The sequence below is a fragment of the Elephas maximus genome, chromosome 5, assembly GCF_024166365.1.
Source record: "Elephas maximus indicus isolate mEleMax1 chromosome 5, mEleMax1 primary haplotype, whole genome shotgun sequence".
In the NCBI taxonomy this organism is placed as follows: domain Eukaryota; kingdom Metazoa; phylum Chordata; class Mammalia; order Proboscidea; family Elephantidae; genus Elephas; species Elephas maximus.
The window spans coordinates 53,014,817-53,136,712 of record NC_064823.1 but is presented as its reverse complement, the minus strand read 5'-3'; the positions used below and the strand labels follow the sequence as shown (position 1 = coordinate 53,136,712).

At 39.4% G+C, this 121,896-nt stretch overlaps 1 protein-coding gene across 7 annotated transcripts; it reads left to right on the top strand.

The window, feature by feature from the left end:
- The first annotated feature begins 9,786 nt into the window (after positions 1–9,786).
- On the top strand, positions 9,787–58,212 carry LOC126076929 (secretory immunoglobulin A-binding protein EsiB-like). Of its 7 annotated transcripts, XM_049885639.1 has the most exons (7): positions 9,787–10,097; positions 15,943–16,890; positions 27,356–27,453; positions 49,236–49,377; positions 49,532–49,577; positions 54,553–54,639; positions 55,899–58,212. In XM_049885639.1, exons 3-7 carry the CDS (start codon positions 27,439–27,441, stop codon positions 56,029–56,031), a joined length of 423 nt encoding a protein of 140 aa, XP_049741596.1. In that variant the 5' UTR covers positions 9,787–10,097; positions 15,943–16,890; positions 27,356–27,438; the 3' UTR covers positions 56,032–58,212. The 7 variants fall into 7 exon arrangements, 6 of the variants coding, with proteins under 6 accessions (XP_049741596.1, XP_049741595.1, XP_049741597.1 ...); XM_049885638.1 differs by lacking the exon at positions 27,356–27,453 and having other exon boundaries at positions 9,787–10,064; XM_049885640.1 differs by lacking the exon at positions 15,943–16,890.
- Positions 58,213–121,896: the final 63,684 nt, after the last annotated feature.

Below are 121,896 nucleotides of genomic sequence, written 5' to 3'. Positions count from 1 at the left end.
TAGTGAGTCGGACAATGTTCTATGATGATCCGTAAGATTTTCATTGGCAACTTTTCAGAACCAGATTACCAGATCCTTCTTCCTCGACTATCTTAGTGTAAAAGCTCTGCTGAAACCTGTCCACTGTAGGTGATCCTGCTGGCGTTTGAAATACCGGCGGCCTAGCTTCCAGCATCCCCCCCATAGCAAGCCACCGTAGTACAACAAGCCAACAGATGGGTGGTGGGTAAACTATAGAAAGCTCTACAAATCCAAGGTATTTTTTATTATATCTAACTCTGACCAAAAAGCCTCACTTTTGATTTTTAACTTACTGAGACATTTGGCAAATTCTGTTGGGCTCAAGCACCTCAGAATTAAAATGAGGATGGTTGCTGAGATTTTGCAAGGAAAGAATAGCTTGAGTAAATAATATCAACTTTTATGAAGGATGTTTTCTGGAATTTCAGCCTTAAAAGTTTTGAAATAGATTGGCCTCTAAGACGTTTGACTCTTTCCTCCGAGCCTCCTTTGCGCTGTCCCTTTTTAGATTCCTACTGCATTCCACCGTGTGTGTTGCATTGTCATTACTTACACATATGTTTCTACCCTATGGCATACTAGAATTAAGAAAAGGACATATCCTACTCGCCTTCATTTTCTTTGGGGATTTCCTTGCTCGCCCCTTACTGGGAAAGGGGTCATTGTAGACATTGTTGACTTTAGGACATTTGAATGTGAATGAGCAAAGTAACCACATGATGGCAGCATGTTAAAGGAATAAAGAATTGCTCACTTGGAGCCATCCTTTTAATTTTCAAAAGCCTGTAGGAACAAAGAGGAAAACCTCATATCTACCTACTTAGTGAATCCTTTATTCTAGTCAGCTCATACAGATGCGAGAATTGAGGTTAAACTACTCCCTTTCAGATCTCAGAAACAATAAAGGAGTAAGAGAACAGAGAGTTCCACATTTTGGGATCTCAAGCTGGAGCCAGACAACCTGACTGTGACTCATCTTTCAAGCTGGGTGCTTTTTGCTAACAACTATAGGAACTATTTGGTGGTGAATTACATGGAGAAGAACGGTAATTTATAGATAGTGTTTACATTTAATGTCTAATAGTTATACAAGATGTTTTTGGTTGCTCTGCTAATTAAAAAGATCTCAGTTATATACGTGTGTGTTATGTATTTCTGAATGAAGCACCAAAACGTTGCAATAATTTAAAACCCCCCTTGCCTTGTCACCTGTGACTAAGGGCTTTTTTTTCCCCCCTACTAGTGAAACAAATTAGTCAATATTTGTTGAAAACTTCCTACGCATAGTAATTGCTTAGCAGGAAGAGAGAGAAAGACAGTCAGAGAGGTTCTTGTAATGGAAAAGTTTAGTTTCAGTTGTGATCCGTCGTTATTAACTCAGGGCCCCAAACAATCAGACATATTTTCTTTCACACTCTTGTGGTTCTGTTTTGTTTTGTATTGGCTTCATTCTCAGCCAGGATTTCTTCAGTGGTGACAAACATGGCCCCTGACAGTTCTAAGCTATTGATTTAGCAACTTCAACAAAAAGAGAGCGTCTCTTTCCCAGTGGTTTCAGCAAATGTTCTGAGGCTGGCTCCCATTGGGTCACTTACAAATTCTTGAGCCAATTACAGTGGTCAGGAGGAATGGTGTTTTCTGATTGCCGGGCCAGTCACAGGCACACTGCTGGAGCCACTTTTCTCCTTCCCAACCACATGGACTGGGAATGCAAGAAGAGAGGCCCGTCCCCCTCCCAAAATAAAATCAGGAGGCTATTACCAAAATAAGGGGAAGGGAATGCTAGACTGGCAGAAACAACAGTTGTCAGCTAAAAGAAATTTAAAAGATGCAATCCCTGCCCTCAAGAAGCTAATAAACTTGAATCATGAGCTGAAGAAATATCATTAACATTATGTTTGAAACTGTTCTAGAATTTTTTGAAATACTTAATTCATACAATCCTTACAAGAACCTTTTTGTTATTAGGTGTCATTGAGTTGATGCTGACTCATAGTGACCCCATATGACAGACTAGAACCCTCTCATAGGGTTTTCTAGGCTGTAATCTTTACGAGAACAGATTGCCAGGTCTTTGCTCCCTCAGAACCCTGGAGCCAGAGCTGACCACCAACCTTTTGGGTAGCAGCTGAGTGCTTAACTGTTATGCCACCAAGGCTCCTTAAGAACCTTTTAGGTCAGTCCTATTTTATAGATGAGGACAAAGAGATACATGGCCATTAAACTATTTGCTTAACTGCTGCTTCTTATGTCCAACATAGAACTTCAAACTTGAACTTCGTATTTATTTCCCAGGTGAAGTTGTTCTACCTATGTACAATGTTATGGAGTGCTTATGAGTGTTTAATGTGCATGGGTAGAAAATAAGTTTATATTATACGATCTAATATGTAAGACTCAAGCTGTATTTGATACAAGAAAAATCACCTTGCATGGGGTTTCTCAAATTGAAGTCTGCTTTCCTTATAATTTCCTAGGATGTTTGTTACAAATGCAAATTCCAGAGCTTCATACATCAGACCTCCTGAATTAGAGTCTTAAGAGATGCAGCCACAGGAATCAGTATTTTTAACAAGAAGAGCCTAGGGTGATTTTTATGCCCAGTGATGCTTAACAAGCATAAAAAATAATTTGGTCACGAAAGGGTTAAGAACCTCTGGCCTAGAATATTTCACTGGAAGCAGCCTTAGAGACCTGACATTTATAGTCCAGAAATCAGAGATCCACAAGATACTTCTCAGTTCCTCATTCAGATTTTGCCTCTTATTCTGGTCATCCTTCCTTTTTTGTTCTTTTTCCTACCCTCTAGGTTAAAATACTTATCAGTTAAGCTAAGAATTGTACCATCGTTAAAACTGAGTTGTGACATTTTAAAATTAATCAGCAAGTAAGAGTATTAGTTTTCATACCAAATAGCTTAAAATCTAAACTTAGGATTAAAAAGGACCTTAACTGAACAGTCTTTATTCAGATGAGGAAACTGATTCCCAGAAAAGTGAAGTGACGCACAGCCAGGCAATTAGTATTAAAGGCCATTTTGAAACCACTCATTTTCAAATGACTATTTCATTTGGGGAAATGGTCATAAAAGTCAGTTAGGATTTAGAATTAAAATTCAGTGTGGTTTGGTTTGGTTTTTGGTTTTAGTTACTTGTAATTGTGTGCACACTAGAGCATAGAATGCAATTTCAGAATCCTAAGCCATATTTTATGACTTGCCTTCATTAACGTTTACTGGGCATTTGCTATCTCTATACATATAGGAAGGAGGCCTGGTGGCCCAGTCATTAAGCACTTGGTTTCTAACTGAAAGGTCTGCAGTTCGAACCTACCCACGGAAGAAAAGACCTGGTGATCTGCTCCTGTAAAAATTACAGCTTAGAAAACCCTATGGGGCAGTTTTACTCTGTTATATAGGGTCACTGTGACTCAGAATTGACTCAATGGCACACCACCAATTACATCATACATGTAGGAGTCTCTGGGTGGGGCAAACATCTAAGCACTACACTACTAACCAAAAGGTTGGTAGTTCCAACCCACCCAAAGGTGCCTCAGAAGAAAGGCCTGCTATCTGCTTATGAGAGATAGTAGCTTTGAAAACCCTATGGAATGCAACTCCACAATTCTAGGAAGTAGGGCATTGTATGTCCATTTTAGAAATGAAGAAGCTAGGACATGCATACTCAAGTGTTTCTTAGAGAAATATTTTTCAAATTTTATGTGCATATATATCACCTAGAGGTCTAGTTAATACGTAAATTATGATTCAATGAGTCTGGATGGTTCTTGAGATTCTGCATTTTTTTTCTAAATTTTATTTATTATGTTGTCATTGAGATTACACATAGCAAAACATATACCACTTAAACAGTTTCTACATGTATAATTTAGTGACATTGATTCTTTGAGTTATGTAACCATTTTCACCCTCCTTTTCTGAGTTTTTCCTCCCTCATTAACATAAACTCGCTGCCCCCTAATCTTTCAGGTTGCTATTGTCAAATCAATCCCATATATATATAGTTTTTAAGAGAGCCAGTGGTGTCACTAGGGTTGGTGTCACCCTGTGCAGTAAGTCATGGTGTCACCCCTTCCCTATGGACCCCCTCCCATACCAGATCGTACAGCATTTTCCCCATTTCATGTTTTAAACTGTCAATTTCTCTATTTAGTTATCAGAGTTATATTATCAAAAATTATTATATGCGTAAGTTTATTATCAATTTTAAAACAGAAAAATATGTGATAAATATTATTGTAAATTGAGGTATTTTTTGGTTAAGATTTAACGATAATCTCAGAGCAATAGTGTCAGGGGTTAAGCTATCCTCCATGGCTCCAGTAAGTCTGGAGTCCAATGAGAATGTGAAATTATGTTCTGCATTTCCCAATTTTGATCATGACTCTGCTATGGAATCTTTGATTAAAACGTTCAGTAATGGTAGATGGGCATCACCCAGTTCTGTTCCCATGATAAAGGAGGCAGTTGTTCATGGAGGCAATAGGCCACATTTCGTATTCTCCTCCTTTTTACTAACTACCCTTCTTTCTCCGTTGCTCCAGGTGAATAGAGACCAATTGTTGTGACTTGGATGGCTGTTTGCAAGCTTTTAAGACCTCAGGCACTAGAACAAACTAGGAGAAAGAACAGGAACACTGAATACATTATTAGGCCAATGAAACCATGACCCTAAACCTCCAAACCAAGGAACCAAATCCCATGAGCTATTTGGTTGTACATAAGCAGCTTCAGCCATTACTCTTTTTTTCCTTTGTCTTTGTTTTAAGTATATCTATCACACAACTTTTGCTAATTCAGCTTTTTATAGGTGTACTACTTATTGACAGCACTTGCAATACTCGGCTGTACAACCTTACCCTTAATCAATGTGATTTTTCCATCACCATTAATCCCCTTTTTTTCTGCTCCCTCCCAACCCTGGGGACCACTAATAAATTTTGGTCTCTATACATTTGCCTTTTCTTGTCTTTTTATATAAGTGAGATCATCATCACAAAAAGAGATTCTGCATTTTTAACTAGCTCCCAGATGAAGGCTGAGACTACTGACAGGTAGATCATACATTGAGCAGCAAGGTCCTAGATCATGAAATAGTATGAGGCAGGCAGGCAGTCAGCATTTGAACCTAGGCTGCCAGACACCAAACTCACGCTCTTAATCCCTATCAGACAATGCCTTGACACTTTCTCTTTACTATATTGTAATTTTACATCCTACAGATAAAGGGCCACCATTCATCTGTCAGTTTTTTGTACTATTGTGGCTTGCAGTGATAATGGAAGATTTGTCACTGGTACTTCAAATACCAGCAGGGTCACCCTTGGTGGACAGTTTCAGCGGAGCTTCCAGACTAAGACAGACTAGGAAGAAGGACCTGGTGTTCTATTTCTGAAAAAAATGACCAGTAAAAACCTTATGAATAGCAGCAGAACGTTGTCTGATATAATGCCAGAAAAGGAACCCCTCACTTTCAAAGGTACTCAAAATGCAACTCATGAAGAGCTGCCTCCTTAGAGTCAACCTTAATGACGTGGATGGAGCCAAGCTTTCAGGACCTTCATTGCTGATGTGACATGACTCAAAATGAGAAGAAACTGCTGCAAACATGCATTAATAATTGAAATATGGGGTGTACGAAGTATCAATATAGGAAAATTGGAAGTCATCAAAAAATGAAATGGAATGCATGGATATATCGCTCATTAGTGAGCTGGAATGGACTGGTATTGACCATTTTGAATCACACAATCATATGGTCTACTATGCTGGGAATGACAAATTGAAGAGGAATAACATCACATTCATTGTCAAAAAGAATATTTCAAGATCTATCCTGAAGTACAATCCTGTGAACGATAGGATAATATACGTATGACTACAAGGAAGACCATTTAACACAACTATTATTCAAATTTACACACTAACCATTAAGGCCAAGATGTATTGATAATTACTGGTGATGGGAACGTGGAAGTAAGAAACAAAGAAGGAGGATCAGTAGTTGGAAAATACGGTCTTGGTGATAGAAAAAACACTGGAGATCGCACAATAAAATTTTGCACAACAAACAACTTCATTGCAAATGCCCCTTTCAACAACATAAACAACGACTATACACGTGGGCCTCATCAGATGAATACACAGGAATCAAACCGACTACTTCTCTGAGAAGAGACTATGAAGAAGCTCAATATCATCAGTCAGAACAAGGCCAGCGGCTGACTGCAGATCAGACCATCAATTACTCATATGCAAATTCAAGTTGAAGCTGAAGAAAACTACAGCAAGTTCACAAGAGCCAAAATATGACCTTAAGTATATCCCACCTGAATTTAGAGACCATCTCAAGATTAGATTTGATGCATTGAACACTAATGACTGAAGATCGAACGAGTTATAGAATGACACCAAGGACATCATACATGAAGAAAGCAAGAGGTCGTTAGAAAGACAGGAAAGAAAGAAAAGACTAAAATGGATGTCAGAAGAGACTTTGAAACTTTCTCTTGAATGTAGAGTAGCTAAAGTGAAAGGAAGAAATGATGAAGTGAAAGAGCCGAGCAGAAGATTTCAAAGGATAGCTTGAGAAGACAAAGTAAAGTATTATAATGACATGTGCAAAGACCTGGAGTTAGAAAACCACAAGGGTAGAACATGCTAGACATTTCGCCAGCTAAAAGAACTGAAGAAAAAATTCAAGGCTCGAGTTGCAACATTGAAGGATTCTATGGGAAAAATACTGAAAGATGCAGGAACTATCAAGAGAAGATGGAAGGAATATACAGAGTCACTGTACCAAAAAGAATTGGTCAATGTTCAACCATTTCAGGAGGTAGCATATGATCAAGAACCAATGGTACTGAAGGAAGAAGTCCAAGCTGCACTGAAGGCACTAGTGAAAACAAGTCTCAAGGGACTGACAGAATACCAATTGAGGTGTTTCAACAAACAGATGCAGCGCTGGTGGTGCTCACCCATCTATGCCAAGAAATTTGGAGGATAGCTGCCTGGCCAACCAACTGGAAGCAATCCATCTTTGTGCCCATTCCAAAGAAAGGTGATCCAACAGAATGCAGAAATTATAGAACAATACCATTAATATCACACACAAGTAAAATTTTGCTGAAGATCATTCACAAGAGGCTGCACCAGTACATTGACAGGGAACTGCCAGAACTTCAAGCCTAATTCAGAAGTACACATGGAATGAGGATATCATTGCTGATGTCAGATAGATCATGGATGAAGACAGATAATACCAGATGCTTACCTGTTTATTAACTATGCAAAGACATTTGATGGTGTGGATTATAGCAAATTACAGACAACACTGGGAAGAATGGGAATCCCAGAACACTTAATTGTGCCTATGAGGCAGTGGTTGGAAAAGCACAAGTGGATACTGTGTGGCTTAAAGTCGGGGACGGTGTGCATTAGTGTTGTATCCTTTCACCATACTTATTCAATCTGTATGCTGAACAAATAACCGAGAAGCTGGACTATATGAAGAAGAATGCAGTATCAGGATTGGAGGAAGAGTCATTAACAGCCTGTGTTATGTAGGTGACACAACCTTACTTACTGCAAGTGAAGAGGACTTGAAGCACTTCTAAGGAAGGTCAGAGACTATAGGCTTCAGAATGGATTACACCTCAACAGAAAGAAAACAAAAATCGTCACAACTGGACCAATAAGCAACATTATGATAAATGGAGAATATATTGAAGTTGTCAAGGACTTCATTTTACTTGCATCCACAATTAACACCAATGGAAACAGTAGTCAAGAAATCAAAAGACACATTGCATTGGGCAAATCTGCTGCAAAAGACTTCTTTAAAGTGTTAAAAAGTAAAGATGTTACTTTGAGGACTTAGATGCACCTGACCCAAGTCATGGTATTTTCAATTGCCTCATATGCATGCAAGAGCTGGATAATGAATAAAGAAGACCAAAGAAGAACTGATGCCTTTTAATTACAGTGTTGGCAAAGAATATCGAATATACTGCCAAAAGAACAAACAAATCTGTCTTGGAAGAAGTACAGCCAGAATGCTCCTTAGAATCGACGATGGTGAGACTTTGGCTCACCTACTTTGGACATATTATCAGAAGGTACCAGTCCCTGGAGAAGGACATCATGCTTGGTAAAGTAGAGGGTCACCAAAAAAGAGGAAGACCCTTGAACAGCTGGATTGACAGAGTAGCTGCAATGATGGGCTCAAGCAAAGCTATGATTGTGAGGGTGGCATAGGACCAGGAAATTTCATTCTGTTGTACATAGAGTTGCTATGAGTCAGAATAGACTTGTGGCACCTAACAACAACAAAAACAACAGATAAAGGAAGGAACCTTGGCTGTGCAGTGATTAAGCACTTGGCTGCCAACCAAAAGAAGATTGGTGGTCGAACCTACCAGCTGCTCTGCAGGAGAAAGGTGTAGCAGTCTGCTTCTTTAAAGGTTACAGCCTTGGAAACCCTGTGGGGGCAGTTTTACTGCGTCCTATAGGGTCGCTATGAGTTGGAATGACTCCAAGTCAAGGGGTTTGGTTTTGGTTACAGATAGAGGAGTGAGGCCAATCATTGTTGCATGCACATTCATGATGCAACTTTACCCTTGAGGGTTACCCAGGGAAACAAAGCACTAAAAGAAAAATCAAAAACAAATAACAAAACTGTTGCAGTCAAGTGGATTCGGACTCATAGTGACCCTATAGGACAGAGTAGAACTGCCCCATAGGGTTTTCAAGGATGTAACCTTTATGAAAGTCAACTGCCACATCCTTCTTTCCCGGGGTGGCTGGTGGTTTCCAACCGCAGACCATTACGTTAGCAGCCCAGTGCTTAACCACTGCTCCGCCAGAGTTCCTTACAAAGAATTACTGGAAGTTTTATTGTTACCCCAGCGTATCTATTCTACATCTGACTCTTCTGGGCCCACTGCTCCCAGGAGGGAAGATACAACTGACAGTGACAGCTGTAACTTCGCTTATCTTTTTGAGTCACTGGTGTTCTCTTGCTCAGAATGGTGTCATTCAATTCTGATATACCCACCTCCCCAATATATATGTTTAAAATATATACTTCATATGTATATAATTATGTAGAAATATTTTATACATGTATATAAAATCTAACTATGTTTTATGTTTGCTTCCAGTTTTCTACCTTGCCTCACTTTGCTTCCTACTTCACAGTTCATTTTCTCCTGATTTGTTTCTTTGTCCTAAACTTTTTTTTTGGGGGGGGTCCAAAAACACTTTTTCTTTTACTATAACAATTTTGGGAATCCTGGTGACGTAGTGGTTACAAGCTACGTCTGCTAACCAAAAAAGGTCGGCAGTTCTGCTCTGTCGTATAGAATCACTGAGTCGGAATCGACTCAAAGGCAATGGATTTGATTTTTTTTTTTTTTTTTTTAACAGCAATTTTAACAGTTACTGAAAAACATGAAGATTAATACGGTATGACTTCGGTAAAAAGAGTCCTGACTTAAGGACTTCCTTTCCACTTTTAGTTTTCTTCAGGTGAGGTGGTTTGACTGACTTCGTTGTTCAGAGAGACAAAAGGAAATAAATCTAGATGTTCAGTATAAAAAGAGCTAATGACAAAGCTATTTTTTGGGAAAGGGCCTTTTTGTATTTCCTATGTGATAGTTTGTGTCTGTTTGATATCGCTATCCTCCGGTTCTTATCTTTAAAAGACAGCTGCTTTACCTCAGACATAAATCAGAAAAGGAAAACCTGCTAACCACGAGAAGCCTTGGCCTTGCAGGAAGGATGAAAGGGAATAGAAACTGAGGAAAGCAGGAGGAAAGAATAAAGGTCCCCTGGAGAGTTCACTCAGGGCCAAACACAACACACAAAAGTCCTCGACCATTTTGGGGAACACAGACCAACTGAACTGAGAATACAAGAAGGAAAGAAAAAGCTGAAGCTCCTGATGCCTGAACAGCGGAAAGGAAGAACCCAGGCAAGTCACAGTCATGCCTCAGGAGAAAATCTGCCCCGGAAGTACAAGGTACACACTTTGGATTTATGGAATAAATGGGAGGTAAGTGTTCAATTCCAGAACAAGGGGCAGAATTGGGAAAAAAGGAGGAATGTTACTCATTGTGACGGGCAGATTAACCAGTCAACTCGGTATGCCCCAGCTTACATTGAACAAAGTTCGCAAGGGCTTAATTGTATTCATTTGCTAGTCTGCGGTGAGCAGTTTCACATGGGTTTCCGCATATCGTTGACGTCGTGGGGGACAGGTGAAATAGTGCACTGCAGATTGGTGGGAAGGCACAATTGGGCCCGTGCATAGGTTGTTTATTGGATAACCTGGCCCTGACTGTAAATCATAGTTGCAAAAAGTAGCAACTACGCTGTTTTCCCACAATGCTCCAGATTTAGGAGTTTGCAAAAAAAAAAAAAAAAACAAACCCACTGCCGTCAAGTCGATTCCGACTCATAGCGACCCTACAGAACGGGGTAGAACTGCCCCATACAGTTTCCAAGGAGCGCCTGGTGGATTTGAACTGCCGACCTTTTGGTTAGCAGCCGTAGCATTTTTAGGAGTTTATAGGGAGATATTTCAGTTTTCCTGGAAAAAAAATATTGAAGATAGATTTTCTCAAGGTTATAATACATCAAACAATTCTCAAAAATCTTATAGTACACACAAATTCAGACTTCCTGAATTAACCAGTTAATTTATTTAAAAACAAAACGACCTGCAAAAAAATTTGCTACAATTTAGTCAAAATAGTTAATTGACCCCAAATAACTACGTTTACATTTTTTCCCTTTTTTTTTTTTTTTGTTTGTTTGTTTAGTCAGCTGCTTTAGAATCACATCAGCACAGCCTGAGCTATACAAACAGCTGGAAGATTATAGGGCTGGCATCAACTTCAATTAATATTTCTGCCTTTTCTAGAAATAAAGTTTGGTATTGAAAATTTAAAGTTTTTAAACATTGAAATTCTGTGTGAGAAGAATAAAAATGTAGTGTCAAGCTTGATTAGTAGTGTTCTCAGCTCACTCATATTTTATCATACTCTTAACCTGCGATATTCATTTGAATACAGGAAGTAAAGGTGATGGGGGCTGTGGAGGTGTTGGTAGGGGGAATTTAAGCAGTTTTGTGATAGCCAAGGGAAAAAAAATTCATTTATTGATAGATGAAAAAGTGCAAATTAATTCTTATTTTAGACATCTATTGTAGCCAGAAATACAACTTCAGGAAATGCAATGCCAGTCTTGATATATATATTACTCCCTATAACTCCATTTAATTACATCACTCTACCTTTCTGCATTTCCTTTCTCTTACTCGATGACGCATGGACACTACCTACCTGATATCCCCCAAAGAAATAAAACTGGAAGGACTTTAGGGAACAGAAAATTCTGTACCCAGCTCCTCAGCTGGGAATACACACACGCACACACACACCAGAAACCAAAGGATGTTGTTAGGGAGAAGCGGTGTTGTGCTCAAAAAGCGAAAAGGATATAGAATGTATTAATACAGAATCTCAGTTTCTACAAGATATTTTTGAACAGAAACTATTGCAGTTGCTGTGCTAATAGTCAACACTGACATCTGAGTGAGAACAATTACATGAAAATGAAAAAAAAATACAAGGCTATAAATATATCCAGTTCATCCTCGCACACATTATTTTTTAAGAAAAATGATATATGTATATGGTACATTTTCAAAAGTTATACAATAACAAGAAAGCCCCCTACCACTCTTAACCTCCACCCACCCCATTCTTTGTGGCAACCACTATTATTATTATTTTGTATATTCTTCCAGAGATATTACATGGAAATTTTTAAGCTCTCCCTTCTAACCCTCAGTTGAAACTTGAGAGAGTCCACTTTCCACTGACTTAGAACAGCAACTCCAGTCTTTGATTCAGATCTGAAAATAACTTCTATTTATCAGCCCAGTTAATTGAGAACTTTCTGGATATGCCAGTAATGGTGCCAAGCCCTCCTTAGAAAAGAGTTCTTACCTCTAGCCAACAAGATAAATAGCTGACTCCTAGGAAGCTGTCCTTTCTTAATGGGCTCTATTTCATTACCTAGTAATTACAGCTGAATGCAAATATAAATGTAAAATGAATGTGATTTCCTTTTGCAGGCTGAATGATATGGGTGGCCCTGGATTGTGAGAGGAGATTGTTTTCTGTTGTTATATTCAAGGTTTCTTATCTGTTTTGGGTGAATTATCACCAGCCACATGAAAATACAAGGATTAAAAAAAGGCAGAAAGCTACACATCTCCCTCCTGGGTAGAGTGCTGATAAATTTATATGACTATCTCATCTGTATAAAATGGCAATTATTAATAATTCAGCAATAGATCTTTTGAGTTCTAAGAGCTTTAAAGTTGATGATGCCTCTAAAATACCTACAATTTGCAACAACTTAAAACTTACCAGGAAAGTATCACAGAAAGTCCCCCACAAAAGATTTGAGATCCTTATGGTGCCAGAGTTTTCTTTTGTTTTGGCATTTATAGCAGAATTAACTGAATGACAACACTGTGTTAGTTCTCATTGCTCTAAGTGCAGGATTAAATTGGAACAATTGTGACGCAAAGCATGATAACACTGTTTTCATTTCCCCCTCACACCTAAATTGGTCTGTGTAGCTGCCCCAAGAGGAGCTCTGGTGGCGAAATGGTTAAGAGCTTAGGCTGCTAACCAAAAGGTCTGCAGTTCGAATCTACCAGCCACTCCTTGGAAATCCTATGGAGCAGTTCTACTCTGTCCTATATGGTTGTTATGAGTCGAAATCAACTCTATGGGACACAACAGCAGCCCAAGAAAGGTCCCCTGAGTGGTGCAAATATTATGCTAGGCTACTAATCAAAAGGTTAATAGTTCAAACTCACCCAATGGTTCTTGGAAGAGAAGTCCTGGTGGTCTGCTTCCTTACAGATTACAGCCCAGAAAACTCTATGCAGCTCAGTTCTATTCTGTAAGTCATCTCAACGGTAATGGGTTTGTGTTTTGGGGTTTAGCAGGCCAAGGTGTGTATTGCTTGATGTCAAATGGGGCTCTGCAGCTAGCAGCTCCTTTTAATTTTGGCAGATAGATATACAATGATAGCAATTAAGATGAGAAGGTCACATCTTAGAAAGAATTCTAATAGTATTGTGAACTACGAGTTATGATACCCTTAGTACATGCCAGCAGGAAGCCATAAGTGTCTAAATCTGTTCAATACTTACTTTCATAGATTAACCATCTAAAAGATGTTAATTTGTCATTATTTTTAACTTAAATTTTGAATTTTTGAATACAAAGAATCATTTTTTTTTTTACATTTTAAACTAAATTTTTATTTTAAAGTTATGTGTATATGTAGTTTAAAAAGTCAAGTATTTTACAAGGCTTATAGTTTTTCTTTTTTTTAAAACAGCAATCTCCTGTCCTTTCTTTCCTGTGATTATTGCTCATCAAAGAAAAAACATTTTCAAAATTTTTAGCTCTTTTCCCTGGTGTTTACCACCATATTTCTAAAAACACGCACTTATTTATTTATTTTTTCAATTTAAGATACCATCTATTGAGTCCCTATTTCTTACCCCTCCCTCACATCCTTACCCTCTCCTTCTCATCTCAATGTAGCTACAGCTGCATTTTTTGGCTAAGAATTTTCATTACGGCCCTTTAAGTATTACTTGCAGCTGGCTCATATATAGTAAATTTTAATTACATTTACTCCTATAACTTTGTTATTCCTGGAATAATTCTCTAGTTATTGTATCTTTTTGTTCCCCTGTATTCTCTCTCTTGTTTCCTACCAACTTAGGGGGTTTCATGAGACAGCATACACAAATATGTATGTTTATATATTTAGCACAAGTCTCACAGTTGTGAAGGGGCTGAAGTTCTGCAGAACTGGCCCCTAAAAACTAGTAGATAATCAGATTATAAAAGGCCAGTGATTAAACAGGTAACTAAAACAGGATTATTTTTTTAATTATTCAAATATGAAATAATCACACATGAAATTTCTGTGAGGTACCTGAGCAAATACCTATTAAATAGTCTAGAAATGCATCCACAGAGCTTAGGTCAGAGAAATGATTTAAATTCCCAAGAGAGAGGAAGGAAAACAAAACAAACCTTCACCTAGTCTCTAACGTAAAAAAAAAAAAAAAAAATTATTAAGCAGGTCTCAAAAATCAGTGGCTCTCTCGTAGCCAAAAGAGAGCCCAACAAAACCAAACAGAAACATTTCCTTTTATATACTGACCTGACTTAAAAAATGCCATAGTCACTAGCATTTACTTTTTCATTTATAGATAAGAAAAGAAAAAACCATTTTTTTTTTCCTGTTGAGACTCAATTTTCTTTAATCTCTTTCCCATATAATTATAATTCATGGAATAGTCCTGAATTACTACTCTCGTAACTGTTTAGCTCCTGTTTAGCTAAAAGTGGTTTTCAGCATTCCTAGTATTTTCCCTTTTACTCTACTGAAGTTAATTAGAACTAGTCTGTTCAACACATTGGCACACACGTGGATTACAGTCACTGTTAGTAGCGTGTTGTTCCAACATGAAGACCAAATCGTTCAATCAAGAAGTATTTGCAGAGTGTGTCCAATTACTATTGGGATTAACACTTGAAGGAAGATTAAATACGTATGATAGTAGAGGAGACTGAGGGCAGTAATAGATGGAATAAGGCGCAAGCTCAGTTAAAGAAGCCACAGACTCCCCCATTATCTTATAATTTACTTAAGATGATATCTTCCCTCCCATTTACCTATCCGTTGATTATTTATGAATCTTCAATAATACAAAAAAGGATCTCAAGGCTTTGAGTGAAGGGTTAACACCCAGCTTGGGGGAATCTAGGCCTGCTTAGGAATGACCTCCACATCTATCTTCTCCCAGTACTGTTTCCTTGGAAACTAGAGTTAAGATAAAATGTGGAATGTTGTGTCTATTTTAATTTATTTACCCTTGGTCTGTGGAATCACACCGGGGCTGGGGGTTCTGTGATTTGGTGCATAGGCCCGAGGCTGACAGGATTACTGTTATTAGGTGCCATCGAGTCAGTTGTGATTCATAGCAACACTTTTACAAAAGAATGAAGCACCTCCTGGTCCTGTGCCATCCTCAGAATTGCTATGTTCAAGCCTGTTGTTGCAGCCACCGTATCAATCCATCTTGTTGAGGGTCTTCCTCTTTTTTGCCGATGCTCTACTTTACCAAGCACGACGTCCGTCTCTGGCAACGGATCCCCCCTGATAAAATGTCCAAAGTATGTGAGACAAAATTTCACCATCCTTGCTTCTAAGGAGAATTTTGGCTGTATTTCTTCCAAGACAGATTTATTCATTCTTCTGGCAGTCCACGGTGTATGGAATATTTTTCTCCAACACTGCAATTCGAAGGCATCAATTCTTCTTTGGTCTTCCTTATTCCTTGTCCAGCTCTTACATGCATATGAGGCGGCTGAAAAAAACCATGGCTTGGGTCAGGCGCGCCTTAGTCCTCAAAGTGACGTCTCAGGTTTTTAACACTTTAAAGAGGTCTTTTGCAGCAGATTTGCTCAATGTAATATGTCCTTTGATTTCTTGGCTGCTGCTTCCATGGGCATTGATTGTGGATCTAAGTAAAATGAAATTCTTGACAACTTCAATATTTTCTCCATTTATCATGATGTTGCTTATTGGTCCAGTTGTGAGGATTTTTGTTTTCTTTATGTTGAGGAAGCATCAAAAGAAGATGGAAGGAATACGTAGAGTCATTGTACCAAAAATAATTGGTTGACATTCAACCATTTCAGGAAGTAACATATGATCAGGAACTGATGGTATTGAAGGAAGAAGTACAACCTTAAAAAAAAAATTTTTTTTTCTTTTTTTTGCTGAAGGGAACAGCAAAAAACAAGGCTCCAGGAATTGATGGAATACCAATCGAGATGTATAAACAAATGGATACTGCGCTAGAGGTGCTCACTTGTGTACGTAAAGAAATTTGGAAGACAGCTTCCTGGCCAAGCGACTGGAAGATAGCCATTTCTGTGCCCATTCCAAAGAAAGGTGATCCAACAGAATGTGGAAATTATCAAACAGTATCATCATTATCACAAGCAAGTAAAATTTTGCTGAAAATCATTCAAAAATAGTTGCAGCAGTCCATTGACAGGGAAGTGCTGGAAATTCAATTCAGATTCAGAAGAGGATGTGGAACGAGGGTTATTATTGCTGATGTCAGATGGATCTTGGATGAAAGCAGAGAATATCAGAAAGATATTCACCTATGTTTTATTGAATATGCAAAGGCATTCACTGTATGGATTGTAACAAATTATGGGTAACATTGCAGAGAATGGAATTCCAGAACCCTGAATTGTGCTCATGCAGAACCTGTACATAGACCAAGAGGCAGTCATTTGAAAAGAACAAGAAAATACTATGTGGTTTAAAGCTAGAAAATGTGTGCATCAGGATGGTATCATTTCACCATACTTATTCAATCTGTATGCTGAGCAAATATTCCAAACACTGGACTACATAAAGAAGAATGGCATCAGGATTGGAGAAAGACTCATTAACAACCTGCGTTACAAGATGACACAACCTTGCTTGCAGAAAGTGAAGAAGACTTGAAGAACTTACTGATGAAGATCAAACACTACAATCTTCAGCATGGATTGCACATCAACATAAAGAAAGGCTGATGTGACTACAATAGTTTAAAAGATAGGTGGGGAGTGGGGGCTGTTGCTTCCCTGTGACTTGTTGACCTCACACGCCGTGGCTCCTCTCTGCCGCAGCCCCACATGTTGTGGGTGAAGGAATGGCTTCTGGGTTTCTCGGTGAGATGAGGATTCTGTACCTACGGCCCTACTGTATCTCCTGTCCTGTTCCCTTCTATGAAGCAAGCAAACATAGTAGTAGATTACAGTGTATTTGCATCTCGTGAATCTGATTGTCAGTTTGGAGTAGTAGCAGCCACTGCAGCAATGCAAAGGCAAATTTAAAACTGTTACCTTGGCTTCTTTCTATTTATTTATTTATTTTAGTAGGTTTATGTTATTTAGGTTTGGTAATTTAGCAATTTATCTTATATTTCTATATTGCTCAATAAAATTTGAATGGCCTGAGTCAGTTCTGTTTAAGAATTGTAGCTAAGGACAAATCAGAGACAATCAGTCAATTCAGTAAATTAGGTTCAAGTTCTGCTCCACTCAAACCCACTCTGTGCATTTATTCCAGTATTTGCAGCACCGCAGTACATGAAACAGCTGGGCAATAGGGGTACAAAGATAACGAAACGTCCTTTTCTTTGTGGACCTTACAAATGTGTGTGTGTGTTATTATTAGTATTACAGCAGAGGTGAGTACCTGTTGCTATGGAAGAAAAGTATAATCATCTAACCCAGACTTGAAGACTGAGGTCACACTTGCTGTGGTATGTAGAATGAATTAGAGAGGTCAGGACTGGTGCCTTCAGATGAGCTAAGAGCCTGCTAATGGTGCTAATTCAGGTGAAATGGTGGTGGTAAGTCAGGCGACAGTGGGGAAAGAGAAAAGTGGGTATTTGACAGACATGAAACTGGAAGCAAACCAAACCCATTGTTGTTGAGTCTATTCTGACTCATGGCAACCGCATGTATTCCAGAGTAGAACTGCTCCAGAAGGCTTGATTTGCTGTCATTGCTACAGAAGCAGATTGCCAGGCCTTTCTTCTGCAGTGCTGCTGGGTAGGTTCAAACTGTGAATCTTTAAGTTAGTAGCTGAGTACCAACCGTTTGTCCCACCCAAGGACTTTGAGAGACATTAGAAGTCAGCTTAGACAGGATTTTGGATTAGTTGAATGCAGGGGAAGTGAGGAGGGGTGAGTTGTGAAGGAGAATTTATCAAATCTAATAAATTCAATAAATGTTGGATTTCATTTTGGACATGTTGAATTTTATGTGCCTGTGGAAAATTCAAGTGGGGATTTGAATCAGGAGCTCAGGAGGGACATCTGGTTTGAAAATAGAGTTTGTTTGTGATTCACATATAGGTGGTCTCTGAATCTTGTGAATTGCAGGAGGGAAGTGTGCTGATGAAAGGGGAGGTCAGAAGCTATTTGATCATGAATCCAAACAGAAGATGTTTGACCATGGACATTTAAAGGGTGGCAAGAAAAGAATATCTCACATACATCAAAAGAAGAGAGGGTTCAAGAAATAAACACTTAGCATCATCAAATGTCAGCTTACATTTACACAGAGCTTTAGTTTTTTTTTTTTTTAATAACTTTTATTAAGTTTCAAGTGAACGTTTACAAATCCAATCAGTCTGTCACATATAAGTTTACATACATCTCACTCCCTACTCCCACTTGCTCTCCCCCTCTTGAGTCAGCCCTTTCAGTCTCTCCTTTCCTGACAATTTTGCCGGCTTCCCTCTCTCTCTATCCTCCCATCCCCCCTCCAGACAAGAGTTGCCAACACAATCTCGAGTGTCCACCTGATATCATTAGCTCACTCTTCATCAGCGTCTCTCTCCCACCCGCTAACCAGTCCCTTTCATTTCTGATGAGTTGTCTTCGGGGATGGTTCCTGTCCTGTGCCAACAGAAGGTCTGGGGACCATGGCCGCCGGGATTCCTCTAGTCTCAGTCAGACCATTAAGGCTGGTCTTTTTATGAGAATTTGGGGTCTGCATCCCACTGATCTCCTGCTCCCTCAGGGGTCCTCTGCTATGCTCCCTGTCAGGGCAGTCATCGACTGTGGCCGGGCACCAACTAGTTCTTCTGGTCTCAGGATGATGTAGGTCTCTGGTTCATGTGGCCCTTTCTGTCTCTTGGGCTCTTAGTTGTCGTGTGGCCTTGGTGTTCTTCATTTTCCTTTGCTCCAGGTGGGTTGAGACCAATTGCTGCATCTTAGATGGCCGCTTGTTAGCATTTAAGACCCCAGACGCCACATTTCAAAGCGGGATGCAGAATGATTTCATAATAGAATTATTTTGCCAATTGACTTAGAAGTCCCCGCAAACCATGTTCCCCAGACCCCCGCGCCGGCTCCGCTGACCTTTGAAGCATTCATTTTATCCCGGAAACTTCTTTGCTTTTGGTCCAGTCCAATTGAGCTGACCTTCCATGTATTGAGTGTTGTCTTTCCCTTCACCTAAAGCAGTTCTTATCTACTGATTAATCAATAAAAAACCCTCTCCCACCCTCCCTCCCTCCCCGCCTCGTAACCACAAAAGTATGTGTTCTTCTCAGTTTATACTCTTTCTCAAGATCTTATAATAGTGGTCTTATACAATATTTGTCCTTTTGCCTCTGACTAATTTCGCTCAGCATAATGCCTTCCAGGTTCCTCCATGTTATGAAATGTTTCAGAGATTCGTCACTGTTCTTTATCGATGCGTAGTATTCCATTGTGTGAATATACCACAATTTATTTACCCATTCATCCGTTGATGGACACCTTGGTTGCTTCCAACTTTTTGCTATTGTAAACAGTGCTGCAATAAACATGGGTGTGCATATATCTGTTTGTATGAAGGCTCTTGTATCTCTAGGGTGTATTCCTAGGAGTGGGATTTCTGGGTTGTATGGTAGTTCTATTTCTAACTGTTTAAGATAACGCCAGATAGATTTCCAAAGTGGTTGTACCATTTTACTTTCCCACCAGCAGTGTATGAGAGTTCCAATCTCTCCGCAGCCTCTCCAACATTTATTCTTTTGTGTTTTTTGGATTAATGCCAGTCTTGCTGGTGTGAGATGGAATCTCATGGTAGTTTTAATTTGCATTTCTCTAATGGCTAATGATCGAGAGCATTTTCTCATGTATCTGTTGGCTGCCTGAATATCTTCTTTAGTGAAATGTGTGTTCATATCCTTTGCCCACTTCTTGATTGGGTTGTTTGTCTTTTTGTGGTTGAGTTTTGACAGAATCATGTAGATTTTAGAGATCAGGCGCTGGTCGGAGATGTCATAGCTGAAAATTCTTTCCCAGTCTGTAGGTGGTCTTTTTACTCTTTTGGAGAAGTCTTTAGATGAGCATAGGTGTTTGATTTTTAGGAGCTCCCAGTTATCGGGTTTCTCTTCATCATTTTTGGTAATGTTTTGTATTCTGTTTATACCTTGTATTAGGGCTCCTAGGGTTGTCCCAATTTTTTCTTCCATGATCTTTATCGTTTTAGTCTTTATGTTTAGGTCTTTGATCCACTTGGAGTTAGTTTTTGTGCATGGTGTGAGGTATGGGTCCTGTTTCATTTTTTTGCAAATGGATATCCAGTTATGCCAGCACCATTTGTTAAAAAGGCTATCTTTTCCCCAGTTAATTGACACTGGTCCTTTGTCAAATATCAGCTGCTCATACGTGGATGGATCTATGTCTGGGTTCTCAATTCTGTTCCATTGGTCTATGTGTCTGTTGTTGTACCAATACCAGGCTGTTTTGACTACTGTGGCTGTATAATAGGTTCTGAAGTCGGGTAAGGTGAGGCCTCCCACTTTCTTCTTCTTTTTCAGTAGTGCTTTGCTTATCCAGGGCTTCTTTCCCTTCCATATGAAATTGGTGATTTGTTTCTCTATCCCCTTAAAATATGACATTGGAATTTGGATCGGAAGTGCGTTAAATGTATAGATGGCTTTTGGTAGAATAGACATTTTTACTATGTTAAGTCTTCCTATCCATGAGCAGGGTATGTTTTTCCACTTAAGTATGTCCTTTTGAATTTCTTGTAGTAGATCTTTGTAGTTTTCTTTGTATAGGTCTTTTACATCCTTGGTAAGATTTATTCCTAAGTATCTTATCTTCTTGGGGGCTACTGTGAATGGAATTGATTTGGTTATTTCCTCTTCGGTGTTCTTTTTGTTGATGTAGAGGAATTCGAGTGATTTTTGTATGTTTATTTTATAACCTGAGACTCTGCCAAACTCCTCTATTAGTTTCAGTAGTTTTCTGGAGGATTCCTTAGGGTTTTCTGTGTATATAATCATGTCATCTGCAAATAGTGATAACTTTACTTCTTCCTTGCCAATCCGGATACCTTTTATTTCTTTGTCTAGCCTAATTGCCCTGGCTAAGACTTCCAACACGATGTTGAATAAGAGCGGTGATAAAGGGCATCCTTGTCTGGTTCCCGTTCTCAAGGGAAATGCTTTCAGGTTCTCTCCATTTAGAGTGATATTGGCTGTTGGCTTTGCATAGATGCCCTTTATTATGTTGAGGAATTTCCCTTCAATTCCTATTTTGGTAAGAGTTTTTATCATGAATGGGTGTTGGACTTTGTCAAATGCCTTTTCTGCATCAATTGATAAGATCATGTGGTTTTTGTCTTTTGTTTTATTTATGTGATGGATTACATTAATGGTTTTTCTGATATTAAACCAGCCTTGCATACCTGGTATAAATCCCACTTGATCAGGGGGAATTATTTTTTTGATGTGTTGTTGGATTCTATTGGCTAGAATTTTGTTGAGGATTTTTGCATCAATGTTCATGAGGGATATAGGTCTATAATTTTCTTTTTTTGTAATGTCTTTACCTGGTTTTGGTATCAGGGAGATGGTGGCTTCATAGAATGAGTTGGGTAGTATTCCGTCATTTTCTATGCTTTGGAATACCTTTAGTAGTAGTGGTGTTAACTCTTCTCTGAAAGTTTGGTAGAACTCTGCAGTGAAGCCGTCCGGGCCAGGGCTTTTTTTTGTTGGGAGTTTTTTGATTACCGTTTCAATCTCTTTTTTTGTTATGGGTCTATTTAGTTGTTCTACTTCTGAATGTGTTAGTTTAGGTAGGTAGTGTTTTTCCAGGAATTCATCCATTTCTTCTAGGTTTTCAAATTTGTTAGAGTACAATTTTTCATAATAATCTGAAATGATTCTTTTAATTTCATTTGGTTCTGTTGTGATGTGGTCCTTCTCATTTCTTATTCGGGTTATTTGTTTCCTTTCCTGTATTTCTTTAGTCAGTCTAGCCAATGGTTTATCAATTTCGTTAATTTTTTCAAAGAACCAGCTTTTGGCTTTGTTAATTCTTTTGATTGTTTTTCTGTTCTCTAATTCATTTAGTTCAGCTCTAATTTTTATTATTTGTTTTCTTCTGGTGCCTGATGGATTCTTCTGTTGCTCACTTTCTATTTGTTCAAGTTGTCGGGACAGTTCTCTGATTTTGGCTCTTTCTTCTTTTTGTATGTGTGCATTTATTGATATAAATTGGCCTCTGAGCACTGCTTTTGCTGTGTCCCAGAGGTTTTGATAGGAAGTATTTTCATTCTCATTGCTTTCTATGAATTTCCTTATTCCCTCCTTGATGTCTTCTATAACCCAGTCTTTTTTCTGGAGGGTATTGTTCATTTTCCAAGTATTTGATTTCTTTTCCCTCGTTTTTCTGTTATTGATCTCTAGTTTTATTGCCCTGTGGTCTGAGAAGATGCTTTGTAATATTTCGATGTTTTGGACTCTGCAAAGGTTTGTTTTATGACCTAATATGTGGTCTATTCTAGAGAATGTTCCATGTGCGCTAGAAAAAAAAGTATATTTTGCAGCAGTTGGGTGGAGAGTTCTGTATAAGTCATGAGGTCAAGTTGGTTGATTGTTGTAATTAGATCTTCCGTGTCTCTGTTGAGCTTCTTACTGGATGTCCTGTCCTTCTCCGAAAGTGGTGTGTTGAAGTCTCCTACTATAATTGTGGAGGTATCTATCTCACTTTTCAATTCTGTTAAAATTTGATTTATGTATCTTGCAGCCCTGTCATTGGGTGCATATATATTTAATATGGTTATGTCTTCCTGCTCAATTGTCCCTTTTATCATTATATAGTGTCCTTCTTTATCCTTTGTGGTGGATTTAAGTCTAAAGTCTATTTTGTCAGAAATTAATATTGCCACTCCTCTTCTTTTTTGCTTATTGTTTGCTTGATATACTTTTTTTCATCCTTTGAGTTTTAGTTTGTTTGTGTCTCTAAGTCTAAGGTGTGTCTCTTGTAGGCAGCATATAGATGGATCGTGTTTCTTTATCCAGTCTGTGACTCTCTGTCTCTTTATTGGTGCATTTAGTCCATTTACATTCAGGGTAATTACAGATAAATAAGTTTTTAGTGCTGTCATTTTGATGCCTTTTTATGTGTGTTGTTGACAATTTCATTTTTCCACATACTTTTTTGTGCTGAGGTGTTTTTCTTAGTAAATTGTGAGATCCTCATTTTCATAGTGCTTGACTTTATGTTAGTTGAGTCGTTACGTTTTTCTTGGTTTTTATCTTGAGTTATAGAGTTGTTATACCTTTTTGTGGTTACCTTATTATTTACCCCTATTTTTCTAAGTAAAAACCTAACTTGTATTGTTCTATATCGCCTTGTATCACTCTCCATATGGCAGTTCAATGCCTCCTGTATTTAGTCCCTCTTTTTGATTATTGTGATCTTTTACCTATTGACTTCCATGATTCCCTGTTATGTGTATTTTTTTTTTTTTTAATTAATCTTAATTTGTTTGTTTTTGTGATTTCCCTATTTGAGTTGATATCAGGACGTTCTGTTTTGTGACCTTGTGTTGTGCTGATATCTGATATTATTGGTTCTCTGACCGAACAATATCCTTTAGTATTTCTTGTAGCTTTGGTTTGGTTTTTGCAAATTCTCTAAACTTGTGTTTGTCTGTAAATATCTTAATTTCGCCTTCATATTTCAGAGAGAGTTTTGCTGGATATATGATCCTTGGCTGGCAGTTTTTCTCCTTCAGTGTTCTGTATATGTCGTCCCATTCCCTTCTTGCCTGCATGGTTTCTGCTGAGTAGTCAGAACATATTCTTATTGATTCTCCCTTGAAGGAAACCTTTCTTTTCTCCTGGCTGCTTTTAAAATTTTCTGTTTATCTTTGGTTTTTGTGAGTTTGATGACAATATGTCTTGGTGTTTTTCTTTTTGGATCAATCTTAAATGGGGTTCGATGAGCATCTTGGATAGATATCCTTTTGTCTTTCATGATGTCAGGGAAGTTTTCTGTCAGGAGTTCTTCAACTATTTTCTCTGTATTTTCTGTCCTCCCTCCCTGTTCTGGGACTCCAATCACCCGCAGGTTATCCTTCTTGCTAGAGTCCCACATAATTCTTAGGGTTTCTTCATTTTTTTAAATTCTTTTATCTGATTTTTTTTCAGCTATGTTGGTGTTGATTCCCTGGTCCTCCAGATGTCCCAGTCTGCATTCTAATTGCTCGAGTCTGCTCCTCTGACTTCCTATTGCGTTGTCTAATTCTGTAATTTTATTGTTAATCTTTTGGATTTCTACATGTTGTCTCTCTATGGATTCTTGCAACTTATTAATTTTTCCACTATGTTCTTGAATAATCTTTTTGAGTTCTTCAACAGTTTTATCAGTGTGTTCCTTGGCTTTTTCTGCAGTTATCCTAATTTCATTTGTGATATCATTAAGCATTCTGTAAATTAGTTTTTTATATTCTGTATCTGATAATTCCAGGATTGTATCTTCATTTGGGAAAGATTTTGATTCTTTTGTTTGGGGGGTTGGAGAAGCTGTCATGGTCTGCTTCTTTAAGTGGTTTGATATGGATTGTTGTCTCCGAGCCATCACTGGGAAACTAGTTTTTCCAGAAAATCCGCTAAAAAAAAAATGCAGTCAGATCCCTATCAGAGTTCTCCCTCTGGCTCAGGCTATTCAGATGTTAATGAAGCCGCCTGGGGAGGGTGGGGGAGGGAACAGAGAGATAGGAGAGTAGCACCTCAGAATATAGCCAGAGTTGCTTGTCTTGCTTGGAATGACTATTATATCTGAGATTCCCATGGGCGCGTCGCCTATGTGTGCTGGCTGTGTGGAGATTGCCCCCGGGGGGTCTGGCCCGCTGGAGTCACGGTCAGATCCTCCGCTTCCAGCCCCACGCCCAGCGTCAAGGTTCCCCTACTGGGACGGTGCACTCTCGACTCCAAAATCAGTCGCTGCCTCCCGGGGACTTCTCGTTCCTCCAGCCGCGTGGCCGTGCTGCTCCCGCGAATCAGTTGGGCCTCCTCCTGGGGTTAGTTCAGATGGGTGGAGCAGCTCCTCGTGCTTGTGCCGTAACCGAGTGTCCCGGCTGGGATGCTGTTCTCCCCGCTCCAATGCCAGTCGCTGCCTCCCGGGGACTTCTCCTACCGGCTGCGTCCCACGCTGCCTGCGCGACCTGGCTGGTCCCCTTCCCGGGGTTCGTTCAGGGGGGTGGAGCAGCTCTCTGTGCTTGTGCCGTACCTGACTGGTACGCTGGCTCCAGGCTCTGGAAACAATCGCTGCTTCCCCGTATTAGTTCGTTTTCCGTCTCTTTATCTGTGTTTGTTGTTCAGGGTTTGTAGATTGTTATGTATGTGATCGATTCACTTGTTTTTCCGTGTCTTTGTTGTAAGAGGGATCCGAGGTAACGTCTGCCTAGTCCGCCATCTTGGCTCCGCCAAACAGTTTGTTTTTTTTTTAAAACATTTTCTGTATTTTACCTATTTAACATATGCATTGGAGCCCTAGTGATACACTAGTTAAGAGCTCAGCTGCTAACCAAAAGGTCAGGAGTTTGAATCCACCAGCCATTTCTTGGAAACCCTATGGGGCAGTTCTACTCTTTCCTATAGGGTCACTATGAGTCAGAATCAACTGCAAAGGGTTTGTTTGTTTTTCTTTGGGTAACCCATGTGTTAAAGGTATCTGTGTGGTGCAAACCATTTGTGCTCAGCTACTAACCTCAAGGTTGGCAGTTTGAACTCACCCAGTGGCACCACGGAAGAAAGGCCTGGTGACATGCTTCCATAAAGCACAAGCCAAGAAAACCCTATGGAAAAGTTCTACTTTGTAACACATGGTGTCTTCATGAGCTGGAATTGCCTCGACAGGGTTTTACATATATTTTCTCATTTAATCACTATAGTGGCCTAATGTGTTATCTAATCTATTTTATAAGGAGCCTCTGGGTGGCGCAAATGTTTAAGCACTCGACTACTAGCCAGAAGTTTGGTAGTTTCAATCTACCCAAAGATGCCTCAGAAGAAAGGTCTGATGACTAAGCTTCCCAAAGTTCGCAACCTTGAAAACCTTATAGAACAGTTGTACTCTGTACACATGGGGCACCATGAGTCGAAATTGGCTCAATAGTAACTAACAACAATAGCAACCTGTCCTACCTTTTTACTTGTTGTAGAATTTTTAGATGAGGAAACTGAGGCCCAGAAAGATAATGATTTGTTCAAGATCATAAAAGTCGTTAATAGAAAACTCAGGTGTTAAGCACAGATTTTCTGAGTTTATGAGGTGTTCTGAGGAATGCTGAGTGGAAAGTGCAGAATGAAAAGAGGAGTAGCTGACAACGACCGAGCGCTCACTGCATGGCAGGCACTGCTGAGTGCTTTGTTTATGTTATTTCATTTAATTTTCAAACCTACACTGTAGGGCTGTTATCATCCCCATTTTATATATGAGCTACAAGAAGCTCAGAGAGGTTAAGTAACTGAACCAAAGCCACACAGAAGCATATGTAGAACAAGAATCCAGGTCTGTCTGTCTGTCTGCTGCCTGTCATATGTGTTGACAATTCCATCATTATGTATGTGTTTCTTTCACTCTAATCCTATTTACTTGTCACTACCCCTGGGCTGTATTAAAATAGAGATCATAATAAATAACAGTTATTTTGAAGGGCCTACTATGTGGGGAGCCCTGGTGGTACAGTGGTTAAGTGCTCAGGCTGCTAACCAAAAGGCTGGCAGTTCGAATCCACCAGCTGCTCCTTGGAAATCCTATGGGGCAGTTCTACTCTGTCCTATAGTGTCGCTATGAGTCAGAATCAACTCGGGTTTGGTTTACTACGTATGGGGCGGGGGTGCGGTTCTTGGTATTGGAAACGGTTAACCTGCTCAGCTGCTAACCAAAAGGTGGGAGTTTCAAGTCCTCTCAGAGACGACTGAATAGAAAAGTCTGGCAATCTACTTCTGAAATTAGCCATTGAAAACCCTGTAGAGCACAGTTCTACTCTGAGACTTATGGGGTCACTGTGAGTCGGGGTTGACTCAAAGGCAACTGCTTTTACTATGCATGAGGTACAAACTAAATAATTTGTAGGAACTCTTTTCCCTCACTCCTTACAATAGTCTGAAAGGGAAAGTATTGTTACCCCATTTTACAAATGAGAAAACTGACCCTTGGAGATTAAATAATTTGATAAATTAGAAGTGGCAAAGTTGTTATTCCAGCTCAAATGTGTTTGGCTCCAAATTCTTTTCCTTATCATCTCCTTTTCCTTTCTTCCTTTTTTTTTTTTCCCCCCTTCTCTCTCCCCTTCTCACCACCTTTCTCTTTTATTCATCCTACAGCCTCCAAGATAACAATACGGGCTAATTTAGAGAGGGAGGCCTTTACATATGAGAGACAAGCAGGGCATTGGGGTTAAGAGGAGATGAAAAAAGGAAAGGTAAGCTCTTTTCTAATGTAATAGTATTTGGAAACAACCCAGGTATTTTGTTCTCTGAAGTTCCTTGATTCAGAAATTCCAACCAACAAACTTCTCTAGATGTTCCCCAGAAACTTTGGTGCCCTAATATACTCAAGTAGGGGGTCATATTATTGAGAGTTAAGTCTTACTTTGAACTCTATTCAACTATGTATATCAAAGTTTGGTGATTTATTTTGAAGCTAATGGCTGAGAATAAAACGTGCATTTAACTAAGTAATCATAAAATATGTATTTCAGAATACATAAAATAAGTGTTAGTGGTCGTTAATGATTTTGCTCACTTTTATATAAAAAAATGAAGAAAAAATTGGAACTGTCAATAATTTCATTCTACTTGGCTCAACAGTCAATGTCCATGGAAGCAACCATCAAGAAATCAAATAACTTATTGCATTGGACAAATCTGTTGCAAAAGGCCTCTTCAAAGTTTTAAAAAGAAAAGAAACCTGAGAGCTCAGATACTTGTTTATCTATAGCAGGAAACTGACGTGATTATGTCTAAGCCCCACTCTGAAGGACAACAGTGTAGCCCTGCATTCCATGCCTAGTTTGACAAGCTTCTTTTTAGGCATATCACGGATGCCAGATTCTTCTCTGTGCCTTGGGATCTAGAGGAAACAGAGCACTGTAATCTTGTTTGCTGACTGTTCTCTAGGCCAAAGCTCTCATGCTGGTATCAGTGGCGGAGCCTCTGGAAGAAATCCACTAGGCCGAATTAGATACCCTCCTCTCTACCTTGGAATTTTGTACGTTCTATCTTTTTTTTTATATATCTTTATTAAAGTGCTTATGATGCTGTTTTGCAATTTGCTTGTCTCTCTTTGCTCTACAACCTTGAAACCCTTGAAAACAAGGTCTAGGTCTTGTTTATCTTTGTAATCACAGAGTTTAGCACAGATTATATTCTCAAATTTATAGAATTAACCACATTCAGGAATGAAAATATTGAGTAATCAGACATATGTCCTAAACCAGAAATTATTCCAGTTTTTCTTTCTTTTTCTTTTTTTAATCACTAAGAACTCTTTTAAAAGTATTTTTCCCTTTAGTGAATTTTGTGTTTTGACAGGTTTCTATTTAAAATAACATGTCTTCTGATCAGTGTTTATATAAACATATACCACACTGATTGAAAACATTCCAGCCAAGAGTAAAAAAATGTGACATTTTGGTTAGCCTTAGCAATGCAATTGTGGTTAAATATTATTTTCATTTAACTACGTGAAACACTGAAATAACTTGGAACTTCCTGTTTTTATTCTTTAACATTTATTAATAAGATTTATCCATGTCGATATAGCTAACATGAATTCACTCTAGTTTAAAAATATGTATTAGAATTTTTCACTCCTTATACAGGTTTAGTGTTTACCTTTAGGAAAAGAAGGGGGAAGGGATGAAGGTGGGTGTGTTTTTATTTCTGAAATGCGTTACTTCTTTAAAAAAAAAATCTGGAGCAAATATGGCAAAATGTAAGCTTACTAAATATGGCTGGTGGTGCATGGTATCTAATTTCTGTACTTTGAAAATCTGATAATTTAAAAAAAGTTACAGCAGCTGATTTTGAACGGCTCTTTTAAGCAAACATACATCCACATAAAAGATCATTTAGTATATTACTCGTTAAAAAAGAATTCTGTGAGCTTCTGTTCTAAGATCCTAAGTTGAGAACATTCACGCTTAACTTTAGGAGCTCTGATGGTACAGTAGATAAGGGCTAAAGCCATCAGAGTATATATAGTATTCTAATTATAGACAACAGGTGAAAACAAATCAAGAGAGATCTGAGGCTCTCAAAAACTAAAATTTTGATATTTAAAGTTAAGGTTGCATCAAAGTTGATATAACCTAAACTACCACCTTTTCTCAAGTGATTTCAGTATGTTTAGTCTAGACATCTCAAAATTCCAGACACTTTTGTCTAACAGTCAGTTTTACAGTTATGCTTTGAGTCCAATATGATCGGAACCAATTCGTGAACTTCTGCATCCTGCCCCCCTCAACCCAACAAAACCTGGCCCTCTCATTCCAGAGACTGAAGTCATGCAAATCAGAAACCCAGGGCAACTTCTTGATCACCAACCCTCACAATATTAGCATTAAGTTCATTCCGTAGTTTCTTTATAAGTGTTTCTTTAAGATTGTGCCTACTTTGTGAAGATTATTTCATTATGGTTATTGTATCTTATATTTTATATATTTCAAGATGGTATTATTGTTAACCCATAAATCTGCTTAACCTGCTGTATATAACTGAAACACATCCAGTACGTGAAAATGAATGTCCCTGGCAAGCAAATGCTTTGCGCTTGGCTAGTAACCAAAAGGCTGGCAGTTCAAACCCACCCAGTGACACCACAGAAGAAAGAGGCTTCTGATCTGTTTCCATAAAGATTACAGCCGAGAAAACCCTACCTCACAGTTCTACTCTGTAACACATGGGGTCTCCTAAGTCATAAATCAACAACAAAAACAAAATAAACCATACTTTAGGTGAAAGTGCATGAGTGGAGGAGGGTTCCCTGGTCAACGTTGTAGAACTCCCACTCTTTCCTCAGGTTACCTCAACTTCCCTAAATGACACAGAACCACCTAACGTATGGATTAAGTGAGTTCCTGGGTTACATATTAGTAACGGTTTAAGTTTTTAAGATAACATGTTAATGTTGTTGTTAGCTGCTGTTGAGTTGTCTCCGACTCATTGCCACCTAATGACAACAGAACAAAATGTTGCCCGGTTCCAAACCGTCTTTATGATTGTTGGTATGCTTCAGTTCATTGTTGCAACCATTAAATAATTTGCGTGCCTACCAACCTAGGATGCTCATCTTCCAGCACTATATGGACAATATTCTGTAATAATCCATAGGGTTTTCTTTGGCTAATTTTCAGAAGTAAATCATCAGGCCTTTCTTTTTCACCTGTCTTAGACTGGAAGCTCTATTGAAATCTGTCCACCATGGGTGGCGACCCTACTGGTATTTGAAATGCTGGTGACATAATTTCTAGCATCATAGCAAAGTGTAAGCCACCACAGTATGACAAATTGACAGACGGTAGAAAATGTTAATAGAAGCTCAAATAAATACCTTTCCTTGCCCCACTGTAACATCTTGTATACTCCACTTTGGAAGCCTTAGCTTTATACTGTAACCGGAGTGATATTTTTGAAACTCAAAATGATCATGGTCCCTACCACTCCCTATCTCCCCTATCCTGCTTGCATTTATACTCCAGGGACATCTTATTGTTCTTTAAAATGGTCAAAAACTTTAATATGGTCTTCAAACAAAGCTTTTTATAATTTTGCCCCTACCTCCCTCTCCAGTTTCATCTTACCAAAACTTATCCTTACTCTTTGATACAAGGAATTGAAGACATGAACCACCCTATTACATGATTTCATATTTGTACTTATCATAGTTATAATTTTATTTGTGTATTTTATTATTTAGTATCTATCTTCCATACTGCAATCCGTATAATGATACACTGCTGTTTTTGTTCACCCTTGTATTTCTAATGTCTAGCATAAAGCCCAGCTCATTTTTTTTTTTTTTTGTAATGAACAAACAAACCCAAAGAAAAAGAAACTAAAGCATTCTATGAAAAGGTTGATTTTTACAAAAGACATCTGCCAATTAGCCCAGGTAAAAAAGTATGTGTGTAAAAAAATGGAATAAGTGTCAAGCAATAAACGAAAAATATAAGTAACGTCATTGATGCTCTTCATGTATCTCATTCTCTCCACTTCCCTCCCCCTCGCCCCTGACAACAGTTATTCCCAGCCTAGTAGATCGTATGATTGTCTGATTCAAAATGACCAATACCATGACAAATTGAAGAGGGATGGCTTTGTATTCATGATCTAAAAGAACATTTCAAGATTCATTCTGAACTACAATGGTCTCAGTGATAGGATAATATCCATACTCCTTCAAGGAAGATAAGTTAATACAACTATTATTCAACTTTATGCATCAACCACTAAAGCCAAAAATGAAAAAATTGAAGATTTTTAAACACTTCTGCAGTCTGAAATTGATCAATCATGCAATCAAGATGCGTGATAATTATAGCTGGTGATTGGAATGTGAAAGCTGGAAAATAAGAAAAAGGATTGGTAGCTGGAAAATATGGACTTGGTGATAGAAATGACACCAAGGTTGCATGATAGAATTTTGCAAGACTTTTTCATTGCAAACACTTTTTTTCAACAACATAAATTGTGACTATACACACTGACCTCCCTGGATGGAATACACAGGAATCAAATCAACTATATCTGTGTAAAGAGTTGATGGAGAAACTTAATATTATCAGTCAGAACAAGGCAAGGAGCCAACTGCAGCACAGACCATCAATTGCCCCTATGCAAGTTCAAGTTGAAGCTGAAGAAAATTAAAAGAAGTCCATGAGAGTCAAAGTACAACCTTGAGTATACCCGTTGCCCCAGAGTCAATTCTGACTCAGAGTGACCCTACAGGACAGAGTAGAACTGCCCCATAAGGTTTCTAAGGACTGGCTGTTGTATTCAAACAGCTGACCTTTTGGTTAGCAGTCTGAGCTCTTAACCACTGTGCCACCAGGGCTCCCAAATTTAGAGACCACCTCAAGAACAGATTTGATGCATTGAACACTAAAGATCTAAGACTAGATGAGTTGTAGGATGACTTCAAGGACACTGTATATGAAGAAAGCAAAAGTTTATAAACAGGAAAGAAAGAAAAGACCAAAATGGATGTAAGAAGAGATTCTGGAGCTTTCTTGTGAACGTAGGGTAGCTAAAGTGAATGGTAGAACTGATGAAGTAAAAGAGCAGAAGATTTCAAAGGGCAGCTGGAGAAGACACAGTTAAGTATTATATTGAAATGTGCAAAGACCTGGAGTTAGAAAACTAAAAGGGAAGAACACACTCAGCATTTCTCAAGCTGAAAGAACTGAAAACAAAAATTCAAGCCTCGAGTTGCAATACTGAAGGATTCTATGGGGAAAATACTGAACGACACAGGAAGCATCAAAAGAAGATAGAGGGAATGCAGAGTCACTGTACCAAAAAGAATTGGTCAGTGTTCAACCATTTCAGGAGGTAGCATATGATCAACAACTGATGGTATTGAAAGAAGTCCAAACTGCACTGAAGACATTGACAAAAAACAAGGCTCCAGAAATTGACAGAATACCAACTGAGATGTTTCAACAAATGGATGCAACACTGGAATCGTTCACCCATCTATGCCAAGAAATTTGGAAAACAGCTACTGGCCAGCTGACAAGAGGAGATTCATATTTGTGACCATTCCAAAGAAATGTGATCCAACAGAATGTGGAAATTATCAAACGATATCATTAGTATCACATATAAGTGAAATTTTGCTGAAGATAATTCAAAAGCTGCTCCAAGCAGTTCATCAACAGGTAACTGCCAGAAATTCAAGCTGGATTCAGAAGAGGACATGGAATAAGTGATATCATTGCTGAGGTCAGATAGATCTTGGCTGAAAGCAGAGAACACCAGAAAGATGCTTACCTGTGTTGACTATGCAAAAGCATTTGACTGTGGAGATTCATAAGAAATTATGTATAACATTGTGAAGAATGGGAATTGTGCTCATGTGGAAACTGTATATAGGCCAAGAGGCAGCTGTTTGAACAGAAAAAGGGGATACTGCATGGTTTAAAATCAGGAAAGATGTGCGTCAGGATTGTATCCTTTCACCATACTTATTCAGTCTGTATGCTGAGAAAATAATCCAAGAAGCTGGACTATATGAAGAAGAATGGGGCATTAAGATTGGAGGAAGACTCATTAACAACCTGTGATATGCAGATGACACAGCTTTGCTTGCTGAAATTGAAGAGGACTTGAAGCACTTACTGATGAAGATCAAAGACCACAGCCTTCAATATGGATTACACCTCAACATAAAGAAAACAAAAATCCTCACAACTAGACCAATGAGCAACATCATGATAAACGGAGAAAAGATTGAAGTTTGTCAAGGATTTCTTTTTTTTTTTTGGGATCTACAGCAGTCAAGAGCAGCAGTCAAGAAATCAAATGACATATTGCATTGACCAAATCTGCTGCAAAAGGCCCCTTCAAAGAGTTAAAAATCTGAGATGTCACTTTGAGGACTAAGGTGCACCTGACCCAAGCCATGATATTTTCAATTGCCTCATATGCATGTGAAAATTGGACAGTGAATAAGGAAGACTGAAGAAGAATTGACGCCCTTGAATTATGGTATTGGGGAAGAATATTGAATATACCACGGACTGCCAGAAAGGTGAGCAATTCTGTCTTGGAAGAAGTATAGACAGAATGCTCCTTAGAAGCGAGGATGGCTAGACATTGTCTTAAGTACTTTGGACATGTTATCAGGAAGGACATAAGCTTGGTAAAGTAGAGGGTCAGTGAAAAAGAGGAAGACCCTCAACAAGATGGATTGACACAGTCTTTGCAACAATGGGTTCAAACATAGCCACGATTGTAAGGATGACGTGGGACGGAAGAGGGATTCGTTCTGTTGTACACAGGGTTGCCTATGAGTCAGAACTGAATTGATGGCACCTAAAAACAAAAACAATGTCCTTGACATGATTTCCAGTCATGCCTAAAAACTCCAGGAAATACTTCCCCAACATATTTATTATCTCAGCAATATATGTGGATCAGGAATCCAGGATCAGCTTAGCTGAGAGCCTCTCTGGCTCAGAGTATCCTATCCATTGCCATCGAATCGATTCCAACTCATAGTGACCCTATAGGACAGGGTAGAACTGCTCCATAGGGTTTCCAAGGAGCGCCTCATGGATTCGAACTGCAGACCTTTATGGATAGCAGCCATAGCTCTTAACCACTATGCCACCAGGGTTTCCCAGAGTATCTTATAAGGCTGTAATCAAACTATCAGCCAGGGCTGCAGCCATCTCAAGACTCTTCCAGGTTCATTCATGTGGCTGTTGGCAGGCCGCATGTCTTTGCTGGCTACTGATTGGAGACATTCTTGTCACATGGCCCTTTCCATCGTTGTTGTTTGTTGCTGTTGAGTCAGTTTGAACTCATGGTGACCCTATGCGTGCAGAGTAGAACTGGTTCATAGGGTTTTCAAGGCTGTGATCTTTTGGAAGCAGATTACCAAGCCTATCTTCAGAGGCACCTCTGGGTGTGTTCTAACCTCCAACCTTTGGGCTTGTAGTCAAGTGTTTAACCATATGTGCCACCCAGGGACCTGTGCCCTCTTTATAAGTTTATTTAAAAACAGGGCAGCTTGCTTCTACGAGAGTAGGGTGTGATCAAGAGAAAGAGAATGAGAGAGAAAGTGAAAGTGTGCAAGGACAGGTGTTATGATCTTTTAATAATTGAATTTCAAAAGTGTCATCCATGGTCAGCTTCATGGGCATATAATTTATGTAGTTACACAAAACCCTGAACTTAGGAAGGTTTAATATTCTACTGTTGCCATCTTGAAATTCTTAAACAACTTTTTTGAACTAAGGGCCCTGAACTTTTGTTTTGCATTGGATCCCACAAATTATGTAGTTGGTTTTGGTGACATCCTATAACTCTTGTTTTATTCTATTGGTTAGAAGTGAGTCACTAGGTCCTGCCTAGGGGAGGGCTTACACAAGGCATAAATACCAGTAGGCAATGATCATTGGAAGCCATTTTAAAAGCTATCTACCATAGTCTGCTCTTTGGTTTCCAATGTTTCACATTGTTCCTGTATGCAAAATATACTTACCACCTCCCAAACTCCCCAGAAGTTTCATGCTATTACAGCATCACCACGAAGTTCAGAATTTTATCCTCTAAATCACGTCCAGGTGTGAACGAGGCTCCGTGGATATTGTTCTTTAAGTACAGCTCCTTGAATACAGTTTACCTGTAAACTTGTGAAATTAAATAGACAAGTTATCTGCCCCCTCATCTCCCCAAAATACAACGGTAGGCCAGGCATAGGAAAGCCGCCACAAGCATTCCTGTTCAAAAGGGGAAAACAAGGGACACAAAGAAGTCCCTGGTTCATAGCAATTTTGAAATCTAGCTGTGCAAAACCCCCATGTGTCTGTCAGTTTGTCGTACTGTGGGGGCTTGAGTGTTGCTGTGATGCTGGAAGCTATGCCACCGGTATTCAGATAACAGCAGGGTCACCCATGGAGGACAGGTTTCAGCTGAGCTTCCAGACTAAGACAGACGAGGAAGAAGGACCCGGCAGTCCACCTTTAAAAAGCATTAGCCAGTGAAAACATTATGAATAACAGGAGAACATTGTCTGATATAGTGCTGGAAGATGAGCCCCCCCCCCAGGTTGGAAGGCACTCAAAAGATGACTGGGGAAGAGCTGCCTCCTCAAAGTAGAGTCGACTTTAATGACGTGGATGCAGTCAAGCTTTCGGGATCTTCATTTGCTGATGTGGCAGGACTCAAAATGAGAAGAAACAGCTGCAAACATCAATTAATAATCAGAACATGGAATGTACAAGGTATGAATCTAGGAAAATTGGAAATCATCACAAATGAAATGGAATGCATAAACATCGGTATCCTAGGCATTAGTGAGCTGAAATGGACTGGTATTGGCCATTTCGAATCAGACAATCATATAGTCTACTATGCCAGGAATGACAACTTGAAGAGGAATGGTGTTGCATTTATCATCAAAATGAACATTTCAAGATCTATCCTGAAGTACAACACTGTCAGTGATAGGATAATGTCCATAAGCCTACAAGGAAGGCCAGTTAATACGACTATTATTCAAATTTATGTACCAACCATTAGGGGCAAAGATAAAGAAAGGTGATCCAATCGAATGTGGAAATTATAGAACAATATCATTAATATCACATGCAAGCAAAATTTTGCTGAAGATCAAAAAAGGCTGCAGCAGTATATCGACAGGGAACTGCCAGAAATTTAGGCCAGTTTCAGAAGAGGACGTGGAACCAGGGATATCATTGCTGATGTCGGATGGATCCTGGCTGAAAGTAGAGAATACCAGAAGGATGTTTACCTGTGTTTTATTGACTATGCAAAGGCATTCGACTGTGTGGATCAATAACAAACTATGGATAACATTGAGAAGAATGGGAATTCCAGAACACTTAATTGTGCTCTCGAGGAGTCTTTACATAGATCAAGAGGCAGTTGTTTGGACAGAACAAGGGGATACTGATTGGTTTAAAGTCAGGAAAGGTGTGCGTCAGGGTTGTATTTTTTCACCATACCTATTTAATCTGTTTGCTGGGCAAATAATCCGAGAAGCTGGACTATATGAAGAAGAACGGGGCATTAAGATTGGAGGAAGACTCATTTACAACCTGCGTTATGCAGATGACACAACCTTGCTTGCTGAAAGTGAAGAGGACTTGAAGCACTTACTAATGAAGATCAAAGACCTCAGCTTTCAGTATGGATTGCACCTCAACATAAAGGAAACAAAAATCCTCACAACTAGACCAATGAGCAACATCATGATAAGTGGAGAAAAGATTGAAGTTGTCAAGGATTTCATTATACTTGAATCCACAATCAACAGCCATGGAAGCAGCAGTCAAGAAATCAAAAGATGCATTGCACTGGGTAAATCTGCTGCAAAGGACCTCTTCAAAGTGTTGAAGAGCAAAGACGTCAACCTAAAGACTAAGGTGTGCATGACCCAAGCCATGGTATTTTCAATCGCATCATGTGCACGTGAAAGCTGGGCAATGAATAAGGAAGACTGAAGAAGAGTTGATGCCTTTGAATTGTGGTGTTGGCAAAGAATATTGAATATACCATGGACTGCCAGAAGAACAAACAAATCTGTCTTGGAATAAGTGTGGCCAGAATGGTCCTTAGAGGCAAGGATGGTGAGTCTGGGTCTTAAATACTTTGGACGTGTTGTCAGGAGGGATCAGTCCCTGGAGAAGGACATCATGCTTGGCAGAGTACAGGGTCAGCAGAAAAGAGGAAGCCCCTCAATGAGGTGGATTGACACAGTGGCTGTGACAATGAGCTCAAGCATAACAACGATTGTAAGGATGGCACAAGACTGGGCAGTGTTTCGTTCTGTTGTGCGTAGGGTCGCTATGATTCGGAACCTACTCGACGGCACCTAACAACAACGACAACAGCTGTGCGAATGTTGGAATTTCATCGATTAGGTCTCAAGGCCTGAGAAGAATTCTTCCAGGCCCTCGGCTCCCCCCTCTGGCTTCCTGGTTCCATTCTTTTGATTCATCTTTCTTTTTTTCATGAAAGTTAGGATGTGTTTGCTGCTGATGGGTTTTCTTAATCAGCTTCCAGTCAGTTGAATTTTTTTTTTTTTTGGTGTTTTGAAATTAATTTTTAATTTTATATTACAGTTAAAGCTATTTATTTATTTATTTATTGTGCTTTAGGTGAATGTTTACAGCTCCAGTTAATTTCTTGTACAAAAATGTGTACACATGCTGTTATGTGACCCTGGTTGCAATCCCTATAACGGACAGCACACTCCCCCTTTCCACACTGGGTTCCCTGTGTCCATTCAACCAGCTTCTATCCCTTTCTGCCTTGTGATCCCACCTCTGGAGAGGAGCTGCCCATTTATTTTTGTATATCTACTTGAACTAAGAAGCACACTCTTCACAAGTATTATTTTATATTTTATAGTCCAGTCTAATCTTTCTCTGAAGACTTGGCTTCGGGAATGGTTTAATTCTGGGTTTACAGAGAGTCTGGGGGCTATGTCTTCTGGGGTTCCTCTAGTCTCAGTTGGACCATTAAGTCTGGTCTTTTTACATGAATTTGAATTCTGTACCACACTTTTCTCCTGCTCTGTAAGGAACTCTCTGTTGTGTTCCCTGTCAAGACGGTCATTGGTGGTAACCTGGCACCATCTAGTTCTTCTGGTCTCAGGCTGATGGAGTCTGGTTTATGAGGCTCTTTTGTCTCTTGGGCTAATATTTTTCTTGTGTCTTTGATTGTCTTCATTTTTCTTTGCTCCAGATGGGATGGGACCAAGTGATACATCTTAGATGGTCACTCGCAAACTTTTAAGACCCTGGATACCGCTCACCAAAGTGGGGTGCAGAACATTTTCCTAATAAACTTTGTCATGCCAATTGACCTAGATATCCCCTGAATCCATGGTCCCCAGACCCCTGCCTCTGCTACCCTGTCCCTCAAAGTGTTTGGTTGTGTTCAGGAAACATTTTAGCTTTTGGTTTAGTTCAGTTTGCTGACTTCTCCTGTATTGTGTGTTGTCCTTCCCTTCACCTAAGATAATTCTTGTCTACTATCTAGTTAGTGAATTCCCCTCTCCCTCCCTCCCACCCTCATAACCATCAAAGAATGTTTTCTTCTGTGTTTAAACATTTCTTGAGTTCTTTTAATAGTGGTCTCATACAATATTTGTCTTTTTGCCACTGACTATTTTCACTCAGCATAATGCCTTCCAGATTCATCCATGTCGTGAGATGTTTTGCAGATTGATCATTGTTCTTTATTGTTGCATAGTATTCCCTTGTGTGTATATACCATAATTTGCTTATCCATTCACCTGTTGATGGGCACCTAGGTTGTTACCATCTTTTTGCTATCATGAACAGTGTGGCAGTGAACATGAGTATGCATATATCTATTAGTGTGATGGCTCTTATTTCTCTAGGATATATTCCAAGGAGTGGAATTGCTGGATTGTATCGTACTTCTATTTCTAGCTTTTTAAGGAAGTGCCAAATAGATTTTCAAATTTTACATTCCCACCAGCAGTGTATGTGTTCCAGTGTCTCCACGACCTCTCCAACATTTATTATTTTGTGTTTTTTGGACTAATGCTAGCCTTGTTAGGATGAGATGGTATCTCATTGTAGTTTTGATTTGCGTTTCTCCAACGGCTAATGATCCTTGTATATCTGTTAGCTGCCTGAATATCTTGTTTAGTGAAGTGCCTGTTCATATCCTTTGCCCATTTTTTAATTGGGTTATTTCTCTTTTTGTTGTTGAGGGTTTGGAGTATCTTGTAGATTTTAGAGATTAGACTCTGATTGGATACGTCATAGCCAAATTTTTTTTCCCAGTCTGTAGGCTGTCTTTTTACTCTTTTTGGTGAAGCCTTTGGGTGAGCATAAGTGTTTGATTTTTAGCAGCTCCCAGTTATCTAGTTTCTCTTCTGGTGTTTGTGCATTGTTAGTTATATTTCATATTCTCTTTATGTGATGCATTAGGGCTCCTAGTGTTGTCCCTATTTTTTCTTCCATGATCTGTATCATTTTAGATTTATGTTTAGACCTTTGATCCATTTTGACTTAGTTTTTGTACATGGTGTGAGGTATGGGTCTTGTTTCATTTTTTTTGCAGATGGATAACCACTTATGCCAGCACCATTTGTTAAAGAGACTGCCTTTTCCCCATTTAATGGACTTTGGGTCTGTGTCAAATATCAGCTGCTTGTAGGTTGATGAATTTGAGTCTGGAATCTTAATTCTTTTCCTTTGGTCAGTGTATCTGTTGTACCAGTGCTAGGCTGTTTTGACTACTGTGGCAGATAGTAGGTTCTAAAATCAGGTAGTGTGAGGCCGCCCACTTTGTTCTTCTTCAGTAATGCTTTACTTACCTGGGGCCTCTTTCCTTTTCATATGAAGTTGGTGATTTGTCTCTCCATCTCATTAAAAAATGTCATTGGAATTTGGATCTGGATTGCATTGTATCTGGAGATCACTTTGTGTAGAACTGACATTTTCACAATATTGAGTCTTCATATCCATGAGCATGGAATGTTTTTCCACTTATGTAGGTCTCTTTTGGTTTCTTGCAATAGTGTCTTGCAGATTTCTTTTATAGGTCTTTTACATCTCTGGTTGGATTTATTCTTCAGTATTTATCTTCTAGGGGGCTGTTGTAAATGGTATTGATTTGGTGATTTCCTCTTCGAAGTTCTCTTTGTTCGTGTAGAGGAATCCAACTAATTTTTGTATGTTTATCTTGTATCCTGATACTTTGCTGAAATCTTCTATTAGTTCCAGTAGTTATAAGATCATATGATCTGCAAATAGGGATACTTTTACTTCTTCCTTACCAATTTGGGTACCCTTTATTGCTTTTTCTTGCCTTATTCCTCTGGGTAGGACCTCCAGCATGATGTTGAATAAGAATGGTGATAAAGGGCATCCTTGTCTGGTTCCCATTTTCAAGGGGAATGCTTTCAGACTCTCTCCATTTAGGATGATGTTGGCTATTGGCTTTGTATAAGTGCCCTTTATTATGCTGGGAAATTTTCCTTCTATTCCTATTTTGCTGAGAGTTTTTATCATGAATGGGTGTTGGACTTTGTCAAATGCCTTTCTGCATCAATTGATAAGATCATGTGGTTCTTATCTTTTGTTTTATTTATGTGATGGATTACACCGATTCTTTTTCTAATATTGAATAGTCCCTGCATACCTGGTATGAATCGCACTTGGTCGTGGTGAATTATTTTTTTGATATGTTGTTGAATTCTATTGGCTAGAATTTTGTTGAGAATTTTTGCATCTGTGTTCATGAGGGATATCGGTCTGTAATTTTGTTTTTTTGTAGTGTCTTTACCCGGTTTTGGTATCAGGTTATGCTGGCTTCATAGAGTGAGTTTGGGAGTATTCCATCCTTTTCTATGCTTTGAAATACCTTTAGTAGTACTGGTGTAAACTCTTCTCCGAAAGTTTCGTAGAATTCACCAATGAAGGTGTCAAGGCCAGGGCTTTTTTGTTGTTGTTGGGAGTTTTTTAATTACGTCTTCAATTTCTTGTTTTGTTACAGGTTTATTTAGTTTTTATATCTTGGTTTGTGTTAGTTTATGTAGGTAGTGTGTTTCTAGAAATTTGTCTGTTTCCTCTAGGTTTTCATGTTTGTTGGAGTATAATTTTTCATAGTATTGTGTTATAATCCTTTTAGTTTCAGTTGTGACTGTTGTGATATCACCCATCTCATTTCTTATTCTGGTTATTTGCTTCCTCTCCTGTTTTTCTTTTGTCGGTTTGGCCGGTGGTTTATCAGTTTTGTTGATCTTTTCAGAGAACCACATTTTGGTCTTGTTAACTCTTTCGATTGTCTGTCTATTCTTTCATTTATTTTGGCTCTAATTTTCATTATTTCCTTTCTTCTGGTGTCCACAGAGTTCTTTTGCTGCTCTCTTTCTGTTTGTTCAAGTTGTAGGGTTAATGTTTTGATTTTGGCCTTTTCTTCTCTTTCAATGTGTGCATTTATTGCTAAAAACTGACCTCTAAGCATTGCTTTTGCTCTGTCCCAAAGGTTCTCGTAGGATGTGTTTTCATTCTCATTTGATTCTGTGAATTTCTTTATTCTGTATTTGATTTCTTCTATAACCCAGTAGTTTTTGAGCAAGGTTTTCTTCAATTTCCATGTATTTGACTTTTTTTCTTTTTCCTTGCTTTTTCTGTTATTGATTTCTACTTTTATGGCTTTATGGCCAGAGAAAATGCTTTGTAATATTTCAATGCTTTGGATTCTGTTAAGGCTTGCTTTGTGGCCTAATATGTGGTCTATTCTGGAAAATGGTCCATGTGCGTTGGAAAAGAAAGCATACTTAGCTGCTGTTGGGTAGAGTGTTCTGTATATGTCTGTGAGATCAATTTGGTTGATTGTGGCATTTAGACTTTTCGTGAGCTTCTTTCTGGATGTTCTGTCCTTCACCGAAAGTGGTGTATTGAAGCCTCCTAATATCATTGTGGAGCTCTCTCTCTTTTCAAAGCTGTTGGACTTTGTTTTATGTGTTTTGGAGCCCTGTCATTGGGTGAGTATATATTTATTATGGTTATGTCCTCTTGGTGTAATTACTGACCATTTAATCATTATATAGTGTTATTCCTTATCTTTTGTGGTTTATTTTGTCTTAAAATCTATTTTGTCAGAGGTTAATATTGCCACTCCTGCTCTTTTTTGATTGTTGTTTACTTGATATATTTTTTCTGTCCTTTGAATTTTAGTTTGTTTGTGTCTTGGAATCTAAGGTATGTGTCTTGTAGGTAGCATATAGACAGATTGTGAGATTGTGTTTTTTTGTCCCTTCTGTCACTGCCTGTCTCTTTATTGGTGTATTTAGTCCATTTACATTCAGCATAATTACTGATAGGTATAAGTTTTTTATGAGTTAGTGCTATCATTTTTATGTCTTTTTTTGTGTGTTGTTGACAGTTTCTTTGTCCCACTTAATTTTTTGTGCTGAGTCGTTTTGCTTTATGTACTTTCTTTTCATCTTTTTCATTGTCATTGGTTTTATATTTGCTGAGTCTTTATATTTTTCTTCTTTTTTATTTGCATGTGTAAGACTGTTCCTTTGTGATTATCTTAAAATTTACCTCCATTTTTTCCAAGTTTAAACCAATCTTTTATTTCTTGATATCGCCTTGACTTCCTCTCGATATGAAAGTTGTATGACTGCATTATTTAGTCTCTCTTTTTTGGTTTAATGTTGTCATCTTTTACATATTGTCATCTCTGTTTCCCTACATTCAGTGTTATAGCTTTGATTTATTTTGTGATTCTCTTATCTAGGTTGATATCTGGTTGTTCTGCCCTGTGTTCTAGTCTTAGGTTGTTATCTGATGCTACTGATTTTCTAACTGGAGGACTTCCTTCAGTATTTCTTGCTTTTTGGTTTGGTTTTTACAAATTCCCTTAACTTCTGTTTATCTGGAAATGCCCTAATTTCACCATCATGTTTGAGATACAGTTTTGCTGGATATATAATTCTTGGCTGGCAGTTTTTTTTCCTTCAAGGCTTTATATATGTCATCTCATTGCCTTCTTGTCTGCCTGGTTTCTGCTGAATAGTTAGAGCATGGTCTTATTGACTCTCCTTTGTAGATAACTTTTCATTTATCCCTAAACCCATTGCCATCGAGTCAATTCTGACTCATAGCAACCCTATAGGACAGAGTAGAACTGCCCCATAGGGTTTCCAAGGAGTACCTTTTGGATTCAAACTGCTGACCTTTTGGTTAGCAGCCATAGCTCTTAACCACTACACCACCAGGGTTTATTTATCCCTAGCTACTGTTAAAATCCTCTTTATCTTTGTTTTTGGCAATTTTAATTACAATATATCTTGTTGACTTCCTTTTGGGATCTACCCTGTGTGAGGTTCAAGGAGCTTCTTGGATAGGTATCTTCTCATCCTTCATGATTTCAAGGAAGTTTTCTGCCAACAAATCTTGAACAATTCTCTCTGTAGTTTCTGTTATTCCTCTTCCCCTCCCTTCCTGATCTGGTACTCCCATCACTAGTAGGTTAATCCCCTTGATAAAATTCCACGTAATTGTTAGGGTTTCTTCATTTTTCGAAATACTTTTATTTGATTTTTCCTCAAATAAGTTGGTGTCAAGTGCTGATTGTTGTCTACGAACAATCAGTAAGTTATTATATTTATTTTATGTTCACTTCCTGTGTCCTAGCTTCTTGTTTTGATTTTCTTTGATATGCCCAAATATGCTGGTCATGTGAGCTACTTTGATTACTGGCATTTTTGAAGCTCTCATGTCCTATCAGCAGGTGGTTAGAACTCCAATAGGTATGTGAGCTCAGGAGTCCATTTACTTTTCTTGTGAGAATTCAGCTCAGGTATCCAGGTCCTCTGTCACTGAATGTGTGGTGCAGGCTTTCACCTGCAGTCCTAGAATGGGCAGGCCTATGTAGGGGTGATTGGAGCAGGCACAGGTATCTGGCTGCAGTAGGGGGTTATGTTCCGAGCAAGGTAGGGGGCTGAGAGCTGCCCCTGAGTACCTAGGTAGAAGATGTGTTCTTGTTCTCTAGAGCGTATAGGTGGGTGGATTTTGCAGCCCGACTTTGGGCACCCAAGCCTGTTGGCTGTAGACTAGGATGCACCACTTATTCTTGGACCAGTGCCTTGGGTGGCTAGGTGGAGTTGTTGGAGCCACCCAGTCCTCAGACCTCTGATGTGTGTAGGTGAGGGCCCTGCTTAATGGGCAGAGTGGTGTCAAATGTCATGCATTTGCCATTTCCCATTAGCTATTGCAGTACAAAATAGGCTTCAGTTATGTACTCTGTTGTACTATGCTAAAGAGGGCCTACACTGTTGAAATGGGCCCACACAGGTCTAGGCAGGGGTAAAAGACATTCAATGTCCATAGACCCCTTATGCCTGTGCCTAGGCAAAGGGGCTGTTCCTGCCCTGAGGTACTGGCTTAGGGGAGATGGCAGATTATTTTTTCCTGTTTGTTAATTTGTTCCCTCACCAATGCTGGGAGAATGGGTCGAGGCATGAGAAGGATCCCACTTCTGGCACAGGCGGCACAGCAATTGCTGAAGCCAGTCCAGGTCTGGAGCAGAGCAGGGATGGGGTGGGTGAATGGGAGAGAGGTACTTCTCAGAGGGGGAAGGGTTTTTTTGATCCTGCATGGTAGGTTAGACATTTGTCCTTAACTTTTAAAGATTCAGTGTTGTTTTTCCCTGGTTCCGAAGGCTTGTGCAGACTCTCCACCGCTTGGTTTTTCCCAGTGTGGAAAACGCATCCCTAGCGCTACTGCTTGCCTCAGTCTCTGAGTGCTGGCCAATCCAGGCTTCAGGGTGCCAGCCAGATGAGGTCTGGTAAATCTTTGCTGCTTCTGAACTGTCTCTTCCTCCCGCTACTGCTCAGTCCAACCCGTCAACTTTTTCTTGATGTTCCGGGCTCCAAGGTTGTCATATATAATTAATTAACTTGTTTTTCAGGTCTTTGTTGTAAGAGGGACCACAGGAAGTGTGGACTACTCAGCCATCTTGGCCCCACCTCTACAGTTAAAGCTTTTAATGGTGCTTGGTATGTGTGAGGCTCATGCAAATGCTTTACAATCATTATCTGCTATAATTTCCACAACCACTCCCTTCCATCACTGACTCCATTTTTCAGATGAAGAAGCTGAGGCACAGAGAGATTAACTTGCCAGGTAACATAGCTGAGGTAGTAGTTGGAAATTTCTAGGATATTATTTAACTTATAATAAGTTATATCCTACAACCCTAATAAATGTGTGTTTCCAGGATATGCTTCCCTTTTTCTTCTTTTCATATGAAGTTCAGAAAGCTTCAGTGTTACTCATTTTGAGCTTCTCATCTTTGTACAGCTAGAGTTAACCTTCTGTCTTGTTTTATTTTATTGTGCTTTAGATGAGTTTTACAGAGCAAATTAGTTTCTCATTAAACGATTAATACACGTATTGTTTTGTAAGTTGGTTGCCAACCCCATGACATGTCAACACTCTCCCCTTCCTAACCTTGGGTTACCCATTACCAGCTTTTCTGTCCCCTCCTGCCTTCTCGTCCTTGCCTCTGAATTGATGTGCCCATTTAGTCTCATATACAAGGTTGAACTATGTGTATTATTGTTTGTTTTATGGGTCTGTCTAATCTTTGGCTGAAAGGTGAAGTACTGAGTTAAAAGGGTGTCTAGGGGCCTTACTCCTGGGGTTTCTCTAGTCTCTGTCAGACCAGTAAGTCTGGTCTTTTTTTGTGAGTTAGAATTTTGTTTTACATTGCAGCAAGGTAAATTTGGGGCTCCAATGGCCTCTTTTCATTTTATACTATCTTTTTCCTTTTAAAGCTAGCAGCATTTTGCTAATATGATTCAAATCTTTCTAGGCATTCTTTAAATCTCATTAGGGTTCACTCCATTAGATAAAACCAAACCCACACATCTCTTTGACATACATCCTTTTCTACCTTGCTTTGTCCACCTTTTAAAATGTATAACCCTTGCCTCACAATACTTCTCATCCTTCATCTATTTTTATGTTTCTCTATGGCATTTATTTCCCATCCAATATACCATATATTTTACTTATTTTTTTAATTTATTGTCTGTCCCCTAACTTCCCCACCTCCATTATGATATTAGATAGAATAAGACAGGGAATTATGTTTATTCTTGTCACCTTTTTATCCTCAGTTACTAGAACACTGTGTATCACATTAAAAACATACTGAATAAATGAATTACAGCAATTTCAAAAAGGATTTGAGGAATCTTTGAAACAGACATTCATCTGCTGTGAAATCCTATAACGTATAGAAGTACAGTAATTCCCTGGGTTAAGAACCTCTGACTTTCAGAAAATTCATACTTAAGAAAGGACTGCCATAAAGCCCATTATATGAAACGTTTGAGTTAAATACAATGATTTGTAATGACAAATGCACACACTACTTTGTGACGCTCATGAAAACATTGCATGACTTCAGAGGTTCATCAGCTGTTTTAAGGCCTGTTTCTTTAATGTTTTTTCACAGTACTGTACACCTACACACAAACACACAGATTCTCTCTCTTCAGTACAGTACTGTGTATATTTACTTTTATTATTACTGTGTTATCATACATTGTATTATTATGTTTCAAATGTTTTAGTATATTTGAAAGTGTTTCTTAGGTATTTCATATGCATAAACCAAGGGAAAAAAAAAAACCAACATTGTCATGGAGTCAATTCTCACTCACAGCAACCCTATAGCAACCCTATATGGATAGAAAGGTAGGTATATGCTATGTACTAAGGCAAACATTTAACTAACTGACACAAAATAAGAATTGTATGTACTTGTTCTGACTTACCTACAAATTTGACTTAAAGATAGTCTTAGGAAAGGGGCTACTTGGTAACCCTGGGACTGCCTGTACTATAGGTCTATTCACAAAGCAGAGCAATAGAGATAACTTTGGATAACCTAATAAAAAGATTAAAAAATAAAAATTTTAAAAATTAAACGAAATATTACCACTGCATATACAACAACAAAAACCCAACACAAAAAACATCAACAACAAACACCACTGTCATTACACGCACACTCACAAAAACTCTTATACACAGACTTAGCTACACATCATTGTGAATGATCATCAATTCCATAGTGAGGGAAGATACATGTTGTCAAAAATGAAATTATATTGTGGAAGTTATTTAGAATAATATATAACTTTAAGTATTTTATGAGTATAAATAGCTAAACAATGCCACTTAATAAATCCTCTTGCATTTTTCCATATTATGCTCTCATATTTTCTGTATGATCACTAATAAAAAAATTAATGATCTTTATTTTGTAGTTATAAAGATTCTGAAATAATGCCTGCAAAAACCTTCTATTACTTTCCATGTTTTCAATCTCTAGTGATTTGTTTGGCTAAACGGCTTTCGCTTAAATCAATTTTTGTGTTGAAATCTTGGTCTTAGAATCAACAATAGATCTGAATCATTTTTCCCTGCACTGGAGAGTAGGATTTTCAGGATAGAAACAGCAGTCTCCTCATCTTCTTGAAGTAGTAGTTGTTATTAGTTGCTGTCGAGTCAGCTCCAGCTCATGGCAATCCCATGCACAACAAAACAAAATGTTGCCCAATCTTGTGCAATCCTCCAGTCTTGGTATGCTCGAGTCCATTTTTGCAGCCACTCTATATTTTGAGTGCCTTCCACCCTAGGGGGCTCATCTTCCAGCAGTATATAAGGCAATAGTGTGTTGTGGCCCATAGGGTTTTCACTGGTAATATTTGGAAGTAGTTTGCCAGGTCTTTCTTCCCAGTCTGTTTTAGTCTGTAAGCTCCACTGAAACCTGTTCACCATGGGTGACCCTGCTGGTATTTGAAATACTGGTGGCATGGCTTCCAGCTTCATAGCAACATGCAAGCCACCAAAATACAACAAACTGACAGGTGGGTGATGGCCTAGAGGTAGAACCACACCTAAAAGAGGAAGATGACCAATCCCACTGTATTTTTGTCAGAATATGAGATTCTTCTTAGAAGTCATCAGAATATGGCCAGGAGATGGGTCTGAAGCAACTGAGCTGTCCATGTTGGTGGAGTATTTTATGGTCTTGCTGGATTTCCATGCTGCCCCATGGGACTCAGTTCCCTTTCAGTCACAAACACATGCATGAATAGCCATCTCAGAAGATTTTGCCATGTCTCTGGGAACAGTAATAGCCATGCTGATTTGGTTGTTGGGCAACATGAACTTGTTTTGGGCATCAGTCTGTTGCTGAGGTAGAAGCTTCTCATGATGGGAAAGGACCACATACCGGAAGGCTTCCTGAAGAGAACAGGGTAGCATGTTCAAAGTGCTAGAGAAGGGTGATGGTAAAGCTCCTGCTAATCCTCAGACTCTTAGGAAATATCCTCACATTGTCAGCTTAGGCTGGGGTCTAGGCTGTGAGGGCTCCTCTTCCTTAACTTTCTGGAGTCCCATTTGCTCACCTGGACCTTCTTAGGGAAGAAACAGAAAAGCGTAGTGTAAAGGTCTTAATTTCTTTCTTTGTCTATAGAAGCAGCCAGTTGTATTGATAAAATGGACCAATGGGTTCTCTAGACTGTGGAGAGCAGGGAAGGCCAATACAACCACCAAATCTCAACCCCCCACTATGCCCCCACAAAAGCAACAAAAATACACCCTTTTCTCCACTTTCTCTATGCTTCTGCCTCAATTATTACCCCTTCAAAAACTGCCTATTGGTCAGCATCTAATCCTAATTAACCATCCAATACTGTTATCTTGCATCACCCAAGTATAGTATGTGTTAGACACACCAAAAATAAGTTGAAATATTAGTGACAGTAAATACTTTTTCCCAACAGAGGCATATAAGAGGTTGCTTCATCTTTAAATCATATGTATCTCATCCTAAAATGTTTTTCTTATAGAATATAATGTAATCCTCCTGAATCTGAATTAGATCTCCATACTTTTGCTCTCATTCCTCTTTTATTGTTATTATTTGGCAGCTCCTGATCATAATGGGAACCACGGTCTCTCTACTTTACATCTGGCTGTATTCCCAGAGCTTCCACTTCCATGTGGCACATCTTTATGCTTGTTTTGGGTACTCCAGTGCTCAGCATATTGTTGGCCAGAGATACCTGAAAGGTACCATCTTTGTTTCTCCGGATTCCATTCTACTGAGGGAAGAGAGGTAGGGTGGATTTGCTGGTTAGATTTCTATACTTATAGCTTTATAGATGCTTTAACTAAGCAGTTAACTGAGTCCTTTTTCCCTGTTATGTCATTTGTTTTCACCCAGGAGCTGGTGTGATGAAGGATGAAGAGATGGCAATGCATTGGTTTAGGTAAGAAAGACAGCATCTACCAAAAAATAGAGCTCAGAATTAACCTTTTCAGGAGGTGCTGAAATATAAAACCTAACAATTTTGGTGCTTATTCCTAGAAATAAAGAAAGCGGAGATCTGAACTTTCTTACTATGAGAGTTTTGATATTGTCTCTATTTTTTCTAATTGGTGGTGGCGTAGGAGTGGTAGTGATGGAGGTCGATGTTCTTAAAAACTGTCTATACAATGTAAGCAAAGCAGTAGATTAGTTTTAAAGAGCCCCTTGGGGAATATGTATAATTCTAGTGAAAGATTGAAAACATCAGTAATTTATTAACAGTGGTACTATTGCTCTGTTTACTGAAGTTTTGAGTCTTGCCCATAGGAGACATATTTAAAATTAAAATTAAAAAGTAGAAATATATCCTACTCATTGTTTTTCTAGCCTAAAATTTTATTCAACTGATTTGTATGCAGTGTGCTAAATCTTCCACAGGTAGCTTTCATGATTCTACTAGTGCAGTTTTGGCCTTTTGGGCTCTCAAAGGAAAACGTCTCATATTTGCAGTTTGAGAAAGTAAGAATAGCTTTGGAAACAGACACTCGAATATCCCACTTCATACTCTAAGTAAAGGTTAAAAACCCATTGCCATCAAGTCGATTCCTACTTGTAGTGACCCTATAGGATAGAGCAGAACAGCCCCACAGGGTTTCCAAGGCTGAAATACTTACAGAAGCAGACTGCCACATCTTTCTCCCATGGAGTGGCAGGTGGATTCGAACCTCTGATCTTTTGGTTAGCAGCTGAGTGCTTAACCACTGCACCACCAGGACTCCTTAAAAGTAGAGGTTGGAGAATGAAAATAAGCAGGCTGTAAGACACTAGAAGGAGTCCTTGGATGGTATAAATGGTTAATGCATTCAGCTGCTAATTGAAAAATTGGAAAACCGAGGCTCCTAAAAATTAAAAACTTATGCTCATTAAAAGGTTTCACTAAAAGAGCAAAAAGAAAACCTACAGACTTGGAAAAAAAAAATTGGCTACAACATATCTGACATAGTCCTAATTCTAAAACCCACAAGATGTACAAAATTCAAATTCACACACACAAAAAAAGACCAGACTTACTGATCTGACAGATACTGGAAGAACCCTTGAGACTATGGTCCCTGGACACCTTTTTGACTCAGAACTGAAGCCACTCCTAAAGTTCACCCTTCACCCAGAGATTAGACAGGTCTATACAACAAATAATAACATGCCGAAGAACATGCTTCTTGGTTCAATGGTGTATATGAGACCAAAAGGGCAACATCTGCCCAAAAGCAATAAGGAGAAGGCAGGAAGTGTCAGGAAAAATGGATGGATGGAAATGGGGAATTGGGATGTGGAAGGGGAGAGTGTTGTCATGGGGATTGCAACCAATGTCACAAAATAATTTGTGTATAAATTGTTGAATGAGAAACTAATTAGCTCTGTAAAGTTTCACCCAACACACAATTAAAAAAAAAGGAAATTCGGAAAACCAAGCCCATGAAGAGGTGCCTTGGAAGAAAAGCCTGGTAATCTACTTCTAAAAAATCAGCCGTTGATAACTCTGGAGCACTGTTCTACTGTAACACACGGGTCAGTCTCCATGAGTCAGCATTGACTTAATGGCAACTGATAAGATGCTAGAAACTCATTCTACATGCCGTCAGTGGTAGAAACTAATAGCAATATAGGTGTATGGCCAAACTCACTTATTATAGAGAACTGGCTTCCAGTTCATGGCAGCCTCAATTTATTTAAAGATAGAAATTCCCTAAAGTGGAATTTTGCTATAGCATTCTTTAAAGCTTTATTATCTAATACGGTAGCCAGTAGCCATATGTAAAATACGGCTAGTATGAATTGAGATGCACTGTATGTGTAAACTACACATCAGATTTTGAAGATTTCATATGAAAAAAGGAAGAAGAAATCCCTCATTAATAATTTTTGTATTGATTACATGTTGGGATGATAATATATTTTATACAGAGTTAAATATATTATTTCAATTAATGTTATCTATTTTTAATTTTTTAATGTGGTTACCAGAAAATTTAAAATTACATATGTAGTTTGCATTATATTTCTACTGGATAGTACTGATGTAAAGGGTTCCTTATGATCCTGAGAAGTGATTGATTATTGTATTAGTTAGGGTTTTCCAGAGAAGCAGAACCAATAGAGGGGGTAGAGAGAGAGAGGGATTGATTAATTGATTTTAAGGAATTTGCTGATGCTATTGTGTGGACTTGCAAATCCAAAATTCATAGGTCAGGTGACAGGCTGGAAGCACTGATAGTCTTGTGTCTGAAATCAGTAGGGCAGAGCTGGACACTCTGGCAGTATTTTTATGTTACAGTCTAGAGGGACAGAATTCTTATTTCAGAAACCACTGTTTTTGCTCATAAGGCCTTCAACTGATTGGATGACACCCACTCCCATTATCTAGGGCGATCTCCTTTACTTAACGTCAACTAACTGTAAACGTTAATCGCGTCAACAATATAACCTTCACAGCAACATCTAGACTGGTGTTTGACCAAACAAGTGGGCATTGCAACCTAGCCAAGTTGATAAATAAAATGAACCATCACAGTTATCTCAGAGAAAACTGAGCACAGGTATTGCTTTGCCGTTATTCATGTATTGATGAGCTCATCCTTCTCAAGTGTTCTCTTTCTTTTCTCTTCTTTCTAGAAGAGTCCGTCCCAAATTTGCCAACATGTAGGAATCAACTGGGGATGTTTGAAGAATATAGATGCTCAGCTTCCACTCCCCCCAACAAAGATTGACTTAATTGATTAGAAAAAAGCTCCCCAGGTGGCTATAATGTACAGTCAGGTCAAACCACTGCTCTAGAAGTCTATAATGGTTCATAAAAGTGAATGAAAACCAGCAGAAGCTAGTTCAAGAATATATTCCAACACAAAGCTTAAAATGGTTGCTCTAATAAAGTTCACCTGCCAACCGAAGAAACACCTTTGAGCATCAGGAAGGGAGTGACATGGTTCCAAAGTAACAAAGTGTGGTTGGTGATTAACAATACTTGGCCAAAACTCTTGCTACTTGGAGAGCAGACCACCACCAGCAGGTGGGCACATGTGAGAAATGCTGCATCTGAGGCCCCAGATCTACTGAGCCAGAATCTGCATTTTAACTAGATCCTGGGGCGACTAGTATGCACATCAAAGTTTGAGGAATGCTACTCTAAACAGCATTTTGTAAGCTCAGCCCTTACAAGAGACCATTCGATTGAAGGCTGGTTTGAAAAATGATTGAAGGCTGGTTTGAAAAGTCTTCCCATTGTTTTTGTTCAGTGATGGCTTCCACAGTTGGAGGTGGGGTGGGGAAAGCATTACAAAGGTAATATTTACCCCTGTATATTTTTAAAATGTAATTTATAGTTTCTTTCATGACTTATAGAACAACTTATGCTTAATGAGGAAAACACTGTAAAAAAAAAAACAAAAGCAAAAAAATCGTGTGTATCCCCCAACACAACAATAACTACTTTTGATATTTGAGAAATATTCTTCCAGACTTTAATCAATTAACTTATGTACAATATACCTTAATTTACTTCAAGATTTCACTATTCTATGCATAGTTTTCCTAGATTCTTACAATCACGAAGAGCCTTCCATATACATCTTTTTAGACATCTAGTTATTTCCTTACTAAAAATCACTAAAAAAGGAATTATCAGGTCAGACAAGGATCACTTCTAGGCTGTTGATACACATTGCCAAATTCTCCTGAAAGATTGTACAGGTTCACTTTAGTATAGATGCTAAATTACTCATACTAAACCAATGAAACCCACTGCCGTTGATTCTGACTCATAGTGAACCCATAGGGCTGTAAATTTCTACAGAAGCAGATGGCCATATCTTTCTCCCTCAGAACCACTGGTGGCTTTGAACCACCTACCTTTTGGTTAGCAGTTGATTGCTTTAATCACTGCACCACCAGGGCTCCTTAAATTCCTCATAGTCTTGTCAATATTGGTTTTAATCATTTGCTAATTTTTGCCAACTTGAATAACAACATGGGATGTTTCATTTAAATTTTTTCATTTTTAGCATTTGTGAAGTTGAACATTTTTTCCCCCGATGTCTTTTATTATAGGGAAATAATTTTTATTTTTCTCCTGCCGATTACCTATTTATGCAGTCTGCACATTTTTACATTGGCTTTTGTCATTTTCTTACTCAATTTTCAAAAATTTTACGCATTAAAATAAACTTTGTGTATTTTATTGTATCTCTGATTTTTCCCCTTAATCAGTCGTAATTAGTATGGGAAGACCTGCAAAGTAACAAGGCGATACTTGTATTATCTGCACTGTCTAATATGGTCATTACCAGTCACGTGTGGCCATTTAAACTTAAATGAGTTAAAATTAAATAAAGTTAGAAATTTAGTTCCTCAGTTACACACTCTACATTTCAAGTGTTCAATAGTCACATGTGGTTAGTGGGTACTGTTTTGGACAGCAGAGATATAGACTGTTTCATTGCAGAAAGCTCTACTGAACAGCACTGGTGTATTACATTTGTATTTCAGCAATTGGAAATAGGGCTTTAGAATCAGGTTACATGTTACTGAATTCCTAACATTCCCACATGGTCTTTTCCCAGATTTTGATTTCCTGTATAACTTGGAGAGAAGCAACACATAGTTATACTAATATTTGGAAAAGCTGGTGATTTGGTTTGGAGGAAATAAGTGATTCATTTTTTTTTAAAGCAATATACTTGTTTCTAGTAAGAGAAACATTTTTAATGAGAAGACTTATCACATCTATTTGTGATAAGATGTAAGTAATGGTTTCCAATAATGGTACACATTTTTATTGATGTTGTTCTTGATCTTATGAAGGGGATGTTTTCACAGGGTTTTTTTCTTGTTTTCATTACCTGTTTTTTCCTCCTCATCGGTATCTCCTTTTTCTTTTCTAGAAAAGCCTCCCAGCAGGACCATCCTCATGCTTCCTTTAACCTTGCGGTGGGAAAGCTGAGAAACATGACTGGTTCCATGGAGATGGAGTAATGACATTAGCTGTCTTTCCCCTTCCAGCTGAGATGTCATTCCTTCTAAACCTGTCCTATGTATTACCTCCAATTGACAGTCAAAAGAATTTTATATATAGCTCACTTATTACTCTTGCTTCTTTATGTACTTAAATTGCCATGAGTTGTGATGAAAGTCAGAAAGCAAGAGAATTCAAGATGCATATATGTGCATCGATCCCACTAATTAAATTCTTAAAGCATCCAGGGAGCCTGAAATGAAAGGCCAGGTTATTTCATGGTCCTAAAACTCTCCTGTGAATTCCTAAGACTTCCTTGGGTGACATCTTTATAGTCTTAAAGCACAGTTTTATAAAAAGAATGGTACAGGTAAGAATATAAGGTAGATAGCTCCCTCTGGACACGAATTCTCCTCGTGTCCATTGGAATAATCCCCTTCTGATTACTCAGCAGTCATCAAGAGAAATGCTGCACTTTCTGTGGAGAAGTTTTTCTGAGTTTTTTTTTTTAAATATTTCGGAGTCTGTGATATTTTTATGCAGCTATTTTGAGTCAGAGGCATTATGATAGTGCCCCTAAAAATAAACCATTCAACTTTCAGCTTTTTTTTTTTTTTTTTAAAAGTAATGCAACTGACATATATTTCATCACCAAGTAATGTGTAGGACCAACCCCCAAGGTTTACCCTGTCCCTGGATCCTCTTACTCTGTTCCTTAACCTCCTTGCGCAGGCTGAGGGGTAGACAGAGGTCAGACAGTGGGAGGCTCAGTGAGGGGCTGAAGGCTGGGGAAGCCTTGGAAATTGCTATTATAGTCAGGGATGTTGGTTGCACATATTACTTGGTAATGAAATTTTGAAATGACCATTTTGAGGCAGCCAAGTTAAATTTTTTTTTTTTTCCAATTGACAGCTGCCGAGTGGACAGGTTGAACGGAGTCTCTCTCTAGTTAACACTCTCAACTCAAAATATAGAATTTGCTTGCAAGAGAGGGGGTCCCAGACATTACTTAAGACTCTTGGCTTGAAAAAAACTTCTAAATAGGGCAAAAGAATCCAGCTGAGCTCTGATGTTCTAAGACTATTTCTTTGGGTAGCTCTGATTTTATTATGAAGACACTCATGGCGCAACCCAGATGAAATGACATGCATTCCCCTCAGTCCCTTAGCATGAGTCTAAACAAGAGTTAGCCTGGCCCTTAGCCTGAATACTTGGGACATACAGGTGCTTTTGGTTTTCTCTTTCTTTACACTAACAAATAACTGCCTCTCCTAGGAATGTAGAGATGCTCCTTAATGTTGCTGCAAGTCAGGGGATCCCAGAGGCCCAGGAACTTCTGAAGAATGTTGTTTGGACTAAAAGCAATCTCTTGCCAACTAAAAGAATGGGCAGTGTTTACAGACCGTAACGTGTCCTGCCTGTTCTTCCTGGAACACAGGATGTTTCGCTTTCATTCATCTACTGTGGTCTTGCAATGCTTTGTGGAAAATGGAAACTACTTTTAATTATAGTTTCATATGCTGCTGTATCATTAACGTGCTGTTCAAAATCCTTTAAGTGGAGGTGTTGCTTATGTATTTTCCCAGGATCCAACTTTGACCATTTCTAAATAGAGAGGTGTTTTATGTGAATTTCATTAATGCTTACCTCAGCTGTGTCAAGCCAGTGAGCATTATTTGAAATGGTAGGAGGGCAAGAAGGAAGAAACCTGTCACATCAGAGATTTGGCTTCTTGGATGTGTGAGCTGGCACCCACAGATCCACTAAAGGAACTAAACTCATCATTAGCCTAATCTATGACATGTAGCGTTCTGCTTAAAATAAACTTATTTTCATGTCTCTACATTTCAATTTTCTGCTCTATTAGGTTTCTATGGTATTTCATTGTGTTCATTTTCTGATGCTCTACAAAATCCTTTATGGGGAAAAAAGAGGATGCGATTGTTTTGAATGAAAGGAAAAGACTAAAATATAATAGCTAACATTTATTGAGCACCTGCCTCTTTGTAAGGCACTTTTCTAACTCCTTTGCACATATTTTATCAGTTAGTATGCATAAAAGCTTAAAGAGGTGGGTAGTATTATCATCCCCATTTTACAGATGCAGAAACAGAGCAAGGTTTTGTACTTTGGCAGCCTGATCCTAGAGATGACATTCCTACCAGTTCTACTAATATTACTTCCCTGATTCCTTAGCCACTCCATTTGTGGTACTTTGTTAAGGCAGACCTAAGAAACGAATACAAGCAGATACCTAGGTTTACTATCAGTACTTAACATCTTCTGAACAACAGACTGAAGATGCTCTAAGAGCAGCATTATGGATTAAATTTTATTGCCTAAAAGATATGTCAGAGTCCTAAACTCTGGTACCTGTGAATGTGCCCTTGTTTGGAAATAAGATCTTTGAAGATGTTACTAGTTAACATGAGATCATACAGAAATGGGGGAGGTCCTAATTCAACATTAGTGGTCCTTGGTGGTGGGCCAGGGGGAGAGACACAGGGAAGACAGCCATGTGAAGATGGGGGCAAAAGTTGAAGTGATACATTTATAAGCTAAGGGACACCAAGGATTGACAGGGCCACCAGAAGCCAGGAAGAGGCAAGGGGCTATCTTCCCGTAGAACTTTCAGAGAGAGCATGGCCCTGCTGACACCTTGATTTCAGACTTCTTGCCTTGAGAATTGTGAGACAATACATTTCTGTGGTTTGAAGCCACCCTGTTTGTGGTACTTTGTTAAGGCAGACCTAGGAAATGAATATAAGCAGATACCTAGGTTTACTATCAGCACTTAATGGGAACTTAACCTCAGAGAATGATTCAGCCACATTCTTCTTACCGTATTATTTTTTTTTTTTTGAGTATGAACCACATATTACTATTCTTCAATAGTAGTACTTTTAACTTCAGTATAGTTAGCTTTGTTTATTGCATTTAGGTTAGAGCACAAAAAGGAGCCCTGGTGGTGCAATGGCTAAGTGCTCAGCTGCTAACCGTAAGGCTGGAGGTTTGAACCCAACCAGTGGCTGCACAGGAGAAAAGACCTGGCAATCTGTTCCCATAAAGATTATAGACAAGAAAACCCCATGGGACAGTTACTCTGTCACGTGGGGTCACAATGAGTCAAAAACTGACTCGACGACACCCAACAACAACAATAACAACAAGCTCAGACATTTAGATATTTGCACAATTCTCTCCTGGGAACATACATTCAGAAACACGATGTAAAGATGATGACGTGTTAAACGAGAATTCAATATAATCATTGAGCAGTGTTTGAAATATTTGTTTCCCTTTTAAGTTCCAGTGTGAAATTTATTATATATGCATATGTAAGATGATGGTGAATCTATGGAAATCTTCTATTTGCCCAAAGAGGAAAGAGGTTTCCGCCCAACTTGAGTACATAAACTTCTGAAGAATGTAGTTGACATTGTCCGATGTTGCTTTTTAAAGATTTTTTGCTTTCAATATTTTATGAACCAATTTTAAATTCTTCAATGTAGAAAATACAAAAACCAACAGCTAAATTCTACTCCAAACTTTGGTAAAAGTATTTTTGTCATCACTAGAACCACTTCAAATTCTCTCACATTTTGTTCCAGAGGACTTAATCTTCATCCTAATGTAAGTTGTCTGAGGTACAACTCTGAAAGTTTTATCCTAAACCACAAATATTCATTTGCATGGTATTAGGAAAATAATTTCAGTCATTCTGTAAATGTTCATTTTTAGCCTTCACAATGATAGCCACTTTACTGTGTTGCATTTTAAAGTAGTATTTCAGAGTCTTGGCTATAGGATCAACCTAAATTCGCAACTGTGAAGACATTCCAGGGGAATAACCGCTAAATGGTTATTAATGATTTTTCTTCATTAAAAAAAAAAAAAATCCTTCAGGTGACTTCTATAAACATCTCCAACTATCATTGAAGAGGGTGCTAAAGTCTCTTCTAACATTTCTTTGTAGTTCAAGATAAAATAATAAATTGGAAAAGCATAACTATAATTTAAAAAGACTCTATAAGGACCACATATAAAACCCTTTACTTTAGACTTTTGTGATATTTAAGTGTAAAATAAGTACGGCCTACCAATTCATTACGGTTGGAGCAGAAACCATAGTATAATAAATCAGAATTCTCCTCTAATCCGAAGCTCTGCTTCTACCTTCCATCCACTGTAGCTAGGCAAAAATTCAAGAGGAAAGGCAAGAAATAAGAAATAAATTGTCTACAGGAGCAGTGGCAGCACAGGGAGGAGAAAGAACAAAAATTTTTATATACTCATCAGCTCAGAGATACCCCAGGTTCCTCTATGCTCCGTCCAGGCCATGGGGATTGAGACTTTCTGCTCCCTTCTAGATGCCCTCCAGGTTTCCTGTTTAGCTGTTTTGACCTCTTGATCCTTTTTCTCTTCAAGGCAGGTGTGCCTTGATGTCAATATAAAAAGTATTTTTAATTGGAGTACGACATACATTTTCAAGGTGCACAAGTCTCAAGTGTACAATTCAGTGAATTTTACATGTATATCTCCCATTTCTCAGGTGAATACATAGATTTCTAACATTTGTTCCTTCTTCATCAATATCCTTAGATTACTATCACTACAAAAAAAAAGAAATCAAATCTGTTGCCATTGAAGTGATTCTGACTCATGGTGACCCCACATATTACAAAGTAGAACTGCTCCATAGGGTTTTCTTGGGCTGAAATCTTTATGGAAGCAGATTGTTAGACCTTTTGTCCATGGCACTGCTGGGTGGGTTTGAACCACCAAACTTGAGGTTAGTAGTCAAGCAGAAACTGTTTGTGCCACCCAGTAACTATCGCTACAATTGAAAAATATCACTTCAGGTTAATTTTGCCAGTTTGTGAATACTGTCTTTTTTTTTTTTTGTAAATTTTTTTGTACAAGTCACAAAATTACAGTCTGTTGTGCCTATATGCTTTCATTCATCCTTGTTCGTGAGTTTTATCTATATCATCGCCTGCATTTGAAGTTAGTTCATTCTCGTTTCTGTATAGTATTCTATGACTATATCACAACTTATCTTTTCTAGTTTTGCTGAACATTTAGGTTGTTTCCAGTTTTTGACCATTAAAAAAAAAAAGGTGTCTATAATCATTCTTGTATATGACTTTTAATGGCCATACCAAACCCAAACCAAACCCATTACCGTCAAGTCGGTTCTGACTCATAGCAGCCCTATAGGACAGAGTAGAACTGCCCCATAGAGTTTCCAAGGAGCGCCTGGTGGATTTGAACTGCCGACCTTTTGGTTAGCAGAAGTAGCTCTTAACCCCTATGCCACCAGAGTTTCCTGATGAACATAAGCATATATAAATATACACAGGAATGGAATTGCTGAGCAAAAGGGTATACATGGAGTCCTGTGTGGTACAGTTAATATGCTTGTTGTTGGTTCAAACCCACCCAGCAGCTCTGCAGGAGAAAGACCTGGGGATCTGCTTCCATAAAAATTACAGTCTAGGAAACACTATGAGGCAGTTCTACTCGGTCCCATGGGGTTGCTATGAGTCAGAATCAACTCGATGGCACACAAAAACAACAAACATAATGCCTGGGTGACATGGTGATAAACATGTCTTTTTTTTCCCCCCCAAATTCAATTATCTTCTCTTGTGGAATCAGCAAAACCAGGAAATTAATATGGGACTATGAGTAAAGTCCTATTCCTATAATTTTTGAAGACTCTGCTACTGGGCTTCCATGGCTGACAGAAGCTGCTGGGGTAGTGTCTATTGATGATTAGTGTAGCTGTGATTAAGTATGGTCTAAGTTTATGGCTCATCAGTGGTGATGGAGGAAGGTAAGAAATATTCCCTGTTTCCCAGGGGACGCTGCACAACACAGTTGCAAACTCTCCTTGGATTCCTTTTGATGTTTTTCTTTATTTCCCCTCTTTTTATTACACAGGATTTATTTATTTTTGCATTTTTCTTCATATGTATATGGTATAGATACCAGAATTAATTTCTTTCCAGGGGAGTGCTGCAGTTTTGTTTTGTTTTTCAGAAATCTTTAAAATAATCTCTAATCTCTTTGAGCTAAATGCAGCGGCATAGCTTCAAGGTTCTGATATGCAAAGTGCATGAGTCAAACAAACAAATCTTTGAGTGTCAGAATTTTGAAGAAATAGTGAATTAAACCCATCCTCTCAAGAAAGACTGCACAAAGTTATCACGAAATGCTTTTTCTAACCAAAACATCTTGGGGATGTGGATACGTTTCACTAGAAAGTTAATCTATATATCTTCAGGAATCTTTCTTATGAATAAATATTTAATAAAAGAAGCGTGCTTTGAACAACAAGGAGGCTGGCATATCAGTGCAGTCTGCCCATGCTATATTGGGTATGGGCTTCTACCTATTCTATTCTTTCTCCCTGTGGCAGCCAGGGTGAGCTCCGAGATAAAATCTAGCCATCTCACTTCCTGTCTAAAGCCTCACTGCCTCCGTATTAAATCCTGTATGAAAGGTGCTGCCTAATCTGGCCCCAAATTACCTCCCCAGCCTCAGCTTCTGCCCCTGCCATGTGGGCTCCTCAAGTTTCAGCAGCAATGGCTTTCTTACCACCCCACCAACAGGTGACATCGTTTCACAGCCGGGCCTTTGCACAAGCTCTTTCCTTTGCCAGCTCATCCTTCAACCACCAGCCTAAATGCCCTTTCTCTCTGTGCCCTCCCTGAACTTCCCCTTCCTCTTGGGTCCCATAACAATTATCCATAACATTTATGTAGCACTTGTATTAGTTTCCCAAGTTGTGGTAACAAAGTACCACAAGCTGGATGGCTTAAAACAATGGAAGTTTATTCTCTCACAATTCTGAAGGCAAGAAGTAAAAAATCAAGGTGTTGGTAGGGCCATGCTCTGTCTAAAGGTTCTAGGGAGGGAAGCTTTCTTTCCTTTTCTAGCTTCCAGTAGCTCCAGGTGTTCCTTGGCTTGTGGCAGCACAGATCCAGGCTCTGCCTCCATCTTCACATGGCCACCTTCCCTCTGTGTCTGTGTCTCTGTGTCTCTGCTCATACTGGATTAAGGCTCAATCTACTCCAGTACGACCTCACATTAACTCAACTAATGACATCTGCAAAGGCCCTATTTCTAACTAAGGTCACATTCACAGGTACCAGTGGTTAAGACTTCACATCTCTTTGGTGAATACAATTCAATATATAATATCACTAATCATCTCGTTAATAATTTTACCATTTACACAAGTCTGACTAGCTTATGGGAGATTTGAAGGCAGGAATGTTACTCTTTTCTTATTGGTATCCTCCCTAACATTTAGATACACGTTAGCTGAATGGATATATCCACTTAAATTTGTATTTTTAAAGAAACGCCACGCATTTTGTTTTTCTCAAGTTCAATTTAATTTTGTTCATCTTAAATCTATTTGATAAATGCTAATGTAAATTATCCTTGTTGTTATGTTGTTATTAGTTGCCAGCCATCATGTCATCTGAGTCAGAGCAGCCTCACGTACAACAGAAGGAGACATTGCTCGGTTCTGTGCCATCCTCATGATCATTGGCATGTTTGAGTCCATCAGGCAATATTCTGTTGTGATGCATAGGGTTTTCATTGGCTAAATTTTGGAAGCAGATTGCCAGGCCTTTCCTTCTAGTCTGTCTTAGTCTCAGAAGCTTTGCTGACAGCTGCTATCATGGTGACTATGCCGATATTTGAAATACTGGTGGCATAGCGTCAAGCACTGCAGTAACATGAAAACCACCACAGTATGACAAACTGACACACAAGTGGTGGAAAGTACCCTTGTATACACATTTGTAATCAGTACTTTTATCTTTGAATTAATTTTAAAAATAAACCCAAATTCGTATTTAGTTTAGAAGTGATGATTATTGGAAATCACATTTAAAATACTCTTTCCTTGTGTAGATCTGTTTACTTGAAAGGATATGTCAGTTCTAAGACGCCTCGGGTTGCTTGTGAGCTCTTAGCTGTTACCAGCCTGTCAGGGTAGCTGCAGTTCAGATTCCCTGTTGGTCACTTAACTGATCTTTTTGGTTAGAAAGAGACCAAGACTACCCACAGAACTCTGTAACCATGGTGATAAGATGCCCTATTTTAACTTTTCAGCAGAATAGATGAGACGCTTCAGCACTTCTGTGCCTGTGGTTCCCAGTGGAATTTTTGGGAGCCGTTCAAGCATTTAAGCTATAGAATCAGACCTTGAACAGATAATTACTTTTTCCCTTATACTGGTCCCTTTTAAATTGGTGGGGGTGACTGACAGCACTTATAGTTCATGACCAGCTAAATGCAGGGTCTAGAGCAAACCTGGGAGACAACCTTCTTCTGATACACTGATCAGGGAAATGCTCCTTCAAGCCAAAGCTTTTATTTTTTAAATAAAATTAGAGTACTTACCAAAAGTAACTACTGCGTGCTTTGTTCTGTGTAGAAGATCACAGTGTTCATTCAGATCGTGTTTTCTGACAAAGACTGGCCTTAGATATAATTAGAGGTGTACATTTGAGATTTAGGGAACACTGAGAAAGTAGAAAGGAGCTGTGGTGGCACAGTGGTTACAGGGATCAACTGCTAACCAAAAGCTTGGCAGTTCGAAATTACCAGCCACTCTGTGGAAGAAAGGCATAGCAGTCTGCTTCTGTAGAGTTTTGCAACCTTGGAAACCCTATGGGGTCACTATGAGTTGGAGTTGACCAGATGGCAACAGTTGAGAGAAAATACAGTGTTCAAATACCCTACCTTTTCACTAGCCTGGGGTCTAAAATCTAAACTGCCAGAGTTTTTCTCTTAAAATTAAAGGCTTATAAGTCATTACAACGTAAGTATCCCTGAGAAAGGCATCATAGTGGGGGAGAGACTGAAGTTTAGCAGCCTGTGAGATAAAACTGGTTTATAGCTGTGTTTGTTTTGTCTGAAGTGTGTCTTGTTTTACCATGTTCTTTTTTTTTTGAGGCAACATTTAATAATAAAGAGATTTCACATAAAAACTATGTTTCTATATTACTTTTTAACAACAGGGGATGTGGCAAAATGAAATTCTCACAAGGCTGGAGCCAAATTGCTGCTCTCCCTTTTAAATGGGCCAAATTCTCTCTAATATGTCACAGCCTCCACCACTCCCATTGTGTGTTCACTTATTTAGGCCTTCTGTACTCATTTACTTACACTCCTGGCTCCTGTAGATAAGAAAAAGAGTATCTTCAGTAACCGTGAGGATTCAGAGGCTGACGATAAACCATCTGCTTCATGTTCTGCCTAGATTTGCCGTTATTTCTAACATATCTGTATGGGCATTGGGGCTTTTATATGTCACATCTCTTCTGGTGTCCCTGCCCCCATTTCCCCGTGAAGTATCACCAGAAAACAAATTTTAAAAATGAAAAAACAAAATATTCATTTCCAATGCATTTCCCTTGAAGCATTCACTAAAACACATTTACTATCTATATTTCTAGATGAATAAATAAATGCATGTTGTTGTTTTAGGTGACATTGAGTTGATTTTGACTCATAGTGACCCATGTGATAGAGTAGAACTGCCCCACAGGGTTTTCTAGGCTGTAATACTTATGGGAGCAGATGGCCAGATTTTTCTTCCGTGGGAAAGCTGGGTGGGTTTAAACTGCCTACCTTTTGGTTAGCAACCGAGAGCTTAACTGTATGCCCCACCAGGGCTCCTTAATAAATACAGACAGACATAAATAAATGTGGCAGAGAAATTCCACTGTTACATGAGGCTGGCTTGAATTGAATGTTTGAGTTTTCCCAAGTTATTAAAGATCACCTCAGTTGGGAACACATTGTGATTGTACCTGAAAAATGGAGCAAAATGGAATTGAATCAATGAAACTATTCTGCAAATTTAGTTAGCATGGAAAAATGTTGAATAATCTATTGCCAAGCCTCATTCTTCATAGCAGAGGTACTGTGTGGTTAAGAGTCCCACCTGACCTTATTGTGAGAGTATAACACGGGGATTGAGAAGAGCAGATGCAATGGGCGTAGTCTGGAGATGCTTCAAGGCTGGAATAGGAAGCATGGGAGACTGCTTTCTTTTTTACCTGGAGGTCTTTCAAGTCTTAAGACAATATTGGTGACTGCCGTGATTTGGCCTCTGACTCACAGAGACCCCATGTACAACAAAACAAAGTGCTGCCTGGTCTTGAGACATGCCCATGATGGGGTCGTCATCCACAGCGTTTTCATGGGTTGATTTTCGGGAATAGATCTCTGGGGCTTTCTTCCTAGCTCATCTTAGTGTGGAAGCTCCGCTGAAACCTATTTAGCATCATAGCAACCTGTGAACCTTCACCGACAGACTGGTCGTGGCTTTGCATGAAGTGCGTTGTCTGAGAATCAAACCCAGGTGTCCCACATGGAAGGTAAGAGGAAATTCTGCCACTGAACCATCAATGCCTCTTGATCCTGATTCATGTGTCAGAGAACTGTACTCCATAAAGTTTTATTTACTTAATTAGATGATTTTTAAAAAATATTATTTATTTTGTTGTTATTGTTGAGAATATATGCAACAGAACATATGCCAATTCAACCATTTCTACATGCATGATTTAGTGACATTGATGATATTCCCTGGGTTGTGCGATCACTCTCACGCTCATTTTCTGATTTGTTCCCCTCCCATTAACATAAATTCACTGTCACCTAATGTTCCTAATCTAATCTTTCAAATTGCTCTTGTCAATTTAATTCCATACAGGTAGTTCTTAAAAGAACATAAGCCTCAGGCAGACATTTTTTTACTAGTGAAGATAAAATATTGTTTGGTTTTAAGAAGATCCCAGGGAATATTTTTAGTTTAACGTGTAAAAATTACCTCAGGGCGATAGTTTCAGAGGTTCATCCACCCTTCAAGGCTCCAGGAAGTCTGAAGTCCATGAGATTTTAAATTCTGTTCTGCATTTTCCCCCTTTTAATCAGGACTCTTCTATAGAGTATTTGATCAAAATGTTCAGAATGGTAGCCAGGAACCATCTACTTCTTCTGGTCTCATCATAAAGGAGGCAGTTGTTCACAGAAGCAATTAGCCACACATTCCATACCCTCTTTCTTTTCCTGACTCTCCATCCTCTGTTGCTCCAGGTGACTAGAGACCAATTGTTGAGACTTTGATGGCCACTTGCAAGCTTTTAAGATCCCAGCCACTTCACAATGAACTAGGAGGTAAAACAGAAGTACTAAACACTTTATTAGGGTGATTAATTGGCATGTCACATGAAACCATAACCCTAAACCTCCAAACCAAGGAACCAAATTCCACGAGGTTTTTGGTTGTACATAAGCAACTAGTTTTTTTTTTTGTCATTGTTGTAAATATATCTATTGCACAACTTTTTTAAACTGAAATTTAGATGAAGGTTTACAGAACAAACTAGCTTCTTATTAAACTATTAGTATACATATTGTTTTGTGACATCAGTTGCCAAGCCCACGACATGTCAGTACTCTCCCCTTTTCGACCTTGGTTTCCCTCTTACCAGCTTTCCTGTCCCCCCCGTTTTCTCGTCCTTGTCCCTGGGCTGGTGTGCACGTTTAGTTTTGTTTTGTTTTATGGGCCTGTCTAATCTTTGGCTGAAGGATGAACCTCAGGAATGACTTCATTACTGAGCTAAAATGGTGTCTGGGGGCCATACTCTCAGGGTTTCTCCAGTCTCTTTCAGACCAGTAAGTCTGGTCTTCTTTTTTGTTGTTGTTGTGACTTAGGATTTTGTTCTACATTTTTCTCCAGCTCTGTCCAGGGCCCTCTATTGTGATCTCTGTCAGAGCAGTTGGTGGTGGTAGCCAGGCACCATCTAGTTGTGCTGGACTCAATCTAGAGGAGGCTGTGGACTTGTGGTCCATTAATCATTTGGATTACTCTTTCCCTTGTGTCTTTGATTTTCTTCATTCTCCCTTGCTTCAAATGGGGTGAGACCAGTGAAGTATCTTAGATGGCAGCTCACAAGCTTTTAAGACCCCAGACGCTACTGACCAAAATAGAATGCAGAGCATTTTCTTTATAAACTATTTTATGCCAACTGAGCTAGATGTTCCTGGAGACCATGGTCCCCACAGCACTTAGCCTGGTAATTTGGTCCCTAGGGGAGTTTGGATTTATCTATGGAGGGTGCATGATCTTGCCTTAGTCAAGTTGTCCTGGGTTCCCCAGTATTGTATACTGTCTTACCCTTCAACAAAATTACCACTTATCTGTTATCTATTTAGTGTTTTTCCATCCCTACCCCTTCCCATCCTTGTAACCATCAAAGATCATTTCTTTTTGTGTGTAAATCTTTTCATTAGTTTTTATAGTAGTGATATCATGTAATATTTGACCTTTTGTAATCGACTTATTTCACTCAGCATAATTCCCTCCAGATTAATCCATGCTGTGAGATGCTTCACAGATTCATCGTTCTTTATCTTTGTGTAGTATTCCATTGTGTGTATGTGCCATAGTTTATCCATTCATCTGTTTATGAGCACATAAGTTGTTTCCATCTTTTTGCTATTGTGAACAATGCTGCAATGAATATGGGTGTGCATATGTCTATTAATGTGATGGCTCTTATTTCTCTAGGATATATTCCCAGGAGGAGATTGCTGGATCATATGGAATTTCTATTTCTAGCTTTTCAATGAAGTGCAATATTGTTTTCCAAAATGTTGTACCATTTTTTATTCTCACCAGCAGTGTATAAGAGTTCCAAACTACCCGCAGTCACTCCAACATTTGTTATTTTCTGTTTTTTTGATTCTTTCCAGTATAATGTCAGGGTGAGATGGTGTCTCATTGTGGTTTTGATTTGCATTTCTCTGATGGTTAGTGATCATGAGCATTTCCTGACGTGTCTGTTAGCTGGTTGAATGTTTTCTTTGATGAGGTGTCTGTTCATACCCTTCTTCCATTTTTTAATTGGATCGTCTTTTTGTTGTAAAGGTGTTGTATTTTCCTGTAGATTTTAGAGATTAGACCTTTGTCGGATTTGTCATTCCCGATATTTTTTTTCCCAGTCTGCAGGTTCTCTTTTTACTCTTTTGGTGAATTCTTTTGGTGAATATAAGTGCTTAATTTTTAGGATATCCCAGTTATCTAGCTTATCTTCTGGAGTTTGTACGTTGTGAGTTATGGTTTGTATCCTGTTAATGCCATGTATTAGGGTCTCTAGCATTGATTCCCTTTTTTCTTCTATGATCTTTATAGGTTTTGGTTTTATATTTAGGTCTTTTATTCATTTTTAATTAGTTTTTGTGCATGGTGTGAGGTGTAGGTCCTGATTCATTGTTTTGCAGATGGACACGCAGTTTTGTCAGCGCCATTTGTTAAAAAGACTGGCTTTTCCCCATCTGATGCACCTTGGGCTCTTGTTGAAGATCAGGTGACCGTAGGTGGATCAATTTCCATCTGGGTTCTCAATTCTGTTCCGTTGGCCATTGTACCTGTTCTTGTACCAGCTCCAGGCTCTTTTGACTACCGTAGCTGTATAGTAGGTTCTAAAGGAGAATGGGGCATCAGGATTGGAGGAAGACATTAACAACCTGCAATGTGCAGATGACACAACCTTGCTTGCTAAAAGTGAAAAGGACTTGAAGCATTTACTGATGAAGATCAAAGACCACAGCCTTCAATATGGGTTACACCTCAACATGTAGAAAACAAAAATCCTCACAACTGGTCCAATAAGAAACATGATGATGAATGGGGAAAAGATTGAAGTCGTCAAGGATTTCATTTTCCTTGGATCCACAATCATCACTCGTGGAAGCAGCAGTCAAGAAATCAAAAGACGCGTTACATTGGGTAAATCTGCTGCAAAAGGCCTCTTCAAAGTGTTGAAAAGCAAAGATATCACCTTGAAGACTAAGGTGCGCCTGATCCAAGTCATGGTGTTTTAAATCACTGCATATGCCTGCAAAAGCTGAAGGATGAATCAGGAAGACCAAAGAAGAATTGATGCCTTCAAATTGTGGTGTTGGTGAAGAATATTGAATATACCACAGACTGCAAAGAAGAAACAAATCTGTCTTGGAAGAAGTACAACCAGAATGCTCCTTAGAAGCAAAGATGGCGACACTGAGTCTCACATACTTTGGACATGTTATCAGCAGGGATCAGTCCCTGAGAAGGACATCATGCTTGGTAAAGTAGAGGATCAGCAAAAAAGAGGAAGACCCTCAACAAAATGGATTGATTCAGTGGCTGCAACAATGGGCTCAAGCATAACAGTGATTACGAGGATGGTACAGGACATGGCAGTATTTAGTTCTGTTTTACATAGGGTTGCTAGGAACCAGAACCAACTTGATGGCACCTAACAACAACAAACAATGTTGTCTTTCACAGAGTCATCAGAAAAGACTGGGACTCCTTTTCAGTACCGTAGGGAGAAAGGCCTGTTTGTCCTGAGCTTATGGATAGATGGGAATCCTTCGTATTGTGTTTCCTTTTGAGATTCCCGTTAGGGTAAGCTGATCATATGTTGGTTCCTCTAATTATGGGCCAATTAAATTAAGTACATGGCAATATCTCAAGAACAGACATTAATTTCGAGGAAGATACTTACTATGTATACCCATATTGAGAAAGCAAGTACAGGCAGTCCTCAGGTTATGAATGTTGACTTACAGACAACTCCTACTTGTCCTTTAATGTTATGTAAATTTTTCCTCACTTTGAAACTCTTGAACCAACCTCTGCTCACAATAAATTCTTCATCACAATCACCTTCACTCGCTGCATGTACAGCTTTTAAATCGTTGAGAAGTTTTCGAGCATTTTCTTGCACTGAAGTAAGGCTAATAAGGACTGTGTGCACTTGTTCCAACTTACCAACAAATTCAGCTTAAAAGACATACTTAGGAGTGGATCTCATTCATAACCCAGGGAATGCCTGTATCCTCTCAAGTAAAAAGGCACCCAGCTCCGATCCAAAGTCCTGAACTGTTATTATTCTCTGGTGTAGGGAATTAGCATTTGGTTTCTTTCCTGCTTTGCCTGGGGCGTTTACCAGAATAATAAAGGAGATACATTAGCCTTTAGTAGCTCAAGATTCATAAATTCTTTAGGGTCACCGTTCTCCCATTGCATTAGCTAAATGGAATTTTATTGTAGTGCTGTCCCATAGGAAGAAACCTATGCCAGAGAAGGCACCGAGCACATAGGTAAAATGCAATTAGCTCAGTATATAAAATGTAATTAGCATCCTGTCAATTGTACATCCCAAACAGCTCTCACAGCCCATTCCTCCCTGCTTTCACTCCCTTGCATCTGACTTGGATTGTTCCAACAGCTCTTAACTGGAGTCTGTGACTCCAGACAGCGTACTTTCCACCATTTCTTTGTATCCACTCATTGAACATATTAAATGCTGCTATGTGCCAGCACTGTCCTTAGATGCTACAATGAGCCTAGGTGACAGTCTCTGTGCTCACAGAGGTTACAGCCTAGTGGCGATGTTATTGTTGTTTAGCTGCCATCGAGTTGGCGCCTGACTGCATGTACAGCAGGATCAGACTGTTATGATCCATAGGAATTTCATTGGCTAATTTTTTTCTAAATAGATTCCCAGGCCTTTCTTCCTAGTCTGTCTTGGTCTGTAAGCTCGCCTGAAACCTGTTCAGCATCGTAGCACCATGCAAGCCTCCAATGACGGACTGGTGGTTGCTACGCTTGAAGTGTATTGGTGCGGGGAAGGTGAGAATTCTACCACTGAATCATCACTTCCCCTCCTAGCGGGGAGAGGGGTGCATTACATAAGTAATCCTGCAAACAGTGGGTGTGATTGTTGTGGTTGTGTGCCTTGAGTTCATTCTGACTCATAGCGACCCTATAGGATAGAGTAGAACTGCCCCATAGGATTTTCTAGGAAAAATTTTTTTTTTTTTTTTAATCTTTATGGGAGCAGATCACCAGGTCTTTTCTCCCATGGAGCCACTGGATGGGTTCGAACCTCTGACCTTTACAGTTAGCAGCTGAGCTCTTAAACGTTGCACCACCAGGGCTCCTTCTTGAGTGTGATGGGGTTTGGGATTCCATTACAAGCGAATTGAAAGTCTAGGAGCTCAGAGAAACCTCCCTGAGAAGCCCTGAGGGGCTTTCAGCTGACGTTTGAAGGTTGAGGAGTAATTTACCAATCGAAGGGCAAGCAGAAGGGCGATGGGATAAGAATATTCCAAGTAGAAGATGGAGAGAGGCTGAGGGGTGGCTGTGAGAAAGAAAATGAACTCAAAATTGCTAGCTTATAGGAGTCAGTGGGGTTAGGTGGATCAGGTGAGAGTAGCTCAGAGGTCAGATGCAACACTGGCCTCAGTCTCAGATCCACAAGGCTTTTGTAAACTAGATAATGGTTTGGTTTTTATTGTAGGGACAGTTGGAAGGCAATTAAGGATTTTAGCCTGGGAGTGATAAAATTGGCTAGAGAGTGGATAATTCATTCCAACTGGTAGCTGATAATTTAAGAGTACAAATCTGATCATGCCATTCCCTTGTTTAAAAACTTTCAGTGACTTCTTAATGCCCTTAGAATGACATCTAAACTTTTACATAAGGTTTGCCAGGCCTCTGGTGAACTAATCCCTGCTTACTTCTCCAATCTCATTTCTGATTCACTGGCACCCTTTCCCTTCCCCACTCCTGAACCACCCCACTCCTTCTCCCATGCTCTGGTCTAGGGCCTTTCAAACCTCTTGACTTCTACCCATGACATAATTTTTAGTTTTTTACATTGTGATCCAGTACACATACACAAACATGTCTGTATAATACATCAGATAAAACTTTTATGCAACATTGGAGGATGTACTCTGATATTTTCTTTTTTCCTTTTCTTTATTAAAAATGTGGGTTTCCTCTTAACAAATTGATTTTATGACCCACTATGACCACTAATTCCTCCATGAGTCAAGTTCTACCTATTCTTCTAGGACTTTGCACCTGCGCTTCCTTCTGGAGGAAAACACTGTCTCCTACCTTGCTATTTCCTAGGGAATTCCTTCATATCTCGACTGAATGTCTCAGGGAATCTTGGCTGACTTATCAAGTCCAGTTTAGGCACTGTTTCTTGGACTGGTCATTGCATGATATCTGCCTGTCCTCCTTCTCTCCTTTCCTGCCTTTCTTTATCCACAGATATTTATTAAAAGTTTATTATATTTCAGGCACTGGTCTAGGCACATGGGCAGGGCTGTAGTCACACGAAGCCCTGGACTCAGAAGGGCTCCTCGCCTAGTTTAGTGCTCTGCTGTTGCTGTCTTGAAATTCTTATTTTTTTTGACAACAGGTCCCACATTTTCATTTTGTACTGAGCCTCACAAATTATGCAGCTGCATCTGTACTGGAGACACACTAATGAACAAAACACTTCAAAAGTCCTCATAGAGTTCACACTCTAGCACTGTCTTAGTTTCCTAGGACTGCCATAACAAAATACCACAAGGTGGGTGGCTTACTTTAAAGAACAGAAATTTATTGTCTCACGGTACTGGATTAGAAATCCAAATTCAGCCGATCAGCCATGTCAATGCCTTCTGAGGACTTGCAGAGAACTCTTCCTTGCTGCCCTCCTAGCTTCTAGCAATTGCAGACAATCTTGGTGGTCTGTTGCTGCTTGTAGACATATCCTTACATGGTGTCTTACCCCTGTGTGTGACTCTGTTTCTGTTCTCCCCTTTTACAATGGAATGCAGACTTTCTGGATCCATTGAGGCTGGTTGAACTCCTGAAACTATTGTCTGAGAGAATCTTAAACTTTTAACAAAAAATATACCCTGAAGTCATTGAACCAAAAAATAGTTTTTCTTAATAAGTAAAATATGTCCGCCTTGAGCATTGTAATCTTTTAAGGAATTATCTATGTGGCGATAGCAACTTGAAAGGTTAGATGAGAAGCTTAGGGGACAGTGAGTTTCAATCAATGGTGGTAGAACAGTTTGGAAAAGGATGACGAGAATGTTTGCACGACTTGAAGGATGTAATCAATGTCACTGATTGTACATGTAGAAATTGTTGAAATGGTGTATGACTGTGTGTATTTTCATCAAAAAAAAAAAAAAAAAGGACATCACCCAGAAAGGATTAGGATTAGGACCCACCCTACTATGGTATGGCCTCACAAATTTAACTATCAAAAGAAAAATCCTAATTTTAAACGAGATCATATTTACAGGAACAGGGCTTAGGACTTCAGCATATCTTTTTGTGGGGCATGATTCAATCTATAACAAAAGCTTGCTAGGTACCAACCTCTTATCTTAGCAGTTGAGACTCTGTATGTCACTCTTGCCTATTAACCTGCCTATTTTCCCAGCTAGACTATATGCTCCTTGAGGGCAAATACACTTTTCCATCATTATTCTCTACCACATATTGTACTAACTGGCACATCACATGCACTAACAAGTATACGTAGAATGAGGGAATGAGCAAGTGTAATGCTTCCAACCTTTGTCCTGTAACTCATGGTTACCTGATCAAGGGTTTCCTTGATTTTTCTTTGATATCACCAGTATTAAAGCAACTTCACTGCCATTTGCCCATCAACTCTGAGGTGATAGTCTAAGAAAAGTTAGAATTTGAAATATATTAGTATGTTTATTTGGAGTCCCTGAGTGGTGCAAATGGTTAACCCTCTTCAAAGTTAACCTAGAGGCGTGAGTCCCCCAGAGGTGCCTCAGAAGAAAAGCCTGGCTATCTACTTCCAAAAATCAGCCATTGACACACAAGGTGTTGTCATCAGTTGAAATTAACACAAGGGCAACTGGTTTTTAGTGAGTTTATTTACACTTATGGAGTTTGAAGAATCCACCAAGCAGATGACTCCAATCAAGATTTTGAAGTCCGAAGATCAGTCTCAAAGTAAGCAGAAGCAAAACAAAGCAAAAAACAGAAAGCAGTTGCTACGGAGTCGATTCCAACCTAAAGCAAGCAGAGGGCCTTTAGGTTGTTTTTTGAGATGATTAATGACTACGATTGGAAATGAGGCTCCGGTTAAAAAAAAAACAAAACCTTTAAGTATCATAATCTTAAGTTGGACATCATTTTACCTAAAGAAACCAGTTTTAATCAAAGAATTCTAGTATTTAGGGTTTTTTTTTTTGTTTTCATATACATTTTTAAGAATGGTATGCAGATTATATTCAGACACCTAAAGTTTTTGTACATTCTTCAGAGATTATAAAATACTCTTTATTAACTTTTAACACTCTTTAAGGGTTAATAAAATACATGGTCCATTTTTATCTCTTACCTTTTACTGCCATCCTGTGGCCATTTCATTTATCAGCTTAAAGTGTATTTGCAAAAATCATGTTTTCTATTTTATTACAAATGATTTCAGATTTTGTGGCACACTACAATACACGTGTTTAGTAGCATTTCACTGTATTAAATGCTCTGCCATGCAGTAGTATACAATTACTATGGAATTTTAATTCCAAGTGAGCTTTCACACAACCTGTTTAAGGGTCTACTCATATGTAATATAAGACAAAATGGTCTCACATCTGTGATGTGTGGTTCTGCTGGCGATCCTGGCAACAGCTTTGCCACTCACTGCCACGTGACCTTGGGCCACTCAAATGAACTCTCTAAAAGCCTGGATCTCCTTATCTGTAAAATGGGAATGATTAAATGGGAATTGTTGTGAGAAGACAATACTTGTGGAGAATTTACTTGTTACGTTGTTAATTGTCACTGAGTGGTCCTCAAATCATGGCCACTTTATGTATAACAGAATCAAACATTGCCTAGTCCGGCATCTTCTTCACTGTCATTGGTATGTTTGAGCCCATCGTTGCCGCTATTGTGTCAATCCACCTCATGGAGGGTTTCCCTCATTTTTCCTGACCCTCTACTTAACCAAGCATTACATTCTTTTCTAAAGATTGGTCTTTCCTGATTATGTGTTAAAGGAAGCCAGAAGAAGCCTCACTGTCCTCCCTTCTAAGGAGCATTCTGGCTGTACTTCCTTCAAAACTGATTTGTTCATTTTTTTAGCAATCCATGGTATGTTCAATATTCTTTGCCAATACCACAATTCAAATGTGTTAATTCATATTCGACCTTCCATTTTCACTGCCCAGCTTTTGCATGCATATGAGGCGATTGAAAAAATCATGGCCTGAATGAGGCACACCTTAGTCATGGAAGTGACATCTCTTCTTAGCACTTTGGAGAGATATCTTGCAGTAGATTTTGCCAATATGGTAAGTGATTTGATTTCTTGACGGCTGCTTCCACGGTCATTGTGAGGTATGGGAACCCCTTTGCAGCGGACAGTTTGGCCCTTTAGTCCTTATTCTGAGAGTAGGACCACACCTGAGGCCAATGAGTAGGGGGTCAACATGACTAAGAAGGATCACCTGGGGACCCATGCTAACTAAGCCCCAGGTGGCTGGTTCTGAGGCCAATAAAAGCCTGGGAAGACAGAGGCTCATAGGAGCTTTCCAGGTTGGAGAGGGTGAACATTCTGCTCTACTAGAAGGGGTGTGCACAAGCCCTGAGGACATGGAAGCCCTGTGCTGAAGACCCTCCCTACTAAGTCCTTGTTCCGTGGCAGAGACGTCGGCCTGGGGATAAGAAGGAAATTCTTCAGAAGACACCAGCATGAGTAGCAGCAGAAACCCTGGATCCAGTAGAAAGCACAGCCTGGAGAAATAAGCTGGGAGGAAGCAGAAGCCAGTGTCAGCTGAACAGAGAAGTGCCAGCACAGCAGTCTGAGAGGAAGGGGCTGACAGCACCAGAAACAGCGGAGAACACCAGTGGCCTGGGGCAGCGGCAGAAACCCTCGGCTGAGAGTGAGAGGCCTACAGTCAGCTGTGACAGCCAGATGAGCGGGTCTTAGCAGCCACAAGTGGCCCTAGTAGTGGCAGAAGCCCTGCCAAGTGCATGGGGGCTTGCCAGAAGAGGCTTCGGAGACCCTGTGCGGGGGCCTGCCCCTGAGAGCTTTGGTGGTGCAGTCCTTGGCTAGCCAGAGGCTGCTGGTTGACCAGCAGTGATTGGGGGTCCAGGGGGAGGAGGAGGCAGGGAGGGAGAGGGAGATTTGTTATCCACTGTTTGCTCCATCATGAAATTGTCTGAGCCCTGCTGGCGCAGTGGTTTGGTACTGAGCTGCTAACCAAAAGAGAGGTCGGAGGTTCAAACCTACCATCTGCTTCATGGGAGAAAGATGTGGCAGGCAGTCTGCCTCCATAAAGATTACAGCCTTGGAAACCCTGTAGGGCAGTTTGCCCTGTTCTATAGGGCTGCTACAAGACAGAATTGAGTCGACAGCAACAGGTTATTTACTTTAATATTTAAAATGTTTTTCACTGCTGCCAGAGTGTCCTGACTTGATTGGATGAGAAAGATGCAGCATCCGTGGAGGGAGTGTTACTGCTAGTTATGGTCCTGTGCATACACAGCACACACAGGGACTGACTGTTGATCTGAGGAAAACGAAATCCTTGACAACTTCAATTTCTTCACCATTTATCACGATGTTTATACGAGTAATGAGGGTTTTTTTTTTTATGTTGAAGCATAATCCATACTGAAGGCTGTAGTATTTGATCATAAGTAAATGCTTCAAGTCGTCTTCACTTTCTCTATGCAAGTTTGTGTCATCTGCATATTGCAGGTTGTTAGTAGGTCTTCCTCCAATCCTGATGCCATGTTCTTCATATAGGCCATTTTCTCAGATTATTTGCTTAGCATACAGATTGAATAAATAAGGTGAAGGGATACAACCCTGCTGCACACTTTTTCTGATCTTACACCACACAGTATCTCCTTGTTCTGTTCAAACAATTGCCTCTTGATCCATGTACAGGTCCTGCATAGCACAGTTAAGTGTTCTGGAATTTGCATTCTTCATAATGTTATTCATAATTTGTTACAATCCACACAGTTGAATGCCATCAAGTAGTCAACAAAACAGGTACACATCTTTCTGGTATTCTATGCTTTCAGTCAAGATTCATCTGATATCAAAAATGATATCTCTCGTTCCAGTCCTCTTCTGAATCTGGCTTAAACTTCTCGGGTTGCCTGTCAACATATGGCTGCAGACATTTTTAAATTATCTTCAGCAAAATTTTGCTAACCTATGATATTAATGATACTGTTCAATAATTTCCACATTCCGTTGGATCTCCTTTCTCTGGAGTGGGCACATACATAGACGTCTTCCAGGCAGTTGCCCAGGTAGCTGTCTTCCAAATTTCTTGACACAGGTGAGTAAGCTCTTCCAGTGTTGCATCTGTTTGTTGAAACATCTCAATTGGTATTTCCGTCAACTCCTGGAGACTTGTTTTGTGCCAATGCCTTCAGTGCAGCTTAGACTTCTTCCTTTAGTATCAGTGGCTCTTGATCATATGCTACATGCTACATACTGAAATGGTTGAATGTCAACCAATTCCTTTTTATACAGTGACTCTGCATGTTCCTTCCATCTTCTTCTGATGCTTCTGTGTCATTCAATTTTTTGCCTGCAGAATCTTTCAGTCTTGCAACTTGAGGCTTGAATTTTTTTCTTCAGTTCTTTCAACATGGTAAATGCTGATCATGTTCTTTGCTTTTGGTTTTCTAACTCCAGGTCTATTTCTTCATAATACTTGTACAAGGTATAATACATGAAACTTGTCTCCTCAAGCTGCTTGAGCTGCATCCTGATTGCATGTTTGATCACTTATAGACTGCAATAGTTCATAAAGATCTTCAATTTCTTAGTCTTTGGAATTCACGGTTGGTGTGTACATTGGAATAATAGTCATATTAACTGATCTTCCTTGTAGGCCTACGGATCTTAACCTATCACTGACAGCATTGTATTTTGGGATGGATCTTAAAATGTTCTTTTTGATGATGAATGCAATGCCATTTCTCTTCAAGTTGTCATTCCCTGCATAGTAGGATTCAAATGTCCAAAACCAGTCCATTTCAGCTCGTTAATGCCTAAGATATCTATCTTAAGGCATTCCATTTCATTTCTGACAAACTTCCAATTTTCCTTGATTCGTACTTTGTACATTCCACATTCTGATTACTAATGGGTGTTTGTAGCTGTTTCTTCTCATTTTGAGTTGTGCCACAATAGCAAATGAAGGGCCCGAAGGCTTTACTTCATTTGTGTCATTAAAGTTGACTCTATTTTGAGGAGGCAGATTTTCCCCCATTATATTTTGAGTGCTTTCCAATCTGAGGGGCCCATCTTCCAGTAAAAAAAAAAAAAAAAAGTGCTATATCTGGCAATATTCCATTATTATCTTGTTATCCTTAATGTTTTCATTGGCTAATTTTTGGGAGTAGATTGCCAGGCCCTTCTCCCTACTCTGTTTTAGTCTGGAAGGTCCACTGAAACTTGTCTACCATGAGTGATAATGTTTGTGAAAACCGGAGGCATAATTCCAGCATCATAACAACACACAAGCTACCACAGTATGACAAACTGACAGGTGTTGACCTTATAAGCATTCATTTATTCAACAAATATTTATTGAGTGTCTACTATGTTCCAGGCATGACAGTAGTGCCTAGGATTACAGCAATGAACCAAAGAGACATAAATCTCTGCTGTCTTAGAGGTTTCATTCATTCCAGTGTGTGTGTGTGTATGCAATAAAAGCTAAAAAAGAAAAGAAGCTAAATAAGAAAACGTATAACAACAAACAAACAGAAGCCAGTTGTAGAATCGATACTGTCTCATTGCAGTCCCATATGTGTCAGGGTAAGGTAGCCCTGGTGACACTGTGGCAAAAGCACTCAGCTGCTAACCAAAAGGCCGGCAGTTTGAACCCATCAGTCGCTCCGCAGGAAAAAGATGTGGCACTCTGCTTCTGTAAAGGCTCATAGCCTTGGAGACCCTGTGGGGAGGTTCTGCTCTGTCCTATAGGATCTCTGTGAGTCAGAATTGACTCGGTGGTAGTGGGTTTGTTTGTTTGTTTGTTGGTGTGTCAGAGTAGAACTGTGCTCCACAGGGTTTGCCACTGCTGATTTTTTAGAAGTAGATTGCCAGCACTTCCTTCTGAGATGCTGCTGGGTAGATTTGAACCTCCAACTTTCATTTAGCAGCTGAGTGCTTAATTATTTGTACCACCCAGGGACTACACTAAAATATATCAAACCCAAAACCCATTGCCATCGAGTCAATTCCTACTGAAAACGACCCTATACAACAGGGTAGAACCGCCCCATAAGGTTTCCAAGGCTGTCATCTTCATGGAAGCAGACTGCCACATCTTCCTCCTGCACAGTGGCTGGTGGGTTTAAACTACTGAACTTGCTTTAGCAGCTGGGCAGTTAACTACGGCACCACCCGGGCTCCTAAGAAAATATATACATTATACTAAATGATAAATGCGAAGCAGAAAAATAAAGAAAAAGGAATAGAAAGTGTTGGGGGGCTGGTATGTAATTTTAACTAGGTTTTTTTTTTTTTTAAATTAAGGAGGGGTCATTGAGAAGATAATATGTAAGTAAAGACTAAACAGGGTGAGAAAGTTAGTCATTCAGATTTCTTAGTACAGAGCAAATCATGCCAAAGGGATTTTCAGTGCAAAGGCCCTGAGGCAGTAGTGCCTGCCGAGTTAGAGAAGGAGCAAGGAGGCCAATGTGGCTAAAGCGACTAACAGGTTTTCTGAAGGATCAGATGTATGGTGTGAGAGAGTCAAAGAAGATGTTCTTTGCCTAAGCAACTGTCAGTAGGTAACTGCTGTGTGCTGAGATGGGAATGATTGTGAGAGGACCAGGTTTGAGACTGTGGTAAGTGCAGGTGGGGGGGATGATTTGGATAAGGTTAGGAGCTCAGTTTTGGGCACGTTGACTTTGAGAATCCAATAAAACATCCAAAGCAAGATGGTGAGGATGCAGCTGGATGTGAGTGTTCTAGTGACAGGTCCTGGCTGAAAATAAGTTAGAAGGCTGAAGCTGGTATTGAAAGGTATGAAACGGAATGAGATCGCCAGAGAAGAGAGCACAGTTAGAAAAGAGACTGTATATTTAGTGTCTTTGTAATTGAATAATAATGACAGCTCTGACCAGAGCGCATTAGAAGGTTCAAAAAGTAAATTAGCATAAATTGAGTTTTAGCCTTGTATGTATATTGACACATGTAAGCTGAGCTTATGAAAAACGTTTTTGTTGTTATAACTGACTACAGGGATACTTTTATTGACAGTCATTTTGGTGTCACTCCCTCCGATGGTGTCACCCGGTCTGGTCCACACCCTCTGTACCACCTAGTGATGCCACTGCCTGTAAGGGTAATTTCACTGTGTCACACTGAGTCAGTTTGAGTCAGAATCGACTAAATGGCACTTAAAAACAACTACACGATTTAAACAACAATATTAAAATTAATAATCATTTACCCACCACTCATCTTAAGGAAAAGAACATTCCAATACCTCAGAAGTCCCCTGAGTAACCTTCCTTAATGCTGTCCTGTCCCCTTCCCACTAGAGGCTACTATTAGCTTGAATTTTACGTAAGATGTTCCCTTGCTTATCTTTATAGTTTTGTCACTGTATCAGTCAGAATTTCATCAGGAAAAAGAACCACTATGAGCAATGTGGGGCAAGCAGTTTATCATAGGAATTAAACCTTACACAATTGTGGGAAGATCTGAGAAAGTGAAGGTCTGGAAGGGGAACTTGGAGATTAGGGGGAAAGCCCCTAATTAGCCCCCCCGTGGGAGTCCCTCGGTGGTACAAATGGTTAGTGCACTAAGCTGCTAAAGTTGGAAGTTTGAGTCCACCAAAAGGCACAATGGAAGAAAGATCTGGCAGTCTACTTCCAAGAAATCAGCCATTGAACATCCTGTGGGGTACAGTTCTACTCTGACACACATGGGGTCACCATGAGTCTGAATTGACTTGACGGCGACTGGTAAGCCCTCTTGAAATATTATGTGGGCAAGTCAGAACCTCAAGAAAAACCTCAGAACACGACTAGCTACTGAAGTGGAGAGGCAAATGGGGAGCTGGGAGAAATGACTATGGGAAGTGGTGGGCTCTCCGTAGCTGCTCTCCTGTAGGTCCACAGTCAAGCCTTTGGTGGTAGCTCTGGGACTGCTGTTGGTCAAAGGGTCTTCTGTGAAAAAGAAGGGTGGAGAGTTGAGTGGAGGAGAGGAAGAATAAGCTGGACCCTTGACACCTCTGTATCCGTCCATCAGCACATTTGACTGCAAAGACCTTTTAGAAAATGGGCTGCTGCTTCACTCCTTCCAAAATCTTGGACAAGTTCTGCTTTGGCCAACTCTAACCTTGGAAACCTGGTGGTTAAGTGCTACAGCTGCTAACCAAAAGGTCAGCAGTTCGAATCTACCAGGCGCTCCTTGGAAACTCTATGGGGCAGTTCTGCTCTGTCCTATAGGGTCGCTATGAGTCGGAATCGACTTGACGGCAATGGGTTTGTTTGTTTGTTTGTTTTAACCTAAAACCATACAGGGAAGGAAACTCTGGGAAATACTGTTCCTAGCTTAATCAAGTTGGCTATAAAATAAACCAGCACTACCACTTATGGATGAATCCTTAGGCAATATTACTACTTAGTTTTGGGTGCACTTCACCATAATTGTAATTATGCAGTATATTTTTTCTATGATTTGCATTCATCTTTTTTTCGTTATTATTAACATCATTTTTTGAGATTTCTCTTTGCTGATTTGTTCACTTTTAGTGACTGTAAATAGTATTCCAAAGTATGAAAGTATAATTTCTTTGTACATTTAAATATTGTCAGATATTTGGTTTTCCCCTAGATTTTGCTCTTCTGAACAACGTTGCTATGAATATTATCTGTGTGTCCTCATCTACACATGTGAGACTTCCTCTAGTGCAGCTAGGAGAGGGATTGCTGGAGAACAGAGTATGCTTGTGTGCAAGTTCGTTATGTATGGCCAAACTGTTTTCTAAAGGGCTTGCGCTGGTATACTGCCACCGGCAGTGTATGAGGGTTTCCTTTGCTGCAAATCTTCAGTGTGAAGACATGTTGTGTTTTCAGGTATTTTAATATTTGCAAAATCAGGAAGGTATGAAATGCATTTGAAATTGGTTTTTAATTTTATTTTCCCTTATTACTAATGAGGTTGCACATCTTTTTTATATGTTGATTTATTAATATTTTCTCTTTTCTGAAATGCTGGTTTATTGGAAGTGATTTAGAACTTAGGTCTCCAAAGGCCTTTTGTGCCATTTCTGTCGCTCAGGACTCTGCCACTGCCTGAGAACAAGCCTGAGCTAGCCTGTTGGATGGTGAGAGACTTGTGACCTAGTTACCCTAACTCCTCAGCTAATAGTCAGCAACCTCGAGAAGCAAAGCCACGTAGCTGACCTGTCACTGATCAAAGATGCATGAGAGAGCCCAACAGAGACCAGAAAAAACACTCAGCTGAGTTCTAGACTAAATTGCCAACCCACAGGATAATTAACTGAATAAAATGGTTGTTGCTTTAAGCAACTAAGTTTTGAGGTGGATTTTTACTCAGGTATTGCTAATTGATACAAAGTGGCCAAGTTCTTCCAGAATAATGTGTGCAGAAGTGACGTATACGAGTTTCGATTCACTAGCTTTCCCCTTACCACAGGCTGATATGGAGGTCACTTGGCATGGTCCATCTCTCGGGTAGCTGATCTGAAAGTGTGGGCCATAGACTCTGGCAAGTCTCCAAGACACTTTTAGGGAGTTGAAGTGGTCAAAACTAGTTTCATAATAATATTGTGTGATAGCTAATTTTGTGTGTCAACTTGGCTAGGCTATGGTTCCCAGTGGTTTCACCAAACATTAGTCTAGTTGCTGTTCCATAATGTAACATAATGTAATCACTTTCCATAATGCTATCTATTACAATGTTATCAATCAATCCATTGAAAAGGGAGTTTCCTTAGGATGTGTTCTGCCTCCAGATAATAAACACATATTTTGGCAGAACTCACTCTCTCTTCACTCTGTACTTTCCTGTCACCTGACCTGCAGATCTTGGAATGCAAGCCTGCAGAAGTCTCCAGTCTGCCACCTGACCTATGAATTTTGGACTTGTCAGCCCCCCACAACTGGGTGAACCAATTCCTTGAAGTAAATCTGTCTGTCTGCCTATCGATCCTGTTCTGATTCTTTAGAGAACTCTGACTAAGACAAGTTGTTACTTGCCTTTTCCAAAGTGTTTGCATTTGCACTGAATGTGAAAGTTCAATGGTGGGTAAAACTCTCACCTTAGCACAAAGCTAGGCAGTTCACCAAATTGTATTACTAGTAGTCATATTATTCATCACTATATACTAGTATTAAAAAATACCAATTTCACTTAACGTTCTTGATGAAACAGTAAATAATTATTACTTCTATTAAAATTTGACTCTTGCGTACACATCTTTTTAATATTCTATGTGACAAAATAAATTTGTACAAGGCCCTTCTGCTGTATACCCAAATACAATGGTTGTCTCGACACCCCTGGGGCAACTCTTTGAGTGGTGAACTGAACTAGCTTCTTTTTTCCATAGCAACTATCTGTCTAGGTATAGTAATGTTATAGACTGAATTGTGTCCCTAGAAAACATGTGTCATAAACCCTAATCCCTATACTCTGCCCTGGTGGCACAGTGATTAAGAGCTCGGCTGTTAACGAAGATGTTGGCTGTTCGAATCCACCAGCCGCTCCTTGGAAACTATGGGGCAGTTCTACTCTGTTCTATAGGGTTGCTATGAGTTAGAATTTACTTGAGGGCAATGGGTTTGGTTTTTTTGATACTCTGTCCTATAGGGTCCCTATGAGTCTGAATCGACTCAATGGCAATGGGTTTGGTTATACCTGTAATCCCATCTGAGAATAGGGCTTTTTGTTATGTTAATGAGGATTTATCAATGTAGGGTATTGTCTTGGATTGAATTGTGTACCCCAAAAATATGTGTATCAGTTTGGCTATGCCATGATTCCCACTATTGTGTGATTGTCCACCACTTTGCCATCTGATGTGATTTTCCTGTGTTGTAAATCCTATCACTATGATGTTAATGAGATGGATTAGTGGCAGTTATGTTGATTAGATATACAATATTAGATTGTGTTTTAAGCCAATCTCTTTTTTTGTTTTTTTAACTTTTATTGAGCTTCAAGTAAACATTTACAAATCAAGTCAGACTGTCACATATAAGTTTATATACACCTTATTCCATACTCCCACTTGCTCTCCCCCTAATGAGTCAGCCCTTCCAGTCTCTCCTTTCGTGACAATTTTGCCAGCTTCCAGATCTCTCTATCCTCCCATCCACCCTCCAGACAGGAGATGCCAACACAGTCTCAAGTGTCCACCTGATACAAATAGCTCACTCTTCATCAGCATCTCCCTCCAACCCATTGTCCAGTCCCTTCCATGTCTGACGAGTTGTCTTCGGGAATGGTTCCTGTTCTGGGCCAACAGAAGGTTTGGGGACCATGACCGCCGGGATTCCTCTAGTCTCAGTCAGACCATTAAGTATGGTCTTTTTATGAGAATTTGGGGTCTGCATCCCACTGATCTCCTGCTCCCTCAGGGATTCTCTGTTGTGCTCCCTGTCAGGGCCGTCATCTGTTGTGGCCAATCTCTTTTGAGATATAAAAGAGAGAAGCAAGCAGAGAGACAGCAGACTGCATACCACCAAGAAAGCAGTGCCGGGAGTAGAGCACATCCTTTGGACCCAGAGTTCCTTTGCGGAGAAGCTCCTAGTCCAGAGGAAGATTGATAACAAGGACCGCCCTCCAGAGCCAACAGAGAAAGAAAGCCTTCCCCTGGAGCTGACACCCTGAATTTGGACTTCTAGCCTACTTTACTGTAAGGAAATAAATTTCTCTTTGCTAAAGCCATCCACTTGTGGTATTTCTGTTATAGCAGCACTAGATGACTAAGACGTGTGTTTTAAGCCAATCACTTTTGGGATGGATATAAAAAGCAGATTAGGCACAGAAGCATGAAGCACAAATAGAGTAAAGATAGATGCCACGTGGAGATCTCCAAGGAATGCCAAGAATGCTAGAGAAGCCGAGACAAGGATTTTCCCCCAGAGAGAACTGAGGCAGGCTTCCCCTAGAGCCAGTGCCCTGAGTTCAGACTTCCAGCCTCCTAAATTTGTTAAGAAAATAAATTTCTGTTTGTTAATGTCACCCACGTATGCTATTTCTGTTATAGTAGCTCTTAGAAACCAAGACAAAGAACAATTATATTATGGATTTAAATGTCTGATGCAATTCTATTCACTTCACCGTTCTTAGACTTGATGGTCATACTAAATAATTTAAAAAGGAGCAAAGCAAGAAAACAAAAAAGCACAAGCAACCCTATCTGCAATAGAGCACATTCCTGAATTTCTCCTCTTCGTACCTGAATTTGAAGTGTTAGATTACAGATCTTACGAGACTGTAAATCCTGACTGTATTTCTGAGTGTTACAGATGTCAATCACCGTTCAGACACTACTTAAGCAATTAGTAGAGCTTTCTTCCCGATAAACAACAGTAATTATAATCTAGTTCAGTTTACACCAAGCATGCTTTGGTGGCAGTGCTATTATGTAAATGTTAGCTTTATTAACTTAGTATATTTTGACTTAGTGGTACTGTAAATTACAGATAATTTAAACGTTTTTAAAATGTTTATTATGCTGTACTTTTGATGACTACTAAAGCATGCAAAATACACTCGAAGCACATTATTGAATAAAAATATAGTTATCTCTATTTCATTTATGTTAATTGAGCTTTATTTTTCAGAAAACATTCATATTTTGATAGAATTCTTTAAGAACAGATTTGGACAAAATAAAAGGCCATTAATTTTGATGTAATGCCATTTTTATTTAAAAAATTTTATGACTAATTTAAACCATTCAGTAACTTTCAAATACATAATAAAACAATCTAGAGAATTGAGGTTCAAAATCTTGAAAAATAGCATGCTGCTTTTGGCTTAATTGATCCATACTACTTTATAAAGTTATCATATATTTAAAAAAAAAAAACGTTGCCATTGAGTCAACTCAGACTCATTGTGACCCTATAACAAAAAAAATTATTTATTTATTTTGTTATAGCATGTATTTATCCATCATTAATCTCTCAGTGAAGAGCTGAGTGGTGCAAATGATTAAAGAGCTCAGCTGCTAACCAAAAGATTAGAGGTTAGAGTTTACTTATAGGCATCTTGAGAGAAGGACTGGTGATCTACTTCTGAAAAATCAGCCGTTGAAAACCCTGTGGAGCATAGTTCTACTCTGACACACATGGGATTGCCAAGAGTCAAAATCAAATCAATGGTAACTTCTGATTTTTTTGTTGTTGTTATCATTAGATGGAGAATTAAAGAAACTGTTGGTGCAACGGTTAAGTGCTCAGCTTCTAATCAAAGGAAAGGTTGGCAGTTGGAACCCACCCAGTGGCTCTGCAGGAAAAAAAACCTGGTGACTTGCTCCCATAAAGATTGACTCAGGAAATCCTGTGTTCTATTGTTTTCTTTGTTTTGCCATTACTCTACAAAAACTACCCTTTTTAAAACAAGATTTTCGGTCTGAAAACCTACCACCACTGCAAAATCTCAGGGAAAGCCTACCCTTTGGGAGAAGTTGGAGAGAGGTGTGTGTGAAAGAAGGGTTGGTCTCCAGTCCTTTGGGGAGGTAGGGTCCATCAACATGAGTTTCTTTCTTAATAGTCCCACTAGTAAAAACTGCAGACCTACTGGTTCCTTTACTTGCCAACAGCCTATAATGTAAACAACACCTCTCCAGACAAGCTACTTGTTGAAGAAACATCTGATGGCAAGGACTCCAGAAGTGTTAATTTATTTTGGGATTAGGGCAGGTGGATGAGTTTGCTTATATTCACACAGTTGGTTAGCTGTTGCTTTTGCAACAAAAGCAGAAGAATCCATCGTACATTTTATGTCTGAGACTTAGGCAAGTTATAGCTGGCCATTAAATGATGTTGAAGACATACCTCCATAGTCTCTGCCCAGGGCTGTGATAGTCAATGCATTTATTTAAAAATTATGTGTATGTATATACCTGAAACCCATTGCTGTTCAGTCAATTCTGACTCATAGCGACCCTATAGGACAGGGTAGAACTGCCCCACAGAGTTTCCAAGGGGAGCCTGGTGGACTCAAACTGCAGACCTTTGGTTAGCAGCCATAGCACTTAACCACTATGGCACCAGGGTTTCCTTATGTATGTGCACACATATTTATTCAACAGATATTTATTTTTCAACTGTTTTCAAACATTATTTGAAGAGACTTCCTTTTCAATGTTTTTTTTAAATTCTGTTTTAGGTGATAGTTTATAGCTCAAGTTAATTTCTCACTCAAAAACTTATACATGTGCTGTTTTGGGACATTGGTTGCAATCCTCACAATGTGACAGCACACTGCCCTTTCCACCCCAGGTTCCCTGTGTCCTTTCAACCAGTTCCTGTCCCTTCCTGCCTTCTCATCTTGCTTTTGGACAGGAGCTGCCCATTTGGTCTTGTATATCTGATTAAACTAAGAAGCACATTCCTCACATGTATTATATTTTGTATTACAGTCCTACCTAATCTTTGTCTGAAGAGTAGGCCTCAGGAAAGGTTTCAGTTCTGGGTTAACAGTGTGTTCGGGGGCCACAGTTTTGGGGGTTCCTTAAGTCTCTGTCAGCCCATTAAACCTGGTCTTTTTACATGAGTTTGAGTTCTGTTCTACATTTTTCTCCTGCTTTAGCCAGTACTCTCTGTTGTGTTCCCTGTCAGGGTGGTCATTGGTTAACAGATATTCATTTTGCTTGCACTTGATATGAGAAAGAAAATAAATGGAAGACAAGATCCTTAAGTGTTTTGAAGCTTATAGTCTACTGCGCATTTCAGACAAATAAACAGTGCATTAGGTGGCACAAACAGTTAAGCACTCAACTACTAGCCAAAAAGTTGGTGGTTCGAATCCACCCAGGGGCATCTTGGGAGACAGGCCTGGTGATCTGCTTCCAAAAGCCCACAGCCTTGAAAACTCTACGGAGCAGTTCTACTCTGTACACATGGGGTTTCTATGTGTCAGAATTGATGGGATGGTAACTAACAATAACAATGACAAATGCTATACAATAGGAGTGCTTATTGGATACTTGAATTTAGAGGGACGTGAAAGCTGAGATCTGATGGATGGTTTAGAATTTGTAGGCAGAAGGAGGCTGTGAGTTTCAGACAGAGGGAATAGAATGTGCAGAGACCTGGAGGCAAGCGAAAACATGGGGAGGGTTTTATAAATATGTGTTTGTGGGTGGAGTTATCACTTTTTAATTAGAACATTTTTACTTTTTTATTTCTGCAGTTATAGAGAATGTCACAAAGTCAGGTGGATTACATGAAGCCTTTGAGCTGTGGGTTGCTCATCGCTGCATTAGATTCTTGCCTGACCATTTTTGGGAGGGAAAGGCAGCTGAGGACTGAATCATTGAAAACCTGAGAAGGTGGCTTGAGTTAATAATCGGATACTTAAGTGAAGATTGCTGTTGTTGTGTGGTATTGTCGAGTTAATTCCGACTCATAGAAACCCTAGAGAATGAAAACTGCCTAGTCCTGTTCCATCTTCATCATCGTTGCTATGTTTGAGCCCATCGTTACAGCCACTGTGTCAATTCATCTCATTGAGGTTCTTGCTCTTTTTGCTGACTGTCTACTTTACCAAGCATGATGTCGTTCTCCAGGTATTGACCCCTGCTGATAACATGTCCAAAGTATGTGAGATGTAGTCTTGCCATCCTTCCTTCTAAGGAGCATTCTGGCTGTACTTCTTCTGAGACAGATTTGTTTGTTCTTCAATGGTATATTCAATATTCTTCACGAACACCAAAATTCAAAGGCATCTATTCTTTGCTAATGCCATAATTCAAAGGATGAAGGGTATCAATGATTTGAATGTAGAAGTAAAGAGCTAAAGGCTTATGAGTGGTGTCAACTAATTCATGGGTGGAGGAATTTTATATGGTTTATATATAGGTATATTGTGATTTCCAAAAACAGGGTGCTCTAGTGTATTTGTTTTTGTAATATTTAGATCAGCTTCTTATTGTTAGTTGCCATTCAGTGGGCTCTGACTCATGGTGACCATAAGATATGACAGAACAAAATGTTGCCTGGTCCTGTGCCATCTTCATGATATTTGAGTGCATTGTTGTGGGTATTGTGTCAATCCATCTCATTGAGAGTTTTCCCTGTTTTCGTTGGCCCTCTACCAAATATCAGTGCTTTATTTTGATGGCTCTGCCTGGCATATAAGGAGCCCTGGTGCACAGTGGTTAAGAGCTATGGCTACTAACTGAAAGGTTGGCAGTTCGAATCCACCAGCCATTCCTTGGAAACACTATGGAGCAGGTCTACTCTGTCGCATAGGGTTACTGTGAGTCAGAATCGACTCAACAGCAACAGGTCTGGTTTTGGTTTTGGCATATAGTAAGCATTCAATAAATATTAGCTACTGTCATGTACTGAATTGCGTCTCCCCAAAATATGTGTCAGCTTGGAGCTTAGTAGGCCATGATTCCCAGTATTGTGTGGTTGTCTTCCATTTTGTGATTGTAATTTTATTTTAAAGAGGATTAGGGTGGGATTATAACACCCTTACCAGGTCACATCCTTGATCCAATGTAAAGGGGTATGGCCTGCACCACCTTTTATCTTACAAGAGATAAAAGGGAAGCAAGCAGAGAGTGGGAGACCTCATACCACCAAGAAAGCAGTGTCAGGAGCAGAGCACATCCTTTGGACCCAGGGGTCCCTGCGCAGAGAAGCTCCTAATCCCAGGGAACACTGATGAGAAGGCTAACAGAGGAAGCCTTCCCCTGGAGCTGATGCCCTGAACTTGGACTTTTAGCCTACTTTACTGTAAGGAAATAAATTTCTCTTTGTTAAAGCCATCCACTTGTGGTATTTCTGTTATGGCAGCACTAGATGACTAAGACAGCTATTATCAGTTTCATCAATATTAAGAACAATATATAATTCAAGGTTATTTTTACAATGAATCCGTTTGGAAAGCCCAAATTGGAAAACACAGCAAATGTAATCAGCTCTTGACTCTTTTCTCTCTCTTCCATAGCCATTTTATTATTCATTGCCATTTCTACACAAATGGGTTACAGAAAGAATGACTCAATTGTAGGGAAAGATTAATGTTAAGAGATGTGCAATTCCCTGAGCAAGACTCAATTCCACCACCACTCCTAAATGGCGAGTTCTAGGAGACTGCATGCCAGGGGATTTTTCAATAAGCCTGCTAATAGGGGACTAAAACTATTGTCTATATTGTTAAAATTAGATCAAACTGGCTAAAATATCAAAGCAAGGCTGATTAGGGCATATTTAAAAGCTATATCTAAGGACGAATTGATAAAAAAACGTAAAGCCAGCTACAAAGGAGTAGGAGATACTATGTAACAAAATGAGCAGAGTATTACAATATCTTAGGAGTAGATGAGAAAACACCTGAAGCCTGGAGCTATTGGGAAGATGAAAAATAAATACAAAACAAAACAATTTCCTAATTCTAAATTCAGCAATACAAGCAAACAGAGCAACAAAACAAAACAAAACAAAAAACTTCAGGTTTTCCAGATTATGGAGAAACAAAAATTTATAAAATCAAAAGTTAGGTAGGTGTAAAAGAAGAAGTTTATGGTACTTATATATATTGTATTTATTACAAAAGATTTTTTTTCAGGAAACTTTGTACCTTATTTGTGAGGCAGAATATTTAAATGGTATTAACTTGTTTAAACCTGATACCTTTTAAGGACCAGGTATTGAGCAAGGTGCTAGAATATAGCAGCGAACAATAGACAAATAGACTTTTTCTTCATGCAACTTACTGTTTAAAAGAGAAGAGGAGATAATTATTAATCAAATAACCACACAAGTAAATGTAAAAATAAAAGCATGGAAAGTGCTGCAAATGAGAGGTCTATGCTCCTCTGAGGTTGTATAGTGGGATATTTGACCTGGTTTGGGGCAAAGGAAAGGTCCCTAGGTGGTGCAAACGATTTGCACTCGACTACTATCCTAAAGGGTGGCAGTTCAAATCCAACCAGTGGTACCATGAAAAAAAGGCCTGGAGACCTGCTCCCATTAAGATTGCAGCCAAGAAAACCCCATGGAGTAGTTTTACTCTGTAACATATGGAGTTGCCATGAGTCAGAATTGACTTGCAGCAATGGGTTTGGTTTGGTTTTGGGGTAAAGGAAGGCTTTTCTTGAGAATTGTTGTTTTGGCTCAGACCTGAAGGATACTTAAGAATTCAATACATAAGGAAGGTGGTTTGTGAGAGTGGGGAACAGTGAGCAAGATAAAAAGAAGAGCATATATAGAGAGATAGGGAGCCAAGCCCAGTACAGTCGAGTCGATTCCAACTCATAGTGACCCTATAGGACACAGTAGAACTGCCCCACAGAGTTTCCAAGGAGCGCCTGGCGGATTCGAACTGCCGACCCTTTCATTCGCAGCCGTAGCACTTAACCACTACACGACCAGGGTTTCCAGAGATAGGGAGAACCTTTGTTAAAAGGGAACCTGGTACATTTAAGGTACTGGTAGCAGGTCAGTGCAGCAGAGTTCAGAGAGTGGGTGTGAGCACAGAGCAAGGTGAGGCTATAGCGGTAGAGAATAAAATCCTTAATTTTAAGCTGCCACATGGCTACACAAGACTGCACATAGGGTTGCTATGTGTCAGAATAGACTCTACAGCACACAGCAACAACAATAAGGACGTGGTTACTTGGAAAAAAAGACTACATTTCTTAGCTTCCTTGTGCCTAAGTTTTGGCCAATGAGATGTAAGAAGAAATACTGATTGCTACTTCCAGGAAGTCTCTTTAAAGTAAGAAGATACATCCTTTTTTCCCCACTTCTGTTGCCTGCTGGAGAAAACAGTTGTGGCTGAAGCAAGTCATTTTGGACCATAAGGTGACCTTGGGATAGAAGCCCCCTGCATGGCAGAGCAACAAGATCGAAGGAGCCTGGGGCTTCGATACTGGAGTGTCTTAGTGGATCTAGACTGACTACTTGTGCGCTCCTTGGGGAAAAATTAAAAATGTCCGTCTGTCTTGTTTAAGCCACTGTTACTCAGGTTTTTCTGTTACTCACAAACATAATATCAAATGATATCCCTGGTGTCACAGTAGTCTAGAATTGGCTTAGCTAAATCCATGGAGCCCTGGTGGTACAGTGGTTAAGAGCTCAGCTGCTAATCAAAAGGCTGGCAGTTTGAATCCACCAGCCACTCCTTGGAAACGCTATGGGACAGTTCTACCCTGTCCTGTAGGTTTGTTATGAGTCAGAATCCATGCGACAGCAACAGGTTTGTTTTTTAAATTCATGGATTTCCTTAGTTTGGGTACTACCACTTGTTCCTTCATGAATGTTTGGAGAGGGAAGATTTTGCTAGCTAACAGGACATTCTATTTGGTTGTCCCCTTGGCTTCGTTTTAGCAGTGTTGTGAAACAACTGAAGCATCTTAGGCAGGATAGAGTTCTTAGAAAATGTTTGGGCAAAGCATGAGAGCTAAAGTATTGTACAGTGAATTAAAAAATTATCCAGATAATTAATGTATATCTTTCAGTTTAGCAAGGCCTCTTTGGGTAGAAAACAGGGATATTTTGGAAGAGTGGATGTCAATCAAAGCGAAAAAAGGAATCCGAGAGGAAAGACAGTAAGTTCAATGCCCCTTCCCTTAGTCTACGTAGATACTGGTGAACTAATGGTTACACTTTGAAAGGTAGGAAGCCCTGGATAAAACACACTTTACATAGCATAAATTCATGTTTCTCAGGCTATACCAACTTAGGGCAATGGTTTTCAATTTTCTGTAAGCTGTGGAACACTTCCTTAAATCAAAGCTTACTTGGAAGCAATATGTACGTAAACTTGGTGGGCATATAGCTGCTCTGACTGGTCAAGAGGTCAAGGGTATAGTGCCCTGCCTGAGCCTCTGCAACACTTCCTCCAGTGTGGCTCCTGGAGAGGCTTTAGCAGAATACCTTAAGGCTCCAAGGAGCACAGATTGAAAAACAACTTAAACTTGACCAATTGCCATCAAGTTGATTCCAACTCACGGCAACCCCATGTATGTGAGAGTAGAACTGTGTTCCCTAGGGTTTTCAATGACTGATCTATCAGAAGTAGATCTCCAGGTCTTTCTTCTAAGATGCCTCTGGGTGAACATTGGATAACCTCCAACCTTTTGGCTATCTGCCAAACGCTTAACTGTTTACGCCACCCAGGGACTCAGAAAACAGCTTAGGGGACCCTACAGGGGGCATAGTGACAGTTACAAAATAGTGTTTTTCTGACTCTACCTTGACTTCCTTTGGAAAAATGCAGGCCCACTCAGAGTCTTACAAATTTGGCTGGGGTTGGGGGGAGTATGGTATTTCTGAATAAGTATCAACTAAAAGTGGAAACCTTGGTGGCATAGTGGTTAAGTGCTATGGCTGCTAACCAAAGGGTCAGCAGTTCGAATCTGCCAGGCGCTCCTTGGAAACTCTATGGGGCAGTTCTACTCTGTCCTATAGGGTCGCTATGAGTCAGAATCAACTCGATGGCACTGGGTTTTGGGGTTTATCAACTAAAATGTCACCTCTTCAACCACAATGAGGCCTTTCCTGATCACCCTGTCTGGAGTAGCTCCCCACAACCTTGCTTTACTACATCCCCCATGTTTTAAGTATTTATGTGTAGGACTTTCACTCTTGGAAATTTTCTTAATTGTTCATTTACTAGTTTATTGTTTTCCTCCTTGTAAAATAAGATCTATGAGAGTGAGGTATTTGTTTAGCTTACTGCTCTATCCCCAGTACCTGCAATGGTGTTTCACACAGAAAATGTGGTCAGTAAAGTATTTTTTTGCAAGCAAGCATGAATGAAAAAACTAACCAGCCCCTTGGCTGCCTGTGCTCTGGCTGCCTGGGGGGTTGTCAACTGTCATTGCTGATACCAGCATGGTAGCTCTATCTCCAGGGACCACCAAAGCAAGGCAGTCATTAGAGGCAGCTACAAGTTTCTGACCATGGGGCCCTTAATGGCTATGCCTGGGGTGCTATCTCTGGGCATTGCTAAAACTGCTCCTCTCTTAGTGGCTGTCACGCTATCTTCTTAGCTCTGAGCCTCATCATTGCAAGGCATACCTGAGGCCCTGAGGGCTAAGTTGGAGATTCATCAGAGTCACCCACCACTACACTGCTTTGAAGCTTGTATTTCCCCAGTCTTTCCCAAAGAGAAAAGTTCCTACACAAGAGTGCCTTGGTACTTTGTATAAACAAATCCCTCTAGGTCCTTTTCTATTCTTCAGACACGTCTGGAATCCAGACTGAATCACTATTATTTATTCCCCAGCATTATAAAGTTTTTATGGCTTGTTTTCATTAGGGTTTAAGAAATAAAAACTCAGGAAGCAGAGAAGTATGCTCTACAACAGTCCAAGTTTTGTTTATGAGCACGACACACTTGACTTACTGTCCCATGTTTTCTCCTGTGTCTGCAGGAACGGATCTAAGAAGTGGGTCCTTGTATCAGTAGCAGTGATGGCACTGCTCAAAGAAAGCTAGGGACCACTGAGGATACTCTAATGCTTCCTGGTCAGTCCTCAACCTCCTTGCTCCACTTCCTGCTTTCTTTTTGAGGATTACAAGTAAGATTTCAGAACTCCTTCCCAATTCCAAGCCATCAGTTTTTGATGTTCATTCCCCATGTAACTCCACTTTCTAAACTTGAGGACTGTTCAGGAGGTTAGAAAGTGATTACTTTCTTACTCTCAACTTCTGAGAAAAAAACCTTGATCATTAGAGAGAGCAGGAAGGCAAACATAATTGAAGCCTAGGTATGTTTCCTGAGGCCACAGCTTAAATTTTGCAGAGAAACCAATAACTCCTCATGACCACTGGGGGTCCCCAGTAGGCTTTTTTAAGGCACCAGAAGCACCACACTCCTCAGCCCCTCCCATTCTGTCCCACAGAAGCCAGGGGCAAAAACAACATTAAGGCGCTGATGTCAGCCAGCCGGCCGGGGGAGCCATGCTGTTGTTGTGCCCACAGGTATAGCTAAGCCTCTGAGGAGTGAGACCTTGTGCTTTCCCTGCCAGCCCAATTTCCAGCTTAAATCATTGCCCTAATGTTATTTTAATGTGCTTTGGGGCCCTGGTGGGTAGAGTGGGTGGCAGGGGAACAGCATTTAATTTCCTTTGGAGTTTGGAATATGCCTGACACTGAGTACTTAGGTGAATAAGAGAGTCTACAATTCCTCGCAGCAGCAAGCAACTCAGGGGCTTTTCCTTATTTGGCAAACTTCATGGCCAAGTTAAAATTTTGCTGGGGGAGAAGAGAGATTGAAACTTACGTTTGTTATCCAAGTATGTGTCAGGCACTTTACATTCATTATATTATTTAATCTTCAAAGCAATCCCACGAGGTTGGGTTCTCGCTCCAAATGCTCAGATTAGGAAAGAGATTTGACTCAGAGAGGTTAAGCAACTTGCCTACCGTACAGCTAATACATGTTCACTTGGGCCCATGATGCTGGTCAGTCTGGAGCCACATCTGTGCTCTGCTGTTTGTAGGAGTCTATTGACAGCTTTACCTGAAGTTTTCAAAGTACATAACTAAGTCCATATGCATAAAGGTAAAATAGTGCTTTTCTGGATAATAAAAATTAAAGTCTAAATTTAATCAAACAAATGCTTAATAAAACCAAACCAAACCCATTGCCATCCAGTCAACTCTGACTCATAAAGACTCTATAAGACAGAGTAGAACTGCCCCCATAGGGTTTCCAAGGAGTAGCTGGTGAATTTGAACTGCTGAAAGCTTAACCACTGCGCCAAGCTTGGTGATCTGCCCCTAAAGGTTCACAACTATGAAAACCCTATGGAGTGTAGTTCTATTCTGACACACGTTGGGGTGTCCTGAGTCGGAACTGACTGGACAGCAACTATTTTCACTTCTTTTTTTGTATCTGCCAGGCACTATGCTCAATGCTGGTTCAGTTGAAGATCTCCTATGCTCCAGTCAGGTTAAGTAAAAAAGCACTACTGTTGGAGGAAAAGTTATTTTGACTGGAATGCCATAGATTGGCTGTGTCTACATCAGTAAATAAAAAAGCCAAGCCAAGCCAGTTGTGTTAAAGCCAAATCCAATCCATAGTAACCCCATGTGTGTCAGAGTAGAACTGTGCTCCATAAGATTTTCATGGCTATGACCTTTCGGAATCAGATCACCAGGCCTTTCTTCCGAGGTGCCTCTGGGCGGGTTAGAACTGCCAAACTTTTGGCTAGTGATTGAGCACTTAACCATTTGAATTGCTGCTGAGGAGAAGCCCATGATTCATTACCACATTACCAAATGAAGCATAGCTTGGCAAATAAAGACTATACCAGGTGTAAAGCATAGCAAAAAAGGGCCAGTCAACATTCTGGAAATTCAGCAACAGAAAAAATATAGACGGTCTACTTTACTCAGCTCTGTATCACAAGGCCTAACCTAGTGCCTGGTGCAGCGTAAATCAAACCAAACCCGTTGCCATTGAGTTGACCCCGACTCACGGTGACCCAAGTGTTATAGAGTAGAACCTCTCCATAAAGTTTTCTTGGCTGTAATCTTTATGAAAACAGATCACCAAGCCTTTCTTCCGCAGTGCTGCTGGGTGGTTTGAACCACCAACCTTTAGGTTAGTAGTGGAACACAAATCGTTTGTGCCACCCATGGTCCTGGTGCAGACTAAACCCCCCCAAAACAAAGCCCTTGCTGTTGAATCGATTGATTCTGACTCATAGCAACCTTATAGGATAGAGTAGAACTGCTCCATAGGGCTTTCAAGGCTGTAATCTTTACGGAAGCAAACTGCCACATCTTTTTCCTGTGGAGTGACTGTTGGGTTCAAACTGCTGACCTTTTGGTTAGCAGCTGAGTGTTTTAAACACTGCACCACTAGGCCTCCCTAGTGCAGAGTAGGCTCTCCATAAATGCTGGAGCAAGATTAAATGATGTTGATGGGCTGCAGTGTGTGTCCAGATGTTTTTAAGATGAAGCCACATTCTGGTAGGCTCAATTCAGTCTGTTTTCTAAACGAAAGCTTAAAATGAGAAATCAAACCTTAAATACTTCAAACACCATAGCACCTCTTCCTCTCATATTGTTGTTGTTGTTGTTGTTAGGTGCCGTTAAGTTGGTCCCGACTCATAGCGACCCTATGTCCAAGAGAACAAAAGACTGCCCGGACCTGTGCCATCCTCACAATCGTTATGCTTGAGCCCATTGTTGCAGCCACTGTGTCAATCCATTTCATTGAGGGTGTTCTTTTTTTGCCAACCCTCTACTCTACCAAGCATGACGTCCTTCTCCAGGGCCTGATCCCTCCTGATAACATGTCCAAAGTATGTGAAACAAAGTCTCGCCATCCTTGCTTCTAATGAGAATTCTATTAACAAAACATAGTTCTTGGCTACTATTAGCCACCCACTACTAACATTTTGACAAGAAATATGCCTCACAGAGTGGGACAGGAGCTGGCTGAATGCACACGGTGAATACAGGGTGGAGAGGAGTTGTGAGCTGTCTCATTTGGGGGAGAGCAGCTAGGAGAACATAGCAAGGTGTGTATAAGTTTTTGTATGAGAGACTGACTTGATTTGTAAACTTTCACTTAAAAATAATCAAAAAGAAAAAGTATCTATCACTAATAGAAACAGCTATCTTGTACTGACTACTGTATTCAGGTGTGGGTCTTACCTCCTCACAGATGAAGAATCAGAGGCTCAGGAAGGTCAAGCGGCTTGTTTAAGGCCACACAACTGGTCAAGATTGGAGCCAGAATTCTAGGTTTAGCTCTATGTCACAAAACGATTCTTGATTGCCTCAACAGACAAGGTGCAAATAAATCTGAATTACTTGAACTAAAAAAAGAAAAGGGAAGCGAGCAGAGAGGGGGGACCTCATACTACCAAGAAAGCAGTGCCAGGAGTAGAGTGTGTCCTTTGGACCCAGGGACCCTGTGTGGAGAAGGCCCTAGTCCAGGGGAAGACTGATGAGAAGGCTGACAGAGAGAGAAAGCCTTCCCCTGGAGCTGACATCCTGCATTTGGACTTTTAGCTTACATTACTGTGAAGAAATAAATTTCTCTTCGTTAAAGCCAAAAAAGTAAAAAAGAAGATATATCCATTATCCCAAAGCATTATACCTTCTACACAATCTAGATGTATTGTACAGAGATCCCAAAGATTTGTGAAGGCGGAATGACTCTGAAGTTCCTTAGGTAAAGCATCTTAAATGACCCATCTCTTCCGTAACTTTTAGGGAACTGAATTAGAGTAAAGGCTGATGGTCGGGATATATGTTATGTAATTTGTAGTCACTTGAACACGACTGAAAGCTTAACCATGATCATTTTAGGAAAAAGTGGTAATGATGTAATTTACTTGTGTTTATGTTTCCATAGGAAACCCTGATGGCACAGCGGTTAAAAGCTACAGCTGTTAACCAAAAGGTTGGCAGTTTGAATCCACCAAGCACTCCTTGGAAACCCTATGGGGCAGTTCTGCTCTGTCCTACAGGGCCGCTATAAGTTGGAATTGACTGGATGGCAGTGGGTATGTTACCATCTCCCCATCCAAAGACTTTTAAAATTAATTAACTCTCAACAGAGTAAAATAGATAAGCCAATAGGACTCCCTGCAAAAGACCGTAATATCCCTTTGCAAGAGAAAACAGTATGAAAAGGAAAAATATATGAAAAAGGAAAATTCAAAGGTGAGGTCTTAATTTCATCTGTGCTCATGAGCAATAGAAAGTGATACAATCTGGTAGGTAAGATGCTTGGAAATTCAGTCTTGAATAAAACTAATGTCAACTTTACTCCTTGCTTTTTACATTTGTAAAAGGGGGAACAGGTAATATTTACCATTTATTGGGCACTAAGTATGTGTGTTAGCCACTGACCAGATCTAAACTCTTAAAATAGTAATCTCTATTAATCCTTAGGGGTTAGATGTTATTATCCGCAAATGTGTAAGGACTAACTTAAAGAAGTTAAATACCTTTGCCTACTGTCCCAAGACTAGTGAGATTTGGTGGTTCCATGAGCTATTGGAAAACACTGCTAACACAGGTAGTCTCCCTGTCCCTTTTAATTGGGATACACGATTACCTGTTAAATAGTAGCGACCCTGGTTTAAAAAAAAACAAAAATGAAAAACAAACCCGTTGCCATGGAGTCGATTCTGACTCAAAGTGACCCTATACAACAGAGTAGAACTGCCCCATAGGGTTTCCAAGGACGGCCTGGTGAATGTAAACCCCTGACCTTTTAGTTAGCAGCAGTAGCTCTTCACCACCACTCCACCAGGGCTTCCGACCCTGGTTTAGTGTTGACAAAAACAATAAAAAACAAAACCAAATCCACTGCTGTCGAGTCCATTCCGACTCATAGGGAACCTATAGGACCGAGTAGAACTGCCCAATAGGGTTTCCTAGGAGCACCTGACAGATTTGAACTGCCGACCTCTTGGTTAGCAGCCATAGCACTTAACCACTACACCACCAGGGTTTCTGACAAACCAGCTACCATTTATTGAATGTCTGCGGAGGTTAAGAGCTCCCTTGCTAACCAAAAGTTTGGTAGTTCAAATCTACCAGCCGCTCCTTGGAGACTCTATGGGGCAGTTCTACATTGTCCTATAAGGTCACTATGAGTCGGAATCAACCGGGCTGCAATTTTTTTTTTTTTTTTTTTTAATTATGAACCAGTCTCTTCACACAGATCATTTTCACCAAAATATCTACAAGAAAGGTTTTATTTCCTCCTTTTCACAGAGGAAGGAACTGAAGTTTATTTTGCTAGGAAGTGATGGCACCAGGAATCCTAGCTGCGTCTGTCTGCAAAGCCTGCTCTTTCCACCTTCCACGGCAATCCCAAACGCCTAACCTGCTTGCACAGGGCAAACGCCCCCCGGTGGAAGTGGGAGAGGTACGCAACTAAGGCTTTTTTGAAAGCCAGTTCTCCATTCTGGTTTAGGAGGCCGGTTCAGTCCTTGCTCCTTACTTTCTTTCTCATCTCCTGATCCTTACACGGAGATCCTAAATATGCATCTTCTACTTGTGACTCACTCTGTTTTTCTGTTTTGCTCATTATTAATAAAAATAGCTGACAAAACAAACAGCAGAACAACCCACAATATATGAATGAACAACACTACCCACAGTCTCTCCTTTTTTGTTTCTTTCGTTCCCATTTTAGACACTCTGGGTGGTTAGAAAAATCTACCAGAATAAATCTTACGTGTTTTTCAGGATCTGTCACAAAATTGTTATGTTGTCTTGGATTGAGTGCCTGCTGTTTAGCCCACACCTCTGTTTGGCATGAGGTGAGCCTAGGGATGACAGAATAAACAGTTACTTGTGTAACATTTCCATAGAGAGGAAGTTACTATATGACACCCAAATGGAGAAACTGCCAAAGCTACCTCAACTTTAGAACTATGAGCAGGCATTCTCTCACTGCCTTTAAAACCCACTGCCGTCGAGTTGATTCCGACTCACAGCGACCCTATAGGACAGAGTAGAACTGCCTTTAGCACCCTGTTTTCTTTACCTTAACCTTTTATATTTATTTGTTTAGAGTTTTTTGCTCCCGTTGTGCTGTAAGCTTTATGACAGTGGTGACCAAGTTTCCTAACTGTTCTATTTCCAGTGGAAATTGGTTTTCAGACACAGGTGGTGGGAAAAATATTGAGAAGATAAATAAATTGAATATGACTTCAAGTATCTGGTAAAGAATTTGGACATCATAGTCCAGTGGTCCTCAGTCCTTTTTTTTTTTTTCCTACCCAGCATGTAAGAGGTGTGATGCACACCTACCAGTCATTCTTATTCTCTTTCGAGTGATTCACAGATATGAGTGTGTGCATGCGAGGTGGGGGAAACAGGGATAGGATAGCCTTAGAATCTCTAAGGAGAGGACATTTTATTCTGAAAGTCCCTTAGTTGATTTTGAAAGCCATCTTTCCAGCCCTAGTAAGGGCAGTTAAGAGTAATTGAAATTTTTCAGTGAGAGTATGGAAAGATAAAGAAGCATTTTTGGAATGGTGCTGCTCAGGTGTACTGGGCAGGGTGTGAAATCAGAGTCAGGAGGAAATTAAAGTCAATTTGTTTTAATGCAATAAAGATCTGAGCTATATTGTGGATTACCAGTTGCCATCAAGCTGACTTTGACTTGTGGTGACCCCATGTGTATCAGAGTAGAACTGTGCTCCACAAGGTTTTCAGTGGTTGATTTTTTAGAAGTAGATCACCAGGCCTTTTTTCTGAGGCACCTCTGGGTGAACTTGAACCTCCAACCTTTTGGTTAGCAACCAAGCACGTTAGCTTTGTACCATCCTGGGACATGCTGTGGATACAGGCTTAAAAGGAAGAGTAGATGTGAGAAATGCTTTGTGGGAAGTGTTGATGGGAGGAAGAAAGAAAGAATGAGATGCTAACAAATTTAAAGAATTTGAACTTCACTTACGGGAAAAGAATGATTCTACCAACATAAATAGGGTAGCAAAAATGAAGAAGCCAGTTCAGGGCAGAAGAACGATGAATTTTCATTTTCTTTCCTAACTTGGTATCAGTTAGAATTAACTATTGTTTAATTTTAATTTTTGCAAGTAGCTTTGGAGTCCAGCACTCTTCTTTAGTTTTGGGGGGCATTTAGTTTGTTTGGTACAGGTAATTTGATGGCACCACAGCCTGTCTTTACATATGTCCCTTTCTCTCAGAGTTAAAACCTTTTATTTTCCATGTGATCTTTCTTTCTTGGTGTTAACATATGAGAGCTTATGCCTTACAAAAATATGCATAAGTGGGGACAGTTTGAGTGAACTGGTAGAATTAGTCAAATTCTCTTAAATTCATGTCTGTAGATCAGTTTCTATAACATAGATCTCAGTTCCATTCTTTTATGGAAGAAAAAAAAATCCCATTGCTTAAAGTGGTACTGTCCAAAGACAGCTGTGAACAAGTCCTCCCCTTCATCTGTACACATGCCATATTTTCCATCAAGAGGTGTGTTCTGTTTTCCTTTCTCTGAATCTTGACTGGCTACGTGACAGGTTTAAGCAATAGAATGCAACAGAAATGATGCTCTGCCAATTCTGGGCCTAGCCCTCAAGAGGTCGGGCAGCTTCTGCTTTTGCCGTTTTAAACTCAGCTGCCATGCTGTGAGGAACTCCAGGCTAACCTGTTGAGAGGAAGGTCATGAGGAAAGGCCCTTGAAGATAAGAAATCATAGTAAGAGAAGGCTCTATGAAGGAAAAACAGGATGCTCCAGCCAAGAGCCCACGTCTATACCCCTAGAAATATGAGTGAGTCCTTGGACTTTCCAGCCCACTCCCTCCACCAGCTGAATGAATAACTCCAGCCAACACCACATGGAGCAAAGGAACTGCCTAGTCACTTGAAAGAATCCTGAACAACAATAAATCTTTGTTTAAGCCGCTAAGCATTGTTGTTTTGTTGTTAGGTGCCATTGCTTTGATTCCGACTCATAGCTACTCTATGTACAACACAATGAAACACTGCCTGGTCTTGCACCATCCTCACAATGTTTGTTATGCTTAAGCCCATTGTCACAGTCACTATGTCAATTCATCTGTTGAGCATCTTTCTCTTTTTCACTGACCCTGTACTTTACCAAGCATGATGTACTTCTCCAGGGACTGCTCCCTCTTGATAACACGTTCAAAAATATGTGAGACATAGTCTCACCATCCTTGCTTCCTAAGGAGCATTCTGGTTGTACTTCTTCCAAGACAGATTTGTTCCTTCTTTTGGCAGTCCACAGTATATTCAGTGTTCTTCTCCAGCACCAAAATTCAAAAGCGTCAATTCTTCTTTGGTCTTCTTTATTAATTGTCCAACTTTCACATGAATAGGAGGTGATTGAAAACACCGTGGCTTCGATCAGGCGCACCTTAGTCTTCAAGCTGACATCTTTGTTTTTCAACACTTTAAAGAGGTCTTTTGCAGCAGATTTGTCCAATGCAATGAATCTTTTGATTTTTTGACTTCCGTTTCCATGGGTGCTGATTGCGGATAGAAGTAAAATGAAATCCTCGGCAACTTCAATCTGTTCTCCATTTATCATGATGTTGCTTATTGGTCCAGTTGTGAGGATTTTTGTTTTCTTTATGTCGAGGTGTAATTCATACTGAAGGCTGTGATCTTTGATTTTCATCAGTAAGTGCTTCAAGTCCTCTTCACTTTCAGCAAGCAAAGGTGTGTCATCTGCATAATGTGGGTTGTTAATGAGTCTTCCTCCAAACCTGTTGCCCCATTCTTCTTCATATAGTCCAGCTTCCTGGATTATTTGCTCAGCATACAAATTGAATAGGTGTGGTGAAAGGATACAACTCTGACACACACCTTTCCTGACTTTAAGCCACACAGCACCCCCTTGTTCTGTTTGAATGACTTCCTCTTGATCTATGTACAGGTTCCTCATGAGCACAATTAAGTGTTCTGGAATTCCCATTCTTTGCAATGTTATTCACAATTTGTTAGGGTCCATACAGTCCAATGCCTTTGCATAGTCAATAAAACACAGGTAAACATCTTTCTGGTATTCTCTGCTTTCAGCCAGGATCCATCTGACATCAGCAATGATATCCCTTGTTCCACGTCCTCTCCTGTATCCAGCTTGAATTTCTGCCAGTTCCCTGTTGATATACTGCTGCAGCTGCTTCCGAATGATCTTCAGCAAACTTTTACTTGTGTGTGATATTAATGTTATTGTTCGGCAATTTCCATATCCAGTGGGATCACCTTTCTTGGGAATAAGCATAAATATCGATCTTTTCCAGTTAGTTGGCCAGATAGCTATACTTTCAAATTTCTTGGCATAGATGAGCGAGTACTTAAGTGCTGCATCCATTTGTTGAGACATCTCAATTGGTATTCTGTCAATTTCTGGAGCCTTATTTTTTTTGCCAATGCCTTCAGGGCAGCTTCAACTTCTTCCTTCAGTACCGTTGGTTCCTGCTCATATGGTACCTTCTGAAATGGCTGGACAATGACCAGTTCTTTTTGGTACGCTGACTGTGTCATTTAAAGTTTTCCCCATAGAATCCTTCACGATTGCAACTCAAGGCATGACTTTTTTTCTCCAGTTCTTTCAGCTTGAGAAATGCAGAGTGTGTTCTTCCCTTTTGGTTTTCCATCTTCAGGTCTTTGCACATGTCATTATAATAGTTTACTTTTTTTTTTTTTTTTAGTTTTTATTGTGCTTTAAGTGAAAATTTACAAATCAACTCAGTCTTTCACACAAAAACTTATATACACCTTGCTACATACTCCCAATTGCTCTCCTGCTAATGAGACAGACCACTCCCTCCCTCCACTCTCTCTTTTTTGTGTCCATTTTGTCAGCTTCTAACCCCCTCTCTACCCTCTCATCTCTGCTCCAGGGAGGAGATGCCAACATAGTCTCAAGGGTCCACCTGATCCAAGAAGCTCACTCCTCTCCAACACTTTGTCCAGTCCAATCCATGTCTGAAGAGTTGGCTTCGGGAATTGTTCCTGTCCTGGTTTTTTTGGGCCAGCAGAGGGTCTGGGGGCTGTGACTACCAGGGTCCTTCTAGTCTCAGTCAGACCATTAAGTCTGGTCTTTCTATGTGAATTTGGGGTCTGCATCCCACTGCTCTCCTGCTCTCTCAGGGGTTCTCTGTTGTGTTCCCTGTCAGGGCAGTCATGGGTCGTAGTCGGGCACCATCTAGTTCTTCTGGTCTCAGGATGATGTAGTCTCTGGTTCATGTGGCCCTTTCTGTCTCTTGGGCTCGTAATCACCTTGTGTCTTTGGTGTTCTTCATTCTCCTTTGATCCAGTTGGGTTGAGACCAATTGATGGCTGCTTGCTAGCGTTTAAGACCCCAGGCGCCACTCTTCAAAGTGGGATGCAGAAGGTTTCCTTAATAGATTTTATTATGCCAATTGACTTAGATGTCCCCTGAAACTATGGTCCCCAAACCCCTGCCCCACTACACTGGACTTCGAAGTAATGAATGTCTTCTTTAGTGAAGTGTCTGTTCATATCTTTTGCCCATTTTTTAATTGGGTTATTTGTCTTTTTGTAGTTGAGTTTTTGCAGTATCATGTAGATTTTAGAGATCAGGCGCTAATCAAAAATGTCGTAGCTGAAAACTTTTTCCCAGTCTGTAGGTAATCTTTTTACTCTTTTGGTGAAGTCTTTGGATAAGCGTAGTTGTTTGATTTTTAGGAGCTCCCAGTCATCTGGTTTCTCTTCTGCATTGTTAGTAATGTTTTATATACCATGTATTAGGGCTCCTAGCATTTCCCTATTTTTTCTTCCATGATCTTTATTGTTTTAGATATTATATTTATGTCTTTGATCCATTTTGAGTTAGTTTTTGTGCATGGTGTAAGGTATGGGTCTTGTTTCATTTTTTTGCAGGTGGATATCCAGTTATGGCAGCACCATTTGTTAAAATGACTGTCTTTTCCCCATTTAACTGACTTTGGGCCTTTGTCAAACATCAACTACTCACATGTGGATGGGTTTATGTCTGGATTCTCAATTTTATTCCATTAGTCTATGCATTTATTGTTGTACCAGTACCAGGCTGTTTTGACTACTGTGGCAGTATAATAGGTTCTAAAATCAGGTAGAGTGAGGCCTCCCACTTTGTTCTTTTTCAGTAATGCTTTATTTTTGCGAAGTCTCTTGCCCTTCCATATGAAGTTTGTGATTTGTTTCTCCATCTCATTAAAAAATGTCATTGGAATTTGGATTGGAATTGCATTGTATCTATAGATGGCTTTTGGTAGAATGGACATTTTTACAATGTTAAGTCTTCCTATCGATAAGCAAGGTATGTTTTTCCACTTATGCAGGTCTCTTTTGGTTTCTTGCAGAAGTGTTTTGTAGTTTTCTTTGTATAGGTCTTTTACATCTCTGGTAAGATTTATTCCTAAGTATTTTATCTTCCTGGTGGCTACTGTAAATGGTACTGATTTGGTGATTTCCTCCTCGTTGTTCTTTTTGTTGGTGTAGAGAAATCCAACCGATTTTTGCATGTTTATCTTGTTTTCTGATACCCTGCTGAACTCTTCTATTAGTTTCAGTAGTTTTTTTGAGGATTCTTTAGGGTTTTCTGTGTATAAGATCATGTCATCTGCAAATAGAGATACTTTTACTTCTTCATTACCAATCTGGATGCCCTTTATTTCTTTATCTAGCATAATTGTTCTGGCTAGGACCTCCAGGACAATGTTGAATAAGAGTGGTGATAAATGGCATCCTATCTGCTTCCTGTTCCCAAGGGAAATGCTTTCAGGCTCTGTCTCTTTAGGGTAATGTTGGCTGTTGACTTTGTATAAATGCCCTTTTTTATGTTAAGGAATTTTCCTTCTATTCCTATTTTGCTGAGAACTTTTATCATGAAAGGGTGCTGGACTTTGTCAAATGCCTTTTCTGCATCAGTTGATAAAGTCATGTGATTCTTGTCTTTTGTTTTATTTATATGATGGATTACATTAATTGTTTTTCTAATGATGAACCATTCCTGCTTACCTGGTATGAATCCCACTTGGTCATGGTGAATTATTTTTTTGATGTGTTGTTGAATTCTGTTGGCTAGAATTTTGTTGAGGATTTTTGCATTTAAGTTCATTTTCTTTTTTTGTGGTTTTTTTAATCTGGTTTTGGTATCAGGGATATACTGGCTTCATAGAATGAATTTGGTAGTATTCAGTTTTCTATGCTCTGAAATTCTTTTAGTAGTAGTAGTGTTAACTCTTCTCTAAAAGTTTGGTAGAACTGTGCAGTGAAGCAGTCAGGGCCGAGGTTTTTTTTGGGGGGGGGGTAGTTTTTTGATTACCTTTTCATTCCCATCTTTTGTTATGAGTCTATTTAGTTGTTCTGCTTCTGTTTGTGTTAGTTTAGGTAGGTAGTGTGTCTCTAGGAATTCATCCATTTCTTCTAGGTTTTCAAATTTGTTAGAGTACAATTTTTCATAGTAATCTGATGTGATTCTTTTAATTTCAATTGGGTCTGTTGTTATATCTCCCATGTCATTTCTTATTTGGGTTATTTGCTTCCTATCCTGTTTTTCTTTTGTTGGTATGGCCAATGGTTTATCAATTTTGCTAATTTTTTCAAAGAAACAACTTTTGGTCTTGTTAATTCTTTCAATCGTTTTCTTGTTCTCTAATTCATTTAATTCTGCTCTAATGTTTATTATTCACTTTCTTCTGGTGCCTGAAGGTTTCTTTTGTTGCTCTCTTTCTATTTGTTCAAGTTGTAGGGCTACTTCTTTGATTTTGGCCCTTTCTTCTTTTTCTATGTGTGCATTTATCGATATAAATTGACCTCTGAGCACTGCTTTCGCTGTGTCCCAAAGGTCCTGATAGGAAGTGTTTTCATTCTCACTGGATTCTATGAATTTCTTTATTCCATCCTTAATGTCTTCTATAACCCAGTCTTTTTTTGACACGGTATTGTTCAGTTTCCAAGTATTTGATTTCTTTTCCCTGCTTTTTCTGTTATTTCCACTTTTACGGCCTTATGGTCAGAGAAAGTGCTTTGTAATATTTTGAGGTTTTGGATTCTGCAAAGGCTTGCTTTATGGATAATATGTGGTGTATTCTAAAGAATGTTCCATGTGCAATAGAAAAGAAAGTATACTTTGCAGCTGTTGGGTGCAGTGTTCTGTATATGTCTATGAGGTCAAGTTGGTTGATTGTAGCAATTAGATCTTCCGTGTCTTTATTGCGCTTCTTACTGGATGTCCTGTCCTTCACTGAAAGTGGTGTGTTGAAGTCTCCTACTATAATTGTGGAGCTGTCTATCTCACTTTTCAGTGCTGTTAGAGTTTGTTTTATGTATGTTGCAGCCCTGTCATTGGGTGCATAAATATTTAATATGTTTATATATTCCTGGTAAATTGTCACTTTCATCATTATGTAGTGTCCTTCCTTATACTTTCTGGTGGATTTAACTTTAAAGTCTATTTTGTCAGAAATTAATATTCCCACTCCTGCTCTTTTCTGATTGTTGTTTGCTTGATATATTTTTTTCCATCCTTTGGGTTTTAGATTTTTTGTGTCTCTAATTCTAAGGTGTGTCTCTTGTAGGCAGCATATAGTTGGATTTTTTTTTTTTTTATCTATCCTGAAACTCTCTGTCTCTTTATTGGTGCATTTAGTCCATTTACGTTCAGCATAATTATGGATAGGTAGTGCTGTCATTTTGATGTCTTTTTTGGGTGTTGTTGATGGTTTCATTTTTCCACTTACTTTTTTGTGCTGAGGAGTTTTTCTTTGTAAATTGTGTGTTCTTCTTTTTCATTGTAGTTGAATTTGTTTTTGCTGAGTCTTTATGTTTATTCAGGTTTTTATTTTGAAGTGTATGGATTGTTAGTCTTCTTTGTGGTTACCTTAATATTAACCCCTATTTTTGTATATATAAACCTAACTCCTATCTACTTATATCACCTTGATTTCCTCTCCATATGGAAGATCTATGCCTACTTTATTTAATCCCTCTTTATTGATTAATATCATCTTTTAAATGATGGCATCACTGATTCCCTGTTTTGAGGGTTTTTTTAATCTTATTTTATTTTAGTGGTTTCCCTGTCTGAGTTGACATCTGGATGCTCTATTCTGTGTCCTAGAGTTGTGTTCATATCTGATATTATTGATTTTCTAACCAGAGAATTCCCTTTAGTATTTTTTGTAGTTTTGGTTTGGTTTTTGCAAAATTCCATGAGCTTGTGTTCATCTGTAAATGACTTAATTCCACCTTCATATTTGAGAGGGAGTTTTGCTTGGTAGATGATTCTTGGCTAACAATTTTTCTCCTCCAATGCTCTATATGTCATCCCATTGCCTTCTTGCCTGCATGGTTTCTGCCTAGTAGTCCGAACCTATCCTTATTGATTCTCCTTTGTAGGTAACTTTTCACTTACCCCTGTCTGCTCTTAAAATTTTCTCTTTATCTTTGGCTTTTGCAAGTTTGATGATAATATGTCTTGGTGACTTTCTTTTGGGATCTACCTTGTATGGAGTTCGATGAGCATCTTAGATAGATATCCTTTCATCTTTCATGATGTCAGAGATGTCTTCTGCCAGCAAATCTTCAACTATTCTTTTTGTATTTTCTGTTATCTCTCCCAGTTCTGGTATTCTAATCAATTGCAAGTTATTCTTTTTGATAGAGTCCCACATGATTCTTCATTTTTCAAATTCTTTTATCTGATTTTTCTTCAAATATATTGGTGCCAAGTGCTTTATCCTCTGTCTCCGCAATTCTGCTTTCCAGTTCCTCAGTTCTGCTCCTCTGACTTCCTACCGAGTTGTCTAATTCTGTAATTTTATTGTTAATCTTTTGAATTTCTGAATTCTGTCTCTCTGTGGTTTCTTGTAGCTTATTAAATTTTTCATTATGTTCTTGATTAATCTTTTTAATTTCTTCAATTGCTTTATCTGTGTGTTCCTTGACTTTTTCTGTATATTGCCTGAGCTTGTTCCTGATGTCTTGAAGCATTCCGTATGTTAATCTTTTGTATTCTGTATCTGGCAATTCTAGGAATGCATCTTCATCCGGAAGAGTACTTGACTCTCTGTTTTGGGAGTTTGTTGAAGCAATCATGGTCTGGTTCTTTACGTGATTTGATATCAACTGCTCTCTCTGAGCTATCTATAAGTTATTGTAATAATTTATTTTATGTTTGCTCACTGTGTCCTATTTTCTTGCTTTGTTTTGTTTCAATATACACAAGTAGGTACTAGAGTGTGCTAACTTGATTATTGGAGCCTTTGAAGCACTAATGTCCTGTTACCAGATATTTAGAGCTGTTACCAGGCATATGAGCCTATGAGTCCATTCACTATTCTTGTACAGATTCAGCGCAAGTGTCCTGAAAGTCAGTTACCCATTGTGTGGTGTAGGCTCTCACCTACTATCATAGACGAGTAGTGGTGATGTTGTAGGCACTGGTTTCTGGTAGCGGCAGGGGGTCACATTCTGAGGAGGGCAGGGTGCTGACAGCCTTCCCCCAAGTGTCAGTGAGGAAGGAGCATTTCTGTTTTCTAGAGTGCTTTGGTGGCTCTGTAGCTGTACCTTAGGCAGCCAATGCTTGTACCTGTAAAGACCGGTAAGCACCACTATCCTCAGACCCCTTTTGCAGGCAGCTAGGTGGGGTGGACAGAGACTTAGCCCTCAGATCCCTGCTGTGGGTAGGTGAAGGCTCTGTTTAATAAGCAGAGAGGTATCAGACCTCCAAAACCTGCCTCTCCACTGCACTGCTGAAACTATTACAGTCAGACTTCTAGCGGATTTGCCTTTGCATTATAATAGCCACCTGGTTCCACAAAGGGGTGAAAGCTGAAGTCTGTGGATCACTTATGCCTGGACTGGAGCCACTTCTGCCCTGAGGTTCCAGTTTAGGGGAGTTGGGAATCTATTTTTCTCAATTTCTTAATTTGCTCCTTCTCCCAGGCCAGGAGAATGGGTCAGAGAGGTCATGGCACATTGTATCTCAGGCCCAGGGAATTCAACTGCTAATGAAGCCAGCTGGGGTAGAGGGGGGAATGATCAGGTAGATAAGAGAGAGTACTTTGAGAAGAAGGAGCTATTAGATCCCCACAGTAAGTTAGACAAAATCACTTATCTTATGTCGAGAGCGCTGTTTCATCTCAGATTCCAGAGGCGTGTGTAGCCTGTGTGCTCTGGCTGGGTCCCTGCTGAGATCGCCCCAGGGTGTTAGGGCTGTGTTCCACTCTTTCCTTCTTTAGCTGAAGCAGCTTTGCCCTAAACCCCATAGCCAGATCTGTGGCCAGCACACCAGGGGGTTGGGGTGCTGGCACTTAGTTTGCCTTTTTTCACTGAAGCAGCCACTTCCTGAGCTCCGCGGTCAGCCACTCTGTAGACACACCACAGGGTCAGGGATGTGCCACTTTGCTTGCCTTCTGTTGCTGAATCTGCCATGTCTTAGGAAACTACCATCAGCCTCACCACATTTGCGCTAAAGAATGGCACCAAGGAATTGGAGCTGAGGTGTTGTGCGGGCTGGCCAACTCGTGTCTGCTTCTACACTGTCTCTCACTCCCCTGTCTCTCAGATCGATTCCTTAGTTCTGTGTTTGATGGTCAGCGTTCATAGAGTATCATATATGTAATCAATTCACTAGTTTTTTTTTGGTCTTTGTTGCAAGAGGATTCAGTGGAGGCTTCTGACTAGTTAGCCATCTTGGCCCCGCCCTGAAATGTATTTCTTAAATAATGTGACTTGAAAGTTGAAATCACTCCTTGATCCACTGGCTGCAGAATGGATGTTTTGTTAGCAGGCACGAAAATATCAATCTCTTTGTACATCTCCATCAGAGCTCTTGGGTGATCAGGTGCATTGTCATTGAGCAGTACTATTTTGAAAGGAATCTTTTTTTCTGAGCAGTAGGTCTCAACGGTAGGCTTAAAATATTCAGTAAACCATGCTGTAAACAGATGTGCTGTCATTCAGGCTTTGTCGTTCACAAACGGTGAATTTGTAAAAAGCCCAATACCTGCAAAGCGCAATAAAGCGAAGCACAATAAAATGAGTTATGCCTGTTTTTGATTTATCTTAATTTCTGGGGCTCCTTAGTGCCTAAATTGGAATTTCTTTCCTCTAAAGAGGGTTTGCATTTGCCGGTCTCCAGGAGGTTCTGGAGATCTAGGATTAGTTGAGGTCTTAATGTAGGAGTTTCACGTTTAGACATCGGATGTTTGAATTTCATTGAAATATTTCCATTTGAGTCCTAGTCTTTATTTTTCCTTTTTGGCCCTCTGAAAATTGTCTTGCTTTGTTGTTTTTCCAGTGATGCTTTAAATGGCATGTTTGCTATAATTTACTCAAGATCTAGTTACATTATATTACCAGTCAACTGACTTTGAGTTAAAAAAAGGGATGTTATCCTGGGTTGGCATGACCTAATCAAATGAGTCCTTAAAAGAGAGAGACTCAAAGACATCAGATAAATTATCCTGCTGGTTTTAAAGAAATAAGATGCTATGCTGTGAAAGAGCCATGTGGCTAGGATCTGAGGGTTTTAGGAGCTGAGAGAAACCTCTAGCTGACAGCTGGCAAAAGAACTGCAAGGAAATGAATACTGTCAACAATGTGAATGAACTTGGAAGAAGAACCTGAGCTCTAGATGAGAATGTAGCCCAGCCAACAGCATGATTTCAGCTTTGTGGGACCCTGAGTAGAGAACCCAGTTATTCTATGTGCAGACTTCTACCCTACAGAAACTGTGAGATAAAAAATGTGTATTATTTTAAGCCACAAAGTTTGTGGGAATTTGTTATGTAGCAAAAGAAAACTAATATGACTATCAATAATCGTTTCTTTAATCTGCAGTTATCAATATCAGTAAGAAAATAACTTCAATTTATTCATGCTTTAAACCTATAATTTTGTTTGTAATTGTGGGACTGTCCAAGTTGAAATTCTTAAAAATGTCTTCAAAATCACATAAAAATTACCCTGAAATTTTACTCTTAGGCATGTGATTTAATTCACTTATTTGATGTTTATACCATACTATTTACTTTCAAGCACTTAAAAAGTAGGCTTTAAAACAAAAAAATAATTTAAAAATATGCTACATGATCCTATCATAGGTATCTCAGAAAGAGTTTATAAATATCAACTTACTTGAAGATGGTCAATAATATTTTATTTCTTTTAGAGATAACAATAAAGATCATGATCATATCAATGTTTTAAAAATGTATTAAAATCAAATTAGTAATGCATATAGTTAATAAATAAATAAATACCACTAGCAAGATTTAGAATAAAAGTCAACAATTCCAAGTATTAATTGTTGCCAATCCCCAGTCTTGGTTCCAGGAGGTTTCCCCTTTCTTTCAGGTATTTCTTATGGTAGTTAACCCTATCCTAAAGAATATGCTTTGACTGCATTTTTATTGACAACAACTTGGACATTATCTATAAACTTGCAATTATGATAGTGGTGATTTACCTCTTTTACCCTACTCACAGTCATCATGCTCATTATCCTAATATGTTTATAACACAAATTTTGGTTAAACCATTAATCAATATTTATTGTGACTACATAAATGTTATTACTTTAAGGACCAAATAATGTACTGTCATTATACTTCCTTTAAAAAGTTTTTTTTTGGTGCAGGAATGTGAGTAGGTTCCTCCCAGCTTTCCTAACTCTAGCGCTTCAGAAATAAGTACAGAAATGTATTTATTCACGGATAAGTACAAAAATATTGATATATGTACCCAACTGATATACAAAACTATAAACCCAGGCTGTAAAAGAGCAAGTAAATCATATTACTGAGTTAAATATCCAGATGTGTCACATTAGGAAGTAGTTAGGTCTGGGGAAACTGGAGAGTATGTGTCCCATCTAAAGAGGGCAATCATATTCAGCTTCAGGGAGATCCTTTAGTCTTGGCCATTGGGGGCATCCAGAGGGTCTAGGTGCAAGAAGCTAGTGGCGGATCTGAGATTCCCAAGGGATAGAGAAGGAAAAGCAAGTAATAACCCAGAATAGAGATTCATCAGCTGGGTTAGTAACTGCAGGTCAGCAAGTACCAGTGGTATGAATCTGTCAAGAGCCCATGAAAGCCCCCATGAGATATTTGCTTTGAATATTTGCCAGGCCCCCAAACCCAAAAGTCAACTAACAATTGTACTAATTTAAGTAACAAGTTTCTTATTGTCTTTCATCTCTCCCTGTGCTCTAACCCCTTGCTGATCAACATGTGATTCTAGGACGAGTAACATCGGCATTCCTTAGGAGCTTGTTAGAATTGCTAAAATGTAGGCGCCATCCCAGATCTACTGGTTGATGGTCTGCACTTTAGCCAGATCTTGGGTGACTTGTACACACATTGGTATTTGAGGAGCACGGTGTTTACAGGCTGGTGGGGTCAGATGGAGGAAGCTTTTTGGGGATGGGAAAAATCAAACACTCTCTTCCCCACTTGAAATAGAGGAAATCCTTCCTCTTTAAGAGGAAGAGGGAGATAAAAGCAAATCGCATTATATTTACATCCCTCATGTAGTGCTTGTTCAAAATATTAGGTACAAAGTTGAAAAAATGCTAGTTTATTTTTTTCCTTTCCACTTTTAGAATAGCACTTTCTCAAAGTATTATCAGCTTCAGAATACCCTAGGTTGCTTGTGCGCCAGAGGTAATGAATTAGATCCTACGTGGTGGAACCTGGGATCTGCATTTTTAATGAACCCCCTAAAACAAAAAACCAAGCCTGTTCCCAATGAGTTGATTCAGAATCATGGCAACACCACATGTTTCTGAATAGAGCTGTGTTCCATAGAGTTTTCAATGGCTATAATCTAATGTAGATTGTCAGGCCTTTTTTCTACGACATACACTGGTTAGTAGCCAAGAACAAACAATTTGCACCGTCCAGGGACTTCCTAGTGATCCTTATTGACACTAAAGCTTAAAATGATTGACCTAGGGTTCTCTGGCCCAAAACCTGGCCCTGCTGCTGCCACTTCTCACAGCTGTGCTCCCCTATTGCTATCATAAAACTGGTCACATCAGCAGTCATGAGAAAAGATCTCCAACGGGAAGAAGGGGAGAGTAAATTCTATTCAGTTGCCAGTAAAGACTATCACCCTCAATCTTGTCCCTCTCTCCCCTTGCCTCATTTTGTGTACACATTATCTTATTTTTCCATCCCATCCCACTTGCTTTCCTTGTCCTTTTGTATTCTTAACATAATCTAGTGGAGAACAGATTGAAAATGGGGATGTCTTAGCTATCTTGTTTTTGTTGTGTGTCATCAAGTTGATTTCGACTTATTGTGACCTTATAGGATAGAGTAGAACTGCCACACAGGGTTTCCAAAGCTGTAATCCTTAAGGAAGCAGACTGTCACATCTTTCTCCCATGGAGCAGCTAGTGTGTTCAAACTGCTGACATTTTTGTTAGGGGCCGAGTGCTTAGCCACTGTGTCACCAGGGCTCTTTCATAGTTATTTAGTGCTGTTATAACAGAAATATCACAAGTGGGTGGCTTTAACAAATAAAAATTAATTTTCTCACAGTTTAGTAGATTAGAATCCAAATTCAGGGCACCAGCTCTAGAGGAAGGCTTTCTCTCTCCTTCTGCTCTGCAGAAATATCCCGTCTCTTTTCAGCTTCCAATTTTCAGGTCCTTGGTGATCTTCATGTGGCATGGCATCTATCTTCCCCCATTTCTGCTTGCTTATTTGCTTAATCTGCTCTTTTATATCTGAGGAGAGATTAAGTTAAGACACATCACACACTATTAAATTGCCTCATTAACATAACAAAGAAAACCCATTCCCAAACAGGATTATAACCACAGGTATAACCCCCCACCAAAACAGAACAAAACAAAACAAAAACCTGTCTCCCTGGAGTCAATTCTGACTCCTAGCAACCCTACTGGACAGAGCAGAGCTGTCCCATTGGGTTTTGAAGGAGCAGCTGGTAGATTCGAACTGCTGATCTTTGGTTTAGCAGGTGAGCTCTTAACCACTGTGCCACTAGGGCTCCAACCACAGGTATAGGAGTTAAGATTTACGACCTGTATTTTTGGGGAACACAATTCAATCCATAATGGGGTAGATCTACTCTCCCTGCCTCACACTTGTGTGGGGTGGTGAGAGTAGGTAGGAGAGTCAGCTGTGACACAGCCTGACAGCGCTGTGGTAGTGGAGTGGAGATGTTTTAATTCAGATTGGGACTCTGAATGAATTTTGTTAGACAAACTAATTAAGTTGTCCTTACTTAACAGTTTCGAGCAATTTCTTTTTTTTTTCTTTTTGGCTGCTCTGAGAAAGTAATAACATTGATAATGGTTTTTGGTAGAAAATCCATCAGGGTTTGACTTGTTAATTTGGAGTCCAAGTAAGTAATTTGTAAGCTGGGGCTACTTATATCACTGTGTGTCAAAGCTTTCAGAAGTTGAATTCCTTCATACACAGACTCCTAGGAATGTGGAAACTGTCTTTCTGAACAAAAGAAGCTTAGAGACATCTCAATAGTAATACCTACAGATGCCTTTGTCACCGACATATGGCTGTTCTGAATATTATGTATCATTAGGTTCACCTGAAAGATCAGCTGGCCATAAAAATATATTTTAGGTTTCAACTGCAATCCTCATTTTTAAAGAGAATTCCAAAATCAAATGACTTTTGAGTGCTTTGTTTTAGTTTAATATAGGTTTTGTGATATTTCTTAGGAGTGCCTCTAAGGAGCTAGAGGAGCCATGGAGGAGCTAGAAGGCAGGAGACTGGAGGAAGGTAATGAGCATATGGCGAACCCTGCTGAGGCTGTGCCTGAACTCCTCCTGTGAATAGTTTAACTGGAGAATAACACACCACAGGTTGCATGTTCCTGAGGGATTACTGGAAACCTGGTTGCTGTCGCAGACAAAGTAAAAGGCAGAGTAACGTCAAAGCCCTGCTGCCCAGCATGTCTCGCTGATGACATGAAATGGAAATTACAGAGGAGGAAAATGTTATTTTCATACACCAACTGCAGGTCTTGAGGAGGCTCCTTGTTGTCTTTTTAATCTTTCACGAGCAGCTCACATTCACCGGGGAGCAGTCTATTCTCTCTAAGGACATTAGAAAAATAATTGTTGGCCAGTGAGAGGTATGTGAGTCCTGCATACAAGCCTTATACAGAATTTGGGAAACTGTGATGGTTCTCACATACAATAGAATCATGAATACTGAATCTTAATAGCATATTAAGTAAATAAATGTAACAACATGCTTAACTATGTGTTTTTTCCTCCACTAAAGCAACACGGTTTAGTGGAAGAAACACAAATTTTGGAATCAGACGGTGAGAGGCGCAAACTCTGATCTCCCCACTTAAAACTTAAGTGTTTTGGGGCAGCTCATTGGCATTTTTTCAGGTTTTTTCATCTACAAGATGGCAATAGTAATAGCTGCTTCACAGAGCTATTGGGGTGTTGAGGCGGTGTGAAAGATCTAGCACAATGCTGGCACGTAGTGGGGCCTCAGTTGTGCTTATTTAATGTATTGACTATTTACTTTTCTATTCTGATTCCATTTATATATACACCACTTTAAAACATGTTATTTTTATAACAATCAATTAATTGTAAAAATATTATGTATAAAAATATTTAAAGTTAGTGCAGAATTTGATTTATGATGGTAACCTACTTTATGGGCTAATGTAATATATTTATTTTATATTTCTACTAAACTAACTGTACTTTTTGAATGATTACCCATCATGAGTGAAAAACCATATTCATGAATAAGGAAATGTCCATGAGTTGTATTTAAATCTAAGAATAAGGATGTGATGATAAGGAATAGTAAGAGATACTAGATTGAAAGGTTTATTAATTAATGGATTAATTGATTGCTCCCAACCCTCCTTCCTTCCTGTATCTCATAGCCAACTTCCATTGTTTTTCATTTTGAGGTTTTACTGCTAATTTCTACAGAAAAACAGGAAGAAACAAAATATAACAACATGAGGGAGGTTATAAGGCTTGGAAAATGACAGAGTTCTTTAAAGTTCCCTGGTTTATGTGTCCTAACTCCCCTGTTAAGATGGTAAGTGAAAACTCCATTGTTCTTTTACCTCTACTTCTAGTCTTGAGGTTGTTTTAAAACTTAACAAATCTTCCTATGTCTCATCTGACTGCCTTTGTCAACAGCTGCACGGACTAATTCCTCCTCAATGGCTTTTCTCTCCAGTAAGTAGTCTAAGCAATGTCGAACAACATGTAGCAGAGCCTCCACCAACCCCCCCGCAGTCAAGTCCAGTGGAGAACCTCCAGTTCTAGTAGCAACTGTGTCCCTTGTATTGAGATTTTGTCCCAAATATCCATAGAAATATGATAGATATTCACGTTTACTTTAAAATATCTAAGTCTTTATGTTGAAAAGTATTAGTTTAAGAGAATTTAATAAGAGCCTATGTGGTATCTTGGAGTCCTGGCAGCATAGTGGTTAAAAGTGGCTGCTAACCAAAAGATCGGCAGTTCAAGTCCACCAGCTGCTCCTTGGAAACCCTATGGGACAGTTCTACTCTGTCCTATAGAGTCGCTACGAGTTGGAATCTACTCGATGGCACTGAGTTTGCTTTTTGGTAGTGTCTTAGCTAAATCGGAGCTACACGTTCCAGAATTCACTTCTCTTTATGTTTCAGGGTTACGGTTGGCCAGGAGACAAATTTGCATGGATTTGTAAGATAGAAATGAAGTGCAGACATCTTGTATGCTATGAAGATTGGTGCAGGGTGTCAGACACTGTGGCAGCCCATAAGTGTTGTCACTGACTGACTGGCTTAACTTGGTGGTCAGGTGGGCAGTACCTCGGTCTGCAGTTCCTCCAGCTCTTGGTGGATCATCTCCTTTAGCGTCTGTTTGCTAGGTGGATGTGTGTGCAGCTCTGTATCAATGGGCATTAGCTCCTCTTGTAGGACACCAGTGTCATTTGAAGTTAGAGATGAGAGACAGATGCGGATTCCAGATTATCCTTGCCCTCTTCCACTTTCTGTCCAGCTGTCCATCCCAACTACTGTTCTAACTTACCTAAAGTGACTTTAGGCCCAACATCAGATGCAGAGGAAACAACAGCTTTTTTGTTTTATTCACGCATAGTGGTTCAGCTTCTCTGGTAGACCCATGATGGATACTACCTACATATGCCAGGCCCTGTGCTGGGCTTTGGAGATAATAAAAGGGACCAAGGTAAATATTGAACTTCTCCTCTATACAGCTTAAAGTCTAGTTTAGGATATTATTTTTATAATATAAAAATAATCATACACGGTATTTATAATTTTCAATCAAACCAAGGGCTCCTACTAATAATGAAAAACCTTTGTTTTTATTGTAGTTTTTATTTTTTGAAGACCTTCCCTGTTATTTAATCATGGTCACAATGTCTTTAGGATTGCAAAGAAGACTAAATGGGAATTTAAGACTATTCCATCTCTAAGGTCGCACAATTTGTAAGTGGCAGAAATTCAGTCTTCTGATTCATATTCCTTCACTAGTTTATAAGAATTATAAAAATAAATCAAATTTCTTAGTTTCATGGAGCAAATACTGCTATCAGTTGTGTCTACACATAACCAAAATGTTTACCAATCCAGAAAAGATAGGTAAATCTAACTGGATACTTGGCACTGTGCACAGACCACATTGGGTTTTTCAGCTTTCAAATACCAAACCCTGTTGCCCTCGAGTCGATTTTGATTCATAGCAACCCTATAGGACAGAGTAGAACTGCCCCATAGGGTTTCCAAGGCTGTAAATCTTTAAGGAAGCAACTGCCACGACCTTTTGGTTAGCAGCCAACTGGTTAACCACTGTGCCACCAGGACTCCATCAGTTTTCAAATAGTTTGTCATAAAATAGATGTAGATGCTATCACAGAAATAAGAACAAATGAAATGTCAGCTCTCTTGACGACCTTTCCTATGATGCTAAGCTTCACATAATAGGCACCTACAGGTTTCACTTTTAGACTGCGTCCTCCCACAGAATGGTGGGAGAGGAGCAGAGATTTTCCCTGAAACTTTCATCAGAGTTGATTTTTTTAAATCTATCTACACAGGGACATAGCTGAAGTGACAGACATTTCTGCCAATTATACCACTTAGGCAAAAATTAACAAAAAGTGATAGTCATGATGGCATTTTCTCAAGGCCCTAAGAAATGCTGAGTAATCTATTCAACTGACAGGAGGGCCTTTGCCCTTTGGATGTCAACACTTAAGAATCAGGAAATATGCCAATCATTCTTATTTCTTTTAAAAATGTTTTAAAAAAGTTAATATATGCTGGCTTGTGAAATTAAACTGTATGGAAGCGTATAGAGAAAAAAGTAGATGTCTCCTGTGCCTTTTCTCTTAATCCTACCCCAGAGTTAGCCATTCTTAGAAATTAACACATATATAGTAAAGTCTACAAAAACCAGAACCTGGGTAAGATGGAAACCTGTCAGAGAAGGAAAACTCAAATATTTTCCACTAATAGCAATAGAAAAGTGGTAAGAATATATCCTGTCAAAGGCAGAAAACTTGCAAAACCTGGAAAACAAGGCAATCCTGTCGAACTTCAGCTATCACAGGTTTCAATGTATTTGCAGACATGTCTTAAGCCTGTTTATTCATTCAGTAAGTATTGAGCACCTACTATTTTTTTTTTTTTATCGATGGTACCCAACAACAACAATTTTTAGTGTTAGAATTACAGCAGTGAACAAAACAGACAAAAATACTCATTTGGTTTATATTTAGTCCATGGAAACATGTGTATGTATTAGTTAAGGTAGGCTAACACCTGTAATAAACAGACCCCAAATATAAAATAACTCCATATTATAGAAATTTATTTCTTGCATATGTAACACAAGGAAACCCTGAGGGCATTGTGGTTAAGTGCTACAGCTGTTAACCAAGAGGTTGGCAGGTCAGCTCCGCCAGCTGCTCCTTGGAAACTCTATGGGGCAGTTCTACTCTGTCCTATAGGGTCGCTATGAGTCAGAATTGACTTGATGGCAGTGGGTTTGTTTTTTTGGTTTTATGTAACACAGTTGGACTATGAACAGTTACTCAGGCATTCAGGATGCTGGAGACTCTACTACCTTTAAGAGATGGAATCCATCTTGAGGAACAGTGGCCTCCACTCCAGTCAGCTGAAGGAGTCTTGGAGGAAAATGTGGCAGAGCTTTCTTATGGACTAGGCTGGAGGTGGAGCACCTCACCTCTACTCACATTTCATTGACTAGAGCCCTATGACCTTATCCCACCAATTACTACCTGTGTGACCTTAGGCAAATTAATTAACATTTCTATGTCTCAGATTCCTCATCAGTAAAATAGAGATAATAATTATCTACCTCATAGGGCTGTTAGGTTGATTAAATTATATAATACATGTAAAGCACTTTGGCATGTGCCATAAAATAAGAGCTCAATAGATGTAAGCTTGGGGAATTCAGTCTACTTTTGTGCCAGGAAGAAGGGAACACACATTTTAGTGAGAGGTAGCTGTTTTCTGCCCAACACGTCTAAACTTATTTTACACAAATAGGACCAAATTTTAACTACTCTTCAGAAACCTTTTTTTAATATAATTTGTCTCAAATATTTTTCCATGTGAGAATTATAAATCTACCTCTTTTTTTTTGTTGTTGCTGTAAAGTTCTTGCTGTTGTTGAGAATATATACTATGAAACACACACCAATTCAACTGTTTTTATGTCTATATTTCAGTGAAATTGATGACACTCTTTGAGTTATGCACCCATTCTCACCCTTCTTTACTAAGTTGTTCCTCCCACATTAACATAAACTTACTGCCTCTGAAGGTTACTATCTAATCTTTCCAGTTGCTATTGTCACGTGATCCCATATAGATATTTCTTAAAAGAGCATAACACTCAAGGCAGACATTTTTCACTAGTTAAGGAGGGTTATTGTTTGGTTTTAGGAAGACTTTAGGAGATATTTTTGGCTTAAGGTTTAAAGATAATTTCAGTGCAATATTTCAGAAGTTCATCTAGCTTCCTTGGCTTCAGAAAGGCTGGAGTCCTTGAGAATATGAAATTTCATTCTGCATATTCCCCCTTTTGATCAGGATTTTTGTATACATTCGTCGATCAAAATGTTCAGTAATGTCTGCATATCGTTTTTAACAGCTGTTTAGTATTTGTCTCTGTCTGCTGCATCCATTTGTTGAAACTTCTAAGTTGGTATTTTGTGAATTCCTGGGTCCTTGTCTTTTGCCAGTGTGTAGGCTGGACTTCTTTCTTCAATAGTGTCAGTTTTTGATCCTATGCTACCTCCTGATATGGTTGAACGTTGACCAGTTTTTTTGGTACAGTGACTCTGTATTCTTTCCATCTTCTTTTGATGTGTTCTTCATTGTTTAATATTTTCCCCATAATATCCTTCAATATTGAACTCGAGGTTTGGATTTTTTCTTCAGTTCTTTCAACTTGAGAAAAGCTGAGAGTGTTCTTCCTTTTTGGTTTTCTAACTTCTGGTCTTTGCACATGTCATTGTAATACTTTACTTTGTCTTCTTGAGCCACCGTTTAAAGTCTTCCTTTCAGCTCTTTTGCTTCATCATCTCTTCCATTTCCTTTAGCTACTCTACGTTAAAGAGCAAGTTTCAGAGTCTCTTCAGATGTCTATTTTGGCCTTTTCTTTCT

Coding starts and splice junctions, on each gene's coding strand:
- LOC126076929 (XM_049885635.1), top strand. CDS start 9,987: ATGCCTGAACAGCGGAAAGGAAGAACCCAGGCAAGTCACAGTCATGCC. Junction 49,378..49,531: donor TGGCCAGAGATACCTGAAAG/GTACCATCTTTG, acceptor GTTTTCACCCAG/GAGCTGGTGTGATGAAGGAT. Junction 54,640..55,898: donor ACTGGTTCCATGGAGATGGA/GTAATGACATTA, acceptor TGCCTCTCCTAG/GAATGTAGAGATGCTCCTTA.